We start from the raw sequence: 144,179 nt of genomic DNA on the forward strand, positions 1-144,179 counted from the left end.
TACAGGCAGCATATGGCTCGTTGGAGAAACGATGGTTTCGATGATCAGCCTGCAATACAGAAGAAAAAGGGCAACCATACAACAACATATGAGCAGTACATTGAGAGAAGGGGTTTTGGCAAAACCAAAAGGACTGGAACCAGGAGGCCTCTAAAATCTTCCCGTTTTATTGGTTTTACTCTTTGTTTGCAGAAGTGTTCATAGGGTGTAATAATAAAAAACCACTAGATGGCAGCAGAGCTGCACATGGCAAAAGCAGATTGTGTTTCTTCGGCCGAAGTATGACACCACGGTGTTTGCATTGTTCCCGTTTGTCATCACTAGCACCACTGGGCAATCTACAAGTGGAGCACCGGCGGAGCTGTGCGGCACATCTCTGTGCACATCCACAGCAATACGGCTGTGGTGGACGGACGTGCCACGCGAGCGCTCCACTGGGGTCTAACACCTGGCTCCTGATTTCCCGTGAGCAGCACGGCGCCTCTCAGTTTTCCTTCTCTCCACCCGCCTCACTTACCTCCACTCACTCCTGGTTCCAGCCCCGTCGGCGATCCTCTGAACGGCTGCCTCCCGCGGTGCCTCCAAATCGAGCCCCCGACTCCGGCCCGCTGCTCCTACCTGGCTCACCGTCCGGCTCCGGCCCTGGCCCAGCTGCTTCTACCACTCCCTCCTGGATCTCATCGCGAATCTTCTCCTCGGTAGTGTCTTCTGCTTTGGGTCCCCGACTCCAGCCCAGTGGCCTCCTCTGCTCCTACCGACCTGGTTCTCCTGGATCCTCGGCCCAGCTGCCTCCACAAGTTCTCCTGCATCCACCGGTTACTCGACCCTGCTGCCTCCACTGCACTACCTCTTTGCTCCAGCCTCAGTCCCGCTGCCTGGCCTGCACGTCCGCGAGGCCTACTTCCGGTCAGTATCCCCGCTCTCGAGTGCCGTTCATCCCATCACCCACGCCCGGGTCACCGCTGTGCTCCTGACCTACGTCGATCCTGCCTGCTCTCCTCTGCTGACATCCACCAATCTCCTGCCGTGGCTCCTCTCGTGTCTCCCACTGATGCCTCCTCCATGCTCCTGCTCCCCATCATCTCATCTGATGCCCTGCTCCTCTCTTGAAGCCCTCTAACTCTCCACAACCTTCTCCCTGGATCTGAAACTCCCTGGACTCTGCCTCACCCCCCTGGAACTGTGACTCTGCCTCACCCCCTCAGCTCCCTGGAACTGTGAATCTGCCTCACCCCCTCAGCTCCCTGGAACGGTGTCTCTTCCTCTCCCCCTCAGCTTGGATCTCATCTTCGCCCTGCTCCCAAGCAACTCTAGGTTCTTCTTACTACTTTGCTCCATGGAACCGTCCTTCTCACCGTGACCCTGCTTCATTCCCTTGGATCTACACCTTTGCCTGCACCGTAGAGTCGACTGGTACCTGGTCAATTTTACCTGTAACTATCCTTATCTGTGATTATTTTTTACCTGCTATTATTTTATCTGCCATTATTTTGTTTTCCTGATTTTATATTTACCTGTAACTACTTTTTACCTATTACTATCCTGATTTTAAATGCCATAATTTTGTTTTCCTGACTCCATATTTACCAGTAATTACTTTTTACCTGTCTTCATTGTCCTTATTATCTCATTGCACTATTGCTCCATGCCTTCCACACCCTAATCTCGTTATTGTCTTCCACCTTGTCTTTGTCTTTCTGCCAGCTCTTACCTGTTTTCACTGTCCCCATTATCTCACTGTTCTGTTACTCTCTCTTCCTACTATGCCTCCCCGCTCTCACTCCATACCCATACTTTCCCCCTGCCCTACCTCTCCGTTCCTCCCCGCCCTCCCCCGCACGCTGCTCATCTTGCTAACCTTATCCCCATCTCCTCTCTCCCTTTCTCCTGTGCCCTCTGGAATGCCAGATCCGTCCGCAACAAGCTGACTGCTGTCGACGACCTCTTTCTATCCAACTCCTTTAACCTTCTTGCCATTACTGAAACCTGGCTCTCCGACTCTGACACTGCCTCCCCCGCTGCCCTCTCCTATGGCAGACTCTCCTTCACCCACTCCGCCAGGCCTGGTGCCCGTCCAGGCGGTGGAGTGGGCCTCCTCCTTTCCTCCACCTGTACTTTTCGTGCCATTCCCCCTGAACCCTCCCTCTCCTTCTCCTCCTTTGAAGCCCACTCCATCCGCCTCTTCTACCCCATCCACCTCCGCGTCAGTCATCTACCGCCCCGCTGGCCCCACCTCCCTCTTCCTTGACAACTTTGCTGCCTGGCTTCCTCACCACCTCTCCTCCGACCTCCCCTCAATCATTCTCGGTGACTTTAACTTCCCCATCGACAACCCCACCGACCCTGCTTCCAGCAAACTGCTCACCCTCTCTTCCTCCCTTGGTCTTACCCAATGGACCGCCTCCTCTACCCACTGCCTTGGTCACTCTCTTGATCTTGTCTTCTCCTACCTTTGTAATCTCTCTGACTTCTACATCTCTCCCTTTACTCTATCCGACCACCATCTCCTCTCCTTCTCTCTCTCCTCTTCTCCTGCTCCCCTCCCCCTGCCCAAATCTACTCTGTGTCACAGACTAGGGTATTTGTTTACTGGTTTTTGCACTACTCATCAAAGAGGCGCGGAGTCTAACGTGTTCCTGGTCTTCACCAGGGACCCCCGCAAGGGAGTGTGGTCTTAGCTGCGGGAGACACGCAGGTCGCGGTCCTTTAGAGAGAGTAACCAGTGAAGCAGTAGATGAAAGCAGTGTCGTGCAGGCCGGGTCCAAACCGAGAAATCAGGAGATGCCACAGGGGAAATCCAAAGCCGTAGTCAGGGTAGCCGGGTCGGGGTCAGAAGCACAGGAGGAAGTAGTCAATCAAGCCGAGGTCAAGTTCACAGGGAGCACAGAACAGGAGTAGTCAGTAACAAGCCAGGTAACACACAGGAAGTGCTGGAGAACGGTACACAGGAACGCTGGAGCTAGGATGGGACCTAATACTCTGGCACTCACCATGTGCCAGAGTAAGGCTTTTATACACCTGTAGTCCAATCATTGGCGGTGGTGATGCTAAACACCACCACCAGAATTACTGGGAAGCGTTCCATTGCCTAGCAACGGAACGCGTGACCGCCGACCCGGAAGTACGCCCGGTTGCCTGGCAACCGGGCGCTCGGCAACAGAAGCAGACGTCCGTCTCTGTGCGGCAGACATAGCACAGGGGCGGCGTCTGACAGTACCTCCTCCCCTACTTTGTTGGATAGATCTTTGTTCGTGGAACTGTTTTAATAGCCGTGGGGCGTGGAGATCTTTTTGCACCCAGGATCTCTCTTCTGGCCCAACCCCCTTCCAATGTACTAAGAATTGGTGTCGTCCATGGAGGATACGGGAATCCAGGATGCGACTCACTTCAAATTCTTCACCCTCCGTGGTACGTACAGGAGCTGGACGATGAGGCGACTGATGAAACTTATTGAGTACAAGTGGTTTGAGAAGAGAGACATGAAAGACATTGTGGATCTTCAGGGAAGGAGGTAACCGGAGTCTGTAGGTTACTGCATTGATCACATGTGTTATGGAAAAAGGGCCAATATAACGAGGAGCCAGGTACTCTTAACTTGAGGTTACGTGTGGATAACCATACTTTGTCGTGAACCTGTAAGAGAGGGACCAGTCTCCGATGGCGGTCTGCTGCTTGCTTATAGCGTTGAGAAGTCTCTTGGAGTTTAGTTTTAGTATTAGACCAAATCTGGGAAAGGTTCCGCATGAAATCCTCCACCGCGGGAACTGGCGAGGAACCTTGACCGGAGAAATCTGGGAGGGTGGGTTGGGATCCATAAACAATAAAAAAATGGAGAGGCACCAGTAGACTCGTGATGATGGACATTGTGAGAAAACTCTGCCCAAGGTAAGAGATTAGCCCATTCTGCTTGGTTGTCTGAAGAAAAACATCGTAAGACTTCGAGATCTTGGTTAACCCGCTCCGTTTGGCCATTGGTTTGCGGATGATAACCGGATGAGTACTTGAGGTCAGAACCAAGTATTTTACAAAAGGCCCTCCAGAATTTGGAAACGAATTGCACTCCACGGTCTGAGATGATTTCACGAGGGCATCCATGGAGTCTAAATATTTCTTTAATGAAGATAGGAGCCAACTGAGAAGCAGATGGTAGAGCGGACAACGGTACAAAGTGGGCCATTTTAGAAAATCTGTCCACAACAACCCAAATAGTGGTGCATCCATTGCTGGAGGAAAGGTCAGTGATGAAATCCATGGATATGCTTTGCCAAGGAAAATCTGGAATGGGAAGTGGTTGAAGGAGCCCAGAAGGGGCCAACCTGGGGTTCTTACAACGGGCACATGTATCACAGGAAGCCACAAAACTTCGTACATCTGAATGTAGAGCCGGCCACCAATATCTTCGACGAAGGAATTCGTAAGTTTTCTTAACACCGGCGTGTCCTGCCAATTTGGAGGAATGTGCCCACCGGAGAGCTTTGATTTCTAAATTAGGCTCCAAGAAGGAACAACCCCTAGGGGGTGTTTTGGCCGTGGTTTTGGTAAGGGCGATAACCCTGGTCGGAGTAAGAATGGGTAGAGGCTCCAGGGGAGTACAGAGATCCGTGTTGTCAAAAGATCGAGATAGAGCATCTGCTCGGATGTTCTTGGATCCTGAATGGTAAGTCAGGATGATGTTAAAGCGTGCGAAGAACGATGCCCATCGAGCTTGACGTGGATTGAGGCATCGAGCCTCGCTGATATAGAGCAGGTTCTTATGATCGGTAAGAACTGTTACTGGGTGACGTGAGCCTTCAAGTAGGTGTCGCCACTACTCTAGGGCAGCTTTGATTGCTAGTAACTCTATGTCACCAATTCCATAATTCTTCTCGTGAGATAAAATTTTTTTGGAAAAGAACCAGCAAGGCAGATGAGAACCATGTTTGGATTTTTGGAAGAGTACTGCCCCAACACCTATAGCAGAAGCGTCAAACTCCAGAAAAAAGGGTTCAGATTGATCCGGTTGAGAAAGGGCTGGAGCAGATGAAAAGGCCTGTTTCAGGAGATTAAATGCCTTCAGGGCATCCGAAGGCCAATTTCTGGGATTGGCTGATTTTCGTGTCAGCGCGGTTATTGGCGCAATAATGGAAGAGAACCCTTTAACAAACTGTCTGTAATAGTTGGCGAACCCAATAAATCTTTGGATGGCCTTGGTGCCTTGGGGAAGAGGCCAGCTGGTAATGGCAGATACCTTTTGTGGATCCATGCTTAATCCTGCTCTGGAAACAATGTACCCAAGGAAAGAGATTTATTCAACTTCAAAAATACACTTCTCTAATTTGCAGAAGAGTTGGTTAGCTCGTACACGAAGTAAGACTTCCTTAACATGGTGTCGATGGGAGATAACATCTTGGGAAAAAATTAGGATGTCGTCCAAGTAGACAACGACGAAGTGATATAAACAGTCTTGGAAGATCTCATTAACGAAGGATTGGAAGACTGCGGGGGCGTTACTAAGCCCGAACGGCATAACTAGATATTCAAAATGTCCGTCCCGCGTGTTAAACGCTATCTTACACTCGTCTCCTTGACGGATCCGTACTAAATTATATGCCCCTCTGAGATCTAGTTTGGTAAAGATGCGAGCACCACTGATTTTGTCGAAAAGGTCCATAATAAGGGGCAATGGATAACGGTTCTTTATAGTAATCTTGTTTAGTTGCCGATAGTCAATGCAAGGACGTAAGGATCCGTCTTTCTTTTTAACAAAAAAGAATCCTGCTCCAGCCGGAGAAGATGATTTTCTAATGAACCCTTGGGCTAGGTTCTCGGATATGTATTGTGACATTGCCTGGGTCTCTGGTAAAGACAGGAGATAAGTCCTACCATGAGGAATCTGTTTTCCCGGAATTAAATTAATCGGACAGTCCCACGGGCGATGGGGTGGAAGAATCTCTGATCCTTGCTTGGAGAAGACGTCCTTAAAGGCTTGATAGACCGAGGGTAATGTGCAGGTTTTAGAATTCGTCTAAGTATGACAAACTTGAAAACGTGGTGAGGAGATACACCGATTATGACACTGCAGGCCCCAGGAAATAACCTCAGCACGAACCCAGTCAAATTGAGGAGAGTGGGTCCGGAGCCAAGGAAGACCCAGTATTAGTGGATTAATTGACTGTGGTAACACTAGGAATTGGATCCACTCTTGATGTAAAGCTCCTACCAACAGTTGAACCGCACTTGTGATGCTGGAGATGACACCGTTGCTGACACGGTTACCATCTACGGCAGTGAGGGTAAGCGGTTGGGGAAGATCTTGGATGGTCAATTGGAGCTGTGAAGCAAGAGAGGCCGAGATAAAATTTCCTGCGGCACCAGAATCCACGAAGGCAGATGTTCGCTGAGGTCCTTTAATGGTCAGAAGCTGGACAGGCATGAGAAACTCGAGATTGGAGGTGGAGTAGGGAGTGGAAACGGTTACTCCTAAGGCGGCCTCCCTCTTACTGTCTAGGAGGAGGCGTTTCCCGGTCTCTTAGGACAGAGACTTAAAACATGACCAGACTCCCCACAATATAAACATAATCTGTTTGAACCGTCTCGCGTTCTTCAGACGTTAGCCTGGAGCGGCCAAGCTGCATAGGTTCTTCTGTGGAAGATATGGGATTTTGAAATTGGGGAGCCAGACGGGGAGTCCGTCTTGTAGAGGATCTTTCTGAAATTCTCTCTCTGAAACAAAGATCGATCCCGATACATAATGAAATTAGGGAGTCTAAATCCGAGGGGAGTTCTCTGGTAACCAGCTCGTCCTTGATTCAGTCAGTAAGACCCTGCCAGAAGGAAGCAATGAGGGCCTCATTATTCCATCGAAGCTCAGAGGAGGGTCCGAAATTGTATGGCATACTGACCGACAGACATAGAACCTTGTCGAAGGGTTAAGAGGCTAGAAGCAGCAGATGAGACTCGACCCGTTTCATCGAAAACCTTCCGGAACATGTCAATAAAAGCCGCGGAATCCTCCAGCAAAGGGTCATTGTGCTCCCATAACGGGGAGGCCCAGGCCAAGGCTTGCCCACTAAGTAGCGAAATTATTAAGGCTACCTTGGTACGTTCAGAGGAGAATGCTGAAGAGTTACACTCAAAGTGAATGGCACACTGGTTAAGGAACCCTCTGCATCTTTTTGGATCTCCGTCAAACTTATCTGGAGAAGATATTCTAAGTCCAGTAGTAGCGGCTAGAGGGGGAGAAGGAGCCACGGGAGCCAACGCAGAGCGAGAAGGAGCCTCGGATGGTTTCATAGGAGGAGTTTGTTCCGCCCGTAGAGAGTCCAGGCGAGATAGAATTCCCTGAACACACTGGAGTAAACGAGCCTGGTCTGCCTCCTGCTGTTCCACTCGGCGACCCAGGTGGATAATGAGATACCGAGTCGAAGGTTCACCTTTTTCATCTGACGTCATGGCCAGAGTATACTGTCACAGACTAGGGTATTTGCTTACTGGTTTTTGCACTACTCACCAAAGAGGCGCGGAGTCTAACGTGTTCCTGGTCTTCACCAGGGACCCCTGCAAGGGAGTGTGGTCTTAGCTGCGGGAGACACGCAGGTCGCGGTCCTCAGAGGGAGTAACCAGTGAAGCAGTAGATGAAAGCGGTGTCGTTCAGGCCAGGTCCAAACCGAGAAATCAGGAGATGCCACAGGGGAAATCCAAAGCCGTAGTCAGGGTGGCCGGGTCGGGGTCAGAAGCACAGGAGGAAGTAGTCAATCAAGCCGAGGTCAAGTTCACAGGGAGCACAGAACAGGAGTAGTCAGTAACAAGCCGGGTAATACACAGGAACGCTGGAGCTAGGATGGGACCTAATACTCTGGCACTCACCATGTGCCAGAGAAGGCTTTTATACACCTGTAGTCCAATCATTGGCGGTGGTGACGCTAAACACCACCGCCGGAATTACTGGGAAGCGGCGTGACCGCCGACCCGGAAGTATGACCGGGCGCTCGGCAACAGAAGCAGACGTCCGTCTCTGTGCGGCAGACATTGCACAGGGACGGCATCTGACACTCTGTCCATCCGCAACCTCGACACTCTCGACCCTGTCTCTCTGTCCTCCTCTCTCGATACCCTGCTTTCTCCCCTTACCTCCCAGGCCTGCCCCAACCAGGCGGTCTCCCTCTACAATCAAACCCTCACCTCCGCTCTGGATGCTGTCGCCCCTGCCCACTCCGTCCACCCCCGCTGCTCTAAACCCCAACCCTGGCACTCCAAATTTACCCGCTTCCTCCAAAAATGCTCCCGTACCACCGAACGTCACTGAAGAAAATCTCGCTCCCTGGCTGACTTCCTCCACTTTAAATTCATCCTACAGCTCTGCCCTCTCTCTCACCAAACAATCTTTCTTTAAATCCCTCATCTCTTCCCAGTCCTCTAACCCCCGGCGCCTCTTCGCCACCTTCAGCACTCTCCTGGCCCCCTCCTCCCTGACTTCGCCTCCTTCTTCTTCTCTAAAATCGAGGCCATCCGACTTGAAATCTCCTCCTCCACTCTCTCTTCTACCCCTCCCACTCTTCCATCCTCCCCCCCTAAACACCTTCCCCTCCACTCCTTCCGCCCCACCACGGTCGAGGAAGTCCACTCTCTCATTTCTTCCTCCACCCCTACTACCTGTTCCCTGGATCCCATCCCCTCCTACCTACTTCGCTCCCTTTCCCCCACCACCTGCTCCCTCCTCGCTCCTCTTTAATCTCTCCCTCTCCTCCGGCATCTTCCCCTCCTCCTTCAAACATGCTCTCGTATCCCCCATTCTTAAGAAGCCTAATCTCGACTCCACTTCTCTCTCGAACTATCGCCCCATATCTCTTCTCCCCTTTGCCTCCAAAATTCTCGAGGCTCGTCTGCAGCCGTCTCACCTCCTACCTTTCTGAACACTCCCTCCTTGATCCTCTCCAGTCTGGTTTCCGCCCCCCTCACTCCACTGAAACTGCCCTGGCTAAAGTCACCAATGACCTCCTCTCTGCTAAAGCCAGGGGCCACTTCTCCCTTCTCATCCTCCTTGATCTCTCTGCAGCCTTCGACACCGTTAACCACCCCCTCCAGTCTTTCAGCCTCTCTGGCCCTGTCCTGGTTCACCTCTTACCTCACTGACCGATCCCTTCTCTGTCACCACCACTGACTCTCTCTCCCCCCCCTTCCAGTCGGGGTCCCCCAGGGCTCTGTTCTGGGCCCCTTACTCTTCTCTCTATACACCTCCTCCCTGGGTGAACTCATCAGCTCCTTCGGCTTTAACTACCACCTTTACGCTGACGGCACTCAACGATACCTCTCCTGATCTCTCTCCCTCCTCTCTAGGGTGTCCGCCTGCCTCTCCTCCTGTATGTCCTCTCGATTTCTCAAACTCAACCTCGCCAAAACCGAGCTGATAGTTTTCCCTCCCCCTCATACCTCATCCCCTGCTGACCTCTCCATCATTGTCGACAACTCCTCTATCTCCTCTGTCCCCCAACTTCGCTGCCTTGGTGTCATCCTCGACTCCTCTCTCTCCTTTGGCCCCCACATCCTCTCTCTTGCTAAATCCTGCCGCTTCCAGCTGCATAACATCGCTCGCATCCGGCCCTTCCTCTCCCAAGATGCCACCAAATGCCTTATTCACTCTCTGATCATCTCCCGCTTGGACTACTGCAACCTCCTCCTTACTGGCCTCCCCCTCTCTCATCTCGCTCCCCTTCGATCTGTACTTAACGCAGTCGCTAGGCTTATCTTCCTTTCTCGCCGCTCCTCTTCTGTCTCCCCTTCCCCTACAGAATTCTGTTCAAGCTCCTCACTCTTACATACAAGGCCCTCGCCAACGCCACTGCACCCTACATCTCCACAATCCTATCTATTCACGCTCCCTCCCGCCCTCTCCGATCTTCCCCCCGATCACCTCCTCCCACACGCGTATCCAATACTTCGCCCGCGCTGCCCCCCTCCACTGAAACAAGCTCCCTCCCTCCCTCCATCAGGACTTCCCCTAACCTGCCCAGTTTCAAACGGGCTTTAAAAACCCACTTTTTCTTAAAGCCTTCCAGTCTCCCACTACCTACCTTATCCTCTGCCTCTCCCTTCTTTCCCTTTCCCTGGCTCCGTCCCTCTACTCTCCCCCTCTCCCCTGCGTTTCTCCGTCTGTCCACCCCTCCCCTTAGATTGTACGCTCCTCTGATAAGGGCCATCTCTCCTCCTGTTTCCACCACTTCTAACTCTGCTCTCCAGCTACTTTGCCCTCAAGGGCCCTCCTCCCCTCTCTAGGGGTCTCCTTGTCTTCCGCGCCCTCCTTTTGGGCCCCGTCATTTGCAGATACTCCCCCCGCCCTCACTAGCTGTGCATTGAGCTTACGGAGTTACTGTGCTTCATGTTTACTTTACTGTGCTGTCTAACCTTGTATTCCTTGTTCCTTATTTTCTTTTGTTTCAGGGATCTTACACGATGTGTAGTTAATCCGGAGGCATATAGCTGCCACAAACTCTCAGCCACAGCATGCAAAAATATTGTATGCGGATAGTGTGTGAGCAACTTTTTAGTCTCTGCTTATGGAGACACCAGCAGTCCTCGTGGGGGGTCTAAAATTGCAAACCTCTGTTTAAAAGGTGAGACAAACGCAAAGCACAAGTCTGAAGCCTGGTGACGATTATATAGGCAGCTGATGCCGGGGGAAGAGCTGCTTCACAGAGCCTAGTCTGCATGCAGGGAGAGGGCTGAGGTGCATGTGGTTGCTCGGATATGATGCCTGCACGTCACTGACCTGACATGTTCTGTTCTCCCTTGTGTATCAGTGTGTGCAGGGGTGCTGTGGCCACTGTGCAGTTCCTTCTCGATGATGTATGTACAGAAGCAGGCTGGGTTCCACGCAAGTTAGCAGCTATGGTCTGCAAGCACAATAGTAGGGCGTGTGGTACGCTGTCCCCACCAAAACCAGCTCAGCAGTGAGATGTGACCACTAGCGCCGGTTTGATGCCCAAAGCAGGTTTTAATTGGTAGCCGGGAATATCAGCAGTAAAAACAGTGGGCTTGGGTCTCTAGTTACTTGCCTCTTCCTTGCTTCCACTTCTGTGCAGTGGGACTACATTCACTCCTTTCCAGTCTTCTGGAATTACTCCTGTAACTAGTGACTGGTTGAACAACTCTGTTAATGGTGTTACTAGCACCACTTTAAGCTATTTTAATATCCTTGGATCTATCTCATCTGACCCCATTGAGGGGATAACTTTTTTTTTTTTTTTTAAGAGAAGTGTTAGGACCTTTTTCTCTGTAAATGTATATGTGTCTACCTCATTTTTATATATACTTGCTACTTAACTATGGCCTGTTCCCTGTGCTTTCTGTAGGAAACACAAAGCAAAAAAATTAAGATAATCTGCTATTTCCTTGTCTCCCTCAACAACTCTCACTCTGTCTTTAGCCTAATTTTGCTCCATTTGTTTTTCTCCTTTCACTTATATTCCTAAAAACAGTTTTGCCCCCTCTACCTACTGACCGGGCCATTTTCTCTTCAGCATGTGCATTTGCACATCTAATTACCTTCCTAGTCTCCTTCTAACAAGATAAACCTCGTTGTCTTCATTATTCTGAGTCTACTTATATTTCCTAAAGGCCATTTTTTGCTTTTCTATACTTGCTACTTCTTTTCCAAACTGGCTTCCTTTCCTTTTTACTAACCCTATTAATACAAAGGTCTGTTGCCTTAAGTATTACTTTTTTTAATTTTTCCCACCTCTCCTGCACTCCTTTCAACTTCTTCCACTCTGTCAGTCACTTACCCATTTCCCCATCCCTACAAAGTCAGCCTTCCCAAAGTATAACACCTTTGCTTTTGTGTGGTACGAGTCGGTCCCTATCTTTATACTAAACCATACTGCTTGATGATTACTTGATCCTAGGTTCTCACCCACATTTACATCAGATATTTGTAAGAATCAAGTCGAACATTGCATCTTTGCGAGTGGGTTCCCTCACCATTAACTTGAAGGATGCTCCCTGCAAGTTTAGAATGTCTCTATTTCTAGTGGAACTTGCAAAGTACACATCAAGTAGATTAAAGTGTCCCATGATTATTACTTCTCCTGTTAATGCCATTTTAAGTTAGTGGTTTCCACCTGTATTAGCGCAGTCCCTAACTTTCTAAGTTCATCTTTCACTGCCATGACTTCATCCAGGTAGTTTGTCCCTAGGTGGACAATGACATCCGATCCCCATCTTTTCTTGCATCTTTCACAATTCTTAACATGCACTCTTTATCGCTTGGCGCTGTGGCTCCAGATAAGCACCCGACTTGTTTCTATACTTCAGTAGCTTTTCCCAGATGCATGCCTCCTATAATGGAATCGCTCAAGAGAAGTGTCGTTCTTTTTGGAGATTCAATTGTCCTGTTCTATAGTTAGAAGTACCCATATCCTTATGTTCTGTGCAGCATGAGTTTTGTAATGGCAGTTTTTAGACTGTTTGTGTCTCTCTGGATAATTGACCTTTGCAGAGCTCACAGTGGTCCAAACAGAATGTCTTCTGGGGACTCTCTTGAGGAAGCGTTCACTTCAAGGATACCGACATCCTACATACGTCAGCCTGCAGTGTATCCATTTCCTCCCGCAACAAAGAACAGTGTTTGCAGATTGGATAGTAGAGTAGCTGAGTCTCCAGAATAGCTCCTGCAAAAACAATAGCATTATATCCACTGCACTAGTCCAAAAATTGTGTCAGATATTAATGGTTGTGCATGTTTCTGTATTCTAACTCATTATGTTGTTTAAAACACAACCTGTCAATTTATATAGAATCTCAGACAGCCGATTATAATAAACCCAGCTCTACTCCTAGTTTCTATTTACACTTAGCTTTTTATACCTAGTAAGAATGCACAGCAGACACAAACAAAAACAGATTCACTCAGAGACACTGTAGACAGAGAAAAGTCACTTATTGCTTCTTTGCCACATTCAGCATGATCTCCCCCCCTCCCTCTCTGCTACCGTCTTTGCCTCATTGTTCTCCAAAAATGAGGCCATCAGACTCGCCATCTCCTCCTTGCTTCATTCTCCTACCACACTCATCGCTGCACCATCCTTCACCAACCAACTCAGTTGCTCCTTCTGCTATACTATGGGTGGCATCCACTCCATCTACCTGTCAAATGGATCCCATCCCCGCTCACCCCCACTGCCTGTTCCTTCATCGCACACCTATTCAACCTGTCTCTCCCCACTGGCATTGTACCCTCTTCCTTTAAACATGCCTTTATCTCCCCCATTCTCAAAAAACCTTGACCCCACCTCACTTGCAGACTACTGTCCCATTTCACTTCTCCCCTATGCCTCTAAACTACTCAAAAAGGTTGTCTACAACCGTCTAACCAGGCACCTCTCAGACAACTCCCTCCACTTCTAATTTATCCACCCCCTCCCTGTAGGAGTCCCTCAGGGCTCGGTTCTTTGTCCTCTACTTTTTATTCTCTGTACACTACTCCGAGTGATCTAATCACTTCCTTTAGTCTCCAGTATCACCTTTACGCAAATGACATCCAAATTTATCTCTTCTGATCTTTACCCTCTCCTCTCGTGTATCAGACTGCCTTTTTGCCATCTCCTCTTGGATGTCCTTAGGTTTTCTCAAAATTAACATTGCCAAAATTGAACTCATTGTCTTACCTCCGAAATCTTCATCCCACCTTGATCTCTTTATCACTATTAACACCACCCCATCTCATCTGCTCCCCAACTCTGCTGCCTGAGCATTCCCCTCGACTCCTCCCTCTTTTATCCCCACATGCAATCTCTTGCTTAGTCTCATCACTTCCAACTACACATCGGCAGCATTGGGCCCTTCCTATCTCAGGATGCCCCCAAAACTATTATCCATGCACTCATTTTGCGTCATTTACTATAACTATCTCACCAGTCTACCCCCTATCCCACCTTGTGAATTGAACGAAGAATGACAACACTGCTGCAACTTATCTTCCTTTCACGCCGTTCTTCCCTTATACTGGCTCCCCTTAGCAGAATTTTCTTTTATACCCCTCACCTACAAGCCCCTCTCCACTTCACTGCCCCATATAATTCCAAACTCTCCATTCACACTCCCTCCCATTGGCCAATGACCGTCACCACTCCTCCTCTCTGATCACCTCATCCCACTCCAGAATCCAAGATTTCTCCCGCTCGCCCCCCTGCATTGGAACAACCTCCCACGTTCTATCCGACTGTACCCTAATCTGTGCACCCTCAATTGTGCATTTAGAACTCATCTGTTCTTCAAAGACTACCAGCCATCCACCAATTTTTCTCTCGTTTGATCGCCACTATTCCCGACAATTTTTTCTCACTTCTATTGTGCTAGAGCCCTTACACTGACTTCCCATTGTCTGCTGTTTTCCCTCCCTTTAGGATATAAGCTCTTACAAGCAGGGCCCTTTTCCTCCTGTCTCTATACCTATTCTTCTGCTCCAACTACACTGTACTAGCTATGATTGGAGCACTTGGAGTTTTGGTATTGTTTATTGTTCTATACTGCTTTGCCCTATATGGTCTAGTATGTATTCTGTACAGCGTTGCAGAAATGTTGTGGTGCCTTATAAAGAATAATAATGCCGCAAGGAGTCAGAGTTCTATTGGCAACACGACCTACACAATAGTAGGCAAGTGGTTTTAATGTTGTGGCTGATCAGTGCATATTGTGGGGAGTCTGAATGTGAACCATCATATGCCAGGCTGAGTATTAATGGTTCTAAGTGTATCCATTAAACATTCACATTAACAAAATAAAAAAAATAGCCCATTCCTCTATTGAAATAAATGCAGGAAACTTTAACATTTTTACAATTTACTTACAACAATGACCTAGGCATTTTGTTGTGAATAAATGAAAAATTGCAAGCAGATATCTTCTTAAATAAAAAATAGTAAATGACAACTAACAACATTAAGGTTTATTAGGATAAAAATTATGTTTTTAATCTATTAAAGCAATAGCTATGCAAACAAAATAGTTTGCGAGTAAAAGGCAAAACTTAGGTTAGAGAGCGGTGTGGTGGTCATGAAGTGCTGTAAAAACAAGTTATTTTGTTAGCAGTGAGTAAATAATAAAAGTAGGACGTCCATTTAACTGCTTTATTGGACAAGGGACTGTCATTACCAAGCCCACCTCGGATTCCATAACATGTAGTTGTGAAAGGGCCAATTACAACACCTAGGGCCTGAGTCATTAAGTAAGGCAGAAAAAAGCAGTAAATGTTCTTCCGGGACAAACCATGTTACAATACAAGAGGTGCAAATTAGTTTATTATTTTGCAGATAAGTTAAATACTGGCTGCTTTTTCATCTAGCACACACATACTTGATAGCTTTATATTTACAATGAATTTTAAAGTTGGTCTAGGACATGCCCTATCCCAACTATAAATCTGTCCCCACATTTTAAATTTAGCTCCGCCTCCAATGCAACATGGTTTTGCCCAGGAGCAAAGTTACTCCTTTTTTATGTTTTAATCTCTTTAATGACTGAGGCCCCTAGTGTCTAAAAATAACTAAAATCTCTCCAAATTTGAAGTCACTACTAACAACCCAGTTCTGCCACCATTAAGATTTAGTTGAAGATCTGACACTCTTAAGATGTCTTCGGTTGCTTCCTGACTTAACTCAAACTGCAATTAGTCTAATTTAATCAATTACTGTAAACCAATGATCTGACTTAAAAGTAACATTAAATAATAAACAGAGCAGAAGATGTGTATCAGGGACACTCAATGGCTCATACTTGCCATTTAATTAATACAAACATAAAATATGCATAAAGCTTTATTGGTATGCTCTAAAAACTGAGAATTTTTAAACAATACCGTTTTTCTAAGATTGTGCTAGCGAAATATTAAAAATAATAAATTAATTTAGAAAATAGGATATGACTTTTAAGATGGCAGTAATAACGGCCAAGCCACTTTGCTACTCATATAATTATATACTTCTATTAAATATATGAATACTGAGTGAAGGAATATATAATTGCAACAGTTGGAAATGTAAATAGATGTCAATATTCCTATTTTACTGATGCAATAAATTGTTTTTCCAACAGTGTGTGTGTGTGTGTGTGTATTCATTAGTCACTTTAAAAATGCATAATTTATTAGTCTCATTTCTCAGGGATATCCTTATTAAATTCCCATATTATTCACCCTTTTAGGGGTTGTTTATATGGGACAAAGGGATAATTGATTAGCTTAGACTTCTAATAGTAGAGATATCAATAATGCTTATCTTATTTTGGTTGTATCTCTCCAACCCCTTAAATGGGTATTGTGATTTAATATTCTACTTGATCAGTCTGATTAAGAGGCTAGTATATTGACTCCTACACCAATACTGAGGTCTTATTTCATTACATGGTAGCTGCATCTATTCAGTTTAATTTTAAGTGAATTGCAGCAGACTGCCTTGCATGCATACATCGTTCATGCCCATTCAGGGGATTTCCAACTGTTGCAATTATATATTCCTTCACTCAGTATTCATATAATTAATAAAAGTATATAATTCTATGAGTAGCGAAGTGGCTTGGCAGTTATTACTGCCATCTTAAAAGTCATATCTTCTTTTTTCTAAATTAATTTATTATTTTTTAATATTTTCGCTAGCACAATCTTAGGAGAACGGTATTGCTTAAGTATTCTCTGTTTTTAGAGCATACCAATAAAGCTTTATGCATATTCTTTGTTTGCATTAATTAAATAGCAAGTATGAGCCATTGAGTGCCGCTCATACACATTTTTTGCTCTTCTCTTTATTCTTTATGGATTATTTACTTGTGTGGGCGCACCATCCTCATATGATTATATCTATATAATAGTTAATATTGATTAAAGGAATTTGAAGAGGTTTAATGGCTCCCCAATGCGGTGTGATATTTTAAATGTAACATTATAAAAAACACCAAGCCTACCTGTCAATTCTTTAAGAACAGGCAGTTCTTATATGTAGTTTAATGACAAAAGGTCAAAATGCTTATGTTGGAAAAAAAACAAAAACAAAAAGGAACACAAAATGAAATACCGAAAATATAAATGCAAATTTTCATAAAATATAAAACAAGAAAACAATTAAAATAATTTTCAGGTAATCTGATCCCATAAGGAAGGTTAGAAGATGGAACGCCTCAGTAGCAGACTGACCTCCCAAAACTGACAATTTCTAAAATCATTTTCTGACTTTTAAAACAGTCTTCCTTGCACACACACCCTCCCTTTTCTCTATGAGATCACTGGAGGTGTGTTAGAATGCTAGTCTGCTTTTATGGCCCTTTCTGTTCAAATATCCATTAAAGAAATTATGATTTTCTGCAAATAAACATAGGAAACATGATTACACAGATTCCATGGGAAGATACCTTATCTCTGTCACTTTCTTATGGGCTAGTATTTATCATTGACATCATATGGCCCCTTGCAAGTTTGTAGGGGTCTTCTCAAATATGGATTGTGAAAATAATAGTTTTGAGGTATTTTCTTCAACAGGAAAAATACCTGCATTCATAGGATAATTTCAAGCCAAAGGAATTTCCCAATCTTTTAAGCATCTGTGGTTGGGCCATAAACCATAGTTGACATTCTGATCTTACCTTTGTGGCTATAACACCAGGCATCTCTGAATACATAATCCAAGTTATCTGAAAACACAGACCTCTGAAATACATATTCGCCCACATTAACCCCTGGCTTACTTACATACTGTGTGATTTCACATGTTAATAAAATAATAATTCATATATTGGAAGAATCAGGACATTAATATATTATTTTCATAATTCTTCGAAAGGCCACAATCATGACAGGGACTTTCAATATTAATTAAATAAAATATGACATATGAGGTACCCTTATATTTAGACAAAATATATATCTGAACAAAATATTACTATCATCACTTTAGGCAACTTATCACTGCATTTTAGTTGCTTGCCAAGTTTACAATTGGGAGACAAAGAAAACCAGTGACTGTAGCGCTATTGGTAACCGGGAACAGTTTGTCAGAAAGGTCATGTAATCGACACTAAATATGGCCTATATTAGACTTCGTACCAGATATGACTTTGTATATATCACACTTGGCATCAGTGTAACATATTGTCCAATTTTGGTTTCTACCTGCTTCAAATCTCCTGCATCACCGCTGATTGTAACCTTTGAGTTTTGCATTTTTCAGTCACATGGAGCAGATTTTGGTTCTGACATCAGGACATTTCCCATTTAATTATTTTCTACACAATTTCAGATCCACGAGAGGTCGCTTTGAATTCAAAGCTGAATCATTAGTAATGTAAAGTATTGTTTCTGACGTTATTTGTTCACATTCACTCCAATCATGACAACTTTTTCTTTTCAAACACTTAAAAGACTTCTAAAGCTCTATTGATGGTATATGGTGTTTTCTGGGAGCATGGAGAGAAAAAAAGTGCATCATTTTTCTTTCATCTCACTGGTTTTGAACTAATTTTGAGTGTCAGAAATCAATTAGTTTATTTTTGGTTATTTTCAAGATGGATTTACTAACTAGACCTTATATAGATTCACATTTCCTATACTTCTCACTTCCTAATCATGTTTTAGGTGACTCTGCTGTCCCCAACACACTTTTAAAAAATTTCCCCAATATCATAAAATAAGGGAAGTTAGAAAGTGTAAAACCAAAATACCAATTAACAGTAGAAGCTTATATTTGCTTAAATATTTCATATTTTATAAAGATTTAAAAAGCTGGATCAACCTTCTATGAATAAAAGCTCTTTAGAAACTCATACCATTCACGGTTTGAAAAATAATGTTGAATGTGTGAAGCAAGGCGTCTGGCTTTTATCACTGCTATTATTTTCACATTAGTGTTCGGTCCAGCAAGTGGCGCTTACTCATCATGCACTGAAAGCATGCTCTTGGTCTAATGCCTAGCGAGTCATATGTATTTTTAGCTGTTGCTGAGACGCCAGTGCGAGTCCATTTTTAACTACATATATCTATACACACACATTTTTTCTGAAGAAGTGAAAAATACCTGAAGTATCCTTAATGATAATAGTGAACTTATCTGCATCCCATGCCACAAATTAAAGTGTGCTTTTAATCCATCAAGAGAACAACATAATAAAACAAAAACCTGACCACCTGGAGTTAAGCATTATCTTGCAGTTCTGCATTGTATTGATTAATTTAATTAATCTGAAATAAAGGCAAATGTTAGCAGATTGTTAAAGAAAATAACCATGGTTTGCCACAAAATAGTTTATTAGAAATGAACATTACACACGGATATGTAATTAAAAACATTAACCTTCAACAATTTGGAAATAATATTTGCAAGTACCACAATTGTGTGTGATTCATATTAATGTATCCGGTTGTTTTTTGACACATCCACTGTACTCTGGATAGTTAGGTAGATGTGACTACCTTAACGCTTCAGTTGCATGTGCTGCACAAACATTAACAGGATGGAAATGCATGACATGAGGGAAAACCATAGGCCACACTGCATTTAGGTGCACAGCAGGAAAGCAAATACTTGTACATTAACAGAGCACATCAACTTCTTCATTTATTTCCACACGCTCTTTAATATAGCAATCAGTTTGAAATAGTTAACTTTCATACAATACAATATTTTAAGGTTGGCCAATGGAAAGCAAGGAGGCAGTGTTAGGTTTTCACAGAAGCACAAAAAGAACGAAACCAACAAAAACAAATCAAAACAGTTTTTATGAGAACCAGAGTATTGTTTTGAACCACCACTTTCATGTTCTATTCAACTACAAACATATTTTATTTGCATAATAATAAAAGTGAATCCAACCATATATATATCAAGGGATACTAAGGGAGAATACAACTATCCGCTAAGTGTCTCTGGAATAACACTTTGCGGCGAAGATTTGACAAATCTCTGCTCAATTCTCCTCACACCCCAAATGAGTAGAGATTTCTACCATAATTGCTAACAATGTGCGCATCGCAATATCCACGTGCCACATCGCCGGGAATTGAATTTCCCAGAGTACATATTCTGACCTTTTCGATTTATACAGCATAGGAGTAATAAAAAGTAATATTTGGATGAGCAACTCTAATACCATTAGATACTGTTTTGCAGTATCACACACCTAATTGTTGCAACTGCATTTTTTTTCTTTTCTTTAAACGGAGTCAAAAATGTCTTAGAGAGACTTAATGATGTCACTGGATGATTGAGCAACTAGTTGACAGGCAGACTACACCAGACATGGACTGGTTGGGTTATGCCATATGCAATGAAGGTCATCCACAATAATGTGCCTTGTTATATGCAAAAAACAAGTTTGTTTAGCAGTAAAGAATATTAACAAGCTTCAATAATTGTAGATTGAACATTAAAAGTAGTTTGCACGTACAAGGTGCACTTTATATATGAAAATAATTAATTGTCACAGTTAAAGCCACCTAAAACCATGCACCAGTAATTACAAACTGCATGCGGTCAGAAACTGCCCAGATCCAGGACCTAGCCCTGTGCCTATGATCTGTGTGTAAACTAGCACAGTCCCTATAAAAAATAGTTCAGTGTCTGTGTCCATGAACAAGTGTACTCCACACCACTTAGATTGTAAGCTCATTTGGCCATGGTTATCTTTACATTACCCTTCATGTAATTTGTTAGTATCATGATCCCTTCAATGAACAATGCTGTATTACAATGTAATACAGTAATACTTTGTAAAAAAAATATAATAATTGTATCTGTGAATACTGCCTTGGTGATAATTTGTAACATACTGTCTTTCTATTGCTGCAACAAAACTCCTACTCTTTGGGGCATATTCAATTGTCGAATTTGCCCGCAGCGTTAAAAGTATTACCGTTATTACAGTAATACTAAGCCGGATTTCAGCTCGCAGCTCCCTGAGCCGCGAGCTGAAATCCAGAGTGAAATGTACCGTAATAATGGTATTTACGCGCGCCGCGTTACTTTCGCCAGTAATGCCAACAATTGAATATGCCCCTTTATCTGTGTGATTATTGGTGAAACTTTATTACATAGTATGTTATCACTGCTGCAGCAAAGTTCCAAGTTGAGTTCTGTTAAGCAATAATTCATATAGAAACACAATATAATCAATTTTTTTAACAAATGCTTTTTAGCTTACTGATATTTTTTAATACAACACTGTTTTAAGATGAGTACTATATTGCCAACATTAATTGTTCCTGTTACAGGCACTGTATTGCTTACATTAGTCTTCATAATAATTTCTTTTCGAACCTAAGAAAGCAGCAACTAAGAAAAATCTGCCTTGTGGACCTATTATCTAAAGTATGATCATATATTGGAATTAAATATGACAATTCCATATGTCATGTTCTCTAGTGTATAAATGTAAGCTGTAACTATCTGGACACTTACCTGTAAAATGCTGTATTTCCCTAGGGTTAGACAGTAATTTCTAAATGTATAATATAGAATAATCAATTATATGTGATATATCAGACTTGGTGGTGCAAGGTATGGGCAGGGGGCTGGATTAATCCCCAACAACATGTATCAGAAACTATACAAGAGCTATACTGTGCATGCAGAGTATGTAATCTTGAACTTCTGAGATGATTATCCCTACCACAGAAGAATATATATCTTTTGAGCAAATAAACACCATTTTGCTTTTAAGATCCTGGATATCGCCTACTGCCCGCTGCATCCTGAGACATATAGACAAAAGCTAAACCGTGCCCTGATCCACAGTAAGGGGCCAGAACAAACCAGCCATAGATTTGATTCAAAGTAAGCGGCCAGGAGGAACCAAGCCAGTCACCAACAAAGAGGTACTACATCCAACACCCATAAGTGGTTCCAGGTGCAGGTGAAGGAGCCTGCTGGTGGCAGCAACTAGTGTGCAATTAGCATCCGCAATTGGCCAGTGACTGGCATCTGAGGGCACCAGTAGGAGTGGGAACTAACATATTACTGACGGTAAAATGGAACTCCAAGACAAGTGGTAAACCCCCCAAAAAACTGTAGAGAAAGCCCATCGTGTTACAGCAGTATTTGTGAATGGTCAAGGGCAGGTGTAAATAGCAGATAATAACTTGTCAGCACTAGCAAACCGTTTGTGACTGGCGCATTCTTCATTGTTCAAGCATATATTATGCTTGTGTGTACATGTTTAAGAATTTTTTTTTTCTTCTGTACAAGAAATACCTGATAGAGAATGTGTGCTATGGTTTAAAACAAATGGTTACAAACATGGACATAAGTGTAAGTGATGTCTGCCTGGCGTAAACTGGTCACATATGCTACACAAATCTTGAGATGCCTCCAACTCGGCATACGGGCGTAAACATGCAACTTTTACTTGCAGCTTTATATTAGTGTAAATTACACCCAATTTACTACCAATACTGCATCAAGTCCAAAGTGTACATGTTTCACAGTTGGAAATGCCAAGTCTGTTTTTAATTATCTCTCTAAGATATTCGTGTAAAGAACCACTATACTGCATTAACAATTATTTATTTTTCCCACTTCCCCTGTTTTAAAGTATGCTATGCTGACCAGCAAATTATCGTCTCCCTGTTCTATGGGTTGTGTTTTGCTCTAGCAGGACTTTATACTGCATCATGGGGAGAGTAGGTAAGCATTTTAGGATAGGGGATTCGGAAAATGTTACATTTAGTGGCCCTTTAAACGCGGTCATGTCATTATGCTTGTAAGATAAAAAAAAAAAAAAAATTCTACAAAAAACAAATAGCAAGACATCTGAAACACGATGTTGTCGTCAAAATCAGTTTTGAAGACATTAAAAGTAGTGATATTAAAAAGAAACTTCAAAAATGTGAGGAAGCTCTGTAAATTCAAAACATCTAGAAATCAGCGCAACCCTTACTTCCATGTCTGACATTGTTCATTAACATTGGATCACCTGAATTTTGCCAATTTTATATAAAGTATAGTAAATATTTTTATAGTATGTGCATTTTATATACTATTTGTCATTTCAGCTTTATTGTTGACCTTTTGCCTGATAAAAGCCCATGTCCCATAAATTCAGGTTCTAACCTTGGAACTGGTAAAAACTACAATTTTAGGATTTGAGAAATGTACAGTGCATTGGACTAAAGTTCAAAATAAAATTTTAAACACTGCTGTGGGGGATTAGGAGTACTGCTTCAATTTTATCTTTTTCAATGTGGCGCATGACAACGCAAGTTAGCGTCAAAAATAGAATTTTACCCCTGCCATATTGATTTTCAATAATTACATTTTAAATGCGAAGTACCTCACAGTGGTCCTTCCAATTCACCAATATACACTGTATGAGGTATCAAATCATACAGCCAAAGTAAAAAATAAAGTGTCTTTTACACAGTTGAAAAAATGCAGGGCAAATGTGTGTCTGTGTTTGTACAATTTCACCCATTTCTATGAGAAAGCACATAAAATAGCCTCTCAAGATGATGGTAACTGAAGATGTAACATTTAGCTCCTTCTGGTCTGCAGAGCTAAGCAGATCAGGTGCTTCTTGCAGAATGAAGAATGCTACAGGTTGGGTTTTTTTTTCTGCAAATGATCAGGGAAAGAAGTTCAACGGAGACACCTTTCAAAAGTATAAGTAGAAAATAGCTTGCACATATTTATGAAGGTCAAATTTGAAAATGTGCACTGTGTGGCCTCCATTTGCAAATTAGTAACTTTAATGAATCACTATGGTGGAATGGAGGTGATGGAAGTAGCGGATATAAAACAATTCAGTACACACACACACTATATGGACAAAAGTATTCGACTCCAGCAGGGACAGTAATGACGTAATGGAGTTGGAACCCATTTAGCAGCAATAACAGTTTCCACTCTTCTTGGCTGGCTTTCCACAAGATGTTGGAGTGTTTCTGTGGGAATTTGTGCCCATTCATTCTGTAGAGCATTTATGAGGTCAGGCACAGAGGTTGTACGAGAAGGCCTGGCTCGCAGTCTCCATTCCAGTTCATCACAAGTTGTTCGATGGGGTTGAGGTCAGGGCTCTGTGCAGGTCAGTCAAGTTCTTCCACACCAAACTCATCAAACCATGTCTTTGTAATCCTTGCTTTGCACACTGGGGCAGTCATGTTGGAATAGAAAAGGGCCTTCTCCAAACTGTTGCCACAAAATTGCAAACATAGCATTGTTCAAAATGACTTGGTATGCTGAAGTCTTAAGATTGGCCTTCACTGGTGATAAGGTGCTTAGCCCAAACCCTGAAAAACAGCCCTGTGCCATTATCCCTCCTCCACCAAACTTTACAGTTGGCATAATGTAGTCAGGCATGTAACGTTCTCCCGGCATCCACCAAACCCAGACTCGAACATCTGACTGCCAAACAGAAGTGTGATTCGCGACTCCATAGAACATATTTCCACTGCTCCACAGTTCAGTGTACTTTACATCACTCCATCCACCGCTTGACATTGGTCTTGGTGATGTGAGGTTTGCATGCAGCTGCTCGGCCATGGAAACCCACTCCATTAAGCTCCCGTCGCACAGGTTTTGTGCTTACATTAATGTCAGTGGAAGTTCAGAACTTTTCAGCTATGTAATCAGCAGAGCATTGGCGACTTTTAAGCACCATGTGCCTTAGCAGTCGGTGACCCGGCTCTGTGATTTTACCTGGTCTTTCACTTCGTGGCTGAGTTGCTGCTCCTAAACTCTTCCACTTTCAAATAAAATCACTTACAGTTGACTGCGGAATATCCAGCATGGATGAGATTTCACAAACCAGCTTATTGCAAAGGTGGTATCCTATCACAGTACTACGCTTTAAGTCACTTCAGAGCGACCCATTTGGTATCACAAACGTTTTGCAAATGGAGACTGCATGACTAGATGGTTCATTTTATACACCTCAGGCAACGGGTCTGATTGAAACACCTCAATTCAATAACAGGTGTGGCCAAATACTTTTGTCCATATAGTGTATATACCCACACACAAACACGGAAAGCCTCATCGAAAAAAATCCTCTTTGGTAGCATACACTATGACACTATGATATGCACAGGTAATTCAACTCATATGGTTTGGAGGTGCAAGATGGTACAGTTTGCAGAAAAACAGAGATTTGCAATGGACAGAGCATGGGTTTTTGTTGCTAAATATGGAGCAAGCACACTGGTGTAGGGTGTGGAAAACAGCAGCAGTCAATTTTGTCATATATTTAGTTGCGTTATTTATGTTTATATTTTGTTATTAATTTTCTATTAAATTCATATGATTTTTATTAGAAACCAATCCTCTTTATTTTGACACTTGATATTGAATTGTTGTAAGCTAGCTAATATAGTACTCTTCACAGTGCTATTCTTTTGTGTATTTGCATAAAAATGGGTAAGCTCTTCAAAAATTTCAGTCATCAGGACTTCCATTAGCAATGCCAAAGAGCACACAAGCTTTTGTGTTGAGCCAACAGCATTCAAATTTGAATGGCGTTTATAGAAGCTACCAGTTCCTGACACCACTGTTGGTAGTCCATGGAACAGAGATGTTGAGCTGATTCATAAGCCCTTCAATCTCTATCATGAAGTTTATAAATGTCAATCTACATTATGGTGCCATATGTTGGAATAAATGTGGGTGTTTTTTTCCGGGTATATGCATGGATTTGAAGGGTAAAATGGCAGTGTCTCTGAAGGTGTAAAAGTTTATAATTTCAGAAGGGTAAGATTTCAGCGGATTAGGGCATAGTATACTAAATGTGGATTAGATGCACAAGTGCACTTCGTTCAACACATGCTAAAAAAATTCTTATTTTGAAGAATGGATTTATTTACATTTCTTGGTGTCTATTTGAATAATTTTTTTTTTTGTTTTTTTTTATGAAGACATTCAAAACACACATAAAAAGGTGACACAAGTAGTTTAAATAGCCTTGATGTCCACTCACTACAACGATTAAGACATCAGAATAAACCAAGACATATATTAGATGATAAAAACACTCAAGTTTAAATTAATGAAGAGGGTGGTCCTGAAGTTTTAATAGATTGGCCTTTTGTATTGACATTTACACGCTTTCCATCATGCACATTATCAGGTGTATCCACAAATGTAGAAGCATCTTGAGGATTTTTATAAAGACTGAGAAATGATGGAGCACCTTGAAATGCACTTGGTGGACAATTGTGCAAAAAGAGGCGTTTACTAATTTTTGGCAGATCATATGACCCTTATTGTGTACACAGGTGATTTTATCTAGAGATCAGTGATCCTTACTAATACAATTCTAGCTGATAAGGTGTATCATGGGAAAATCAACCATGTTAATTTACCCTAAAAAATGCAAATTATTTTGCTGTCAAAGAAAACTATCCAGATCTTAATGGCCATTCAAGCTGCGGTGAGTGCAGCTTAAGCAAAAGATTTCACAGGTACGATTCAAATGCCTATGTCATTTCACGTTAAAAGCGGCAATAACGCTTTTGATGACAGTACTATTTAGACATTTTATAATCTCACTGGATTGGGACTACTAATCATCATCGATTACTAATGTTCCAATACAATGTTGTATTGTTTATATTGTCCTTCTAGGCGCAACAAATCATTAAATATGCAGTTGATGCTCGTAAGTACATTATTTCAGTGTTCTGATCGTACAACCCATGTATTGGGTTACACATATACAACAGGAAGAACGCATACGGATTTGTAAGCATCAGCACCATATAAAATTAAGCAGGACATAACATTAAAAAATAATGTGACTCCGATACAGCTAAATATATTACCTGCACACGGAAGTACATACATACTTCACCTACACATGAAAACTAATATCTAAAAATACGTACCTATGTCTCTTAGGATTACCTATTCCATATCAGCGTCGTCTGCAAAATAATTTTTATTTGTTTTAAAATTTTGACATTTTAGAGAACTGCATACAATAATGCTGAAAATAGTTAATTAGTAAAATAAAAATGTTTAGTTATAATAATGCAATCTGATTAACACGTGTAAATCATTTCCATATTTTGACAAATTTGTGTACCTGACACCATGAGAGAGATTGTATACATTATATATCACACACACACATATGGGTCTGCCTTTCTCTGTGGTCTTGGCTCCAATGCTGAACTTCCAGACCATCAATGGCAGTGAGGGTCAAACATTGGCAACAAACACACAGACTCATGAAGGTTCCATCTTTACCTCGATACTCCTGTAAAGTAGCACTGCAAAGCATGATAATTACATAATGAATGTAAATTTAGAGAACATGCAGACAACAAATCCAAACCTGAGATTTCAGGCATGTACAACAAAGGGGCAATAGTGCCACCGGACACTGCGGTCACTCAATAGACTAAATTTAGACACTCCAAGACATGTCTAAATTTAATAAAACATAACAGTGATTACAGTGCTTTTGCAAGGATAGAGCAGATCATCAGGCAGAAACGTGGGACGCCCTATGTAGCACAGTAGGGTGCCCCAGGATATCCCCTTACATAAACCCATAGCCAGATCGCTTGTTACTCACAAATGCTAGAGCAAGCCATCTACAACTCTTACAACAGAGTTCAACTGAAGAAATACAGACCAATTCAGTCCTCCAGCATTAGTCAATTGTACTATATTAAAGAAGATATTCTACACGAAATTGCCAATCATTATTCTGTCAGAGGTACTGCAGGTCAGACATCCATCTGAGGGTTTATTTGTAGCCAGTACCTCTATAGATTGTGCTGTATGACCCTTTTTATTCAGGCTGCAAAAATACAACATCAACACTTGGATAGCACTTATATCATAATAAAATTACAAGTGAGCAAAGCTGGAATTACTTACTTTTTGTTCATGATTCCAAAATACTACCATCTTAAAGCAAGAGGGTTTTACCTGTGTTGCTTGGAGTTTCACAACTAGAAGATAAAATATATTGTGTAAGAGATATGAATAGCTTTATCCTTTAGCATTGTTGTTTAGTGGAAATTGTTAGGTATTTGAAAAAAGTGCAAGGGTACCAATATTTTTGGCCACCTCTGTAGCTGCCATCCAGTCAGGAGTTGGCTCGCATTTCTACCCATAAAATGGGTCTTTCGACTCCTCTACAGCATTACAGCAGAGGTCTCAGTCACAGGAAATACAATATACTGGTTCACTGGAAGAAAGAAAAAAAAAAATTTAATAGTGGCGGTCCAGTGGGAACAACCCAAAATAATGTACTAGTGTGGAATGATGGTCAGTAGAGGATTTTCATCATGATGGGTTTGTGGAGTCAAGATGAAATGTATCTTCCATTTTAGGTCTAACATTTTAATCAATGTACAAGTGAAACCAGACAGTGCATTTTATATACATTTGTTTCAGTTTTGATTTTTCTTTTAATACCTACTCCCCCACCCCCTCCAGAACTCCTATCCTCCTCTCGCTGTTTTACCCTGCATCTTGCTGTTGAGAATCTGTGCAGTTTGAAATACACATTTTCATCTTGGCCTTCAATACATGGCTTGCACTATTTTCTAAGCTGTAGAGAGGTATGCCACATAAAATTATAGATCTAAAGTGCAACCGTAGTTCTAACAGACACCAGTGCTGAATGGATGATGGGGGCAGTATCTAACTTTTTGTGGCTTTAAATAACCCCAATTGTAGGTCAGGCTAAAAATACTCCCAATGTGTTCAGCAACATAAAGAAATAACTTGCTTTTTTCTTTCCAGTGTAGGTTTTATTTCCCCCCATTTTGTTTGATGTTTGTGGACTGTCATAATATGGTCAGCATCTCAAAAACACTTCTAGCGTTTATAGAATTTTTAACTTGACAAAGGATTTGTAATAAACCAGATATAAACACAGTAATGAGGGACAACCGTAAAACTGATGCCCAGGGAAAATGTGCTGTATTCCCAGCAGTTCAAATTGGTCACCTATCTAGTGCAGTCTAGAAAGTTATCCGACTGCTATGATTTGAAGCCTTTTTTCCAGTGCACCATTTTGCATAAATGTCCCCAAATGTGTTTTTCCTTTCAAAGAAAAATAAACTAACAAAATATCTTGCATATGGAATGATAGAAGGAAAAATGTTAGGTAATATGTACACATAAACACAAATATCTTACCAAGTAATTCACTGCTAATCTTCTGATACTGTAGTTTAGTAAATCCCCAAACATGTCAGTGTAGAGCAGATTCTCCTGATAGTCAGGTAAAAGAAGCAATTAATACATATGTATGTCTTTAAGGCACAAGTTTCCAAATCCAATATAAAAATAAATGTTATTTTAATACTTAAAGTATAAAAGTAAAAGTTTCTAGGATGCAGTCACAATGGCCAACATATAGATAAATTACTTTATTATTAAAATAAATCTACCAAAATAAATATTGCCTATATATTTATCCCCCCCCCCCCCCCCATTAGTAAAATTTTGGCATTCAATTGGTTCCATTTGTGCGGTACTTACTGTTGCCAACACCATGCTGCTGCATATGGAGTATTTTGATTCTAAGCATGTATAAAACACAGTATCACATTAAATCGGTATGTTGCACATTTAGCTATTGTGGAGATTCTAGTATCTTTGACAAAGCTGCATTTTGAATAGCTGCAGTGCGAACAGCACGAGCTTAGGCTTTGCGTGCAGTGAATCAAAAATTCTTAATATATTGTTTGTTTTCTATCCAGTGCATAAAGTGTGCCAGAGCTATTAAACGACTAAAGTTCCATTTGTCTAAATGAGCCCTAAATATCGTTCTTGGACCATTTGATAGATAATTGCAAGTGTACATTTTCCTCCATTGGGTTTGTTCCAGGCGTGCTCCATGCGCTCACAAGGGCTGTTAGATGTGTGAACATACCATCCTTGGGCTTACATTCAAATGCTCTGTCAAATTTTTTGCCTTGCCCAGCTCATCATTTAGCGAAGTCATATTAGGCACCCCTTAAACCTGTCTCTCATGCATTTTACGATATACTGAAGGCAAAAAAAAAAGGGGAGGATAATGCTCAAAGCTTTTGTCATTTGCTAAAAATGTACTTGTTAAGTATTAGAGGAGATAAGATAAGAGAGCAGCAATCTTTTTTTACAGATTCAAATCAGTGACAATGTATCGGGTGGACTTTTACAAAAATATGCCATAGAGCAACTATTCATACTTTTCTGAGTGAATGTTAATCTTCTGATATGCAAAGAAAGACAAATCAAATATAGTTCCTACTCATAACATGAAAAAGTTTGTGTAAACTGTAGCAGTCTCTCTATAGTGATCAATGAACTTTATAAGAGTATCTGCAACAATACTAATATTACTATAATATATATTATATATATATATATATATATATATCTCTATATATCTATAGATCCTCTCTATGGCACGTTATTTTGTGTCCCTTTATTTTAATAATTTGCCCCACGGATGCCCTCAACCCAATAAATTATCACTATTCTGCATCTGATCAGTACAACCTCCAGCACGAAAAGCTACTCAAATTGAAGAGTGGAATCCCAATGTCAAGAAGTATGCAGTGTGTATATGAAGAAAATAATTTTGAATGTCAGATGCCTAGATATTCTAAATAAAGGAGTATATCTAAATAATTTAAAACAAATAGGCAGGCTTTGAGAGTGGAAAATGACCATAATGACCCTATTAAGTGATATACATTAATCAGCCACAACATTAAAATCACCTGCCTAATACTGTGCAAGTCACCCTTGTACCATACAAACAGCTCTGATCCGTCAAGGCATGCACTCCACAACACTTCTGAAGGCGAAGTCCTGAAAGTTACAAGGTGGGGCTTCCATGGCTCTGACATGTTTTTCCAATATATCCCACAGATACTCCATCTGATTGAAATCTGGGGAATTTGGAGGCCAGGTCAACACCTTGAACTCTGTCATGTTTCTCAAACCATATCTAAACAATTTTTGCAGTATGGCAAGTGCATTATCGTGCTGAAAGAGGCGACTGCCATCAAGGAATACCGTTAACATGAAGAGGGTGTACTTGTTCTGCAACAATGTTTAGGTAGGTGGTACATGTCAAAGCAATATCCAAATGAATGCAAGGACCCAAGGTTTCCCAGCTGAACATTGCCCAGAGTATGACTCCCTCCTCCGGCTTGCCTTCTTCCTATAGTGCATCCTGGTGGTAACTATTCCCCAGGTAAACACACACATACCCGGCTATCCACACGATGTAAACGAAAACGTGATTCATCAGACCAGACCACCCTTTTAATGCTACTTGATCCAGTTCTGGTGGTCACATATTCACTGTAGCCGCTTTCTTCAGTGGACAGGGGGTCAGCATGAGCACCCTGACCGGACAGCAACTACACAGCAAGCTGCGATGCACTGTGTGTTCCGACACCTTTCGATCAGTCAGCATTAATTTTTTCAGCAATTTGTGCTACATTAGCTCTTCTGTGGGACTGGACCAGAAAAGCTAGCCTTCACTCCCCACACATATCAATTAGCCTTGGGTACCCATGACACCAGTTCTTCCTTGGACCACTTTTGGTATGTAAACTGAAACACTCCACAAGACCTGCCGTTTTGGAGATGCTCTGACCCAGTTGTCTGGCCATCATAATTTGGTTCTTGTTAAAGTCACTTAGATCCTTACGCTTGCCCAATTTTTCCACCTTCCAAAACATCAACTTCAAAAACGTTTACATGCTGCCTAATATATCCCACCCCTCGACAGGTGCCATTGTAACAAGATAATCAATGTTATTCACTCCACTTGACAGTGGTTTTAATGTTGTGTCATCGGTTGTAGTCAAAGGTTTGTTTTTTTTTTTTCTTTTATTGAATCTGCCCCTACCCACTGTATTACAGACTGATCATTGTGGTGAAGGTGTGATAAATCAGTTGCCTTCTTATACCTCTTACAGAGGTCAACGCTTCTCCACTACATTCCACATCATTGTACACACTGCCCCTTTTTGGGTTTGCTACCAAGTCCATTACAATTTTTTCATGGTGTATTAGGAAAGATATTTTTTTTTCTTCCTCAATCTCCTTTATTGCATTACCTATGAATTTGAATGATCTACAGTGCATTAGGATCTGAAAGACAATTAACAGATTAAAGTTGTAAATGCAGCAACATACATGGGAGTTTTACACTTTATCATGTCAACATAAAAGTGTTAATGCCAGGCCAGACACTAGGTTAACCTAGCAGTCTAATCAAGATGGTGAGAAGGCACCTTGTATACAGACTGCACAAATGCAAAATGCTCAAGACTCCGACATCACGGTTAATAGAAGACCAAACTTGGTAACTTGCTCTTTATCGATCACTTGTCTTCCATGTATCTATTAAAAGATATCTGGCAGAGGAGACCAGCTCAACTCTGCAGCTCCCTGGGCTGTCCTATATATGGTTCTCACATGCTAAAGAATAAGAATTTCCACTAATGTGTGCTTATACATTAGCTGTACACAGTGCTCAGTGTGATCCCATTATATGGCAATTAAAGAGTCAGGACTGAAAAGGATTAAACCCACATATGGCCATGGCTAGAGAAGGTCTATTTACCAATCAAGTAGTCTAAGTAGTAATCAAGCAACAGTCTACTGCTGTAGACAGAAGGTCTCTGTGGAGTACATAATAATGTGGGTCTATATAAACATACATATTTGTTGTGGTGTGAGGGGAAAAAGGTGGTTAAGTAGAAAAAAACCCATCCTGAGCAGGGTCTGCTTCTCTATGATGCATCACTCAGCAGCAGGAAAGCTTTCTGACTGTAGTCCTTTGCATTTTTTGCACGCAGACTTCCAATTCTCCACAACAGGTCACAATGTTTCCCAAGCCACAGTCTGCAAAAGCAATATACCAAGACTAAGCATCCCACAAGGATCTCCCATGCCGTCACCCTCCACTGGAATGACCTCCCTTGCTCCAACTGTCTATCCCCTAATCTGAGCTCCTTCAAACAGGCACTCAAAACCCATTATTTCCTCATAGCCTACCAGCCATCCAACTAACCCCCTCCATCCTTTTCTCCTCCTTCTCCCTCTTTTCTGTTAGTGGAAGGGATCAAGCAGCAGGCGAGCACTGACTGCTCTCGTACCTGCTGTGTTTCCCCTCCCTTTAGAACGTAAGCTCCTACGAGCAGGGCCCTCCTCCTTTCTGTCTCAATTCCATTTGTTCTTCTCTGACATCACTGTACTTGCTATGGTTGGAGCTTTTGAAGTCCTGGCTTTAACTCATCTTCTTCTGTACTGTTGTAATCTGTATGGTGCACTGTTTGCACTCTACTTTGTACGGAGCTGCGGAAATCTTGTGACACCATATAAATAAAGATTAATAAGGGGTGGGTATGGATCTGTAGTACTGTCTGTCATGTCAGCCTCTTGTCATTACGGTTATATTGAACTCCCAGAATCAAGCTCAAGAGAACCAAATCATCATCAATTTATATAGCTCCAGCAAATTCAGTAGCGCTTTATAATTGGGAAGAAACATTAATAAAACAATATACATACATACAGAGAGGGAAAAGAACCCTGCTCGCAAGCTTACAATCTATGGCATAATGGGAGGGAGGGAATACCACAAAGTGGGTGCAGCCCGGAAAAAGTCCTGTAACCGAGAATGGGAGGATGTGATGAGAGTGGAAGAGAGACTCAGATATTGTGCAGAAGAGAGGTGTCGAGTTGTGAGATATTTCGAGACCAGTGAGGAGATGTATGTCGGTGCAATTTTGTTGATGGCCTTGTATGTTAGTAGAAGAATTTTATATTTGATTCGTTGAAATACAGGCAATCAATGTAGAGACTGAGAGTGGCTCAGCAGAGGAAGAATGGTTTGCAATGAAAATCAATCTAGCGTCTGCGTGCAAAATAGAGTGTAGGGGTTCAAGTCTGACTTTGGGAAGACCAGTAAGGAAGGCATTGCAATAGTTAATGCAGGAGATTGATTGCGATGTCTTGTGTGAGATATGTGCATATTCTGGAAATGTTCTTTAGATGGATGTAACATGATTGAGATATAAAGTTGATGTGGGGAACACAAAGGATAGGTGCGAGTCAAGGATTACACCTAGGCAGCGAGCTTGCGAGGTGGGATTTATGGTCATGTTATCAACAGAAAATAGAAATATCAGGCAGGAATCTTCTGTTTTTGTGTGGGAATATTATTAGTTCATTTTTTGAAAGATTGAGTTTGAGTTGGCGAGAAGACATCCAAGATGAAATGGCAGAAAGACAGACAGTAACGCGAGACAACACAGATGGTGAAAGATCAAGAGGATAGATTTGTGATTCCTCCGCATAGAGAGGATACTGAAATCCAAAGGAGCTTATTAGTTTTCCAAGAGAAGTGGTGTAGATAGAGAATAGCAGAGGACCTAGGACTGAGCCTTGCGGTAGTCCAACTGATAAAGGAAGCGGAGCAGAGGTGGATCCAGAGAAATTAACATTGAAGGAGTGATTAGATAGGTAGGATGGGAACCAGGATAGGACAGTGTAGTATTTGTATGAGGAGAGAGTGGTCAACAGTGTCAAATGCAGCAAAGAGATCCATGAGAATTAGAAGAAAGCAATGGCTTTAACTTATTACAGTGATCAAATCATTGACAACCTTGGTCAGCGCAGTCTCTGTGGAGAATTGAGAGCGAAAGCCTGACTGAAGAGGTTCCAATAGGTTGTTTGCTGTAAGAGTGTGTGAGTCGAGTGTAGGCAATTCTCTCAAAAAGCTTGGAGGGGCATGGGAGCTGAGAGATGAGGCGGTAATTTGCGAGACAGCTTGGGTCAGAATTTTGTTGTTTTTTTAAAACAAATGGGAATAATCACTGCATGCTTGAATAGTGATGGAAAAATACCAGTAGAGATAGATTACAGATTTTAGTTAGAGGGGGAATGAGCACAGGAGACAGGGACCTACTAATTTGTGAGGATATGGGATCAAGAGGACAGGCGGTAGAGTAGGAAGATGAGAAGAGAGTAGAAACTTTCTTTCTTTTGATTTGTGGGATCAAATGAAGAGTGGCAGAGGGTGCTACAAAGGAATTGAGCGGATTGCTTGTCGAGGGAGATGATACCATTTCAAGTCTGGTCTTATCTTGCCCTTGAAATAGGAAGCAAGATCCTGGGCACTGATGGTAATTTGAGGACTTGGGGCAGGAGGATTCAGAAGAGATTTAAATGTGTTAAAAAGGTGCTTGGGGTTAGAAGCCTGAGCATGATTGAGAGATTGGAGGTATGTTTGTTTTGCAGTGTCCAGAGCATTTCTATAGGAGTGGTAGATACCAGTATGTGTGATGAAATCATTAGAGGTACAAGATTTACACCAGTGACTTTCTGCTTTACGCGAACGTTTTTGTAGTTTGTGTAACTTTAGTGTGCCACGGTTGGCAAAGAAGTCTACGCGGAGTATGTAGTGTCGCTGGAGCCACTTGATCAAGGGCAGCTGCTAGGGTTTGGTGAAAATGGGGTACTGTCTGATCAGAGGAGGAAAATGTAGAAATTGGGGAAAAAAGGTGTTGGAGAGAGGTGGAAAACTGTTGAAGATCAATAGAGTTGATATTCCTGCGGTTACAAGGAGGCTTGGCATAAAGTTTGACACTAGGGAGAGTAAAACACTGGGGGTGAGCGAGTAGCCAATAAGGTGATGATCCGAGATGGGGAAAGGAGTGTAAAGGAAATCAGAAACAGAGCATAGTCTAGAGAAAACAAGTTCAAGATAGTGGCCATCCTGATAAGTAGCAGATTCAAACCACTGGGAGAGGTCAAGTGTGGAGGTTAGAGAGAGTAGTTTTGAAGCAGCATTGGAACGTGATTTAGAAATAGGGTTGTTGAAATCACCCATGATGATGGTGGGGATCTCAGAGGATAAGAAGTGAGGAAGCCATGCAGAGAAGTGTTCAAGAAATTGTTGGTGTGGTCCAGGGGGCGAAAGCTGACAGCAACACGCATAGAGAATGGGTTAAAAATCCTAACAGCATGTACTTCAAAAGATGTGAATGTGAGTGAAGGGATACTTGGTAGAACTGTGAATGTGCACTGTGGGGAGAGAAGTAGTCCAACCCCCCCTCCTTGTCTGCCTCCTGGTCTGGGGGTGTGGGTGAAATGGAGATCACCATGTGAAAGGGCTGCAGGTGAGGCAGTGTCTGATTGCGTGAGCCATGTTTCTGTTATTGCTATAAGGTTTAGGTTGTTACCTTTCTGTCTGTCTGTATTACTCAGTATTGTCTTAAGGTTTGTTCCCAATTGTAAAGCGCTACGGAATTTGCTGGCGCTATATAAATGTTGATGATGATGATGATGAGAGGAAGAGATTGTGTACGGAGGTAAGTTTGTAACATACAGAGTGAGCATTCCAAAAGGCACATTTAAAGGACTTTGGAAGAGAAGGGAGATAGGTGATGGGTTTGAGGTTTGCTAGATTTCTTTAGTGTTCAGATATATGCATGTGTGGGAGAATTGAGGGGGACCTGGATTAGGTGATATATCACCAGCTAATAGAAGCAGGGAGGAAGAAAGGTAGGAAAGACTATTGCAAGATGTGTCTTTAGTTTCTGGCGACAGGGTGAGACTGTTAAAGTTATTGAATTTAAATAGTAAGAGTTCTTGAGTGTTCACTAGATATGAGTGAAGTAATGAAGGGGCAATGTGGACAGAGGTTTGTGTTGCAGAATGGGTGAGGGATGATATAGTCCTAAAGATAATGCCATGAAAAGAGAGAAAAAAAAATATTATTGGCAAGCATTGGGATTTATGAGTAAAATAGCAAAAAATTAGGTAATCACCCCTGAAATGACAAGTGGGAGGAGTTAAATGAAACCCATATAATTAAAAAGTACTGTTTTGGGGAGAGATGTAAAGTTGTTCAATGCCAGATCCCCAAACCTCCACACACATATCTCTCTATCTTAACATGCTTCCTTATGCAGCAAATAGTGGGGAGGGGTCCCTTGCTTGATGTAATGAGCCAATATATGTTAAATTAGCAATATCCTTAAGCAAAACCTATACTCCTATTTCACTATTTTGGGGGGGAGAGTAGTAAATATATCCTATTTCTAAATATTTTCCATTAAAGGTCTCATATTCTAGATATATTTTCAAATACAATGGTGAATGTTAACAAATGCTACTGCGTATTGTGTTAACATGTAATTTAGGGGCACAGGCCATCATTAGTTTCAAGTTAAAACGGACTACAAGGAAGTTGGATAGCTTTCTTATACTAAATGAAGAGATTAAATACCACATGTAACAAAACAAAAAAGCAAAACAAACCACAAGCTTAACAACCTGGCACAGAATCCATGATTGTAAAAGGTAAGTGAACCTCTCAATGCAGCATAAAATAGTAGGTATGATGATGTGCTAATTACACACCAAACACAATAAAATAGCATACAGATCAGTGTCACCATATGTAAATAAGTTGCAATGAGAGCAATTTCTTTTCTATGGTACTAGACAAATGGAACTGCACAGTAAATGATCCGAGCTACAACAAAAAGTAGATCTTATTCTGAGCGGCAGATTCAATTCAGCCACGTTAGTCTAGGATTAACACAGCATTAGTACTATTACCTTTAATACTGTAATTTTAATCCCGATTTTTACTCACAGCCCCGGGAGGTGCAAGCAAAAAGCAGTATTAAAATTACCGTACTAACAGCAATACTGCGCACTTTTACCGTACTAATGGTAATAGTGAATTGGCCCCTTAATGTGAAAAAAAAAATTGTTTTTCCAAATAAGAGACTCAACCTTTTTATTTTCCCTTTTCTTTTTTTCGCAACATTCTGAAGGGAATAATTAGAGCTTGTTTGTGTAATTGACTTTTGCCCAACTCGTTTAATAATCTTTCATAAAAAACCCAAATGGGAACAAATACATTTAACAAAGTAAAAATATTGGACATTTTTCTAGTTATTATTAAGTCCACTTCAAATTTAAGACACAGAAGTAGATTGCATTCACATGCTAAACAAATGCTTTTTGAACAATTTTTGAATTTCAACAAGTTAAATTTAATTCAGTTTCAAGAACAAATCACTTTATTTGCAAAAGAAAATTGCTTGGTGCAAAAATTTGGATGTAAAATTCTTGATGTAGATCTTGAAATAAGAATCCACGCTCAGTATAGTTTTGAGATCTGTGAGCTGACTTTGTATCCTCTGCTCAGACCTGTTTGGAATATGAATTTGGTTTTCATACATAATAAGAAGTCATTAGGTTGTTTTGTTGTGACTGCTTTAAATGAGTGATCAAATAAAATTTGAAATCTGAATTGTCACACCGTACAGTACAGCTAGTTGTGGTGCAGTTAAATTGACCCGTTTTAAATTGACCAAAGAATCAAAGATTTTCAAAGCTTTACCCTATGTACATTTGAAAACATCACAACTTTAATAAGATCCCAATTAACAAATTTACATTATACTGAAGTGTCCTTCAGACAACTTATGATTTTCAGATTCAGACAGACAATCACAATCAATTATGTATGTATACATTATTTTAACACATATGCAGCGCATCATTTAGGCACAGAATATTATTATTTTGCCATTTGAACTGTCCATTTAGGTATTTCCTTTATATTTATTGTGGACATTCATCAGAAAACAATTTAGGTTCAAGTACTTGCCAAAGATCCTGCAGCTTTTTGTACAAATAGCAATTTGGTTTCCTGACCATCGCAATCAGAATAGGGACTAAGCACTGAATGCAATGTAACCCTCTGAAAGCACCAGGTTGACAGAATCATTGTTTAATAGAAAATATGATTGCAATACAGTCTAATCATGTAGGTCTGAAAACATTTCAGAAGTGCTTTAAGTGTTTATAATCACACTAAAAACCTAACACAAAAGGCTATTAAGTGACATGGCAATATTGTAAATGCCATCATATTGAGAATGGTCAGAAATAAAATCTATTAATAGAACATACCTTGTAAAGAGGTCTGGTGCAGCAATTCTCAAATTACCATCCTTCACAGTACAAATTTTTCAAATGTTTCAGAGAATAATTGTGAAGATTAGCCCAGTGTCTTTGAGAATGCACTATAAAGGCTATTTTTACTCTTCATAAACGGAGCAGTGGGGTATATTGGGCATGCAGCCCTGCTGTATACTGACTTTTCAATTAAACAAGCGGTTGGGAACCTGTAGCCTTCAGGCTGAGAGTTTAAAGCAATTTATTAAGTTACTCGCAAAGTTTAATTTTGTGTTATAAAAGCATGTTCTCTATTCTATTTTTCAATAAAGACATCTAAATATGTATGTATTGTCCATAAATGTATAATGCATACACTTATGCAACATGTTGCCTTATCCTTCGGAATTTGGCCTTCACAGTAAAAAACGTTCCTCGCCTCTGTATTAACACATTACCCAACCCACAAAGAGGAAAAAAAAACAAAAAAAGTGACAACGAGGAACAGTAACATGAATCTATAAAAGGATATAAAAAAAATAGAGTGCCTCAAACAATAAGATATATTGTGCTCAAACAGTAATTTAACATTTTAAAATCAACTGTCCATGCGCAGACTTTATACCAAAAATACAGCTACATGACTTATGGTCACACACTGAAGTCAATTGTGCAATTGGACAAATATATCAAGTATTGTATCACAATGAGTCCGATTATTGGGCATGTGGGAAAATGCAGTTAAAAAGAAGACAATTGTAGGCCTCTGTGTGGTCATTTTCCAACCACACCAAGGTGGAAAAGATCTAGGTGCACATCGAGTGCAGATGGGTGGATCTAGTCAAGCTTGTTATCCTGCCAGTCACCAAGGGTTAAGACCAGACTGTGTACAATGTTTTTGGATAGCAAATTCAATATGGAGATTTGTAAACAGGGCAAATGTCATTTTTTGGAATTAAGCCTGGTAACTTTATTTGGAACAAAATGACTGAGAACTGAAGCAAACAAATGTGGAATATTTAGCACTGTAGAACTTAAATAAAGCTTTATATTTGAATGTTCAATTCATTTCAGTTTTCCCTTCAAATAATGTTCTGATCTCAAAATTCCCACTTAAAAATCGTATTTACCAGTGCTGAATAAAATTTAAATTATTGTTTAACTAAAGAAAGTGTTTCACTTCAATTAATTCAACACAGAAAACTGCAATGGAATATAATGTAAAGTTCAAGAGCAAAACATTTTGCATTAGGTGGAAGGAGTCATGTTGGAGGTTCTGATTTTTATGTCCCTGTATTTTAAACCTCCATCCCTTCTTTTAATGTTTAGCCGCAAAGGAATAATGCCATAATATTATGAAGGGACTTTAATCTAAGATAATATAATAGCACTCTACATTTCTGACATCTGTACAGGTTTAATGAAGTCTTCAAATAAATACATGGTGTAAGCACCATTTTAAAAAGAGACAAGTACTTTGGGAAACTGAAACAAATGCTTAATGATATTTTAAATGAGCAGTTGACCAGGAGCAAATATTTTACCGCTATACGGAAATAGGGATCGGGAAAAGGGGAGTATTGTAAGGGATGGCAATCATATTTCCAGCACTCCCAACAATGAACAGAACGGTTAGAAAATATGCACCCTCTACAGATGACTGCAGTATTTTTCAAAATCAATAGTTTGCATCTAATATTAAATTCCATGACACTTAAATGCTTTGTGAAACTCAGTGATCAGTCTTTAAAGGTTTGATGAAACGTGGGGAATTTAAGGAAACTTTTCAAAGCATGTTTTTGTAGAGGTTGAAAGATTTGGAGCAGTCTCAAAAATGCACTTCTACCTTCTCTAATTTTCCATCCAGCATATTTTGTATTGCTTTGTATACATACATTCTTTCATGTAGTAATATGTGCAGTAAAAGTTCAATTTCACCCAGTCTGTCTTTAGAAAACAAAATGTATTGCTGCTTTTTATCCCCAATAAAGCACATTGTCAGCCACACAGTGTTTATTGGTATTCTAAGAGATTATATTATACAGTTTAATAAGGGCTGAGCGATTTGCTGCTGCCACATGACCTTTAAAATACATCAAGATCACTTTCAGCATTTTCATTGGTTTTTTAATAGACACGCTTTCATTTGAAAAGCAGATTTGATCACTCACATATGCAGTCCAGTCTTGAAATGGTGTTGCAAAAATCACAAGTCAGAATTGTTTGTTTCTTTTTCTGTTTTTAATAGGATACAACCATGTTTGGAAATGGGACAAGGTTGTTTGCAGTGGGTTTTTGTTTGCTTTCTGTTTTTTTTTTGGTTTTTTTTTGCTAACAGTTTTATTGAAATTGTACATTAACAAGAAAACTGGAAATACAATCACAGAACATACTGCAGAGGCTTCTGGAGCCCAAGCCAAACTGATAGGGCTTGTTATTCCCGTCCAAAAAGTGTGAAACAATTGAAAATAATTTTTTTTTTTTCTCTTTACAATAGACCTATATCTAGGAATGCAAAACATACATGACATCTTAAAATGTTTGGTAATAAAGATGACTTTTAAAAACTACTAGACTTCACTAGTGTTTACATTTATATACAACATAATTCTATGGCAGAGACTTCAAAGTGGAGAAGGGTAACTTAACCAGGAAAAAAAAAAAAAAAAAAGCCTAAAAAGTTTCCACACAAAATTACTACATGCTGTCCCCTAAAATTCAAAAACCTGCCTAAAATCAAGAAAAACACTAGTACCCATCAATAAACTGGTAAGGTGGCGAATATCAAAATATCTGGATTTAACCCAAAAACATTAGTATCATTATCTAAAGTCACAGAATTTTGTGAGCTACAGAATAATAATGAAGTTATCTTTCAGCGTTCACATCTTGAGCTTGGTTTCCAGCATGACTTCATTTTAAGAAGCCCCCACAATTAAACTATCCATCACTTTACCAGGGCGTATATTGTGAACACCAAAGATAATAAAAATAAAATAAAGTTATTTACAGAATAGTGATGTGTGCGCACCTATATGTATGTATAAATGTAGTTTTGGAAAATGAAAATTAAAATTTGTAGTAGCCTTTCCTACTTCCATTGCTGCCCATAAGAATCCTGATAAAACTCTTGGTTTTCATTACTGTAACCATAGTTACCAGTATAATCACCGCCTTGTTGCAAGGGCTGCTGGGCTATGGGCTGGGTTCCCCAATTCTGATTGTTGGTCTGGCGCCGCTTGGAGTCTGGCTGGCTGTACCCATCTGCCTTTCTTTTTCCACCAACATTCCCACCTCTACTTCCACGGTTGCCACGCGAGTTGCGGCCTCGTTGTGGTTGCTGGGATGGCCCGCCTCGTCCACCTCTGGATCCTCTAGGAGGGCCCATAGGAGAACCCCTTGGTACATAGTTGGAGCGCCCCCCACGCAAAGGAGGAGCTGATCTGCCTCTAGGTGGTGGGGGTCCACCTCTGCCACCTCTACCTCCTCGCCCTCGCACAGGGTACGCATCATCATACCCATAGTATGGATCGTCATAGCCACCGCGGTAGTCATGGTAATCGTATGTATAATAATCATCATAGTAATCTTCATAGCCATAATAATCTTGGGGATATGAATAGCCGCCTCTGCCTCCACGGCCCCTGCCTCTGCCTGAAGGAGGCATACGAGGAGGAGGATAATAGTAATAATCATCATACCTATGAATATAAACCAAGTATAAGCATGTGCAGGGAATATTCAATGTAAACAAAGCGGGAAAAACAAAAAAACACACAACAAATACCAATGCAGTGGTTTTTAAATGAAAAATAAAATATGGAATAATTTCCTTTGTTGTAGATCTAACTAGGCAAGGTTAAAACAAGATATTGTGCACCCATGAAACACCTTCAGGAGGTAACTTCTAACCCAATTTTGTTAAAACCCTTTTCCCGCAAGTGTCCCTCAAATCACAAAGACTAGCTCCAGGTACACAGCATGTGTGAAATTAGATATATAATGTACTATTTTAATCACAAGCTGTTCTATCAAGAACCTGCCTTCCCTGTTAAAGCCCCATGTGTACACCTGAGTTTTTCACCATTGTGTGATACATGGGGGCCTTTACAAAAATTTTGTAATGGGGCCCATAAGTATCTAGTTATGCCCTTGAAAAGAGGGGTATGACTTCCTAAGCACATGCTTTTTTAAGCGATAAAAGTTACCAAGTTTATTCAGTGAGCATAAAAAGAGAAAAAGTCCCATTAAGACTATTCTACTGGATACAGAGTTCGCTGTGAAGTCCTGTCTGATAGTCATGAAAGCACATTATCTAGCGGACACCAAATAAATCCCTGAATCAAAAATGTTAATGTCGAATCAGCTTTAAATAGACATGTTGCTACACCCACCAATGGAAATGCAAAATATATATTTTGACAGAAACCGAGATACCACATTAAAAATTGCATTTACAAGTGTTATTCAGCAGAGTCCCCCACAATTCCTAAAATCGCAGAAACATTTAAATATTTGTTTGTGAATGTTACTAATCCGTCTTATAAAGGGGCACGGCACAGCTTTGTACCATACCAGTAAAATTAGATCTTTATTCCAAATAATTTGTAACAAAGATATATGTGCAAATTTCAGCAAAATGTGTTTACATAAAAAAAAAATCTGTTAAAACTACAAAAAACGAAAAACATGCTGAGTACTGTACATATTAAAAATAAAACCAATGCAGAAAGGATTACACTTACAAAAGAATCCCTCCCAAGTAGCAGAATACAACTTTCTGGTGTTGCCTCACTCTCCAGCCTGTACCCCTCTACACAGGAAACACAAGCTTGAGAAAAACCATGGTGATCTAAGGTGGAGCTAGATATTACCTCCTGAAAGTTTACCTCATATCTTAGGACTACTTAAACTAGAACTGACCCCAGAAGTACGAAACACAGAGAGCATGAGGCGCCCCAGTAAAGTATAGACACATACTGCTCCTCAGGAGTGAACTTTTGTTAAGGCAATACTTGCTGGCTTTCATTTTTTTTTCCATCATTCATGTGCAATACTCAACTGACAATTTTGTGCAGTTTCAACAAATTTAGATTTCAGGATCGGCTACCTTAATAAAATGTTTCTTTAAAAAGGAAATTCCCCACACAACTTGCTTGGCTTACTGGTATACAACTTGTATTTTAATTTTAGTGGCCCTTTTAACAGAAGTAATTACCTGCATAAGTGTGTATGGGACATTCTTTAACATTTAAATGCAATTTTTCAGTATTTTTGTTTTTAAGTTCACTGAATAAGTGCTTAAAATAATTTCTCTGTATGCCCTTAAGCTTTTTTTCCACCACATGCCACCAACAAGACCACTCAACTTGAGCAAGATGATCCTGTTGACTGGGGATAGCGCTAGAGTTTAAAAAGTGCATGAATATTGTCAGGACAGCTAGGGAGACACATTTAAAGACATCTAAGCTTTAGAGAGGATTTCCATGCTTATTACCTTATTTCTTATAATATAAAGAGAGGTTAGTAGTGAATACTCTTATAATAAGCTCTACTATTCTATGAAGGCTTGAAAGTTAAATAGAGCAAGTGATGGTAGCAAGTTTATCAAATGAATGAGCTAAATAAGGAATGTGGGATTGTTGACCAACAGCTGGAAGAGTAGAACGAAGATAAAAGAATTCTGTCAAACTGCCAACAACTGACGAAACAGGAAACAATAAGGGCCATTTACAAAAAACAAACAAATATTCTTGTGACATCATGCACCTACTTTTTTGCAAATGTACCCATTTTATTCAGTATCTATGGACTTAAGGAGCCAGGATTGCATCCTTGGTGGGGTTTGAAAATTTACACTGGCTGGCTGGAGATACAGTCGGAGAGATGACTATTATTAAAAAGGGCAGATAAGAGTGCTTAGATACTGCAAAACACGCAGACATGACATATGTAATAAAGACAGTTCTGGGGGTAAATGTATCAAGCTGAGAGTTTTCCGGCGGGTTTGAAAAGTGGAGATGTTGCATATAGCAACCAATTAGATTCTAGCTATCATTTTGTAGAATGTACTAAATAAATGATAGCTAGAATCTGATTGGTTTTTTAAACCCGCCAGAAAACTCTCAGCTTGATGCATTTACCCCCTGATCTTCCCTCACTCATGATTTGAGACCTAAATGAGCTAACGCAGGGGTGGGGAACGTTTGGCCGGCGGGCCATATAAGGCCCTCGGAATGAATTGGTGTGGCCCTCTGCCATCCCCCGCTGCTGAAGAGAGAAAAAAAGAAAAATAAACTGAGAACAAAACAAAACCCATCTGACAGACTGGACCACTCCTTCCTTCCCTGCGCACAGTTGCAGTGAGGAGCCGCGGCCCACGAACACCACAGAGAAGGAGGAGAAGATAGTTTGAAGAAAAGAAAATGGAAGAGAATAAAGAAGGCAATCGAAAGGCAAGTGAAGGGGAGGGAAAAAAAAGCATGAAAGAGAGGAGGGAGGGAAGGGAAAAAAAAAAAAAGGCATAAAGGGACACAGTATGAAAGTGGGGTGCTTGACTGTTGAATAGCTTGGCATATTCCAGAGCCCACATTTATTCAGTGTCTTTGTCAAGAGACAATAACTCTAATTCAACCTTCATCCACACATACACAATCAACAATCCTCACTGGCTAGTTATAAAAACTTAAGTAGCAAATAGTCGAACGAAGCAAACATGGAAAAGCAGTTGCGAGTAGCAGCATCATCATCAACGCCAGCTTACATGACATGCCTCACCAAAGAAAAGCAGTTCCAGCCATCACATTAGGGGTGAGTTAATTAAATGTCTGACCAAATACAGCAGGCTAATTTTAAAGTTGATAATTTTGAATGGCCCCTGAATGTTATAAATATCTAAATGACCCTTGGCAGAAAAAAAGGTTGCCCACCACTAAGCTAAAGTGAGCAGTTATTTTAAAGCGGAAGATAGAACAATTTAAATTATTGAACAGGATGGTCCTAAAGTGTAAGGAGGATGGCCTTAATTGTTACTTTTTACCATGTGTGTTTGGAGGTACACCTGCACACCACAATGCATGTTGCAGATTGCTTTAACAAAAGGAAGAGGTTTTCAAAGATCGACATGGGTGTAAACTTTGAAATGCAGATATGTAGGCTAACATAAAAGGTATCATTGTGGGGTCACATGTTTGCAGTTCGTAAATGACCGGTATTGTTACTTTGTTTTTTATTTTTTTATAAAATTTCTATGATAAAATATATTTGGATGACATGTACAATATACTTACAAAGTGCCACGAGAAGCTTGTCGTGCTGCCTGGCGCTCCTTTCTCTTTTTGTCTGGTGGTTTTGCCAGTACTATTTCAATTTCTTCACCCTCCAGGTCTGTTCCATTCATTTCATCCATAGCCTTTTAATTACATTGAAATAATTAACAGGCATGACCGACAACCCAGAAGCAACAAGCTAAACCTGGACTGCATATTGTAACTATCAGGGTTACGATTATAATCTATAAAAAAGTATGTGCATCTGCTAAATAAGTTTTAGTCATTTGTTGCCTATTACATTTCATTAAAATCACTGGCTGAAAATGTGAAGTCTAGGAAAGTGCCCTACTTAAAAGTAAAACACACTACAACAGAGTGGGAGTCATAAGTATGAATAAAAATTATAAGCAATTTATCCTGCATCCACTGGTGACAAACAAGCAACGCTCATGTGAGGAAATGCCAGGAAGAGCCATTAGACATTGATACTTGCAGTGCATTACGTAATAAGTTATAATCTAGTTCCCGGCTAACTGTGACAATCCACTGTATGTTTAAAAAGTGTTAACAGGCGTTCTGCTAGTGTCAATGAAGAATAGATACGTGATCGATCAATTTAAATAGCTGGATTAAATGGGTCTTACAGATTTTGTACAACTGATACTTAAGCATACCCACAACCACATCTTCTAAATGGGTGACACAACCTAGGATCTGAGGCTCTAAAATTGAGGCTTTCCTTCATTTTAAGCGCTGTCCATAGACTCAATTAGAAAGACAAACAGGCTAAAAGGGAAATTAAAATAGGGAAAGCAAGCAAAGCCAAATGTATAAGATTATATCCGACGAGAGATTTTATGTTTTACATTTATGGGTACAACAGTGGAGTATAAAGACCCTAGGAAAAAGTATGGCATTTAGGCACACGTCTAATTTTATATAGGCAAGACTTTGTTCTTTGCTGGTAATATGCTTTTGAGAAACAGAACTAAACCAAAAAAGGAAATGTGTAACAAAAACAAACAAAACAACACACACCACTATTGCAAAGCAATTTTACCAATCACAGCAGTAGCAAATACCCTAAGTGTTTAGATATACAAATTGCAAAGCTTCACACACTTTACAATTTTCGCCAGCAAAGCGATATCTGGCCTCACCCTGACTGCAGAATCTCGCTCTTCAAAGTGTACAAAGGCATAATCCTTCAGTTTCTTCACCCGTTCCAGCTTTCCAAACACTGAAAAAGCCTTTTCTAGAATCTCTTCAGTTACTGTGGAAGACAGATTCCTTACAAAAAGTACTTTGACCTAAAATGACAATTCAAGAATGAAGACCTAAATGATTGAAGGGATAAAAAAAAAAAAAACACAAAAAACACCAAAACAACTTTATGCTGTGCATGAACGTTTCAGAAAAACAAAAAACTTGCTTTGTGCTATTAACCACCGGCATTTAAATCACCACAATTTATTTATATAGCGCCACTGATTCCGCAGCGCTGTACAGAGAACTCACTCACATCAGTCCCTGCTCCATTAGAGCTTACAGTCTAAATTCCCTAACATACACACAGACACACAGACTAGGGTCAATTTGTTAGCAGCCAATTAACCTATCAATATGTTTTTGAAGTGTGGGAGAAAATGCCTCTTTTAACTTAAGTGCAAAAATAGAACCAATTCTATTCTGAGTGCCCATGACCCTTTGCAGTCATATTACACCTGCGTACATTTGTGATATGGCTGTGTTAGAGCTGTTTACTCCATTTCAGTGGTTTCAAATTATGTCGCCAGACTTGAAAGAGAACAGATTACTATTGGCGTGCATTGCTAACCCTTAGTGCAGTGGTTCCCAAACTTTTGCAGTTCGCAGCACCCTTAAGAGTCTCCAAATTTTTTCAAGGCACCCCTCCAAAATAATTACTGAGCAGTCCTGTTTTAGAAGTAGTTGGGTCAAAAAATTGTAATAAGTATTTAGGTCAGGACAGAAATACTTCTTTAGTTGTATGCAAAAATGCCCCCTGTGCATCAAGGCACGCTGCCCCCTCTGCCGTCACGCTGTCCCCCTCCGCTGTCACGATCCTTCTCACTCTGCCCCCTCTGCTGCCCCGCTGTCACGTTCCTTCTCACTCTGCCCCCCTCTGCTGTCCCGCTGTCACGGTCCTTCTCACTCTGCCCTGCGCCAGCCATAGAAAAAAAGAAAGAACACAAAAACTTACCAATCCGCGCGGCGCCGGGACCCAGCACCCACCTCTCTCTAGCAGCTGTCACAGACGTCGATATTCAGTGACAGCTGCGGGAGAGAGGTGGATGCTGGGTCCCGGAGCCGCGCGGATTAGTAAGTTTTTGTGTTCTTTCTTTTTTTCTATGGCTGGCCCGCGGCACCCCAGTGACAGAGCCGCGGCGCACACTTTGGGAACCGCCGCCTTAGTGTGTAACTACACACAAGCTGCTACACCCAAGCCGTGCTGTATTTGGCCTCTTCATTCCACCGACATGCCAAAACCAAATTGAAAATTTCTATTGAAATAAATGGGACACCGATATTGGATATGGAGCTTCACAGCAATGTTATTTTTCCCACATATTAACAGATTAAATAAATTTTTATTCATGTGTTGTCAAAGCGGGAGTTCTTAGTATTCCCTCTCACCAGCCAATCCACAAGGACTTATTTCATTAAAAAAGGATCATGCCTGTTCTATTTACATTTTATTAATGTTCGTATAAAGGTATAGAAGTGTATGGGCGGTATACCAATATTATTCATTACGCTAGTACCCACAGGTCACGGAGGCACTGCATGCCCAATGAATTCGCAAATACACGGGAATGTTGCATATAAACAGTTATGTGTAACGGAATTTGTATTTCACATTTGGAGCAAATACAATGCTAGTGGTTAACAGACAAACGTAATCAATCAGGCACAGATGGTCAGGTCTAAAAAATATAAACACATATCAATATTAAACAGAACGAGAAATATATATATATATATATATATATATATATCTATATCTATATATATATATCTATATATATCTATCTATATCTATATATATATCTCTGTCTTAAACGATAATCAATACATAGCAAGAGGCAGCTGCCATAAAAGGAGTATGCCACAACCCCTTAAATGATAATCATATAGGAGAGGAGGATTGACTCGGGTGGCCACCTGTGTTTGAGAGCATAGCGGAGAGGACGAAACCAGAAACCACAAGTACTGTTTTAAGCATTATCCTAGGATCTGGGAAAATTGAAAGCACTTTATTAATCTGAAAAGTCCCTTCTATTGTATGCATACTCCTTGAACTGCTCCCTATACTTCATATATACATCGAATACTTACCTAATTGATACAGCCTTAATGCGCATTAGGAGATACCTATGTTTCTATAGAAAGACAGCATTGTGCTAATGAGACATCGTACAGATGAATTTTTTTCTTTAAAATTCATACTGAAGAGGAAATATCTGTTGAGATCCTCTCTTTACATTAGTCTTTTATTTACACTGAAAAATATGTAATTACTACTACTCACTGCAGATTTTGAGTTTTGACTTTATATGTAATAAATGATATGATGTAATATTTTGCAGTTTGTTTTCATTAGTTGAAATCTGTCAATTGTGTATATTTCACCAAATTTAAATAGAGTTTGAGTGCCTTTTTTTATTTTTTTTTGCTAGTGGTCAACAGGCCTTACACAACAAATTGAAATTTTTATAAAAGACTACATTGTTCAAAAAAGTGTTTAATACATCTGAGAAACTAATTTGAAAGAAAAAAATCAAAATAGTTAATACACACTAATAAATTAGATATTGTTTTTTGTTAATTAAACAATTGCTCACCTTTGCCATTATCTCAGGGTCTGGCTCCTCCACTGGATCTGCCCATTCTACAGTTACCACATTGCCCCAAACTTTCACCTTGCCACTCATTAATCTGCGCCTGGCCTGTGCTGCAGTCTTGTGGTCCTCATACTCCAGGAAGCAAAAGCCACGGTTCTTCTTCTTGTCATCAGGTTGATGGTAGAGGATCACATCCACCAGGCCCTCTGAAAGTTACAGAATTAACACTCAATGGCCAACATGAAAATAATGCTTTCAATAAAAAAAGGATCACTTTCATCAAGCATTTAAAAAAGTAGTAGATACAGCAACTGGATAAACAGTCAAATAACAGTACCTGTGACTTTACTAAACTCCTCCAGTATATTTTCTTTAGTTTTATTTTTAGGAATGGATCCAACAAAAAGTCTGTTATTTGCCACAGAAATGCATACTCCAATGTGTTTGCCAGGGCGTATTTCATAGTTGTCACACTAAACACAAACAAAAAAAAATGTATGAAAAGCATTGCCACTATGATGAAGATCTACTAAAAAGACAAAATTACGCATTTCTTTATGTAAGAGCTATTAGCAATATCCAAGAACTTATCATAACTGAAGGTATTTGAGATTCTAATTGAGAGCTGGTTCATTAATATTTGTGCTAGCTCTCCCTGCAGCTTTGAGAGCACATTGCAACTATCAAATAATGCTTGAATAGCACACTCTTGAAAAGCTTCCTTGGAGAGTTCTACTATTGAAGCTTTGTGGACGAACCAAATTCTTCAGCGTTGAGAGCAGATTCAGGCAATAGAGGATCAAGTTGCCTTCATTTAAATATGTGCAGGGTAGGATTGATAAAGAAGGGACTGTACAATGTGTATAGTGTTGTTAAAAAGGACCCTGCCATCAGCCTTACCAGAAAAGCACGCACTCAGCATATGTAAATACAGTGCCAAAATACATACCGTATTTATCGGCGTATAACACGCACAGGCGTATAACACGCATCTTCATTTTAAGAGGGAAATTTCAGGAAGATTTATTTTGCCATTCTGGTCTCCTTTAAATCTGTGCACACTGCTGCACAACATCTATGTAATACACTAGCACTTTGTTAAATATATATATATATTATAGAAATAATTTTAGAATATTTTCAGCACATACAGTAATATTTATTACTTGCACATATTGGATCCAGCATGCTGGCACTATTGTATCACCAGTTTTTCACATATGGGAATTAGCATGTTAGCACTTTATATAATTATTTTAAAATGACTATATACCGTATTTTATCTGTTTAATTGTTAGTTCGTTGTTGCGCCGTACACAAAACCCCACTTTACTTCACTACTTTACTTGTACCTGACGGGTACAAGTTCTCCTACCTCAGACAGCGAACTCTCGCAGTGCAGAGCGTTGCCGTGGTTACGCTCCGATGGCCGCGAGAATTAGACGTGAGGAAGGCGCGGCTTGCCGTTGCCTACTGATTGCCTCACACTCCACACGCTATAAAAACATGGCTTCTTAACATTATATCGGCGTATAACACGCATACATCATTTGCCCCCTATTTTCAGGGGGAAAAAAGTGCGTGTTATACGCCGATAAATACGGTATATACATTTTTTCCTCTAGGAAAGGGTCATTTTAGGCATATATGGGAAAGTGATTAGTAAATCTAATACAAGGCATCTCAAGTTTTTGCTGTGATCTCATATTTGATGTATATTAAAAAGCTTCACATTGTGCCATAACTTAAGCAATTCTTATATATAACAAATTTAGAGAGTGATACACCATGGCTTTCATCGATACAAACTGTAAATCATGCCCCTCTCACATTTTTGCCATAAAAAACTATTAAAAAAAAAAACCTTTTACTTTAGTCAAGCAAATGCTACATTTTTTTATGGGACAAAGCTTTTTTTGGTACCATAGTCAAATAAACATCTTCTAAACATCTTGTGTTTCTTCCCTTAACTACTCACAAAATAATTTGAGCCCATAAGATACAACTTTTTTTTTTTTTTTAATTCTGTAACACTGAACATCTATAGTTCTACCAAACATGTGCACTTATTGGAGGTTTTGTGGTAAAATTAACAGTTAAGCCATTTATTTTTAAGGATATGGTAACATACATAGGGTTGAAATGCGAGACAGTCCAGTCTATGTAAGAGCATATACATACATCAGGTCCATATTATAAATGTCTCAACACATGATTAGGGATGGGGAATAATAAATTGCAAGAAAAAGAAAGATCTAGTTTTACAACCACTTTATTAGACCCAGATTACCACTCACTTGCATGACCAAATCACTAGTGCTTCCTGCCCGACACCAAAGCACCACTGATACATAGAGACAATGCATCAGGGACAATTATCTACACAAGATTGCTTTCCTCATGCGTCTAAGTAACTATTGGGTGCCCAAAAGGACACCCAAACACTATTTAATGTTAGTCATGTGACTCTCATTTCACTGAAGTCCTGAGGATAAAGCGCACATAGAAGTTGAGAATCAAGTTGAAACTTATTCTTTAAGTAGTGGCATTAAAAAAAAACTGTTAAAGAAGGATAGATCTCAATCTTACACACAATTTTACACTTATTTATTTATTTATTTTATTTACAGCTATTAAAACATAACCACTTACCAATTTCACAGCCTCTTGAGCTGCCTCTTTATTACAGAAAGTGATAAAGGCATAACCTCTATTTTGCCCAGAAAGAGGATCCATCATAAGACGAAGATCCCAAATGGGGCCTGCTTTTTCAAAAAGAGGCACTAACTCATCCTCATACAAGTCTCTAGGTATCTTGCCAACAAAAACCTGTAAAAAAAAAAAAAAAAAGCATACAAATTTTTAGGTGAGGGGGGGTTGAATAATCAGAAAAATGTCATTATACTGTTCTAAGAACTTATGCTTGGTGCAATTTCACTTTATCTATGTAAACTTAATGTGAGAGGGAAGCAAACGTGCAAATTGTCTTGTTTCTTACACACAGACCTCTGTGCCGATGCCAGGCTGTGCACAAGAGGATATGGAGTCTGGTGGAGGACCCCCATATTTTCTTTGACCTGTTGTTACATCCAAGCTGTATCCAGTTCTTTCTAGTAATACCTGAAGGAGAATAACACAGACATTTCAGTAGACATTACATGTTAAATAACATTTAAAAAGGCAAAGAGATGACTATAGAAACACACAGTAAGTGGTTAATTAACATTAACATTTATAAACTTTATGACCCCTGTCTTGATGGCTGGATAAAGGATCTCTGCAAACCAAAAGAAAAATTATACACTAGCGTGCAATGTTTGGAATCCGTATGAAATTTCTTGGGTTTTGAACGATTTTATACTTTATTTTTTTAATCAACGTGCCATTAATTGATTTCAAAATATGATGAAGACAGACTCCAAAGTCCCATTTTCAGCAACTATTACTCAAATGTCCTAATGGCCAAAACAAAACAGCATTCTCAACAAACATGTCAAGTCTTCCGTTTTGAGAAATGAAGGCTATTCCATGCGTCATTGCCCAGAAACTGAAGCTTTCATACAAGAAGTTGTCTACTAGTGTCTTGAGAAAAAATGGGCAAACTGGATCTGATCAGGATATAAAAAAATAAAAAAGTAAGAGAAGATGTGGAAGGGTCAGATGCACAACGGCACAACCAATCCTACCGATTTCTTGTGGGAGGAGCTTGACCACAAGGTCAGGAAAAATGCCACACAAGTCAACTTTGGGAAGTCGTGGGTACCAATTTCCCCTGAATATCTTCAAAAATTGACAGCTAGCATGCCAAAGCTGTAATTGCTCCAAAATGAAGGATTCTTTGACAGAACAGATATGAAATGGACTAGAATTTCAGTTCAATTTAATGGTACCTTGATATAAAATCAAAAACAAAAAGTATCCATACTTTCAAAAAACAAAACATTTTTTGGCAATTCCAAACTTTTGCCTTGACAAGCAAATTGAAGGGTTTCTATTTCCATCAAATCAAGAATACTGGATTGCTAAACCAAGAAATAACGTACACAAATTGTTTTCAAAAATAAAACCACCACACGCATAACCATCTGGACAATATGATAAGGCCTTATCTATGTGGCCTTTTTATATTGTACCAGTGTTTGCATGGTTTCCTCCACACAAACACTTGGTAGAAGACAGGAACTTACAATAGAAGTAAATACGCCAACAAAATCCAAATCAATGGATAAAAGTAATGTGCAGCGCAAGATCATCATCATCATTTATTTATATAGCGCCACTGATTCCACAGCGCTGTGCAGAGAACTCATTAACATCAGTCCCTGCCCTATTGGAGCTTACAGTCTAAATTCCCTAACATACACACACACACACAGACACAGAGAGACTAGGGTCAATTTTGATAGCAGCCAATTAGCCTACTAATATGTTTTTGGAGTGTGGGAGGAAAACCGGAGTAGCCGGAGGAAACCCACGCTAACACGGGGAGAACATACAAACTCCACACAGATAAGGCCATGGTTGGGAGTTGAACTCATGACCCCAGCGCTGTGAGGCAGAAGTGCTAACCACTTAGCCACTGTGCTGCCCCGTAAGATGAGCACTTTCCCTACTTGGCCTGTGTAATATATCTCTATATATCCATCTATATACAAAATGGAATTTACATTGTTGACTCCAATGGAGCAGGGGCTGATGTGAATGGCTACCTATTGTGTGAAATATGAATGGCGCTATATAAACGATAATACATTACGCCTTCAACTTTGTGAAGATCCTAAATGGAATTCTAAGAAAAATGCATGTGGTGTATTTTTATTTCTAATCTTTATCTGCAGTTAAATTGACTTCTATTCCTGCAAGTACATCACTCACTTTTCATTACTCCTATCCAGCTACCCTATATCCACTTCTGAAATTGCCATTTGATTCAGTTACAAAAACAGGATAGTGTGGAAAGAACCACGCTTCCCTTTCGTGTACTGTGGATGATGCTGCCTCTATGGGAAAACCTTCTATTAGAGGTGGGTACATTACATCTAGGGTATAAATATAGTGAAGGTCTGCTTTCAGTGGCAAAATTTAGATGCATAATTGATTGGTTATGAATTACAAGATTACAGCAAATGCATAAAATAAAACACATTTGGATGGTCAGGACCAAAAGGTAGACAATAATAAGTTTAGAGCAAATTGTACAGTGTAACAAAAAAACACAACCATAAAAAATAAAATAAAAAAACCCTCGAGAAACCCAATAATCCGTGGGATAAATTGTCCAATTAGTCCAAAGTCCAAGATAAATCCCAAAACAAACTTTGATAGAAAAGCTAATGTCCAAACTACAACCAAGGTGTAACAAGCTCCAGCTCCTATATTAATGGTCCATAGCAATAGTTTAAATTCAAGTCAATGGTAAGAGAGATGCAACAAGCAACGTTATAGAGATATACTAATCATAGTGCCATTCATCTTCTGACCAGCTCTGCTATGATTGGCAGAATGTTCATGACACAAAAATACACCCACCCCCCACTCCCCCACAAGCAATTACCTTAATCTTTGCTTCATCTGGAGCCTTGACACTTTCCGGGGTCTTGTTTCCCTGCTTTTCCCTCTGCCTGTAGGTTTTCATGACTCCAGCAGGGAGGGAGCTTTTGTTCTGAAAAATAAACAAATCATTGACTTACTGTTTTCAAAACATCTCACATGGTCACTTATATGTGTTCAGAAAAAACGTTACAAAACATTATAAATATGGGGTACTATCTTGTGCAAAACAAAATGTGATTATGCTCACTATTTATTCAGGCAAGTTAGCCACCTTTACTCACTAGTAAAAGAAAACAGGATTTATACTTACGATAAATCTCTTTCTCTGAGTCCATTTGGGGGACACTGCTTAACCATGGGGATTGAGTAGGGAGGGGAGGAGTCTGGCACCTAAAGAGTTAACTTTTTTCCTGCTGACAGCATATCCCTCCCACCAACTCCCCACATACCTCAGTTTGATTACCAAAGCCTTAGGACGAGAGGCCAATCAACCAAGATACACCACTCAACAGAGGGGGCAGTGTCCCCCAGATGGACTCAGAGAAAGAGATTTATCGTAAGTATAAATCCCGTTTTCTCTTTCATCCATCTGGGGGACACTGCTTAACCATGGGGACTTACTAAAGCAATCCCTCTGAAGGGTGGGACCGCTCTGATCTCCCTGCACGTAGAACACTACGGCCAAATGAGGCGTCCCCAGACGCAAATACATTAATTTGGTAGAATTTCGTAAAGGTATGGACCGAGGACCAGGTGGCTGCCCTGCACAGCTGGTCCACCGTGGCTCCATTCCGTGCCGCTCCTTCGGCACAGGGAGATTAATACAATATAATCCTCCTTAATTGTCAGGGTAAGCCATCTGGCAATAGTTTGCTTAGATGCTGGCCATCCCCTCCTAGAAAAAACAAATAGAGAATCTGTCTTACGTATCTTTGCAGATCTCTTAACCTATATACGTAATGCCCACACTACGTCCAAATTATTTGTTTTTGTTCCAGGAGTCAGAGGTTCCTCTCTGAACACCGGAACAACTATTTCCTGATTGACATGGAAACCTGAGACCACCTTAGGGAGAAAGGACGGAATAGTCCTTAAAACTGCTCTGTCCTCATAAAAGACCAGATAAGGTTCTTTGCAAGATAGAGCTTCCAGCTTGGAGACCCTTCTAGCCGAGGCAATGGCGAGCAGGAAGACTGTCTTCCAGTTCAAGAACCGCCACTCTGCTGAGAGTAGAGGTTCAAAGGGAGGCTCCTGCACTCCTGGTGCCTCCTTGCTTGTTTATGTACGACACTGCCGTGGTATTGTCGGAGTGGATGCGGATCGGCCTTCCCTGAAGAACACACTGAGCTCTCTGTAGCACCTTCCAGATGGCCAAGAGCTCCCGCATATTTATGGAAAGACCCCACTGTCTTTCTGACCACAGGCCCTGTATCCTTAGGTGAAGGACCACTGCCCCCCCAACCCCTCAGACTGGCGTCTGTGGATACCAGGATCCAAGCCCACGGGCCAAAGGATCTGCCTCTTGTTAGGTTGTCCTCCAACAACCATCAGCTGAGGGACCATCTGTGACTTTGTTATATTCAAGAGCCAGCCTTGCTGTTCCAGCACCCTCACCATAAGGCGAAGATGTTGTTCCAACAACTGTGCTGTTGTAGCCTTGACTAACAGATCGTCCAGATAAGACACTAACTGCACCCCCATGGAGTGAAGAAGTGCCGCCATAACTACCATAATCTTTGTAAACACCTGGGCCAATGCTCACAAGCCAATTTAGCATTACATTTGGAACAGACAATATGTTTGGCATGCCCAAACACTTCCACAACATTTATCAGAAAATACAGATTAGGTTATTTAACATATCATAGTATTTCTGATTAAATAAGACAGGTTTGGAGAGCTTTATAGTTTCCCTTAAACAACAGTTCTCTCAACACATCATTGTCTTATAATACACATGCATACACAGAAGAAACAAAGTGATACTTAGCGGGGAAGATATGTGTCAACAGTGCACTTCTCTCCAAATGACTGCTGCATCTGTCCTCCTTTTGAACTTTGGCGCCAAAAGGGATCTTCCACGTACACACTAAGCAGGGGGGGGGAGGGGGGGGGGGAAGCGGTGTTCCTCAAACACATTTCCCTATCACTGGAATCTCCTTCTGTGTTTTTCATTAACAGCAATTTTCCCTTTCTGTATTTAGGGGAAATCCTGTTAGAATGTGTTCCCCGTACAGCGCTATCACTAGCGCGCCATCCTTCAAGTACCCACTACCATCCCATAGGAGGAGGGGACTTCCGGGGAACGGCAGCAGTAATGGGGCTTTCTGCTTAATGGCAGCGCCCGTCCTGCTATCAGCGGGGAGAGTCTCTTCCCGCTGTGAGAAGCGTTTTACCTCCTCTGTCTGCGGGGTCGCCCCCAGCTGACAGGCACTTCTCCCATGAGTCAGCTCAGTTGTACAGAGAGCCTCTCGCTGCTATAAACAAAAAACTTTGAAAAGCAAAGAAAAAACCTATTACCAGTGAACAGTGTTCACTGTCTCTTGGAGCTCTTCTGATGCGCAGCCCAATTCAAACTGAGGTATGTGGGAAATTGGTGGGAGGGATATGCTGTCAGCAGGAAAAAAGTTAACTCTTTAGGTGCCAGACTCCTCCCCTCCCTACTCAACCCCATGGTTAAGCAGTGTCCCCCAGATGGATGAAAGAGAAAGGTGCATTAATATTTTATTATATTCCAAAATGTCACTCAATGTCAGTTCCAGTCTGTAACTAGAGTGAGCACTGCATCATAGGATACATTTCCAAACAATTCACTGTAAAAAGCTAGGGCAAAAAGCTTTAAAGCCACCTTAAAAAGAGATTATTGAACATCTCAACCCCCAATAATAGCTAAATACTTAGCTTTAGGGACTGCACACCACCATTTTAAATAGGTGGGCAGGTAGCAAATATTTATGTATTTCTATATGTCATCGTTTCTAAGCTCCCCTGGTCAATATAGGCCTATGTAGTTCTTCAAGAGGCAGTAAAAAGTCTGTTATTGCAAGAGAACAAGCTCTACTATTTTCCACTATTTAATATCTGGCATGGTTAGATGTCCGGTGGTAAGCTTATAGCTAGGTGGTGGACAGAGGAGCATGTAGGACTTTTTAAACAACAACCAAAGAGCTATTAAGAAGAAAAAAGTAAATACACAAAATCAATTCACATAGTATTTTTATTGATATTTTAGTTTGCAATATATCACATATCCTCTAACTTTAAGAAAATAATGCACAAACTAGAGAAATATGGAAGCTGCATCTTAAAATGGAACCAAGCAGAAATCAATGCAGTTAGAAATGGTGCATGTATTTAATACAAGCATTTCATTTATGCTAAATAGGAAAACAATCTCCGATTCCAAACAGCAAAGCCTGTCATCATGAGATTCCTCAAGAGGATTGTGTCAAAATGATTATTGCAACTGATTATTTTTCCCTCAAAAATATATTTTCACATCAATTAAATATTATTTTAACTCTTTATAATTCACTTTGTCTCAGAATTTAATTTACACTTACCAGCACTATAGCTTACTGGATATTTATTAGCTATACATAATCATCATCATCATCACCATTTATTTATATAGCGCCACTGATTCCGCAGCGCTGTACAGAGAACTCATTCAATTCAGTCCCTGCCCCATTGGAGCTTACAGTCTAAATTCCCTAATATACACACACACACACACACACACACACACACACACATAATGTATTCATATGTAGTTTTTGATATATAGAACAAGAGCTTGATGCTACAAAGTACACCAGCAAGTTACATTTATTACCAGCGCATGCATCTCACTGGTCACGTATACATATAATTATTAATACAGTTATAAATAATCTGCCACAATGGTTCCTGATGCCACAAAGTACATTGTTCTTTTCAGGTTATGTTTCTTACCAGAGACTCAGCTTACTGGCTAATTTAGGTGGACATACATAGTTTTATAAAAATGTAGAACATTTAGGAAAGGGTATTAATAACATTTTTCCATGTTGTGTTAGGTTACACAGTTAAGATATCCCAGCCGCACGCAGCTACAGACCAGAAGCTTTGCCACATCACTCAATTCAGCTGAATACTGTCCACAAACATTCTTGTGCAGGGCATCCCAGAGTCCTGGTGTCATTTTTTAAGCTAATGAATGTGTGTAATATAAACATACCCGTACCAGGCGATGGAATAAATACAGTAAGGTGATCTGGCTCTACTCAAATGAACATTAAAAGACAAAAACTTGTGATAACGAGCATAAAGCAGCACAAATACCATACAATATTATGTCCCCATCAACACAAATACAGACATTGCACAATAACCTTAAAATTTGTAACCACTTAAAGAAAGCCTAGATCACCGCAATCTAACTTTTTGGAAATTAAGACCTAGATAACATTTGACGTACTATCTTGTATACACCAACAACAAAATGTACACAATTTGCACAAATAAGGTATATAATGTTAGTCACACCCAGGATGATCTTTCTATTTCCTATTTGGTTAATGCATTGCTGGTCAAATTTAATGAGATCAAGCTGTTAAGTGCTTGAGCTTAATAGACAGATCATTTACAAAAGGATATGACAGAAAAGTACCACACTCTGGCAGATAATGGTCATCTCCCTTTTACAGGTCCGCAACTTGCCCAAGAAGTAGACAGTTTTGAAGAATCAGGCATTGTGCCGATTTTTGGTCTACATATGCAGCAATATCAGGCCAAATGTCTGAACATTTGCATGTGGCTAACAAATTAAAATATATTTGAAACTTGAAATTATGAGAGCACACTCAGCAGGCTTCTTGACAAACCCATTTAAGGACACTAAATTCAGACATTCAAGTAACAGAGCTGGAGGAAAACAGACATCACTTTCAACTTTTATGCCAAATTCCCTCGCTTTTGTCAGTCTACGTCTCTCCTTAGATACTCGCTACCCAGCCATGACCAAACTGTCACTGCACAGTCCAATTCATATTCTATCATTTGGGACCCACTGGGATTGGTTCCCAAGTTATATTTTAAGGATTCTTTAGTGACTGGTACATGTTTCGTGCCCTTAACTTCCGCTACCTCTCCTTGTTCCAAACATATTGCACCACTAGTGCTTTATTATTGGTGGATAATAATGCTCCTGTCTAACAGAAGGCTACTGGTAATTTCCCTATCAATTGTTATTCCACTACCTTCTGTATTATGTGTTTTCCACAAATGATGTATTGTAAGCTCATTTGAGATGGACTATTTTTGAGGTTTCATGTCAATGTATGAAATTTGTTTTTCATAATCCCTTCAATGTACAACACTGTAATAGGTCAGGACTTTACAAAAAGATAGATAATATGGCATGTGGCTTAGGCTGCACTGACAGCAAAGTAATGGAAATGAGCATCAGGGAATAAGGCATCATTTAAGTATCACTGGTAGTGTCACAACATTATAGACCAGGGGTCCTCAAACTACGGCCCGTGGGCCACATGCGGCCCGCTGAGGACATTTATCTGGCCCGCCGGGCATAGTCGGATTAAGGGGTTTGTTTGTTTTTTATTCTTATTTTTAATGGCGGCGGTGTTGGTGGGGGGGGGGGGTTCGGGGCTTCCTTCGTTGGTGGGGGGAGCCGGGTAGTATGAAAAAAAAAAATACACTACTCACCTCACCGCGGCGCTGGCGTCCCTCCTCCTCCTTCCTCTCTGCACTGTTGATACTGAATGACAGGCGTGACGTCATCAAGTCACGCCTGTCATTCAGTGAGGAGCATCGCGGAGAGGAAGCAAGAAGAGAGAAGACAGAAGAGAGGAGAAGAAAAGAAAAGCTAATAGAAAGGTAAGTAAAAAAAAAAAAGGAATAACGCAAAACGGCACGGCATGGAGGAAAAAGGGGTAAGTGAAAGGCACAGCATGGAGGAAAAAGGGGTAGGAGAGAGGCACAGCATGGAGGAAAAAGGGGTAGGAGAGAGGCACAGCATGGAGGAAAAAGGGGTAGGAGAGAGGCACAGCATGGAGGAAATAGGGGTAGAAGAGATGCACAGTATGGAGGAAAAAGGGGGAGAAGAAAGGCACACTATGGAGGAAAAAGGGGGAGAAGAAAGGCACACTATGGAGGAAAAAGGGGGAGAAGAGAGGCACAGTAAGGAAAAAGGGGGAGAGGCACAGCATGGGAAAAAAGGGGGGAGAAAGGCACAGTATAAGAAAAAAAGGGTGAGAAACAGCATGAGGAAAAAGGGGGGGGGAGAGACACAATAGTGGGGACAATTAATTAATTTAAGATGGGGTGGTTTGGGGAGAATGAGGTCCCTTTATTAAATGTGCCTATGAATTATTTAATGGCAGTGACGGTTGCGGGAAATAGGTATATTTCTGAAATGTAAATACTATTAATTTATTGCTGGGGCTATTTGTAGAGAGGGAAATAGTATTCACATTTAATAAATAAACCTATTTTAAATGTTGGGGCTGGAGGAAGGCCTAATTATTAATCATGGGTGGTACTGATTTAATGCCGGGGGTGGCTGGAAAAAAAAATGGGTACATTTAGAAAATTACAAATAGGGCCCCTAACATTCCAGGATCCAGACAAGCCGCAACTAAAGAAACCTGCAGCACAGGTGGTGAAAGTGAGAACAGGTAGGAGAGAGCAGCAAAGTCTGTGAAATAATGTGATTCTAGTGGGATAATCCCAATTTTTGGTGACCGTTCAATGGTGTACACAACAATGCAGTTTTTTTGTCTGTAGGAGGGTGGCCTGGCCATGCCCAATGATGCATTATCAATGGTATTTTAATTTGCGGTATCATTGCTAGTTTTAATGTGCATTATAAATTTTATTTTTAAAGTGTGGTTTCGTTGCTAGTTTTAGTGCACGTTATCAATGGTATTTTTAATGTGTGATATCATTGCTAGTTTTAATGTGTGGTGTCAATACCCATTTTAATGTAGTGTTTTGATGATTGTTTTAATGTACAGTATTTTAGTTTGTGAAAACAATGATTTTTCTTATGCAGAAAACCTAAGCGAGCCCTCTGGGAGAGCTGTAAGTGTCATACTGTAGGCTGTAGGTGATGTAATGCAGGATGTGTCACTATGCCCTTAATTTTAGATCTTAGGGGCCCCCATCTTCAGTGCCCCGGGCCCCCCGAAGCCTTAATCCAGCTCTGCCGCCCGGGGTTTATGCCGCCGCTGCCTGTCATTTTTTTTACATGACAAGGACGGTCATTGGTGGAAGAGGGAGAAGGGGCGGCGGCCGCCGCCGATTGGCTGGCCGGCTGAAGCGCTGGATCATAGTTTTTGTTTTTACTATAGTCCGGCCCTCCAATGGTCTGAGGGACAGTGAACTGGCCCCATTTAAAAAGTTTGAGGACCCCTGTTATAGACCGTCTATTGTGCATCCATCTCTCTCAGAACTACTTTGGTTTGAGTAACAGTGTTAGTGTTTATAGTAGCGGGCTAGAAAGTTATTTAGGTGTTTGTACTTTGGTTGTTCATATTTAGCTCTGTACATATCAGTAGTTTGTCACCTTCAACAACAAAAAAAAAAAAAAATGGGGGGCCTGTTATTAGCTCATTTCACTTGCATACTTTTTTGCTCTAGGTCAAGTTCTACTTTTGGTTTGACTGGAGCACCAAATGTTTCTCACATGTTGTGCAGCAAGAAAATAAAGTATTGAATTGAAATAAATCAAACAATTTGCAAAATTTTGCTCATAGTAATTTCATTTACTTTTTTACATTTAAATACCCAATTATGACTCTTAGGTGGTATTCAATTGTCGGCGGAAACGGCGAAAACCTCGCGGTCCACGCACTATTAGCGCGGACTGTGAGCCGCGAGCTGAAATACAGCTAACTACTACCGTAATAACGGTAGTGGTTTTTACGCGGCGGGATTTCTTAATAATTGAATACCCTCCTTAGCGTTTATTCAACAGGAGTATACCATGCTCTTCACAAGCGAGATCAATGGCAAAAATTCAGAGTATGAGGCTTCAAAAATACAGAGCAAGAAGTTACAAGGAAATGGTTCACTTAGACCAATACTGCAACACAATAACGCAAACTTTATTATATCTTTTTTTAAAACATTTCAATTGAATCTTTACTTTGATTTCGAAAAAGCAAAATATTTTTCTAAAACCGAGTAGAGAAAATGTGTATAGGGGATTTAAAATTTCTTACAGTAACATTTTAAATATTGTTAATATAACCATAAACAGTGTTCCTATATTATATTGGGGGTTATCCTTTATAGGAATCTCAATTCAGTGTATTATATATAGAAGTTTACCTTTCTATAACTTCACCATCTACTGTCTACTATTGTAATGTGAATATGCTGATCCAATAATTTACTTCTAACTAGGGATCTCTCCAATTTTTTACGCAACCCTTCTTAAGTTAATATTTTATAACATTCTCTTGGGTGTTTTCATTGAATGTAATAGCATATTTGGCGCTCTCAAGATAAGATAATATATTGCCACTTGCATATATTTATATTTAAGAGTTTTTGTTTTAGAGATAATTAAATTAACTTTTACCAATTTGTAACAGTTCCCTCTACTTGCTTCAGTGTTCTCCCCAGCACCACCCAGCTGTTTTCACTTGCCACCCAGTTCTGGAAGCCCAACAAAGCCCTACTATAATAGAATAAACCATTGTTCCTCCTATTAGAATAGGCATTATGTGAGCACTGCAGCCAGCAGTGTGTGTTAGACCACTGACCTTCAGTCTTGGCAGGGGTGGACAATAAAGTCCAACATTTTCAATATTATTACAAAGTATTACAACTGCCCCCACCAGACTACTTAATGCCACCCAGCAGGCAAAATCTTCTATGGAGAACACTGTGCTTTCACATTATACACAGTAGCTCAGCTGTATACCATAATGTAAAATTATATTAGTATTTTATTACTACAAGCTGTATAATAAACATTTATGCGATTTTTGTACCTCCTTTCTTTCCCTTCCTCTAATTGAGTGGTTGCATGTAAAAAACATGAAGGTCCAGTTCTCTTGTTTATATTGTGTCACTTTTCTTTCATCCCTATAATAGTATCAGATCTATTATTCCCTATTAATTCATACTTATATTTCCATATATTAGATGCAGCATAAAGTGAAACAGCTGATGCACATTTAGCTCATGCTATTCCCAGGCAAGAAGCTGATCTTAGATAATGCCAGAAGTTTTAAACTCCGGTCAGCCAATCCTTGTGAGACATGACATATATACTTCAAAGCCAATAGAATTCTTGTTAGATCGTCCCTTATGTTTATATTCTCATTATGAACTTTCTATACCTTTAGCGATGCCATGTACATTGTTTTTACATTCAAGACAACCATTATGGATTATTTTCTAATATGATGGTATTAAATGAATGATGAATGATGAATTTTGAAAATTCATTTGATTTACACTTAAAAATAACTTGCGTATTTCCTGTATTCCTCATTGTTTTGTTTCCTACGTATAGTAGGTTCGTCTGTTCATACACATAGTAACCATGGCAACAGGTATAAGTGTGTATAGAAAGCTTACATAGAAATTTATATTCGTATTAATGTACTAATTTTAATGTTCAAATGATATATTCTTCCTTTGTCTTAAATCTGCATTTTTAATCACTTCTCATTCAAATATATCTTCAACAATTGACATGTTCAATTTATAATCTGTAGTATAAGACCAAAGACAGGTACTCTTGCCCCCACTTCTAGCAACACATATAGTGCAATGTGTACAGGCAGTTGGTAGCAGGGCAGCCAAAGATACCTAGCACAATAAGCAGGGCTGATAATGCTTTAAGATAGCTTGGTTGTGGCTACCTGCAAATATTCAAATCCACTCTATACAATATATGCTCCATATTCAAGTGGACAAAAAAATTGCACCCTGGTTGATTTTAATTCAGCTGTTCAAGAACCTTTATGCCCAAAAATGTATAGATGCAAACCACACTCCTTTCTACTCAAATCTGACTATTGTGCTAGAACTAGCCTACTTTTAATATAGTTATTGAGAAACTTGGAATAAAAAAAACCTATTGGTCCACACACCATACATTGCATACAGAAAAATAGCCAGGTTTTAATGAAGTAACTCTACTTTAATGACAAAACTGGCTGCCGAGATTAGAAGATATGTGCGACCCAAGCATCCTTCTAGGACAGGCTTTCTACATGCAACCACTCAATTTTATATTGCACATGTATCAATTCTATACCTGTTGTACCCATTGATATTTGTTTCACAAAAGCTCCAAATGGCAAAACATTAATGGGGCTGTGTATATAGTACAGCATTTTAAGCTAACCCACTGTCTATTGAAAAAAATAAAAACAAAACAAAAATAGAAAATTATGGCCAAAAATTAAGTTCAAACTTCTGTAAATTGTTTAAATTATCAGATGAGAAAAGAAAACCACTTATCGTATGTACCGTTTGCTATTGCTATGCAAAGGATTCAGAAATATCAGGCATCAGCTAGTAAGAACAAACAATAGAGTCTATTGTGTGATTGTTTTCTCATGTTTTAGATGACCTCTAAAACATTGAAAGAAACATTGAGATTGAAAGAAAAAACCATATTGCAGCAATAATGGGGGAAAATGCAAAGCATTACAGCAAAACTAGTTATGCACAAATCATTAAAAATAATCATTGATTAACTTGGTGATTGGTTGACCAGATGACTGATTTTTAGTACATCCCCAATTGTAAAGCGCTACGGAATATGTTGGCGCTATATAAATAAATGATGATGATGATGATGATATCTGTTCTTCTGTGCCTATAAGCTTATAAAGAAAAAGTTCATTGCATACAGTTGAGAAGACTCAAATAATTTTAGACCTTAACACATGTATGAAATCACATTTTGTGGTGCATTACTCCAGTTGCACGTCAGGTGTGAAAAATGCAAGAGTTGAAGGAAGTACAAGTTTAAATCTAACCATGATATTTATGTATGTTAAAGAATTTGTGACTTTTCCATTCGGTACTGTGCATTTCAGTGAGATTTCACCTGTGCAATGGTTTTTGTATGTTGTCTTCAAAGTACAGTTACATAAAGTGCAGTTATATTTGAAAAATTGAAAGATCAGTTTGGATTCTTTAGTGCAGTGTAGATCAGTCAGTTGTTTGGTGGATCACAGCATTGAAGTTACCATAGCACACCATGCCCCTAGTCCTACACTACAGAGAACACGAGCAAGATGGACAAGCACCCAGGAAACGTGCAGTCTGGGAGCTATGCTGTGTCACAAAATTCTTGAGATCTAACTTGGTGGCCCCCATGATGGATCCAACGACTGGGGCAAGTCGCAGGTGGAGCACCTAGTACAGGCACCGCACAGCATTGCTCAGCTGACCGTTTAATGACCCCACATTATCACTTGACTGAGGAATCAAGGTGTCACTTATGCCAGAGACAGACTGCAGACCCTCCCTGCATGATGTGATGTTGACATCACATACCTTGCCGCCGCTGCACACTGACTCGATGTGGCAGAAGGAGCAGAGCATCAGACTCCAGTAATAGAATATGTTTTTTCATTGAGTGCAAGGTGAATGTGTGTATCCTAAAATGAATCATTTAAAACATTAGTAAAATGTTGGTGCTGCTGTAAATACTTAACATTTTACTACCGAGTAAAAGGGAATGGAGGCGATTAAAAAAAAAAAAAGAAGTAAATAATGGGGCATGTGGCAAGGTGCAGACTGCACCTCTGACCTGAGGTATTGTGAAGGATTCAGTTATTAAAGAAGAACTGACAACAGTGGGCAAGTACACAGGTGCAATCAGCGATATCTCCGGATGTAGTCATAAATCATCATACAGCATTTGTAATGACAACACATGTACATTAAGGGAATTTTGCACAAACACAAAAGAGATGCTAGATCAGCCATATAAAGCTGAATACTTATGCTGCAATGCTGTTAGGCTGACGGTCTGATCACCAACTCACAGAACAAGATGGCGGAGGTCTTCACCTACAGCAGCCCTTAGAGCTTTATACACTCACCGGTACTCAGATGCCCCCAGGACTTAACTCCATGCGTAGTGCGAGTTGGTAAAACAGGCCCATTAAGGCAGGTCAGGAGGCTGAATAGAAGACAGCGGATAGTCAGATTGTAGCCGAGGTCAAGGGTCACAAGCAAGCACAATGGTCAGTAAACACGCCAAGGGTCAGGGTCATAGGCAACACACACAGTGGGGTCCTAGGGACAGGCCAAATGGATCAGGGTCACAGGCAAGTAGGCAGAATCCGAGGTACAGGCAGGGGTCAATCACAGAAGTCAATACAAAGACTATCACCAGACACAGCACAGCAGCAGGTTAGCCAACAGCAAAACTGGACGCTATAACCGACAGGGAGGCTTAAATACAGATATTAGCCAATGGGAACAGGGAATGAAAATCAGCCACAGGGGCTGATGATAGATGGCACCTGTGCTAAATTGTGGATGCGTCCGGCTGCACCTAACGCCGGGGGCGCGGTGCTACCAACTACAGAGTCCCGACCGTTGCCTAGGCAATGGCCGGGACCCGTAAGTGACGTCCCGGTCGTCATAGAGACGGCCGGGACGCAGGTGAGAGTCGCAGCTAGGCCTGTTCATTACTTTTAATTTATCTCCTGTTATGAGCGTTTTGTCGCCATCCAATAACGATTGTCGAATCTCAATTTGCGTTTCCAACGCACAAATATTTATTTTCAAAAAGTAGCAGAATAATTCAAGCAAAATAATAATAAGTACAGCCATTACTTATCGCAGGCACTCTGGATCCAGTGTACAGTCATTCAGGTCTGAAGTCTGTGGTCAAGGTGACTGAACAATACATGCGAGCTACTGCTTATATGAAAACAGAGATACAGTGAAACAATTTAGATGGTATAGCTTGCTTCTATTGGTCCAGGCATCAGGAGGGTCCAGGGGGTTACACATCATAGGCTGATTCAATCTAAGAAATGCAAAGGTGGGGGGTGAGCTCTGTTCTTTCCGCCAAACTGCTCTGTTCTTCCCGCCAAACTCCAATTACAATCAGTCCATTAGCATTTGACAGTTAATATCATATTAAAGGTTTATTCCCCAACATCAATAACTAGAGTATGCAATGTGCAATCTCTTCGCCGAATGCACTGAACAGCTGCTGATGTAAAGCGGATTAATATATTAGACATGACACATTTCTTTTAACCTGAACCATATGTATCACTAATATGCATATAACTTATAATATTACACATAAACACTACTATATTTCGACATAAATAACTGTGTTGCAACTACGATTAATGTGTACTATTTTACAAATGTGCGTTTGTGCGAATGTATGTAAAAGCGTAAATGCGGTTGTTGCCACGTGTTGCGGCTAGGCACGCCCTCCCACGCCGTAGCATGCTCTACGCATCTTTTCAGACAAAGACGATCAAGTTTGCTCGATATCAATTGAAATGACTTTATCCAATTTGCTGACTTCGACACTCCTTATGTATATTATGTACAATGACAAATTATGTTAATACTGAAAAATTTTAACATTTGTGATAATTTTATGTCTTTCACATTTTATAAGAAAGCTTACTGCAGATTACTACCATTTGGTGCTGCTACCTGAAGGTACAGAACTGCCTGAAGGCTTCATTTGTTTTTATTATTTTCATTTCAGAAAGGGTGTAAATTCAACCTGTTGGGGTCAACAGATTCACCTTAGACAGAACATCTACCATAGTAATCCATAAAACATCCGGCTTCCCTGGGTATGATAAAGGTGGTGATGGACCAGCTGGATGGAGGAATGTCACTTTCCCTTCATAAATGGTTTCATCTTTCTCCAGAATAAATGCGAACCAACATTTATTGTCATAGACAACATTTACCTACCCTCTGATGTCAGCAAGTGAGTGCCGATACTACATTACCTTGAGGAACAGTTAACCTATTGCTCTTTTCAAAGTGTCCAAAGTTGTTTTCTGTAGCTGGCACAAACTTTTTCAACTTTTGGCATGTCAAAAAATAACTTATACATCCATTCTGAAACAGTTCTTAACACCTTCTTATTAAAAGTATAATTAGCTTTTTAAATGGGTTGAAGCAATAAGGTACCTGTCACTTTCCTGCATCTTTATTCTTCTTTACTTCTCAAAACACCAACCACTGCTCTAAACCAATTTAAACACCATAGCAGGCTCGGACTGGGCTTCCGGGGAAATAATTCCCTTAAGACTCTTCTGGGGGGGCGCATGTACTGAGCTCTGATTGGAGGAGCCCATCAAATTCTCCTCTGACCCATGGCAATCAGCAGAAGCCCCAGGGGCTGTGCCTTCTTCTCTGCCTGGCCCAGGTGACTGTGCCTTCCTCTTGTGAGTACAGTGTTGCAACCAGTCTGCTGTCTCTCTCAGCAACCCCTTCTCCAAGTTGCTGTTCCTATCTGCTCCCAGCACAAATTCATCCAGTCTGAGAATCCACTGTAATTAAACACTCCTCTTTTCAAATGTCACACAGTCAGGTAAGGTTTGGGTGGGCTTAAATTAATGACCAAGTGGTTTTCTTCACTAATTAAATCCCACCGAAGCCTAGCCAGTCCCTGCAAAAAGCAGGCATATTCAACACAATTGAAGTGTTTTTCCACGTAGAGTATCTTTACACTTAAGTTACAGGCCTGTTCAGAAGTGGGAGCAGCGCTGTCTGTAAAATCTCATCCCAATTCCTCTAATGAAGTGAACTGGAATAAATATGGTTTTGTTGAATTTCTCAGATGTGTAGTGCCTCAAATAAAATTTTCATGAATCACTTAAAGCTGAAAGCTCCTGTAGCAGATGATCCCAAAATAAAACTCTGGGGATTTATTAAATTCAAAAATGTAAAAAAAAAATATGTTTTTTGAAAAAAATAAAAAAAAATTAAAAAATTTGATATTTTTATTGAAACATAATGCTATGTTATATAATGCTGCCTTTGCCAGTTGTGGAAATGGTACTATCTGAGCACACCCGAATTGTTCCAAGTGCATTTTAAAATTAAATTAAAAACGCCAATTAAAAATTATTTTGTTAAAAATCTAGCATGACAACTCCCACCTCTAGAAATATTGTATAACGCCCCTGGTTATGAACCACTGCCAGAGACTGTAGGTTACATGGTATAAATCAATATGGTAGTGCATTGAGAACTAGGGATGAGCGGGCTCGGATTCTCGCAATCCGAACACCCCCGAACAGTGCGGATCCGAGCACTGTTCGGGTATTCCCGCCGATCGCAAAACTGAAAACGAGGTTTAACATCAGGATCCCGCCGTCGGATCTCGCGAGATCCGGATTCTTTATATTCCCCGCTTGCCGCCGCCATCCTCACTCGAGCATTGATCAGGGAAGAGGGAGGGTGTGTTACGTGGTCCTCTGTCCTGCTCTTTCTCGTGCTGTGTTGTACTGTGTCCTGCTCAGTCCAGTGGTGCTGTGTCCTGTGCTCTGTCCTGCTGAGTCCAGTGGTGCAGTGTCCTGTGCTCTGTCCTGCTAAGTCCAGTGGAACTGCAATATAACTACGTTCACTGTTCCTGCAGTATACAAGTCCATTGGTACTGCTATATAACTCCAGTCCAGTGGTACTCTTCTGTGCGCATATAATTTTTAAAGCCTTTAGCGGGTGTGTGTGGTTAGGGGTACGCTCTCTTGTGCTGCATATAATGGAGAACCAAAATTTGGAGGATAAAGTAGGGAAAGATCAAGAACCACTTCCTCCTAATGCTGAAGCTGCTGCCACTAGTCATTACATAGACGATGAAATGCCATCAACGTCGTCTGCCAAGGCCGATGCCCAATTTCATAGTAGAGGGCATGTAAAATCCAAAAAGCCAAAGGTCACTAAAATGATCAAAAAAAAAGAAATTGAAATCATCGGAGGAGAAACGTAAACTTGCCAATATGCCATTTACGACACGGAGTGGCAAGGAACGGCTTAGGCCCTGGACCATGTTCATGACAAGTGGTTCAGCTTCACCCAAGGATCTAAGCCCTCCTCCTCCCCCGCCCCTCTAAAAAATTTGAGAGAGTTAAGCTGTCATCAACAACACAGCAAACTCTGCCTACTAAAGAGATGGCATCACAAATCCCGAAGGCGAGTCCAAGGGTGTTGGTGGTTGCAAAGCCTGACCTTCCCATCACTGTACGGGAAGAGGTGGCTCCTTCCACCATTTGCAGCACGCCCTCTGCATATGCTGGAAGGATCACCCACAGTGCAGTTACAGATTTGGATAATGAAGGTGTCAATGTTGTACACCAGGAGGAGGATATAGATGTAGCTGGCGCTGAGGAGGAACATGACGAGGAGGATGCTGATGTGGTTTGCTCAAATGAGGCACCGGGGGGGGAAACAGTTGTTGTCCATGGGATGAAAAAGCCCATCGTCATGCCTGGGCAGAAGACCAAAAAATCCACCTCTTCGGTCTGGAATTATTTATATCCCAATCCGGACAACAATTGTATTGCCATATGTAGTTTATGTAAAGCTGCAATAAGCAGGGGTAAGGAGCTTGGCCACCTAGGGACATCCTCCCTTCTACGTCACCTGAAGGCCCTTCATAATTCAGTGTTTAGTCCAGGAACTGTGGCTAGGACCGTCAGCAGTCCAGGGACACCTAAATCCCTTGGTCCTGTTGTATCTACACCAGCAACACCCTCCTCGTCAATTTCCTCCACGATCTCGATCAGAGATAGCCCTGCAGGCCATGTCACCGGCATGACTGAGTCCTCTTCAATCCTGGATTTTTCCGGAGGATCCTGCAGCGGTACGCCTACTACTGTCGCTGCTGCTGGGAGTCGGTCATCTTCCCAGAGGGGAAGTCGTAAGACCGCTACGTCTTTCACTAAACAATTGACCGTACAACAGTTGTTTGCCATGAGCACGAAGTACGACAGCAGTCATCCTATAGCAAAGCGGATAACTGCATCCTTGACAGCTATGTTGGTGTTAGACGTGCGTCCGGTGTCCGCCATCAGTGGAGTAGGAGTTAGACGGTTGATGGAGGTTGTGTGTCCCCGGTACCAAATCCCGTCGAGATTCCACTTCACTAGGCAGGCGATACCCGGAATGTACAGAGAAGTACGAACAAGTGTCCTCAGTGCTCTGAAAAATGCGGTTGTACCCACTGTCCACTTAACCACGGACATGTGGACAAGTGGTTCAGGGCAAACTAAGGACTATATGACTGTGACAGCCCACTGGGTAGATGCATCGCCTTCCGCAGCAACAGCTGCATCAGTAGCAGAATCTCCGAAACGCCTGCTCGTTCCAAGGCAGGCAACATTGTGTATCACCGGTTTCAGTAAGAGGCACAACGCTGACAACCTCTTAGAGAAACTGAGGGAAATCATTTCGCAGTGGCTTACCCCACTTACACTCTCCTGGGGATTTGTGGTGTCGGACAACGCCAGTAACATTGTGCGGGCATTACATATGGGCAATTTCCAGCACGTGCCATGTTTTGCCCACACAATAAATTTGGTGGTGCAGCATTACCTGAAAAGTGACAGGGGTGTGCAGGATATGCTTGCGGTGGCCCGCAAAATTGCTGGACACTTTCGGCATTCTGCCACTGCCTACCGCAGACTCGAGCAACATCAGAAAAGCCTGAACCTGCCATCACCTCAAACAAGAGGTTGTGATGCGCTGGAACTCCACCCTCTATATGCTGCAGAGGATGGAGGAGCAGCAAAAGGCCATTCAGGCCTACACAGCCACCTACGACATAGGCAAAGGAGTGGGAATGCGCCTGAGTCAAGCGCAGTGGAGACTGATTTCCGCGTTGTGCAAGGTTCTCCAGCCGTTTGAAATTGCCACACGAGAAGTCAGTTCCGACACTGCCAGCTTGGGTCAGGTGATTCCCCTGATCAGGCTGTTGCAGAAGCAGCTGGAGAAAGTGAGGGAGGAGCTGGTAAACCATTGCGATTCCACAAAGCATGTAACTCTTGTGGATGAAGCCCTTCGTACGCTTTGCCAGGATCCGAGGGTGGTCACTCTTTTAAAGTCAGAGGAATACATTCTGGCCACCGTGCTGGATCCTCGGTTTAAAGCGTATGTTGTGTCTCTGTTTCCGGCGGACACAAGTCTACAGCGGTGCAAAGACCTGCTGGTCAGGAGATTGTCATCTGAAGAGGACCGTGACATGGCAACAGCTCCTCCTTCATTTTCTTCCACACCTGTGGCTGCGAGGAAACAGCTGAGATTTCATAAACGACCCGCTGGCAGGGATGCAGAAAACATCTGGTCCAGACTGAAGGATCTGCCAACGATTGCTGACATGTCTACTGTCGCTGCATTGGATGCTGTCACCATTGAAAAAATGGTGGAGGATTACTTTTCTGACACCATCCAAGTAGACATGTCAGACAGTCCTTACTTTTATTGGCAGGAAAAAAAGGCAGTTTGGAAGCCCCTGTACAAACTGGCTCTATTTTACCTGAGTTGTCCCCCCTCCAGTGTGTACTCCGAAAGAGTTTTTAGTGCAGCGGGGAACCTTGTCAGTGAGCGGCAAAGGAGGTTGCTTCCGCAAAATGTTGAGAAGATGATGTTCATAAAAATGAATTATCAATTCTTCAATCAAGACCAGCAATGGCCTCCAGAGACTACAGAGGGACCTGTGGAGTCCAGCGGGGACGAAATGATAATGTGTGAGGATGAGGAAGTACACACTGAAGGGTGCGAGGAATCAGAGGATGAGGATGACATCTTGCCTCAGTAGAGCCAGTTTACTTTGTACAGGGAGAGATGAATAGCTTTTTTTGTGTGGGGGCCCAAACAAACCAATCATTTCAGCCACAGTAGTTTGGTATGCCCTGTCGCTGAAATGATTGGTTTGTTAAAGCGTGCATGTCCTTTTTCCACAACATAAGGGTGGGTGGAAGGGCCCAAGGACAATTCCATCTTGCAGCTATTTTTTTTCTTTGCCAGCTCGTTTTGTGGGGGGTCCAAACAAACCAATCATTTCAGCCACAGTTTTGTAGGCCCTGTCGCTGAAATGATGGATTTGTTAAAGTGCGCATGTCCTATTTCACCAACATAAGGGTGGGTGGAAGGTCCCAAGGACAATTCCATCTTGCACCTCTTTTTTTGGCATTATGTGCTCTTTGGGGCCTAGTTTTTCAAACTGCCATCCTGTCTGCCACTGCAGTGCCACTCGTAGATGGGCCACGTGTTTGTGCCGCCCACTTGTGTCGCTTAGCTTAGTCATCCAGCTACCTCGGTGCAACCTTTTGGCCTAAAAACAATATTGTGAGGTGTTCAGAATAGACTGGAAATGAGTGAAAATGAATGTTATTGAGGTTATTAATAGCGTAGGAGTGAAAACAAACAAAAAAACAGGATTTTAGTAGTTTTTATGCTTTTTTAAAAGAAAATCAGAACCCAAAACCCTAAACCTTGAGGGGAGTGTTTTGGCAAAACCCATTAGAACCCAAAACCTTAAGGTAATCAGAACCCAAAACACCAAAAGTGGCCGGTGCACATCCCTATTGAGAACCAGCCTTAAACAGGTCAGCCTCCACAAGTATTTTTTGGGGACAAGATGGTACATAAATGAGAAATACAAGTTATGCACACATTTTCACACTCCCAAACAATTAAAACGCACACAAAAAATGTCCATGTTGAAATAACCTTAGAGAAATTAAATCAGCTGAATTACTATTAACTTGCATGAGTATCAAGAAGTCTACATTAAGATGTCAATTCAATATAGAGCATGGGCTTTAGCAAAAGTCTTTGAACGATGCACTTCATAAAAGCAGTATTCACAGATATCAATGATTTTGTGTACACGTTTCCTCCATTCCATTTCTGACAAGGGAGACACTGAAGCGGACAGAAGAAAAAAAAAAGTTACACATTCACTGAATTGTTGGTTAACTAGAATAGTAAGAAAAAATTTCCAATGTAATGAGACACCAAAGCATTCACTCATTAGCAGGAGGTAGGTCAATGTTAGATAGTTCATGAAACCATTAAATAAGCAAAAAGCTCTGTTTCATGATGTAGACATCTATCACTTGCCAAACCAGTGTCTCTAATCAAATACATATAAAAAGATTGTCAGATGTACACAGTTGGTGGAAAGATTGATTTTGGAGTAGCTCAGCTTTATGTTTCTGAAAGTATGAGAAATATGTTTTTATTATGACCGATTAACCAGAATGCTAGGAAATTGGGTGTTTTACAGATTACGTTTTTTTTTTCTTTAATTTGGAGCGAAGTGTCTAAAAATACCTAAAATAAATATGCTCTTTTAAATAGTTTGTTTAGTAGAGCTCCTCTCAGTATCTACAGAAAAGAAACGGATTTTTGTGTATAGTGCCAAAAAGCAGATTTTATCTTTTTCAGAGATTTGTGAATAACGTCTCATGCAATGAGCCAAATTTGTTCCAGACTCTTTCCTGATATCCCCCAGACAGAGACCGATAGGCAATGCAGCCCTTACCAGGTCACTGACCTGTATGTTGGTGCTCAAGTTTCCAGATAAAAAAGCCTGGACTGACTTAAGAAGTCCTCCATACACTGTTCCATAAGATTTTTCTGAAAGTCACATGCAGTAAACATACCTTTGAAGGTATACAAAACACTACCATAGAGATGATCAAACAGGACTTTGCCATAACCATGGCCTTATCTGTGTGCGGAGTTTGTATGCTCTCACCATGTTTGCGTGGGTTTCCTCCCACACTCCAAAAACATACTAGTAGGTTAATTGGCTGCTATCAAAATTGACCATAGTCTCTGTCTCTCTCTGTGTGTGTGTGTGTGTGTGTGTGTGTGTGTGTGTGTGTGTGTGTGTGTGTGTGTGTGTGTGTGTGTGTGTGTTAGGGAATTTTGACTGTAAGCTCCAATGGGGCAGGGACTGATGTGAATGAGTTCTCTGTACAGCGCTGCGGAATCAGTGGCGCTATATAAATAAATCATGATAATAAGCTGTGCCCTTCATCTTATATATTAGCCAATATCATTAAGGCAGCATTGCTATTCTTGCAGTACTACCTTCAAATAAAGAATTATATTCAGTGATCACTTTATAGTTTACTCTTCCATAGAAACAGTATAGCAGTATCACAAATGCAGAAGCAAACACGCAATCAGTTTTACATGAACATTATTGTACAGGTCAAACAGCAGCTAATACAAATGTGTATGTTAATTTATATGTGTACAGATTTCACATATTAGCCAGAAGTATAAAATAATAGATTTTGAGTCCAACAGCTAGGGCTATTTTGCAAGCCACTCGAAAATTATCAGAAACAGACCAACAAAACCACTTGGGCCACAGCTGAACCTCTCCTAGTAGCAGACATGACATTATTAAAGACCAAATGCATTTGGCTTTACAAAAGATGCCTTGAACCAAGACCTAGTTTCTGAACCATCACAGAGGTTGTTTTAAATAGTAGGTGACAAAATTTGGTGATCACTGCATTGGCACATACTGTCCATGTTCAGGACCACCTGTGCACATAGAAAATCCTAAAGAACCCAAAATGAAGTCTATGAACCTCTCAAATTTACCCAACAAAAATTACTATTCTCACCCGCAGAATGTCCAAGGATTTGATTTATTGAGGAAGCATTACTTGACAGCTGTTTTTCAGTAAAAAATATTATGACTCTACATTAAAGTGATCATGGTACCTCTTACCAATTTATAAATGTGCCCAGAAAATTGCACTTGCCTGTGTCATGCTCAGGATATGCAGATGATTTGTCATGGATTTCCTCATGTCAAACAAACCTTATATCCTAGGACTTAAATTGTGTCACAGAAGCTATTAAGCACTGAAAACATGTCATGCAACATTTTCTGAGTTCAACTGAACTAGTGCAACTTCTGTTACTACTGATACAATCTTATGAACATGGTAATTTTATAGTTGGAAAAACTTAGCATTCATGCTCTACCATGTGACTCCTTAAGTGGGGTTTCTCCAATACAGTGGTCACTATTATCTTGAAATACTGCACATAACTGGCATTATCATAGAGGGTGGCATTATAAAATGAGATGAATTATATAATTAACACTTTTAAAGTGCAGAGAATAAACCTGGAGGTAATGAAGGATGGTAATATTGTATAGTCCCCTACCTTGCTGTTCTATCCACTAGTTACAGATGCATATTGGCCCAGCACTGCATGCTACCCATAAGAAACAATTACAGGCAGTGTCGGACTGGCCCAGCGGACTACCGGTTAAACCACCGGTAGGCCCGGCTACCGTACGGCCACAACCCCTTTTACCAGTGGGCGGAGCTTACCTGGAGGCCCCTCACAAGGACCCGGCGTCCTCGCTGCTCAATGCTGCGATCGCAATTGAAAGAGGACTGGCTGTCACTGACAGTCATCTTTCAATTGTGATCGCAGCTGCGATGATGTGACCCGCCCCCTCCCCCTGTCAGCTGATCTTCCCGCCGTATGAAGAAGGGAGAAGGAGCAGAGCCTGCCCTGCAGCAATATCAACATATAGGTAAGTTCAGTATATTTTTTAACCATTTATTTATACTATATTGTGTGCGTGTGTGTATATATTGTGGTCACTTGCGTGGCATAACATTTGGGGCACTACTATGTGGCATATCATTAGGGGCATATGTGGCATAACATTGGGGCACTACTGTGTGGCATAACATTTGGGGCACTACTGTGTGGCATAACATTGTTTTGGGGGCACTATGTGGTATAGGGGGGCTGCCTATCTATACTAGACTATAGGGGGGCTGACTATACTAAACTATAGTGAGGGGGGCTACACAGAGAATACTATAGGGGGGGGGACCTTTAATGCTGAGGTGGTTTGGGTCTATAATTGAATGTGGGTGCTGTTGATTTAATGGCAGGGATGGTTGGCGTTTCTAAATGTATCCTTTATTTTTTCCCAAATAGGGCCCTCAACATTCCTGGATCCAGACAAGCCGCAACTAAAAAAAACAGCACCCACAGGTGGTCAAAGTGACAACAACAGGTAGGACAGTCTGTCAAATGTTCTGAGTCTAGTGCAGGCTTGGCTAACTTGTGGTACTCCAGGTGTTGTGAAACTACAAGTCCCAGCATACCCTTACAGCAATAAGCTGCTATATATTGGCAAAGCATGCTGGGGCTTGTAGTTTCACAACACCTGGAGTATCACAGGTTAGCCAAGCCTGGTCTAGGGGGATAATCCTGCTTTTTGGTGACTGTTCTGCCCAATCTAAGTGGCAGGTCAAGACTGTGTATTCTTTATACACACACTGTATGCTTTATATACTACACTAAGGTGCTAGCTGTCTTTCGTGGACTGACCACTCCCCCTCTAGTGTCAGTTCCCGCCTCTATGATGGCTGACCACACCCCCTCTGGTGGGCCCCCAGTGTTGCAGTCTCCCGGTGGGCCCTTCATGCCCCAGTCCGACACTGATTACAGGTACAACAATCAAGAGTCAGGTGTGCCAAGTAGGGATTATAGAAATGGAAATGCTTTTTAAAGGCATAACCGATACAAAATGGAGATGGAATTAGGAAAGGTGAACAAATCCTATTAAAAGCCATCAAGTACACATCCTGTCCTCAGAAATGGAGTGGGTTATTTGCATGTACTCTTTAAATATCCCTAACCCCATTCCCTTTGTCAACGTTCATATTCATTTAACCAGCAGCTGTAGGCAGCCTTTTAATCTCGACTGTTGCAAGAAAATGCATTCTCCACATGTGGATCCAGGGCTCCCCTCCCACACTTGATCTTTTTATGAAGAAACTATTTTTTTCATGAGAATGGACGGCTTGGAGACCTCCATTCCAAAAACACTCACAGGCAAGTTTATTTGGGGTATGGGTGAAAACCAGAAATGCCAGAATGAGTGAGCTCCCTGCAGTGGCCTCTGCTGCTTTGTGTCTTCAGTGAAGTTGGCAAGATCCACCTACTTCTTTCAAGGAGTGATTGCTCTCAGAACCCCGGTCTCTCCGTGCCTCAAACTTTATGGGCTCTTCTTTACATTATGCCTTGCTGATGCCTTCCAAGGTGGAGTTTTCATCTATCAATTAATGTGTGAGGAATTGACCAATATTGCCTTTTATGTTGTCGATTTCTAATCCTGAATATATGTCTTTATGGGTACAAATGCATCTTGATATCGTCAGCTATTTATATAGTGTCACTAATGCCACAGCACTGTACAGAGAACTCACATCAGTCCTTGCCCCATTGGAATTCAGTCTAAATTCCCTAACATGCATACACACAGACTAGAGTCAATTTTGATAGCAGCAAATTAACCGACTAGTATGTTTTTGGAATGTACACGTCTGAAGTTCGTCAATAAAATTTAACAAAAAAAAAAGTGTGTATACATATTAAACTTATAATTAATTTATAAGGCATCAACCAGCTCCATTCAAAATAAGTTATAAATCAAGTTGCAATATTGGTTTGCTCTTTAAGATTAAGATGGAATAACATCATTTACTATAAAAGCTTACTATGTAAAACAATTATTGAACAGTGTGAAACATTTCAAACCATTGTTTGTTTTGGGGTTTTTATAACCTTCCTAAAAACTTTGCAGAAACTCTGTCTCTGAAAACCAATTGATAAATCAATCCTGCTTGCAAGCACATAGCGGAAAAGCTACCCTATATTGCTTTTATTTTTTACCAATAACCTTTCTAAAAATGTTATATACCATGCTTCCACAAAGTGAACAAAATGGGAGTCTAAATTGTTGTTGCTGGGTTTTTTTTTGGGGGGGGGGGGGGTGAAAGGGGGATTCACCCTCAAGCCGTGACAAGTTAGGGGTAGGTCAGGACCAGAGTTATGGTAATCTTCATAACTATTTTACAAAGCACTACAATGAAGCAAGAGTGAAGAAAAACAGCGATACACTAGCATGAGACATTTATTCATAAGCCAGCGTAGTCCTGTACAATTTATGGGAACGTGCGATAGTTACAATTACAATCCACAAAAATACAGTAGCTGCAGTACAAACACTACGAAATAACCATTTCTAACAGTACTACGGACTCATAAGCCACACCAAAAATAAAAATTATATATGCTCATGACGTGAAAATAAGAAATAAGGTGAGCATACTGTAATTTTATATTTTTCATCATCACGGACAAAAAATGATACATGATTTACACAATGACAAGACTCAACTCGGAATAATTATTGTGTGGCTAAAATTGAAAATTAGAATTTTAACGTGCAAAAAAAAAAATATATGCAACCTACAGATAATTACAGGCGTTTTATTACTGTACAACAGCTTCGTAGAGAATGCCCCTTATCCGCTACCTGCAGGGTAGCAGTGATTGTGAGCCCTTTATCTCACAACACGCCTACTACACCTCGGGCATCGCAGCAACAATGGCGGCGCCTTAACGCAAGACAAGGCAGTAACAGAACCGGCAGCAGCCACTGAGTAAAGACTCTAGGTTTCCGAAAACCACACTTACCCTATATGATGAAAAGCAACAACCCCTCTACTACACTGGTAAAATGGCGCGTCTTCCCCCACTGGACACACCTCCGTCTCCCGTATCTGTCACCCAATCACAGCAGCTGCCTACGGGGATGTCGATATCAAACATCAGGGGCCTTCCAATTAGGCTGGAGAAGGGATGAGCGAGCGGGAAGGGAGATGGACGGTACTAACCAACCACAATACCGGAAAGAAACGTGACCGGGAGATGTATGGTACAAGTCGTGTAAGAGGTTAAAGTATGAGAGCTTGTGTCCAATCACCCTGCGCATTCGGGAAACCGTAAAAACTGAAAAGGCTTATGTGACAAAGACAATGCAACCTCCAGTGATGCTATTTGTAATTCGACGTCTGTGTGTAGCTTCATTTATCATTTTATGCCAGGTTTTAGGAGGAGCTGAAATAAAAATTGTAGAAGTCTTTAGATTAATCCAGTACAAAATATACAGGTGATTAAATGGGAATTTCATTAATGGCTTTCGAAAAACAAGATTAAATTACATAGAGGCTCAATTTATTCTTCAAAACGAAATACTAAAATATTACTTGATGGGATTTTCCACTTTAAAATTTTTTAAGCAGGAAGGATATCAAACCTTACATACTGTTCAGCATATGTAGGTGCCCATTGATTTATTAATATAAAATACAGCTAAATACAGTCTTACACTGCAATATTGTAGCTGATATTGATGAATGAGCCCAATATCTTAGCATGTAGCCCAATATCAGCCATGGCAGAAAATGCAGTTAGAAGATGACAGCTGTAGGTCTGTGTTTGTTTGCCCTAACATTGCATAATAAACCCGAGGAGCATCTGCCCCATGGTCACCTGAGATATGTATATCTGAATCTTGTCAAATTGTGACAAAATTTTGCAATGTACTTATCACTTGACTCTCCAACGGAGCTGCAGGATCAGCTTGTTCGTGGCCAACTTTAGAGATTACAGATCCTCTGAAAGATGAGGTGCATTAGTACAAGGAGCCAACTGTTAACTGTAGGAAGCAATTATGCACAAAAAAAGGTTCTTTTGTGATATCTCAAGGTCTCGCAGGATTTTTACCTCAAGACTTTCAGAAACACAAATGAATGCACCCAACGTACACAGAGCAAATTCCTCCCTGGTATGGTATATCAGAATTCCACCTTACACAATGAAATGATGCAAGGCAGAGGCAGTCTAGGGTATCCAAAAACAACCAAAGTGCAGAAATTTGTGTTGAAAAATTGAAAACTTTAAAATAATAAAGAAACACAATAAAACAAAGTAATCACTTTAAAGAAATTGTATAATAGTTGACGGAATAATAAAGCAAACCATGTTTTGTAGTTCAAAAGGAATAAAAAGTAAAACGAAAACTCAACAATAATGGATAGGAATAAATAATAAACAAAAATATTGTTAAGCTATTTGGTAATGTTTTGACCAGTTTATCGCAGGACGTAACTTATTAAAAGATTTCTTTATTAGAAGGAGGCTTGTTACTTGAGTCCTAGTGGAGATCACACTCAAGTAGTTTTAAACTTATGTTGGGAATTTAAGATAAGTGCTTTTTTGATACCACTACAGAACATGTACCCAAACACCTTTAAAAATATGGATAGCCACCGCCCCCTATCCTGCCTACTTACTGCTGTCTAAATGCTCTCTTCTGTTTCTTCTCCCCTCTGTTTCTATAGTAAAATTAGGTCAACATCTTGATTTTACACCTTTTAATATATGCTGATTTTCATCTCCTGAACATACATAAGTCTACTGTAACACAATGCGTCATTGATTGATGTTCAATGTTGACCTTTGCAAAAATAAAATCTTTAAAAAAATATAGCGTGATTGACTTGTTCATGTGTGGTGATGCAGGCAGTTAACTCTTTAATCCCATGAATAAGGAATGAAACTTGGTTCACAAAAGCTCGAAATCCATGCTGGCCCAAGTATCATGTTGTGAACTTGAATACAGCTCCAGCAGAGCACTGAATTGAGTTGGTTAGTGAGTGGTTCTGGGTTTCAGTAGGTCTATATTGCAGACAAGTCAGAACAAATGTCCCTCCCACAAGTCATCATTACAATATCAGATAGCAAAAGAATAGTCAAGGTCAGGGAAAGTAGCTGGAAAATTAAGCCAGTTTGGAAAGTCAGGTCATAGCATAAAATTCATTTTAGAAATAAGTTGCGTTGCTAATGCTCTAGGCAATGAACCCCCAGGACTTAAACACGCAGTGGTAGAATCTTATCCTTAGTGGAACCCATGGCACAAACAGAATATAGTATCGGAAACCCAGATGTGTGGAATAAAAATGGCAGATTTGCAGATGGAGGCACTGATGCCCAGAAATCTGGAGGCGTAATGCAGGCCAGCAGACAAAATGCCAAGCTAAGGCTCCAGGCTGGTGCACACAGAGTGATCCCTTTCTAGGGTCAGGGCAAACTGCAGACAGAGAGAGTGGGCTATACAGCGACAGACAGAAAAAGGGGTCAGTTTCCATGCACAGGGTCAGAGAAGGCAGCATACAGAGTGGTCAGAATCCAAGCACAGGGTCAGGAAAACAGCAGACTGAGATAGTGGTCAGAATGCAAGCACAGGTCAGCATAATGAAATATATAATTTAAAAATAATTGATATAAATAACTCTTTGAATGTGTGTTATATATAAACTTTACACTCTATTCAGACTTCCTCCTGAGACCCGAGAGGTTAATCCTTTCCTCAGATGTGATGTTTCTGCCACATACCTCCCCCATTAAAGGTTGGTCCACTACTACCTGAGGCAGAAGCCCCAACACTCCAGCCCTGCTTGGGATAAAAATGTGCAAGTATCCTGGGCAGTGACAGACCTCAAAAGAAAACATCTGGTACCACCTTGTGAGTCTCGCATAGAACGTAGCCACCTTAGGGGGCATCAGTGACCACAACAAAGTGTACCCCACCAGGGTAATAACAGAGGGCCCCTATGGCCCACCGTGACTCACTCCTTTACTATCAAATACCAAGTTTCCAGAGGATATAGCTTCCTCATCAGATATAAAACCAGCACCTAGTCCCATATCAGAGACATCTTTTCTATAGTACAAACTGTTTAGTAAAGTCCGGAGACCATAAAACACTACCCCCACAATAGATCTGTTTCATCGTAACAAAAGCATCCTGACACCTAGAAGACCATACTATCCTCTTTGGAGCTGAGTTTTTGAGCTGGTCTGTTGAAGGGACCGCCAACATAGAGAACTGAAATCTAAACCTCCTGTAGTAACCTGCCAGTCCTAAAATGGAGCACAATCGTTTTGTTTTTTTTTGTGCAAGGGACTAGGGCCCTTATTAAGCAGAGAATTTAGGCAACTGATACCCACAGTGTATACCAAATATGTTGTCTATCTTTTTAAATAAGGCTCTTGCTTTTACGTTAATGGTTAGACTTGCCTGTAGCAAAGATTTAAAAACAGCACAAAGGCGATTAAGATGTGCATTCCAGTGTTCACTGTAGATGTTGAGGTCATCAAGATAAGTGGCAGTATAGTTTTTGTGAGGCTGTAGGACTTGGTCCATAAAGTGCTGGAAAGAAGCAGGTGCACCATTTAGTCGATGGGCATAGTCACAAATTGATGCAGACCTAGGGAAGTAGAAAATGCTGTTTTGCGCTTGGACTCCTCAGTCAGCTTGATCTGCCCTTTTCTAAGATCAAGAGTAAAAATATACTTGGCTGAATCCTGCTGATCAAGCGGCTCATCCACCCAAGTCATGGGGTATGCATCAAATTCAAAACCGCATTCACTTTACGGAAATCCACACAAAAACAGCTATTTCCATCAGATTTAGGGAAAAATACAATAGGGCTAATGGATTCGTCTATGACATAAGTGTAGCATATCACATACTTCCTATATCACCTGTTCTCGTTTCACCCTAAGGAGTCTATATGGCCTTTGACATACCGCACGCTTTGGCTGTGGTCTTACCTGAGGACCAAGAGCAATGTCAGCTTAACTAGGGTGTATGAATACACTTTCCCGCTCTTTCCAGGCTTTTAAAAAATGTATAGGGTAAATATGTTTCCCTTTCTGAGTGTCAGGTTGAAATATTTTGTAATTAACATCCCCCACCTTGCGGATCACTTCAAAGGATCGCCATTTAGCCAGCAGTTTACTCCCATGTATGGGTAACAACTGCAAAACCTTATCGCCTGGCTCAAAGATACGAGTTTTGCAATTATACAGGCACTCCTGTGTCTGAAGTTTTATATGTAATACATTATATCTAGCTGGTTGACCAACTAAATCCAGGTGATTACCCATATGCACAACATATTGCAAGACGTTCTCTCCATCTACCTGCTGTTGCTCCCATGGTTCTCAAAGGAATCAAGCATATCACAATATTTTCTCCCATAAAGGAGCTCAAACGTCAAAAAGCTGGTTGAGACCTGAGGCACCTTTCGTACAGCAAACAACAAGTAAGAGAGAAGTTTGCCTCACTGTTTCTCAGCTTCAATAAACCATTTCAAGATGTATTTTAAAGTTCTATTAAACTGTTCAACTAGACCATCCATCTGTGGATGGTATACATCAAAGCTACTTTTAATAGTTTCAGAATCCCTTGTATCAACTTAAACATGAAATTGGTACCTTGTTCAGTAAGGACCACTTTGGCAAGCCCACCCAGATAAATAATTGCCTTTACTTATTGGCAACCTGTTTGGCTGTGAAAACCCACAAAGGCAACACCTCAGGATACCGTATGGCAGAGTCTACAACAGCTATAATAAACTTTCAACCTTAGAGGATAGCTCAATAGGCCGTACTAGATCTACCCCTAGTTTTTTTAAAATGAACACCAACAATGTGGAGGGGAACCAGTGGAGTAGGTGCTGGATATTTTGTAGCTGTTCTTTGATAATCAGGACTTGCTGTGCAAAATCTAGCCACCTCTGTATAGATACCTGGCCAGAAAAACCTTGCCATGATCCTATCCACAGGCAACACCTATTTTCTAAAATGGGTGAGAACAGACAGTTGGATGTTTATACTTGTGCTTTCAATATAATATATTGTTTTGCAAAATGAAACAAGGATACCTTATTTATTTTACATTGTGCATTATGTTCTCATCAACAGACACAAAATTTACAGATGCCCTTTTAAGCGCAGGGATATTAATAAATGATGATGATGATGGTAATTTTAGCTGCATTACTTATATGAATAATAGTCTATATTCTTGTTTAGTAAGTGAAGTAATTGATTTGTTTAAGGGTAGTATAACAGGAATGGTGTACTTGAAAACCCCGTTATTCAGTAGATAAGGTCTCCCAAAATTGGGCATTAAGGGGGCACTCCCATCAAAGGTGAAGAAACGTACCTACACGCCCACAACCAATCTAGCATAGATCAGAGAACTGGGGATACATCTCCCCAGTCATATTAACCCTAGTGCTGGTCGGAGGAAAATAGGGGGGACAAACAGAGTGCGCCCTCCCCTAATTCTCATTCAGCCAGCTATAGGCTTAGCTAGCAGGTGCTGGTGGCACAATAGCAGGGGAACCCGCAGCAGGGAGTACCCTGCCATGATGCCAACCAGTACCAAGCTGGTTAGCATGGGGCTGGATTCCCTAGGGAGTTGGGATCTGCAAAAAAATGCAGGGCCCCTACCCAGCCCCATGCTAACAACACTAGGGCTGTTCCCACACCCAGGAACGGTGGGTTGTGAGGCAATAAATCTGTAAAAAAAAATGAATTAAACACTATTTTACATTGGTGAACTACAGGTCCAAGCAAATCCAGGCTGCAATGAACAGTCTGGGCATGCTGGTGCTACACCAGCATGCCCATGGCTGCAAGGGCATGCTGGCACTTGGAGAACCACAAGTGCCAGCATGCCCTGACATCTAGGGCCTGCTGTATCTTATCTTATATTCTGACTTAATTGAAAATGTAATTCCTAAGGTGGGGGGGGGGAGGGGGGGGGGGTGAAGAGCCATGTAAGAAGGGTTTAAAATCTTCTGCTTTAGACATTAGTGTTAATTTTCTTTGAGGGGACCTATGCCTAGGTAAGAAATGTGGCATTTTTTCATCATGTACTCCTCACACAGCAGCTTCAGCCATCTGGTCCGCCCTGTATAAACTGTGCATAGAGCCAACCTGTGCAGAGTCTTTCTCTTTGTATTGCAACATCAAATAAGTCTTTGACTTTGTGTTTTATGTAAAAGTGTTTACATTATTATTCATATAAAAATACTATACTAGGATAGCCCTCTCAGCCTTTTGTGTCTTTAAAGATGATTTAAAGTGTCGTATACATACTTATTTGAAGCACCCAATGTTGATTTGCCATGCAGTGTACCAGCTAATATTCAGATAGCTGTTTCTATAACTCCTCCAATTTTCTATACGGTTATATCTGATATAGCTGGTATACCACGAGTGTTCTCTTCTGTCCTTGATTTTATTTCCAGATAAATCTGCTGCTGGGTTGTGGATTTCTTGAAAGAGAAGCTGAAAACGGCCCATATTTTTTATTTATTGAGCGGTTTATTAAAATTGTTAATGCGCTAAATTGGGAGGAACAATTCACTTGCTGGGTCCCAGGAGTTCAGTGACGGAAGGAAGGAAGCAACATCAGATTCGGCGTCATGGAGGATAGAAAAAAGATGAAGTGCTGGACTAACAGAGGGAACTGCCCTTTCCAGAGAGACAACTTTCAGGAATCCTGTACATGCTTGTCAGAGGTACCAAGCTAGTCAAGAGCCAGTGAGGGTCCAGATCCAGCCCAGAGGAATAGAGAGAAGAGTCCAGTGACACCACTTTTAAGTCCGGGTTAACCTTTGATCTTAGCAAAGATTGTAACTTTTGACATGGTATTAACACAGTCACATTCTAAATGCCTAGAATTCTTGCCATATAGTGTTTTCTAAAGGTATTGCCATTGTGAACCTACCAATTCACATCTGTTACTATTGTTAATGCATTGGATTGCTATAAGATATTGTCATTATTTATTTTCTTCTCATAATGTGGATATAGAAAATATACACACCCATATTGAAATTGCAGGTGTTTGTAATGTAAAGCCTGAAATCAAGATAAGTAACGTCAGACCTTTTTCCACCTTTGATGTGACCTTGCAATCAACAAAATTCAAGTGAAAAACAAAGACAATTTTTAAGAAAAGGAATTAAAAATTAAAAAACAAGAATACCCTGGTTGCATAAGTGTGCACATACTTTCATAATGCAAATGTAGCTGTGTTTAGAGTTCAAAATCATGTACAAAGTTAATTAGCATATACCCACTGAGGAAGTCAAAGCAGCCTATAAGTGGCCAGACTATTTCTTTTCCTTTTAAGTTGTGCCTGTACAAGATACTCTTAACACTGGTCAATCACCACCTTGGAGAAAATATTTTCCATTGGAGTTACCTTGTTCATTGAGACTAGATAAACAGTATTACTAGATAAACAGAACTTGTTTTTAATTTATGTATGTGTGTTGTTGTTATTATTATGTGATTAAAATTGAACTAGAATACATCACATTTGTACAAGGCCAATTTACAATGGTCCATTTGAGCACATTTGGGATATTGGTTTTCATTTGGAAAATACTGCACTATTATGCATGTTTTGTCTTTATTATTAGATATTACCAGTATTCACAGCAGGGCTCACAGAACTTGAATAACACCTTGTTGGTTTATGAAGGCAGTGCACGGTTTGAAACATTCAGGACTGTTAACACAGCGCCCGTTTCGTTTTTAATTGGTAACTAGCATATACCTGCCAGAGGATTGTGATTAACCCCAAATAAAGATCAGCTGCTCCTTTCGGATCTCCTTGCAATTTTTTGGGTTGGTCCACAAGCAGCTTTCAATACATCTATGTGATCTCATTATTGAAAGGTACCAATAAGGAGAAGAGTATAAAATAATTTGAAAAGGCATTATATTTACCATGGTACCTGTGAAGACTAGGGCAGCACAGTGGCTTAGTGGTTAGCACTTCTGCCTCACAGCACTGGGGTCATGAGTTTGATTCCCGACCATGGCCTTATCTGTGTGGAGTTTGTATGTTCTCCCTGTGTTTGCATGGGTTTCCTCCCACATTCCAAAAACATACTGGTAGGTTAATTGGCTGCTATCAAACATTGGGGTGTGTGTGTGTGTGTGTGTCTATATTAGGGAATTTATACTGTAAGCTCCAATGGGGCAGGGACTGATGTGAATGAGTTCTCTGTACAGCGCTGCGGAATTAGTGGCGCTATATAAATGATGATGATGATGTCTATCATCAATAAGTGGAGATAATGTGGCACAACATAGACATTGCCAAGATCAAGAAATCTAATCAGGGGGAATACCAAGATGCCTACAGTAACATTAAAGGTGCTGCAGAATTTTGTTTTATTTAAAAAAACAAAAAAGTGTTGAATGTGTATTTTAAATGCATTTAAGAGATTTTATTGACCTTTAATCCATTACACAGGACATCAAAGACCCATTTATTCATTACCCAAACCCCATTAGCCCAGAGTGGTAAGGAGAAGCCTTAGCACTTTTCTGTGTAAGACTGGTAACATCTAATAGAGGAACCAGACATCCTTGAGCAGATTATCATTTTAATGGGAGACCTCACACTGCTGGTTTCCTTTTTCTAGTCATAAAAGGCTTTGGCTCCCTGCTCCACTTTCAACATTTCTATTGTTTTTATTATCAGCATTGTTATGCATAAATACAGGTGGTTCTGTATTCAGGCACAACTGGTTTTCCTATGAAGCCAGAACCAGCACTAATTTTAAAAAGTGTAACATGAATCCCCTCAGCTCTAGCCATCCAAGCTAATTTCCATGATAATGGGAAAGTATAAGAGCCCCGATTATAATGATGGCCATGTGCCAGGCTGGTCAATGTATATAATGACATTTTTGTAATGTTAAAACAGCTTTAAAAATATTTATATTTTACTACTGATATTATCTTGTTAGATTTTATATTTCTCTTCATTATAGAGTACAAAATTATAGAAAATCTTACTGACACACAATAACTGATTTGATCATCTAAAACAAACCTTGGTTCTGGAGAAAAATTCCATTTTTGTGCTGCTGTGCTCGTGAAATTGGGCCAGTATTTTTCTTTGGCATTATGCTCACAGCAGGCTGCAGAAAACACCAAAGGAACAAAGAGAATATTTTTCTGCATATATTTAAGTTTGAAGTTTTTAATTGTAATGAAATGGATGAGTATGGCCATTTCATAAACCACCCCTTTTTTGCCTATAACAAGGTCTCAAATTGTTCACTAACAACATTTATAATGACAACCAGCTATCAACTGAGCAGGACAGGACTGTATATTAGGGAATAGGGCGGGGTAAAAGATAGCATGCCCCCTCCTAGAAATTTTGTTTACAAAATAAAATTTTAAACAAAACACTCCCCACCCCTTATTTAAAAAAAAAAAAAAAAAAAGTCTGTAGAAATAAAATCTTTTATCTATCATCATTCACTCAGATCAGTGTAAAATATTCTGATCCATCTTTAATGTGCCCCACCAGTGTTTCTATATAAGTTCATGGTATCAGAACCTCATATCAGTGTTAATTTGTGTCCTTTATTATACGCCCTATAAAACCATAGCATTGTCAGCAGTGTTGTACTTGGTCAGACTGACACCAGTGTCACCTAGATTGCCAATAACGCATTCCGATTAGTACCCACTCATTCACTCAAGCTAGTGTCATGGATTGTTTCCAATAATTAACTCAGGCTACTGCCAGATACTACTTGCCTATCAGATCATATTTTCAGGTGGTATTACTAGCCTTTAAAAGGATATGGGAGAAAAGGGGAATGTCATCTTCAAAACATATGGACCATTTATGAACCATAGGCTCACTGAACCCATGAACAAGCACTATATTGAGCTTGATAAAAGGCCTAGCAGGTGTTCTATAGCCAAAAATCCCAAAAGAAAAACCATAAATTCCCATCTAGACCTTCTTTAAAAACACAGGAAGCAGATCGGTAGCCCCTAGAAGAAATCAAGAGTTGTACAGATATTTTGGCAAGTACAGGAAAGGTCACCTAGATAGCTCTGAACAATGAAAAAGTTGTCCAAAAAAAGAGAAGTCCTAATGAGGACTCTTCTTTTGCCCACAAACCAAAATAAGTATACTACAGTCATGGCCAAAAATCTTTGAGAATGACATAAGCATTAGTTTTCACAAAGTTTGCTGCTTCAGTGTTTTTAAACCTTTTTTTGCCAAATGTTTCTATGGTATACTGAAGTAAAATTACAAGCCTTTCATAAGTGTCAAAGGCTTTTATTGACAATTACATTGTTTATGCAGTCAATATTTGCAGTGTTGACCCTTATTTTTTTTGAAGACCTCTGCAATTGCCCTTGCATGCTGTCAATCAACTTCTGGGCCACATGCTAACTGATGGCCACCCATTCTTGCCTAATCAATGCTTGGGGTTTGTCAGAATTTGTGTGTTTTTGTTTGTCCACCCGCCTCTTCAAGATTGACCACAAGTTCTCAATGGAATGAAGGTCTGGGGAGTTTCCTGGCCATGGACCAAAAATTTTGATGTTTTGATCCCGAGCCACTTAGTTATCACTTTTGCCTTATGCCAAGGTGCTCCATCCTGCTGAAAAAGGCATTGTATGTCCCCAAACTGTTGTTTTGGTACCATTCTTTATTCATGGCTGTGTTCTTAGGTAAAATTGTGAGCAAGCCCACTGCCCTTGGCTGAGAAGCAACTCCACACATGAATGGTCCCAGGATGCTTTACTGTTGGCATGACACAGGACTGATTGTAGTACTCACCTTTCTTTTTCCGGCCAAGCGTTTTTCCAGATGCTCTAAACAATCTGATAGGGGATTCCATCAGAGAAAATGACTTTACTTCAGTCCTCAACAGTCCAATCCCTGTACCTTTTGCAGAATATCAGTCTGTTCCCAATGTTTTTCCTGGAGAGAAGTGGCTTCTTTGCTAGCCTTCTTGACACCAGGCCATCCTCCAAAAGTCTTAGCCTCACTGTGCGTGCAGAAGCACTCACATCTGCCTGCTGCCATTCCTAAGCAAACACTGCACTGGTGGTGCCCCCATCCCTCAGCTAAATCAACTTTAGGAGATGGTCCTGGCACTTGCTGGACGTTCTTGGGCACCCTGAAGTTTTCTTCACAAATATTGAACCTCTTCTTGAAGTTCTCGATGATCTGATAAATGGTTGATTTAGGTGCAAGCTTACAAGCAGCGATATCCTTGCCTTTGAAGCATTGTGTGCAAAGCAATGATGACTGCACGTGTTTCCTTGCCATATAACCATGGATAACACAGAGGAAGATCAATGATTTCAAGCACCAACCTCCTTTTAAAGCTTACAGTCTGTTATTCTAACTCAATCAGCATGACTGCGTAATCTCCAGCTTTGTCCTCGTCAACACTCTCACCGTGTTAAAGAAAGACCTGATGTCAGCTGGTCCTTTGCTGGTAGGGCTGAAATGCAGTAGAAATGTTTTTGGGATAAAGTTCAATGTCATGGCAAAGACATGACAACTGCAATTCATCTGATCACTCTTCATGACATTCTGGAGTATATGCAAAGTGCCATCAGAAAAACAGAGGCAGCAGACTTTGTGAAAAATATTTTTGTGTCATTCTCAAAACTTTTGACTATGACTGTAGTCTTTGATCAATGTGAGCTGTAGATCACGTTGATTCATACATTCAGGATTCTCCTTTAACTTTGCACTATTAAAGCAAGTTTGGATCCAATACTTCTCACCATATGTAGATGGAAGACATTGTTTAGCTTTACTAATATTTCCAACACTATTTAAAGAGTTTGATTAATTTATGGTCTTGCAGATGGAGCCAAACAAAATTATAATCTATGGAACTCAAAGCACAAGTTTAAAGAAAATAAAACCCAAAATCTCAACAAAAACAAAAAACAAACAGCTAATAAAAGATGAGATCAGCATCATGGCAGCTCTCAGCAACATTGGTGAATGTAGCCCAGAATGCAATCAATATAAAAATTAGCCACTTATTTTTTTTAACACAAAAAACTTGATATTTTAAAGAAAAGCGTGAACACTTTTTACACATGGTGACAGGATGGGCCAGTTATGTTGAGTTACAAAATGTATGTTTTTATGGGTGCAGAGTTAAGTGTCTACATTACAGAGATCCCACAATATTAAAATACATACGTGAGACCAGCAGATATAACTCAATGTAAAACTTTTTAATACATCAGTCTTTATTCAGCATATTAAAAGGATATTATAACTCATCCTTACAAGAGAAAAAGCTTTTTAGTGTGCATTACCCACAAACACAGAGCAGGCAAAACAAAATTAGTACAGATCAGTTTAATCATCATGTTTTAGATTCTTGATCTTGTACTTGTGCCGCTCAATTGCCTTTTGCAGACGTTCAATTTCCTCCTTGTGATGATGGATCTCCTCCTCATGGTGCTTTTTTAGAGCAGCAAGTTGCTCCTGTTCTTTTTGCCTGTGGGATATATTAAATAGAGGAAGCCAGTTCTATACCATTTAGACAGAGTCGCTAAACAGGGCAAAGACCTAATTAAGCAGGTTGTAAAATGCAGCATTCACCCATGTGTCACAGTGACAACTCGGCACAGCACAGAAATCATCAATTCTATACAAAATGGATACTCAAAGTACAATGTGTTTTTCAAGCAGACAGATGGATTGACAGCACAGCAGGCACTTCTATGTCAGTTACCAATTAGTCATATATATGCTAGACCTATTTTTTGTAGTATAAGCAAATTTAGGAGTCTGAGATGGTTAAAAAAAAATAAAATTTTTTACAGCCCTGCCGAAGCTATCAAACGTTAATATGACCGACAGTAGGCTTTTGACTGCAGATAAGGGAATTATTGGGTAAAAATACATATCTATATACACATACATTAAAATGCAACCACCATTCATAATTAAATTGTGAGCGGTCTACAAAATATAATAAATGTATATGCTAGTAACATAAAAACCAGGTTTCAACTGTTCTGGCACTTTGTCATTATGTCAAAGGTTGACTACGTTTGTGATTACACAAACTTACCTGAAATATCTCTCTTCCTCAGCAGCCTGACGTTTGCCAAAAGCTCCTCCAGCTTCTCTGATAGAACCTCCACCACCACCACCTTTCCCAGCACCTTTGCCCAATTCTCCTAACTGTAGAATGATTGAAGAGCAAAGAAAGACATTATGACTTACACGCAGAATGGGACATAAAATGGGTTACCCCTCCCATGTAACTTCCCTATACCATGAATTATTGAAGAGTAATTACTTATGCATAAGAACTCCACAACCAGTCTCAGAAATGTAGGATATCAGGTCAAATAACTAAATGCCTTCTACAGACAACCAGGATTTGTTCATGTAATGTTGCAAAAAGTCTTGCAATAAGAAACAAAAGTAAAATATTACTGTTGCAAACTGTTTAGCAAAACAGCCATTATTGTGTGCTAGAAAAAAATATAAAATCCAGATATTCAATTTGATGTGCATATAGGTGCAAAAGTCAGTCAAGCACATTGTTAAATACAAAACAATTTAAGCACATAGACCTGTACACACATTTGCCAACAAGCATTTGCTTTGCAACAGTTTCAGGGTCACCTGCAACATTGGCTTACGTTAACCAATACTGCAGTTCTAATTGAATAAATAGCTCATTGCGCTTCAGGTAATCTTTGAGGACAGATTTAAAACAATCTGTTGGAAGAAAGGACAGAGTACAAGGTTTAATATTTACTTTTAATGCCCATAAAATAAAATAAAAAAAAATGGAATACATTTACTGGACCCTTGCTGTTAATAGCAGCCTGCGTTATAGTGTTCTTTGTACAAAGGCAAGCCCTGGAAGGTGTTTTCTACCAACCACTTCAAGTAGAGGTCTTTGTATTTTACATTGTATGGGCTTTAGGGACAATGTGTAAAAGATAGATCATAAATGATTTACATGCATGGAACACATCCCAACAAAACATATCAGCCTTTAACTGCTTAGGCATTCTGGTGCTTGTAGAACTACAAGTGTCAGCATGCCCATGGCCAATACAATGAAGTTCAAGAATGGATCAAAGTGGCAAGTTACTCTGATTGGCCATTTCACAGAAAGGTTCTGTATGGACTTCAAGCATTGATGCAGGGAGAGGTGGGGAGAATTAAAAGTGTTAATATGTTTATGGATTCAAGTCTGATCACACATGTGTTAAAACAATTTTTACATTTGTGGGGGTTTTTTTTTATACGTATGGCAATAAACCTCACAGGTATAAAAACAAAACAAAAAAAAAAAAAAAAAACATTTTTAAATTAACAATGATGATGATGATGATTATACATGCATGCTGAACACTATTTTATGCATGTATCTATATAGTGCACCTGCCCAGAACGATATACAGGTGACCAGGCCTGTCCACACACCTTGCCCCAGCATGACAAAATAATTTATGGCCCACCAGCTGCTTCTACAGTATATTTTTTATTCACAGGAACATAACCCCGTATCCACAGTTACCTGATCAGACGAACGGCGCATCTGCATAAACAAGACGTTTCTGAACCCTGCCCGAAACAACTGGCCGGCCATCTTCGTGATGCAGCTGACCTTGTCGCTGCGCAGTGTATTCTGGGAAATAATACCACGCAAAGTCACGGATACACTTCCTCTTAAAGCCATAAACCGCATGCGTAGTGCCGTCTGTGATAACATGCGTTCCAAGCCTCTGTCTAACTGCGTTACACCCGTCATTAAAGGTATCACATAAGACAGATTTCCTCTCTCTGACTCTGTCTTTCAGACAGAGGGTTGGCTAAAAAGAAATAAACCGTTTTGGACGCATAGGTTTTAGGTTTAAAAAAAATTTTTTAATTTTTTTAAAACGATGAAATTCAAAAGTCGATCTTTAACCAGAGTGCTATTTTAGTTGTTTCAGATGCTATCTCGCGGAGGATCCTCAAGCTTTTAGAAAAGCAAAAATCCTATAAAGTCATAGGACATGATGACAGGTCCACCTACAGTTGATTTTTCCAAAATGGGAACAGTGCTCTGTGTGTAATCGGATCCTTAAAAAAATTGAAACACTCTTTTGTCACTAAAAGAATGCATAAAAGGTGTCAGACAAGTTAATGAAAAAGTGTATGTATCCCTGGAAGGTAACAATCTTCCCATTTGAATGTTTTGTTAAAAAAAAAAAAGGCAGGTAGCTTCTGTGCACTTTTTTATGCTTTTTACAACATATGTATTGGAAATTATGTGTACCTTAAGTAAATCTCAATTTCCTCACAAATACCTTTTAGCATCTAACATATTTGGCAACATTTCTTAGTGACCCAAACCTTCTAACCTGTTATTACATTTTGTACTTGTGCTGTTTTCCCTAACCTTTCATTGGATTCTGATTTTGCACCAGAGCTGCAGTCCTGACCTCAGCCTATGTATGCTATTCTTCTTTCTTTAAGTAGTCACCTGGCAAGACTGTGGTTTTCCCTCAGTGAAGTGCATCACTCTCTTGCTGGTGTCCCTGGTTTTGCCAGTTCCAATCAATACTGGTATAGTGGATCCACATCTGAACTTGTAGTTACAGGCAGTAATCGATCAAAAAGGAAACAATATAATTTTATGTGAACAATATAAGATTTCAAACAACAGACTTTTTGAGGCACTAGGGGCCTGAATCATTAAGGATCTTAAATTATGAAGTATCTTATTTAAGTCTCTTGGACAAAACCATGTTACAATGCAAGTGGTGCAAATTAGTATTCTGTTTTACACATAAGTTACATACGGACTGTTTTTGCCTGTAGCAGACAAATACTTGTTAGTTTATTTGGACACTGAGATTTAAAGTTGATATTTGGGTGCTACATGTAAAAACAGTCAGTATTTAACTTATGTGCAAAACAGAATACTAATTTGCACCACTTGCATTGTAACATGGTTTTGTCCAGGAGACTGTCGAATCTAAATCAGATTGTTCACCTGTAAGTGTCAGTTTATCAGTTATGAGCTCATCAGCTGGAGAGAATTAAATACACTGCATGGTTTCAGTGTACAATAAACTCTGCTTTATTAGTTACAAGTCCCTATCTATATAGCAAAAATCACGTATTACAGAAAACTACCCCCCAAAAGGATTTAACCACTCATGTTCCCTTCACACAGATGTTAGTATATTCTCTCATTATCAGACAGAAAAACTCCACAGGGGGGCGGGTTGCTTATCTCCTGTCTGGTATGTCCAAGGTTATAAGCATAGCCTTGCAAATAATGAATTACTCCTACAAAACAGGTGCATCTAATTTGTATTTAAGCTATAACAGAATAAAATGGCTATAAGGCAACAAGATAGTGTCAGCTTAGCAAAATCACATTTCTCATTTCCCATCTTTTTATTCATTATTTGCCCTAACACTACCTATCAGTGATCACATTCTTGCTTTCGCTTTTAATGGGTACTTATACGCATTCACCCTTCTAACAGAACATATGAATAGGATTGCCTAAAACTGGATACATAGAGCAACCCATCCCCCATCAATAACAAGTCCATGATCCCTCTTCTAGCTGATAGATGGTCAATGAGTCGACAACCGTCTTGCACCCGCTGCATATCCTGATGTCAGATCTTCACATGTATCAGTGAACATGAGAGACTCTGGGGCCTCTTGTGCTTCCTTTATATCTTTTAACTATGGATTTTTTTAGGGAAGGAAAAAAGGAAAGGGAGGGAGAAAATACACAGTGCGCTCGGCAAGTGCTATATGTCACTTATTTCACTTATTTATTGTCCATTGTGCTGTATATCTTCATAAGGAAAAACTTCAGTAACGAGCATGTGGATTCCAATGAAAAGGCCCTTGGTTTCTGCACTGATCACAACTGGCAGTAGTACTGAGAGTTCCACAAGGTTCACACTCATTAGATGGGGTGTACAGTACAGCGGTTAAGACAGATGTGGTAACTTTAATTTTTCTGGAAGAGAAACACTTAGCTTTATTACACTTGATAAAAAGCCACATCATCAATTTTATTAGTAGATATATTATAATAAGGATTAGTAACAGTCCTTGAAGTACAACATGTATAAAACCTGATAACCATCCTGCTATACCCTTGAACCAATCGTTACAGCCATGAAAACCATCCTTCTAGATAAGCATCTCCAGTGTGCTCATTTAAAAATGTATATTTCATGTCTTAATTTTTTGTAAGTGTTCATCAAACATTTTCTCTGGATCATCTGTGTCACTAGTTAAAAAGGCGCACCCCTGGGCTTCAATCTATATATTTAGGGTCAGGCAGTAATCTCCAGACTAAAATGTCAGGTAGTCCAATATTAACCTATTGTCTTGTGTAAATGTAATAATGTGTTGAGCCACAATACTCACAAATACATTTCTGTATTGGGTGTATACCCCTACAGTCATGGGTTGCTCTTTTCTTATTTGGTTGGTTTAAACTTTCATATTAGAATTTTTCTCATTATGTATAATGATCTCTACATTACTATTGGCATGAGTCTGGTTCTTCCAGACCCAGCTTTCCTTTCTAGACTAGTAAAGATCTACAGCCTACAGCAAAGGAACATAATGTGCAATCAATATTCATCTGCCAAATATCAATGAACACCACTCTCTGGTCTCCCTTGGACCTTTAAAAAAACTTGTAAAATACATTTTACTCAGACTCCTCTTGTCTGAAGATCTTGCAGTGGGATGCATGTATTCAGGTGTCATTTCCCTGTACTTCCACTACCATGGGAGTCGTCATTAATACCTGGAAAGGAATCTCATATCTGGGTTCAAGACTCTTCCTGACGTGCTTTTTCATGACCACCCAGTCCCCTGGTTGCAGTTTATGGATACCTGCATCAAAATTAGGGTCTGGAATGGAAGAAATCACTTGACCATGTATTTCAGTTAGTTGTTTCTATAATAAAGCAAAATAGTTCAACAAATCACCATGTACATGCTGTAGTTGCTATGGAAAGTAACAGCCTGTTCTGTGTGCTGTGCCAAACAGAATCTGATTTGGTGCTAAACCTGTGTCTTACCTAGGAGTGTTTCTTACTGAGATCCATGGCAGAGCTGTTTTAAGCCATTATATTCTGCATTTTCAATTGCAGAGTACCATTAAAGCGTTCCACACATCCCAAACTTTGGGGTCTGTGAGGGGTGTGACGGGCAGATATGATTCCCATGTCTTTGAACAGTTCCTGGAATTCTTGCCCCGTAAAGTGTGTCCCTCTGTCACTTACCATGACCTCTGGTACCCCATATCAGCAGATTACCTCACTCGTAAGTTTCTTGGCTACTGCTTTAGTATTTGCTTTCATATACAGCCACGTCTTCAGCCAGTGACTAAAGAAGTCGACTCAGACTAGCACATTCTTAAAGCCCGAGCATTTGGGAAGTTATATAAAGTCTATCTGTATCCTCTTATAGTGATACTATGTCTGGGGTGTGCTTTTCCATAGGACAGACTTACCCGGGTTATTCTATGCACAGATTAAGCATCCTGCTACTAACACCTGTGCTGCTTGGACAAACCCTGCTACTATCCATAGCCTGCTAGTGAGTACAACCATAGCATCTTTCCCCAGATGCACTTTCTCGTGTGCTATACTGGCCATAATCATGCGCTATTAAAAACGCATAACTTGAATCAATGTAAATGTTTACTCTTTGTCCTTTTGCATATATGCAGGGCTGCCAAGAGGAATTCAGGGCCCCGGTACAACAACTTCATGGGGCCCCCCTTAAAGCTGAGAATGAAAAAATTTTTGCAAACATTTGCGGCACCAACATATTTTGGTGCGGCTAAAAAAAAAAAAAAAAAAAACACCAAAATTTTTTTGGGCGGCACTAAAAATTTGTATGGCCACGACCACAATTGTACGACCACACACACATGTGGGCGTGGTCATACAATTGGGGGCATGGCTATGAATCACTTGGCGTGCCCAGGAAACCCTCTTACAGAAAAAAAACTTGCATTGCTGTGTTACCAAAAATTGGGATTGTCCCACTAGAATCACAATATTTCTCACTCTCCTGCTCTGTCCTACCTGTTCTTCTCACTTTCACCAACTGTGGCTGCAGGTTTCCTTAGCTGCGGCTTGGCAGGAACCTGGAATGTTGGGGGTCCTATTTGGAAAAAAAATGGGTACTTTTAGAAAATTACAGCCAGCACCAGCGTTAAATCAATAGCACCCACGATTAACAATTAGGCCTTCCTCCAACCCCAATATTAAAATAATAGGTTTATTTATTAAATGTAAATACTATTTCCCTCCCTACAAACAGCCCAAGCAATAAATTAATAGTATTTACATTTCAGAAATATACCTATTTCCCGCAACCATCACTGCCATTAAATAATTCATAGGCACATTTAATAGAGACCTCAATGTCCCCCACATTCAGTAGCCCCCAAACCACCCCATCTTAAACTCTTTCATCACTGTGCCATGCTGCCCCTGTTCTCCATCACTGTGCCCTCCTACCCCCCCCACTCCATCACTGTTCCATCCTGCCCCCCCCACTCCATCACTGTGCCATGCTGCCCCTGCTCTCCATCACTGTGCCATCTTGTTCCCCCTCTCCATCACTCTGTGCCTTTCTGCTGCCCCCCCTTTTTCCCTCATACTGTGCCTCTCTCTCCCCCTTTTTCCTCATGCTGTGCCTCTCTGTACCCCTCTTTTTCTTAATACTGCGCCTCTCTCTACCCCCTTTTTCTTAATACTGCGCCTCTCTCTACCCCATTTTTCTTAATACTGCGCCTCTCTCTACCCCCTTTTTCTTAATGCTGCGCCTCTCTCTACCCCCTTTTTCTTAATACTGTGGCTCTCTCTCCCCTTTTTCTTAATACTGCGCCTCTCTCTCCCCTTTTTCTTAATACTGTGCCTCTCTGTAACCCTCTTTTTCTTAATACTGTGCCTCTCTGTACCCCTCTTTTTCTTAATACTGTGCCTCTCTGTACCCCTCTTTTTCTCAATACGTGTGCCTCTCTGTACCCCTCTTTTTCTTAATACTGTGCCTCTCTGTACCCCTCTTTTTCTCAATACGTGTGCCTCTCTGTACCCCTCTTTTTCTTAATACTGTGCCTCTCTGTACCCCTCTTTTTCTCAATACGTGTGCCTCTCTGTACCCCTCTTTTTCTCAATACTGTGCCTCTCTGTACCCCTCTTTTTATCAATATTGTGCCTCTCTGTACCCCTCTTTCTCAATACTGTGCCTCTCTGTACCCCTCTTTTTCTCAATACTGTGCCTCTCTGTACCCCTCTTTTTATCAATACTGTGCCTCTCTGTACCTCTCTTTTTCTTAATACTGTGCCTCTCTGTACCCCTCTTTTTCTTATTACTGTGCCTCTCTCTCCCCTCACCGTTGTTCCTCACACTGTGCCTTTTTTTTTTTTTTTACTTACATTAGTATTAGCTGTTTTCTTCTCTTCTGTCTTCTGTCTTCTGTCTTCGTTCTTCTGTCTTGGTCCTGTCTGCCCTGCTCCTCACTGACTGCCGGGCGTGACTTGATGACGCCACGCCCGGCAGTCAGTGTAAACAAAGCAGAGAGGAAGGAGGAGGGGCCGCCGACGCCGCTATTTTGTAAGTACCATTTTTTTTTTTTACTTTTTTTTTTACAACGCTGCTCCCCCCCCCCACGCAAAAAAACAAAAGGAAAAAAAAGTAAGTTTAAAAAAACAAAAACAAAAAAAAAAACAAAAAAACCCAAAAACCTGAACAGTGAGAGCCCGGGCCGGGCCCCCTGGCATGCCCGGGCCCGGGTAATTAGTACCCGCTCCCCCCCCCCCCTCTCGGCGGCCCTGCATATATGCATGCAAGTGTCAGGGCCTTTAATTCAGCTTCTTGTGCTGACATGTGACTCGGTAGATTCTGTTGAATCACTCTTTCTGTGTGTGTGGTTACAGCACACCCTGTATAAGAGACACCATCTATGTGGTAGCGTGAGATGTCTGCATTTGGTAGCGGTGTATCTTTAATGTCAGATAAAACCAAAGATCCTTGTCTCATTAGTTCTACACAATCATATACAGAAAAAAATTGTGTTTGCATTTTTTTCTTCCTGTTCAAACTGGGATGGAATTCCCCCAAATCCCTAGGGGAACCCCGATATATACAGGTACTTCTCCCATCTTTTGAAACTTGCTGTAATAAGGCAGTAGGATTCAACATTGTGCACCACTTAAGTGTAACGTTACAGGGAGTTAGCAGTGCTACTTAGTCTGACTGCTGAGAAGTGTTTTGTTTGTGCTTGATTTAAAATTTCTGTTACCGCATGTGGCACCATTAGGGTTATTGGGTGCCCTAGCACAATATCTGTACTTTTTCCCAACACTATGGCCGCTGCAGCCATTGCTCATATGACTGGGTCTAATTGTGCAGAGTAGTATGCAAGTGACCTTAGCTTGCGACCATGTATCTGTGTCAGTACTCCTTGTGCATGTGCACTTACTTTATAACAAAATAATGGGAAAGGCTTGTCATGATCTGGCAAAGTCAGTGCTGGCACTGAAGTTACTTCAACTTAAAAGTGGTTAAACATTTGGCTCTGCTCAGAGGAGAGTATAAATGGCTTTCTATCATCCAGAAGTGCTATTGCAGGAGCACAGATAATAGCTCTTAAACTCTTAAGGCTTTTTCATTTTTGTACAAACATTGAATTCCCATCAATGCATTACCATATCCATGATACAAAGAGGTATTTACAGTATATGATGATTATAGCACAGTAAATAAGGGCAGTGAATGTCTTGACAACACTGATTGACTCAAAACTATTATGAGGATAAAAGAATAAAAACCTTTGTTATCTACCATAATTTGACATTACATTGCATTACTTTCTTTTAAACAATCTAAAATAAAATTTGATTAAAAAACAAACAAAAATAAACCTAAACACTATTTCATATTCAACTATGTTAGTCCATTTCTCCTTTTCTCTTTAAAAACATGTTCTCACCTTCAATGACTTACAGAAAAACCACCCAGTTCATGTATTTGCTATGCGAATAGGCCATAAACTCTAATATCTCTTTCCAAAACAAGGTAATCATTACTCAGCAGAATCTATGTTCTTTAAATCCTTCATTAGTTTATACTTATGTTTGTTGTGGCTGTAGACCAAAACATATTGCAAACTTCTATTCATTGGAAGTTGGATCAATGCAATCTGGATTGCCTAAAGGGTCTTTTTTGCTGGAGACCTGTGAAGAAAAAACTGTAACTGTAACATGCGTCTACATCGTTATCAAGTAACAAGTAAACATTTTTGGGCATTGAACAGCTGCTAATAAGACTCTATGCGTTCCATGCCATGATTTCCTCAAAGGGGCAGTCCCTAATCTCACAAACAGGGAATGTCAAAGTGATGAGACCTGGACGAGTGTTCAAAGCCACTCCTTTCTCATCATTTCTTTGGAAACCAAATATTCACACATATTTCCAGATTCTGTGATTTCCATGTTTAAAGTACAAATATATATGCAGAATTCTCGCTCACAGACGACATTTTATTTCATAACATTTCTTTATGGGCATAACAAACCCTCCTGATTTCTGAGAACATTTATCAGCGCCATTTTACACAGATAAAAACAGCTTGTAATATCTCTGCATGCAAAGCTCACTCCCACAATTCTAAACTTCATTAAAGAGAAAGCTATTTTTCTCAACTTCAGAAACAAAATTACTTTGTTCAAATACAGAAACAATTTGTTGGACCCCAGCCAGCTTTGTTATGACACTAGTAATAATAGTGATAATGTACATTATTTACAGTCTTGTGACGGACCAAAGATTTTAAAACTTCTTTTGCATCTCTTCAAAAGCATTACATTTACAACTGTACAGCTTTTTCAACCTTGAAACATGTCTCTTGTAAAACGGTCAAGACAGACAAACACGGATCTCCCTCACACGCAGTAAGACGGAGATAAAACTCACATACAGAGAAAGAAAACTTAACTGATATCTTCCAGCCTACTTCTGTGGAACTACAAGTCCCAGCATTAGACTAAATACACATTAGCTTCAACATGTTACTATCAATCAGCACTCCGGACATATTTTTTCTTTTGAAATATTGAAGCATACTTGAAGAACCTTTTTATCAATGTTACATACATTGCCACATAACAAAATACAGAGTCCTTCTTATCTCAACACACTGAAATCTTTTACACAGAATAAGGGAGGGGAACATTAATTTCACTCTTTAAGCTTCGCAACATCAAACATACATTTTATAATACACAACCTACTTGATTCATTATTTTAGTCATTATATCATTTAGTTTATGATACATTTAGCATATCTACATATTTTGCGACTTTCCAGATCTCTTAACTTTCCTTTGCCACCTCAAACTATCTCTTGGCGTTTGAGCTCAATACCCCTTTGTTCTTGTCACATTACCACTTGCAACACCCTTGTTTCTTCATTAACACATATCAATTTCTTCTTTGGCTAGCCCCGCTTTCTTGATAAATTACTTGCAGACCTTCTACTCCCCACACATCCTAGAAATCTGCGCATCATTTCTGTGAGGGGGGGGGGGGTGCTGTCATCTATCTGCTTACTGTCTATATTCCCCTATAGTGACAGCACTTTTGAGTCCCAACAGAGACTCTGGTCTAGTTTCTGTGGGTTGTCCCAATAGTGGACGTCCCGTTCTGTGGACTCCTAACAGTGAATGTCCGGTTCTGTGGGTTCTGTACACTAGATTCCCCTTTTGGGCTCCATACACTGGATGCCCCTTGTGGACTCTTTACACTGTGTATCTGTGCAGAATAGCCTGACAGTATCTGGGATGAAGGTCTGAAAACTCTTTCTAAACTTCTTGACAAAGTTCTGGGGATGGTGTATCACACATGAACTCAAAATTCACTCATCTTTCAGAAATCTAATTACCAATACAATTACAATAAACAAATTGTTAGTAACTGTATAATTCTGAGACTTACAGATCTGCATGCCTGATACCTTAGACGGACATGAGGAAGCTCTAAACATAGGAGCCTGACGAGTAGAAAACTCTACTCACCCGGGTTATAGTCAGAGTCCTGTGTCCAGGGCGACCACCAGTTCTGTAATTTCTTGGCTCAGGTCAGCAGTCTCGGTGTGGACCTCCAATGCTGTCGAATCTAACTCAGATTGTTCACCTGTAAGTGTCAGTTTATCAGTTATGAGCTCATCAGCTGGAGAGAATTAAATACACTGCATGGTTTCAGTGTACAATAAACTCTGCTTTATTAGTTACAAGTCCCTATCTATATAGCAAAAATCACGTATTACAGAAAACTACGCCCCAAAAGGATTTAACCACTCATGTTCCCTTCACACAGATGTTAGTATATTCTCTCATTATCAAACGGGAAAACTCCACAGGTGGGGGGGGGGGTTGCTTATCTCCTGTCTGGTATGTCCAAGGTTATAAGCATAGCCTTGCAAATAATGAATTACTCCTACAAAACAGGTGCATCTAATTTGTATTTAAGCTATAACAGAACAAAATGGCTATAAGGCAACAAGATGGTGTCAGCTTAGCAAAATCACATTTCTCAAGACCTAAATAAGAAGTTTCTCAAGTTAAGATCCTTAATGAATCAGGCCCCAGATTTGTAAGTGATTAATGTACAGATCACTGCTACTCTTGGGGTAATTGAAATCCTACTGAAAAAGACCAGAGTCCAATCCATTTTCTAGCAGTGTGCTGGCTAAAATCTTGTCAAGCTGAGGTGTGTGTTTTTGTGTTTCCATCCTGTTAATTATTGAATTGAGGTGTTTCAATCAGACCCGTTGTGAGGTGTGGCATTAATGTAAGCAGAAAAACTGTGCAGCAGAGGCTTAATGGAATGAGTTTTCATGGCCGAGCAACTGCATGCAAGCCCTACATCACCAAGACCAATGCCAAGCGTTGGATGGAATGGTGTAAAGCACACTGACACTGGACTGTGGAGTAGTGGAAATGTGTTCTGTTGAGTGACGAATCACGCTCCTCTGGCAGTCAGATGGGTGAGTCGGGGTTTGGTGGATGCCAGGAGAACGTTACCTGCCTGACTGCATTATACCTACTGTGTTTCTAAGCAACCAGACACGACTTCCTGCCAAGAGAGCGTTCGTCCCTTTGTGATTCTCGTAGATTCACGACTCACTGAGCACTGGTCACCTTATAATTTCAGGTATCGGTTCAATCAATTCTAATTCATTATGTAAATTTTTATGTAAAGACCTGTACACACTTGTTTTCGCCATTGACTGGAAATCTCTTGCACACTAACACATCCGAGGAAAATCTATCTGATTTGATCTGCAAGTGTTAAGGGATATAACACACAGTAAATTAGACCTGCTTTGTGCTGTAAATCATTTTGTTTCAGTTTTATAGTACAGAATTACAATTTGCTGCACATATCATGGGGCTGCCTGTGGCTGATATATCTGTGAGTCTGGTAGGTGACAACGACTCGCCCTCTGGCAATTTATTTTAGTTTGGAGGTGCTGGTTCTACGCTACACAAGTATGGCTTTGCTTCACATAATTACAGTGCTGCTCTTGGCTGCTGTGTCCATGGGAAGTCATCTTTCCTAAAGAACCCTGATCTTATATCTAAATCTATTTGCGGCCTGTGAGTGCCAATGTAAGACTGGTATATAAGTTTGCACATTATTAAGCCACAGTTTTAAGTAATAGGAGTCCTATCATTCATATATCTTTTAGGAAACGATCGGCATACTTTATGTGATGCTGGTTAATGGGACATTTCTAATTTGGTTATAACATCTTAATAGACATTATGCAATTATTTTGAGGATTGACCTTAGATAGCTAGAGAAAGCCATATTGTAAATATATGTACGAAATAGGCTGCCTAATAGTATGATAATTTAGTATTTATTAACAATTCACAAAGGCAGTTTCCTATTTACCCATAAATGCCATTCCTTTTTTTATCTGAGTCTACGTCACCAGCTTTTTCCATTAATAGCCCTTGCCACTTAGCTAGAAATTTGCTTTCCACAGTGGGTATCAGGACCAACACTCTATGCACCGGGTTAAAAGTCCTATTTTTAGCAGGCCTCTTGGGCTTTCTGTGCTTGTTGCACATGTTCTTTTATGATTGGCATTATCGCTGCAATTCCATCTTGCATAGCGGTAATATGTTCAATTATACTTCGATAGGTAGTAACTTCCTGCTCCCAAGTCTTCTTAGCAATGTCTAGGAAATCCCCGTGGCCACAAACTATACAACATTTCAAAGGAGGTAAAAGCTGTGTAAGCTTGTGGCACTTCCCGAATTTTTCAAACATTGAGTATGGTAATAGTCAATCCTAATCCTTCCCATCCTTAGTTATAACCAGACCATCAGTTTGGGGATGATAGAAGTAAGTAAGTGTTTGATTTTCAATAATTCACACAATGCCCTCATGATTTTAGACATAAAGGCTGTAGTGGTAGCTTGGTCTGTGATGATCTTTTCCCACATGGGTAAACATATGGAAAAACTCCTTGGCAAAATTTTTAGTAGACATATTTCTTCCAAATAGCGGGTAGCATATACCATTACCATTAAAATGTACTGGCGTCCTCTAGCAGACTTTACTAAGGGACCAACCAGGTTCATGGCAATCCTTTCAAAGGGAAGTTCTATATTAGGGATTGGCATACAAGGACAGTGGTCTGGCTGTGCTATAGTCCATTGGCTCAGTAGTGAGGGCACAGTTAGCTGCAATGTGGCTCAGTTCCTGACAATTCCACACTGTATGGATCTCTGGTCCCTGAAACAAGACTCAAATTTAGGGTTCATTAGTCCTTGAGATTTTCCCTCAATAGTCAGTTTCTTCTCAGAACCAGTCCCAGTTAAAACACTATTTCCCTAGCGAGAATATGGAACAGTCTTAATGGGCAATTTGCTCCTGGAATTCAGTCATTCAGGGGACCTAAGAAAGACCTCTGTAGCCTGAAACGTTTCCACAGAGTGACCTACAGTTCTGCATCCTGTAGATGTATTTGTCCTACCCAGCATTGAATTCTAAGTGGTAGAGAGCGAACATACTTGTGTATGACTACTTTCTCCAAAAGTTTCACAGCCAAGGATTCCTCAGGTTGTAGCCACTAACACATCAGGTGAATCAATTGGTACATTTGTGGCTGGTCAGTAGAAAAGGTCCAGTAGTGCACTCTTTGGGCCCGTACACTGCTGATTACTCCCAAATAGACTAAAATCTCCTTCTTTACTTTGAAGCAATTTAAAGTGTCTGGTTTATCAAGGTTAAAGTAAGCTTTCTGGGGCTCACCCATCAAAAAAGGTGTTAGCACCTCTGCCTCATGAGCCGCTTGCAACTCCCCTCTCTTGGCAATCCCCTCGAATATTACCAAATAGGCTTCTATATTGTCCGTGCCTATCATCTTTTGTAGAGATTTGTGCACCACCTCCCATGTGGTGGTGCCTGACATTTTAGTCCTTTGTATGTTCTCTGCCATTATTTATAATGCCTCCTGAAAACTACAATTATTTTGTGCCTGATTGACACTGCCTTGCACCAACTGCATAATCAGTTCCTCCATGTGATTAATAAGTGAAGAAGTAAGCTGAGGGCTTTTAAAATTGTGTGTTGGCTTTCTGAATAGGCACTTACTCAAGGGGTTAAGTTTTCCTGTGTTTACATTGAGCCAGCCAATAAGATGCCCTTGGAAGTATTTGTTTACTCTGTATAAATTCAGGAAGCAAGCAATGCTGGGTCTTTCTGTTCCTGATCGTTGCTGATACTGCCCACCCACCCTGAATAGTTTTAGTAAGTGGTTTTAACATGTTTATACAGAAGAGGTGCAGTGGGTAGGAGAGCTGTGCAGTCAGTGACTAGTCGAAGGTACTATCCCTATTGGTCGCTCGTCACTGCTGCTTGCACGTTTCATCGCTATCCAATAACGATTGTCGAATCTCGATTTGTGTTTCCAACGCACAAATATTTATTCTCAAAAAGTAGCAGAATAATTCAAGCGAAATAATAATAAGTACAGTCGTTACTTATCGCAGGCGCTCTGGATCCAGTGAACAGTCATTCAGGTCTGTGGTCAAAGATGACTGCTCACTAGATGAAAAGCTCCTGCTTATATGTAGTCAAGAATACAGTGAAACAATGCAGATGACGTGGCTTGCTTTCAGGAGGGTCCAGGTTGTTGCAGATCATAGGCTAGTTCAAACCAAAATATCCAAAGGTGGGGGTCATCTCTCCAGGGGATGTGCTCCGACTTTCCCGCCAAGAATCCAGTCTCAACTAGTCTATTAGCATTTTATAGTCAGTATCACTTTAAAAGGTTTATTCCCTAACATCAATAACTAGAGTATGTAATGTGCGATCTCTTTGGCGAAGGAACCAAACAACTGCTGATGAATAGGGGATTAAAACGATACCAGACATGACACATTTCCTTTAACCTGAACCATATGTTTTACTAACATGCATATAACTTATAATATTAAACATGAATACTACTATATTTCGACATAAATAACTATGTGGTGCAACTACAATTAATGCGTATTATTTTACAAATTTGCGTATTTGTGCGAATGTGTGTAAATGTGTATAAACTGTTATTGCCACGTGTTGCGGCTGTGTACTCCCTTCCACGCCGTAGCGTGCTCTACGCATTTTTTTCAGACAAAGACAACCAAGTTTGCTCGATATTAATTGAAATGACTTTATCCAATTTACTGACTTCGACACTGCGTCTTTAAAGGAACATGGCTCTTGACTCTTTTCTGCGCTGAGGGTCCCTGGCTGTGCTTTTCTTGGCACAGCGATGTCGAGTCTAGAGGGGAGCAGTCATGCTGGCACCAGATTAGTGCTGGCCAATTGGTAAAGATGAGATTCTTGGTTAGTGGTTGAGCGTTTGTCCACCACGGTTAATTGGTTCAAGATTAGTTGTTAGCTGACTGCTATGCTCTCACCACCACCATGAAGGTTAAATTATTTAAATAAATAAACTACTGTTTATTTTCCCAAAAAATTATCTGTGTCTGTGTCTTATTTCAGGTTTATATGATTACACACACTTAGCTAGGTTGGTATAGTGCCAAGTAAGAAAGATCTCACACTATTATTTTACAGATTTTTTAGGCAACATTGTAGTTGATTTTACCCAAGACATGTACCAACGTAAACACTGGCCTGTTCCCAAAATCCTGTCCAGACTTTCACTTTCTGAAACAGCTTACTTGATCAAACAGGTGTGGCACTACAATAACCAACATACACAGTTTTTCACACAAACCAGTCCATGAAATCTTTTCTTGATCTTCACTTTCGCAAATTGTAAAACTTTGCTTCCTTTGCAAAAGAGGGGAATAAAGCAGCCACTGAACAGATACATTGCATCTTTTCTGTCTCTCCACAGAAAAATATGTTTGCTTGAAAAACAACAGTTTCCTTAACTGTAATTGACAGCTCATACACACTTTTAATGATTTTCTGTCTCTTGTTAGACAAAGTATGCACTTGATATTGCAAATTTAACACATTTTCATTAAGGTTAAACTTTTCATCACTTTTAAATCTACACACACATATACAGCAAATATGGAGATTTGTCAATCACCCTTCCCTGAGTTTGTTTGGAAATTGCAGATGTATTCCTGATTACTTCACTGCTGCTGTACACAAAAGTTTCCAAGTGCTGAAATTATTATTATTAATATTAGTAAGCTTTATGACTGACTGTACATATATGTGCATATAGCTAACTGACTGACGTGCGTGAGACTGACTGACGTGTGTAACTGACGTGTATGTAACTGACTGATTGACGTGTGTGCATGGCCGGATTTACCGCTAGGCAACCTAGGCACTTGCCTAGGGCCCAGTGATCCTAGGAGGGCCCTCCCACGACATCCATCCCTGTAATTAATTAGAGGAGCCCAATTAGTAACACTTATATGTATATAGACATGACTAACTCTCTGGAGAGAACACAAGGATAGAACGTCACTGCAGATAATATCAGTAAGAGATGAATGATACATGACAGACACCCTAAGACCACATGCGGCAGATAACTTGCCTACCCCGGCCGCAGCCTCTGTAACGTGAGGTTCCAGCCTCTGGTCATATGCAAAACAGAAAACAGTTACTTAAATCAAGGCAAAAGAACTTCATAGCCCAAAATGCTCTACAAGGCAGCAAAGTGCTAAGCATCATTGGAGATGTAGCTTTGCCCTAACTCAGGGGTCGGCAGTCTCTGGCACGCCAAAGCCGCTTTCACTTTCACTCTCAAGAGAAGATCGCAGAGCAGCAGTTCGTCCTAGGTCCCGTTGCGGAGCTGACAAATTGTGTGAGAGGTGAGTCACACACACAGCTGGTTAATGTGGTGTAATATTAGAGGCACTTATGTTGGGCATATTGTGTATTGGGGCACTTATGTGTTGCACAATGTGATTTGGGGGTACTTAGATGTGGCATAATGTGATATGGGGGCACTTATGTGTGGCATAATGTGATTTTGCGGCACTTAGATGTGACATAATATGTTTTGGGGGCACTTAGATGTGGCATAATTTAAATTGAGGGCAATACTATGTGGCATAAAAGGAATTAGGGGCAATACTATGAGACATAAAATGAATCAGGAGCATTAGCGTAGAGCACGCTACGGCGTGGAAGGGCGTATCCAGCCGCAACACGTGGCGATAACAGTTTTTACACTTTTGTATACATTCGCACAAACACACACATTTGTAAATAGTACACATTAATCGTAGTCGCAACACACAGTTATTTATGTCAAAATATAGTAGTGTTTATATGTAATATTATAAGTTATATGCATATTAGTAATACATATGATACAGGTTAAAGGAAAGGTGTCATGTCTGGTACCATATTAATCCCCTTTACATCAGCAGCTGTCCGGTGCATTCGTCGAAGAGATCGCACATTGCATACTCTAGTTATTGATATTAGGGAATAAAGCTTTAATATGATGCTGACTGTAAAATGCTAATGGACTGGTTGTTATTGGAGTTTTGGCGGGAAGAACAGAGCTCATCCCCTGGAGAGATGACCCCCACCTTTGTATTTCTTAGATTGAACCAGCCTATGATCTACAACCCCCTGGTCCTTCCTTAAACCTGGACCAATAGGAGCAAGCCACACCATCTGCATTGTTTCACTGTATTTCTGTTTGCATATAAGCAGGAGCTTTTCATACAGTGAACAGACATCTTGTCCACAGACCTCAGGACTGAATGACTGTTCACTGGATCCAGAGCGCCTACGATAAGTAACGGTTGTACTTACTATTATTTCGCTTGAATTATTCTGCTACTTTTTGAGAATAAATATTTGTGCGTTGGAAACACAAATCGAGATTCGACAATCGTTATTGGATAGCGACAAAACATGCATAACAATTTGGGGGCTCGCAGCGGAGGATTTGTTGCCGGACTATACGGATTTCGGTTCCCCAACAAAGGGTGGAGACGCGTCATATACGGGTAAGAACGCAATGTGTTCAAAACCTGAATTTTACTCTGTGTTGTGAAACCGAATGTCCGTTTTGCATAATCTGAAGGTGCGCTAACTGGAATCTAGGGACAAAAGAGAAAACTGTTCCTTTCGATTGTCATATTGCGTTTTAATATATTGTATTGCTTAGCGTATGTGTACTTCCTGCTTTGCGTATGTGAACTTCCGGTAGATTTGCCACGTGGTTAATCAGTTTGATAGTTTGTTATAATTACATAGTATAATTACTTGGTAAAAAAAAACCTCTGAAAATATATTACTGTTGATTGGGAAAGTTATTTTCTACGCAGAAAACTAGGGTGTATGTTGATTTTGAAGTGAAAGTTGTTTTACTGTTGAAAAGACAGGGATATCGGTTGCCGTCTGACGTGGCGGGCTGGACAACCGAGGTTAAGTATACACGGCAGGTATACTGGCAGCAAAAGGTCTGTTAAAAGAGGTTTTTGAAACTTTCTTCCCAATAATAGTCGCAAAGTTTAGCGCTAATTAGTATCGCTAAGCGGTGCGATCAGACCGCATGGTTTATTGTGCAACCGTGCTTGTGACTTCGGTTGAACGGATGGAGGAATTACTCTGGTAAGGCGGGTAAACTCCGATGCTACCAGTTCAGTAATATACTCAACAGATTTTGTGGTTGGAGCCAGGGTATCAAGAAGCTAATAGCCCTGTGGCCCACAGTGATATTTCTGGGTTAGGAGGTGTGTGTGGGCGTAGCCTGTGAAACCGTGCACAAATAAAATAAAAAAAATCTCTAGTTGGTTCTGTTTGAAAGGAGAACAGATAAAAAGGCCCTGTTTGTGTAGCATTGAGAAATAGGTTGTGTTCACAATGGGTGCGAAGCAAATGCTAGAGATGGTTGATGTTGTGCTGCCTAAGGAAGGTCTGCTGGGTTCAGCGAGATTTCTCATGTGTAAGAAGTATGGTGCATACGCAACTGCGTATTGCGACACGTGGGTCAAGATGACCAAAGATTGTGTTAGGCCTTTCCCAACAATAGGAAGTTTTAATTCGGAGGTATTGAATAATGTAAAAGATAAAGTGTGATTGATTAAGTCAACAAAAGTGAGAAATAAACATAATGATTGTTTAAAATTGTGGCTAATGGAAGGCAACACATGGCAGAGCAGCGAGTGCACAGCGGAAGTAGGCGTGGTGAAAAGCGCGCGCACAGCGGAAATGGCCGTTGAAAAGTATGGAGAATTCAGCGCATACGCGCCCCCGCCACCCTACGTGGCAGGAGGAGTAAGTACAGCCGTTATTAAAAATTAAAAAAAGGAAATTGCTAAGTTATATCCTGTTTTAAGTCAGTTTAAAGCAAGTGTTTCTGAAGAAGAGGATGAACCCAGTGTAATTTCAGCCATTGCCCATGCTGTTAATATGCTAGAGGTTCAGCGTAAGTATGGAAAGGGGGCAATGTCTGAGATAGGTGAGAGTAGTGTGACCACTAGGAGAGATAACATCCAAAGTACTGAAGTAGTTAATCCTGAAGATAGTGAACCAGTGGGTACGTATCCTGTTTGCACAATATCAGTTCCCAATGGGAAAGCGGATATGGATGGTGTAGTTCCTTTAAGAAATGTTACAATGCATTGTCCTTGGACTAGATCAGAATTACGTTCCATTATGACTGAATTCACAGATCCTAGAAAAGAGTTGGCTAAGTGTTAGAAGTTTGTTAAAGACTTAGGAAATGCACACGAACCAACCAATAAGGATTGGCATGTGGTGTTGAGGGCATGTCTTCCCCCCAATACGAACATATAAAAATTTATTAAAGATTGTTTGTTGGAGGAAGACAACACCTTGACAGATGAGATTAATCAAGAGAATTTAGAACAAATTGTCAAACATTTAGCCATCTATTTTCCTGTTGTAGTAAATTGGAGTAAAATTTTCACCATTAAGCAGAAAGATAGGGAAACAGCAGCGGACTATTTCACTAGAGCTCTTGCCTCAATGGCTCAGTTTACTGGGATATCAGATATAAGGGAGAATCCACATCATAGGGAAGTAGCTGTAATGGTATTGATGGATGGTTTAAAGGAAAATCTAAAGACAAGGGTACAAACCTCAACTCCTGGTTGGAGGGGCAGCACGGTCGATTCTCTCAGAGAGATTGCCGTGGAACACGACAAAAATATCTTTAGAAAGAGGGAAGAGAAGAGTAACAGGTTGATGACGGTAAGTATTCAGGCTTTAGAGGGAATGCGCACACAACCACAAACATACCACACATTCAACCCAAGTAATAAGGTAATGGTATGTTTTCGCTGTCATAAAGAAGGACACATAAGGAGATTCTGTCCAGAAGCAAGAAAAGAAACACCAAGGGAGGGGGGAATCACATAGATACCAACCAAGGAGAAACATACATAGGCAAGAGAACACACAGCTACCCACACATGTTATAGCAACAAATATTGCTCGGGAAAATGATAGCCAGTGCTAGGGTTCAGGTCATACCTGTAGTCTACAGGCAGTGAGGTTAACTGAGAGTCTGAGAGAAGAACCAACAATGAAAGTTGACATAGCTGGTAGGAAACACACTTTTCTTGTAGATACAGGGGGCGGCCAGATCTGTGATAACCTCTCCTTTCAATCTACAGGTGACCAATGAAACTATTCCAGCTATGGGGGTAACGGGAAAAGTGTTACATTATTCTTTAACTAAACCCACAGAAGTTACTATCGGGCCCCTGCATACTAAGCATTCGTTTCTCTTAGCTGCAGCAGCTTCTACTAACTTGCTAGTGAGAGACTTGTTATGTAAAATGGGATGTGTCATATACTGTACCCCAGATGTTGTGTTCCTAGATATACCAGAAAAGGTCGTGCATGAGGTACAGGATATTTTAGACACCCCTCAAAGGTTGATGTTGCACTCTACTGTTATAGAACAAAGTCCATCTCAAGTAAAGGGGATGTTGCTGGAAATACCGGGTTCACTATGGACCAGAGATGGACAGGACACTGGATTAATGGCAAACGTAGCTCCTGTGATGGTAAATCTAAAAAGTGGTTGGATAGCCCCAAAAATCCCACAGTATCCATTAAAACCAGAGGTGGAACTAGGGGTATATCCTGTTATTGAGAGGCTGTTGCAACAAGGGATTTTAATTCGTACATCCAGCATAACAAATAGTCCCATTTTCCCTGTGAAGAAGAATGGGGGGAGGGGGCTATAGATTAGTCCAGGACTTACGGGGAATTAATAAAGTTATTGAGAGCCAATTCCTCGTAGTGCCCAATCCAGCTGTCATCCTCATGCAGATTCCACCATCTGCTAGTCATTTCACTGTCATTGATTTATGTTCTTTCTTCTTAGTCCCTCTTCACCCTGACTGCCAATATCTTTTTGCATTCTCCTACCGGGGGGTGCAATATACATGGACCAGACTTCCCCAGGGGTTCATTGACAGCCCCAGTATTTTCTCTCAAGCCTTACATGACTGTTTACAAACTTTCCAGCCTAGCAATGGGTCTGTTCTAATTCAATATGTGGACGATTTGTTGCTGTGGTCTGATTCTTTTATGTCATGTTTACATGATACTAAATTGTTGTTGCTCCATCTCTCGCAAACAGGGCACAAAGTGGCAAAGGACAAGTTACAGCCATGTCAGACTAAGGTCAAATACTTAGGACATTGTGTCACCCAGGGGCTAAGACATTGGACGACCGACAGAATTGAGGCCATACAACACATGACTCTGCCGCAGAGCCAGAAGCAAATTCGTACCTTCCTGAGGATGTGGGGATATTGTAGATCCTGGATCCCAGTTTTTTCTATTCTGGCATTACCATTGCAGGAGCTAGTCTCTTCCTCGAACCAGAATGTGTCGTACACACAGAAGAGTCAGAGCAAGCGTTCTTTAATCTTAAAGATAGTCTGACTAGAGCACCTGCATTGGGAATACCTGATTATGAAAAGCCTTTTAAGCTATACTGTATGGAAGCTGATGGTTGTGCAGCAGGTGTCCTCACACAGAAACATAGTGACGCTAGCAGACCGGTAGCATACTACAGTGCACAATTGGACAGTGTGGCAAGATCACTCCCAACATGTCTCAGAAGTGTAGCAGCAGCAGCTCTTCTGGTAAGTAGGACCGAGGACGTAGTGTTAGGACACGATTCAACTGTCTATACACTCCATGCTGTATCAGCTCTGTTAAACTCAGCTCAAACCAGACATGTTTCTTCAGCTAGATTCACAAAGTGGGAACTAGCTCTGATGGCACCCTCAAACATCACCATCAAACGATGTAGCACCTTAAATCCAGCTACATACCTTCCATATGTGTCTCTAGAGACACAAAGGGTGGAAGGTGAGGAGACACTGGGTGATGATGAGTTTGGCAAGAGTACTGATACGCATGATTGTATGGAATACCTGAACCACAGAGCGATGATCCTACACACCTTACTCGGCTCATACATGAGGTGCGCCGCCAGACCGGTCAAGGCATCTAAAGCGAGCCTTCAACACACCAAAAGCTTTTTCAATGACCGATCTGGTGGCCCTATGAGTCGAGTTATAGGCCTCCTCCTGCTCTGTGTGTGGGTTCAATATAGGAGTGAGGAGCCAAGGGCAGGAGGGATACGCATTGTCTCCTATGTAGGATGAGAGGAAAGACAAAAGAAACTAAGATTAATATGATTTCAGAGTAAAACTACCTGCATTAAAAAATTAAAACACACTACAATATGAGTCCTAACTTCATTCTATGCTAAATAGTAAGGTTACAAAGTCATAATACTGTATAATTACCATCCTATGAAAACTAACAATGTCTATTAACGGGCGCAAACCAAAGGTCATTCCAGATTTTAGAATTACACTGTACACCAAACTAATACTTACACACCTGCCGGTATACACTTTTCACAGGACACATACCCTTTACTATTAGGTCTGTTCCAGTAATAGGCCTACATTACCATTAAATATCTAAATATTATAAACATAGATAAAATTACTCTATAGTAGCGCCAACTATAAATACAAGGCACATGCACTATATAACACATTGTGTAACAGTAACATCTCAAGTACAATATTATATTTAGGAAATCTATCTTTGTCATACATTTTTACTAACAATTTCTAGTTGACAGATCCATTATTTTCAAATAATTACCAAGAAGCCACGCATCACTGTGTAGTCTGACACCCCCTTGCCTCTGTTGCAATCTAGGCCACAACCATGAGTTACGAAATGCATAGGAGTCATGGGTATTCCCCCCCATTTCGCAACCAGGTTCTGCATCTGGAGAGACGGGTCACATATGGCCTGGACATTTATTGAGTGGAAATGCTTCCGGTTCATCAAAACCGAAGCATTTCCACTCAACAGCACCAGTGCCACATGCGTCCCATCTACAGCCCCTTTGACGTGCAGAAAGCCAGCTATGATGGCAAACTACTGCTTGATCCGCACAAGAGACTCCTCATCGAGTGGCAGATGGATAAACTGCCGGAGCCACAACAGAAGTGCCCTTAGGACAACCTCCAGCACACGGCTGAAGGTCGCCTGGGACATACCTGCCGCAACCCCACCTGTGCATTGGAATGACCCAGTAGAATTGCAGTACCGCCACAAGTTTAATCAAAGGCGTTACTGCTGTCGGGATGTTACGCATTGGCTCAAGGTCATACTGCACAATGCGCAGGGTGTCCAAGATCACATATGGAGGAAGCCGATAGCGACAGACAACCTCCGCATCTGACATCCCAAAGAGGCTGACATTTGGCCTGTAGATGCGCTCCCTTGGACGGTGACATTGGCGTAGTTGCTGGTTAGGACGGGGCCGAGGAGCAGGCCCCTCGTGAAACAGAATGTGGTCCAACTCCAGGAGTGCCTGTATGTTTTGCAAAAGCCAGAGTTCGCAAACCAACACTTAGGTGACACTTTTAAACTTTGCTTTTTCTTACTTTGCCACAAATGAGACAACCAATACTTACAATGTAGTCGTTATTCATCCTAAAGCTTTTTGGTTGAAAAGGACAGTCCATAAGTAGAGTTTTTTCCAAAATGGGGAAGGGGTAAAAAAAAATAAAAAATCACGAAAACAAAACCTATTGATTGACCAAACAGCACCTAACCATATGAAACCACCACCAAAGTGCATTCAAACGTGATACTTACCATAGCCATATAACCTTTTCCAAATCACATTAGTTACATTACAATTGTTCTGGTGTAATCAGTTGAAGGTAGTGCAACACAAAATACAGAGTGTTAATGTGTTTTTTTACTTGCCCAAAAAAACAAATGTTAAAAAAAAGTGATTAAACAAATAATAAAACTCCACCTATACCACAGCATGGCCATTCTTACTGCAAAGTGATTTAAAAAGGGGTGTATAATAAAAAATTTCTGGTTTCTACTTACCACACACAAAGACAATATTGTCTTGAAATGGCATTGATACAAATCAAAAATTACAGGACCAAATTAGCCAGACAGATCCGATATCTGTGGGGGAGGGTCAACGTAACAAAATGAAAAGGGATAATATTTATTAATTTCACTACATTCTAGAGGTCTCTATGCAGTCCCACCTCTAAGTATACACAGTGGGCTAAAGATTCAAACTCCGCAGCTAACCAAACACTTTTCCACTAACCTTAAACATAAAAACCACTAGCACACTACATTAAGCTCTTTCAGCAACAATTGAGATTTCTAGCTCACCAACACATAGCTAAATATTTAAACATACTGAGGGCTGAGCAAGGTACAGCAGTAAACAGCAGAATAAGAAAAATTTTACCATCTACGGTCTACTTACCCAGAACTTTGAAACTCCCAACAATCACAGAAGTTCTAGCAAGGTATTTTTAACTACCACTCTAATTAGTGAATTAAATGCCAGTGAGTACGCCAGAGAGTACGCCAGACAGACATCATTACGAGCACACAGGTACGTTCTAATTAACTGAGTGTGTTTTTTTCTAAAAGTGATCTACCATGTTAGCAAAGTGGATTCAATGTACGGTAAGTCTATTTTCTAACGATTATTACATATGTAATAAATGAGCTTAGCTGTTAGTGTTGTTGCAATATTATGGTTTAATTAGTGTACATTTGAAAGATATGCTAGAGAAAATATTTTCTATGTGTGGTAGAAGATAGTGTAGTGGTTAGGTATTCCACCCACCAATACTAAGGTCAGAAGTACAAGGCCACAGGTCAACCCTGAGCACAAAGTGGTTTAAGAACCTACATTAAGTGTACACACTAAAGTATAAAAGGCAAGTTAAGTACACAAATGCTCATAACTTGGCCTAAGATTCATGATCATTCATTGTTTTTTTTGAGTGTTTGCAGCTCCTGCTGGTTTAGAAAAACAGGTGTGTGTGTGTGTGTGTGTGTGTGTGTGTGTGTGTGTGTGTGTGTGATCAATTTAATAGCACGTTATCCGTCATGCTGTTAATAATAAATGCAACATGACAGAGTATTCAGGAACAAGACAGCGATTCAGCTGACCCAAATAAGTTGAGTGCAAACACTTTTAGGATTCAACCACTAATGACAGTGGTGTATTTTCAAACATGAGGCGCAAACCCCTTTGTCTCAAAAGTGTCCCAAATGGATAAAGAAATGTTTGACCCACATGTCAAATCCCATTTTTCATTTAATGTTTATTACGTTACACAGTGCATATCCCAATAAGTGCCATCTGTAATACTTTGTAGTTAATTAATTGCCATTATCTGTATATACATCACAAAACATAGGTAAAGTAGATAAGGTTGCTAGTGTGTAGTTAAATTTATGCAAGTGTCATCATTTGTAGAATCACTTACTAATTGTTGTAGCAGTTAGAGAATGCACCTTTGCACACTCTAAACCTGAGTTCAAGTCCTCCCCAATCCACTTGTGCACATGTAATCAGTAATTTTGTACTTAGTTTCTATGAATTAAGATGTACCAAAGTGTCTATATAGTGAAAGTCAGCTAGCTCTATTTTCTGCCACTTCTGGCGATCAAAGTGACAATGTAGCAGTATAATCTCTTTACTGAGGACCCACTCAGCAGCAGAGGGCGCTATATTGAGCTAACTAATCTCACCCTTCCGGCATTCCATCAGTTCGTGATTGAGGGCAATGGGCCAAAATAACATCAAACATCTTGCACTTGCCAGTGGCATTTATTAGAAAGGTGACTGTAAGGAAAAAAGGGATTATTTTAAACAAAAATACTAATGGAACCTTTCTAATATACATAAATACTAATAAATGTTTTTTGTTGTAAACAATAAAAAGCTTGTCACAAATGTCTGTATTGATATATATGTATGTTGTGCCTATTTCGTTTTGCTTTTTAAACGGCCAAAAATGCTTTTAAGCACATTCACTTGACCTATAACTCTCAAAAAATAAAAGGCCACTAATGAAATCTCCAGCAGTAAAACACAGAAACTTTAGCAATGTAATCAACTTCAAAAGTCTGGATGAGAATGTATTTTATAGTGGTTTGTAATGTGGTTTGTATGTGTTTAATATTTCTAAGTATTGCCCTTTTTAACAAAGTTGAAAGAAAAACAACTTATGATAGAAGTAGGTGGTCAGCTTTTCGTTTTATTACATTTCCTTGACATGTTGTTTTCATCACTTGTACATTGGCGTAGCAGTTAGCTATTCTGCCTTGCGACCCTGCAAGCCTGAGTTCAAGTCCTCACTTGTCTCTGAGGGATCATTAATATCCTTGCCATATTTGTGTTGATGTTAAAAGTGTTCCTGGGGTCATATTACACTCTGGTTAAAGTTCTGGATACCTGATTGCCTGCAAAATGTCCCTCAAAATAAAAATGGCCCAGGTTGGCACAATAAATCAATAGGGCTCCTGAATACTATAAGTAAAATTATAATGCAATATCTGCTAGCTCCTGGGAGAAGTATGCCCCTAACACCTTTGTACCTAATAAGTCTGCATGCACTGTATCACCAGCAAGAATAGAGGGAACTTGCTAAGGACACAAGCCACAATAAACCTGTAAGCTATGTTGCAGCTCCTCGATTAACATCAAGTGTACTCACTGCCTTTCACTATAGCAGATCCCATCCGTATGAACTGCATCTGCTACCAGGACAAAATGAAGTGTGAGAAAAACGTGCCTATGCATACATTTTATGGAGATGTGCCAGTACAAAAAATATACATCACAATTATGTTATGGACAGTCAAACCTTTAACCATCCCAGAAAATTACCTATAAGTTCAGCAGGGATTCTGCTACACAACTCGCAAATCCTGTCACAAAGGCATTAATGAGCAGTCTATTGATACAATCCCTGATGGGCCCGTCCATACATGTAATATAAGCCATTGGCTCATGTAAATGAAAATGTGGTAATGAGAATAGCAGAGGTTACACATAAGGGGCCCTGGTTTTTTTTTTTTTCGTTTTTTTTATCTTTTTCTCCTGTCACCATGCTCTGACCTGCTATGCGGCGGAACCTGCGCAGAGCGGCCATACTGCGCTTCCTGCCCTCGGAACCACAATGAGAACCCTCACCATGTTAGATGGTCGTATCATGGGCTTCTTCTACCAGCTGCACCTGCCCTTCCTGATGAAACTAGTCCGCAGTGAGACCTGCCCATCCTGGCCTACCAGCGGAAGCACTCCTCTGCCTCCCAGAAACAATGCCCCCCTGGGAACCAGTAGATATATACTGGGAGGCATTGCTCCTACCCCTAGCTGCCACCCTGTGCCTCTGTCTGAGGTGCTCCGTCCTAGCAGGGGCAGTGGCAGATCTAGACTTTTCTGTTAGGGGGGGGGGGGCGCTTTACCGATTAGTCCAGACTCCTCCCCCTCTCCAGTCCTGACCCCTCCCCCTCTCCAGTCCTGACTCCTCCTCCTCTACTACAATGTGTCACACAAATAAATGTATTTTAAGACCAAGTTTGTTCTTTATTTTAAGCTCTCATCCTGACACACACACACATACATACTATATATATATATATATATATATATATATATATATATATTACGCAAACTCGTGGTAGTGGGACCTATATATCAGTCAGCCATTTTAGATCACACGGAGTTATCATTGTCACACAAATTAAAATGTTCATTCTAATATAAAGACAACAAAGCAGTTGCATTTTATAAACACTGTAAGCACAATCACTACTTTAGGTCACTATTTTATATGTTGCTATAATTTACAAATCAAGATTTATATTTTGACAAATAAATAATAAAGATTTAATTTTTCATTTTTAAATGGTACACTTAAATAAACACACTGGGGCTGCAGCTGCCATGGAGGACAGATACACAGAAAATCACCTAAAGCTCAAACTTCACAATCCACTCTCCTGCTCGTCCCCCTTTCTAAAGAAATCAGTAACACACCATAATTTACAGTTCTCTTTCTCTGTGATAAGCTGCCCCCGACCCCCAGAGATACCACACTAAATGGACAAAGCTATGAGGGTCTACAGACTCCACTTACTAGGGCAGGCTAGTCTCTCTGGCTGGTAAGCAGGCTGGAAGGAAGGCTGGCTGCTCTCTGGATGCAAAAGTGCAATGTGCTCTGCATGCAGGGAGGACGAGTATAAAACATGTGGGGCTGGAACGCACAGTTCCTTTTTACTTCCTGTGTACATACATAGCACCCATTTCCCCACCCAGACAGTGCTGCACTATATAAACATTGGTCGACTAACCTGTCATCCAATGTTAGTCCCGCCCCCCACCAGACAGACTAAACTGTCATTGGCTCACTAAAATGAATGACCCTGTTTGTTTCCCTTCCTCCCTTCTCATTGGTGAAGCCTTAGCCTCTTACTTCCTCGAGTGCCTCCAATCAGAGTTGTAATAGTGTAGTAAGGAATGCCATGCCTGCCTGCTGCTGCCGCCACCCAGCCCAGCGGGAATGAATGAAAATGCTGGTGATTCCCTCCTCCCAGTCTGCTACGTCAGCCATCCCAGCCAGCACCCAGGTGAGTGAAAGGAGGGGGCGGGGCGGGGGCGGGGCTGCCCAGACAATGCATCCTGTTGGCAGTGAGATTACACTACAAATTAAATGCAGCTGCAGTGTCTTAGAGTGTCTTAGGGGGGGCGATCGCCCCCCCCTGGATCCGCCCCTGAGCAGGGGTAGCCACCCCCACTTCATCATGATCAATCTGGGAGAGAGCTCTACTATCCCCAGTGCCCGTGTAATTAGTTATACAAATACCATGTTCTGCATCTTATAATTATTATATACTTTGGTATAACTTATTGTACATTCTACATGTTAGACGTGTTAAATACCCTAATGCCCACAGGGTGTGGGGGGTGCTGTTCAAACTAAGCTGGGGGCAGTCCTACTCCTGCCAGAAGCAATATTGGCCATGGGACCTAGCGTCTCAATGTGCGGTGGGGGGAGTCACCCCCCAGCTGCCCTGCTGCCCCTATGTGTCAAGCGACCATGCCATAATCCAGCCTGCGCGCCCTGAGACCCTGCACCGCTCGGGGACACACACCCATTAGGCGATCGAGATCAAAAGTGACGGCCATCACTTCCGGTTTGGCGGCGCGGGACATGGGCAGCAGCGTTCCCTTCACACGCTCGCTCGCCCTCCTGGTGGGGGAGCAGGATACCCGAGCAGCGGTCCCCGCCACGGAGGAGGTCTTGATGGAGCACTCCATGCCAGGAAATATTGGGGGGGGGGTGAAACGGGAAGGTGGTCCGGGACTGGGAAAGGTGAATCACTAAGGGAGGGGAGGCAGAATTGAAAAAGGAAATTTACAGTTTAAGTATGGTTGTGTGAACTAAAGAGGGTGGGAAAACAGTAAAAGACAGGAGGGGTATAGAGTATAGAATAAGGAAAGTGAAAGAACTTGACAAAGGGAGAAAACCACAGGAGAGGGTAAATACAATGAAAAATTCAGCAGAGTACAGGTAGTAGAAACAGGATGCTCATCCATCAATGTCCAGACTGTAAAGACTGCTTAATTCTCCGCCCATCCAACTTATAGACACTGTCTACCCCTCCCCTATGATAACAGATGGAGATAACTATTAACCCCAGAGACTAATCCAGATACAGCTTCAGCTTTTAAATTGCCTCAGGCTTATTTCAGCATTCAGTTCTTAGTTCACCAGTATTCAGTTGCCCTCCCCAGATCTTTGTGCAATAGTTTAAGTATATGAGGGGGCATGATGGCAATATTAAATATATGAGGGGGCATGATGGCAATATTAAGTATATGAGGGGGCATGATGGCAATATTAAGTATATGAGGGGGCATGATGGCAATATTAAGTATATGAGGGGGCATGATGGCAATATTAAATATATGAGGGGGCATGATGGCAATAATAAGTATATGAGGGGGCATGATGGCAATAATAAGTATATGAGGGGGCATGATGGCAATAATAAGTAGCAGAGGGGCATGATGACAGAAATGTGGAACAGGCCGTGTGAGGGTAAATAAACAAGGGGAGCAAAAATATGGAGGGCACAGTGTGATGGTGAAAGGTGCACAGTGTGATGATTAAAGGGCAAAAGCATGATGGAGGACACAGTGTGATGATGAAGGGAGTACAGTGTACTAAAGGGGATACAGTGTGAAGGAGGAGCAAAAGTGATGAAGTAGGGGACATTTTTGTCTCTTCTGTACTTCAACTTATACATTTTTTGTAGGAGGGAGCTGTGAGAGCTTACACAGGCCCAGTGTGCTTGGTCTGGGCGTGCAGGGACTGAAGTGACATCATACAGAGGATCAAGGTACAGTGCGCAGAGTTGGACCAATAATATCAACCTGCAGGAACTGAAATAACCTTTCTTTTCATCAGCAAATGTGAGTAATGAAAAGTTATCATTCTAAACGATTATTGTAAAAATTCTATTATTAAAATGTAATTATCTCTATTGTAAAAATGTGCACTCTTCAGTCTGTGACAGAAGCTCTGGGCAAGTGGTAAATAGCAGGTACATAAGTCCCAGGTTCCTGTCGGTTGTACTTTAAAATAGACTGATCAAGAGATGGGAGGTGTCTGTGAAAAGGCAGTTGGGATATGCATCCAATGTCTTAGACCTGGGGAGGAGATGAGCTGCCTCCTCAGACACTCTGCTGCAGTGAGCAATAATAAGTTGTAGTTCTGAAAAAGGGTCTTGCTAAATGTATTGTCTAGTAGCCAGGCGGCTAGGATTTTGATTATATTCTGTTTTGTTTACAAGCTGGTGAATAAACTGTCTGTGGTTGCTATGGTGAAATGTCTGGACTTGTGTGGTTTACTGCTGCTGCTCACCCAGGAGATAGTACCTATTCCACTGATTACACTACAAGTCTTTATATAGTGCGAAATCATGGGGGGAGCATGTCTTCTCTGGGAGTGTGTGTTACACACAGTAGTAAATTATATTTACATGCACATGAAAATTAATTGGTTAAGTGTGTATAAGGCTGCTGACCTCTGAATGTTATATGATCACAGACTTTACACCTACTGGGTTAAATCTTGTATAAATATCACATGCAAATAAAGTGATCAAATTCTACCATACATTAAAGTATTGACATGTGACATGATGGATACTACAAGAATATGCAAACACAAATGGGAGGTTCAAACATGTCCATATGCTTATTGCTTTTTCTGCATGGGAAAGGCAGTAGGTTATAAATAGACCTATGTGGCGGAGCTTCCTTCAATCTGGATATGGTTCATAGTCCTTTTTTACGATTATATGTATTTCTGTATCGGTAGAGAAATCTGTATGCGAAAGAACAAATAATGTCTTTATGTTTAAAGGGGGTGATTGGTCTTTTTTAGGGGCTTGTAGTTAGACAACAGCTGCAGTCAGATGGTAGAGAAAGTGCAGAACTGATTTTGGAAATTAAAATATGTTTAACATATTGAAGGTTTTGGGACAAAACGAATAATGAACAGAGGTTCATGTTAGAAGGACAAATTAGCACTCCTTATGTTATTTAAAATATAACTTTTAATGGTTATTGTTTAATAATGACATCCTCCCGGAAAACAAGGTGAAATATATTAAAATAACTTACAAATACACACATACACACGTGTGATAAAAACAAAAACACCAACTGATAGGGATCTATTATATAAGGAAATAGTCTGGTGGATACAAAGAGTATCTTGTATAAAACCTTTTTTAGCAAACCATTTACTGGTAAGTGGTGGTTGGTAAGAAGACAAAAATGATTTAAAGAGTAATTGAGAACCGTGTCTCTTATTGTGTTGGTGTTACAAGCCTTCTAGTCACCACTATAACAAATGTAGCAGGCAGATAACGGAGTAAGGTACTGGATCTTGGTGAATTTAATAAGGGGAACCCCCTAGCTCAAAAAGGTCTTAGCTTGTGTGATGCTATTGGTAAGTTTGAAATACAAGGCTTAATCTGGATTATTGGCAGTATGAAGCACTACACCATAGCACATCTATACTGAGGCTGGTGTGCTTCCTGCACTGTGTAATATTGTCAGCAATAATAAAGGCAGATAACTTATTGCCAGTAATGGCTCTATGTTACCAGAAAAAGTCCCTGATGTAAAACAAATGACAGTCTCTATAGTAGATACTGTTCACAGCAATTATACATTCAGGTGCATCTATGATAAGGCTGGTGCAATTCCTGCAATGTATGACCTTGTCAGCTATACCACATGTAATTAGCTCATTACCAGTAGCAGCTCTGTGGTACTGAAAGAGTTCCCTGATATGAGTGAGCTTATGTGTAGTCTCTGTGAAAGACACTAGTCTCAGCAGCTGAGCTATTTTTATCTGGCTAATACAAGATCCCCTATTGTAGCTAAAAAACGTTTTTTTCTGCCTGCCACTAAATGGAAGCTATCACTGCATCCCTATCTGTAGTTGGTGTTGGCGCCAAATAACGCTGGCCCCAAGGTTTTGGGACAACAAAGAAAGTCCGGAGCAGGGCGAAACGCGTTGGGCCTCCACCCATTATCATTCTATTGGCCTAAAGCACTATCCGGAAGTGACGTCAATACCGGAAGTGCGTTTGCGCTTCACAGTGGAACGCACTGTTAGCCGCTAACAGCAGCGGCGTGATCACCCGCTGCTGAACTATCTCCCCTTTTTTTACTTTTTATTTTTTCATTTTTGGACCAGCTGATAATTTGTATGTCTGTCTATAATTGGGACACTATACTGGATTTAATGCAAAGGTTGAACCCCACACCCGTTAAACTTCAAATCGCAAGTATCATGTCTGCATGGATCTATACAACTAAATTTTTTGATACATTCATCATTGTTGATACATGTATGTAAGCGCGACGGATCTCTCTGAATTGAAAGTTTACAACCCTCATGAGGACTGTTTTTATTTTTATTTTTATTTATATTGACAATTTTATTATGGGGTATATCCTCAGCAGCACGCATCACCAATCCGGATAAATAGAACTGTGTTATATGGACTATTTTTTAGATTTCCATTAATGTTATTCATTTATTGTCCATGTATTTATCTGTCAGTATGCAGTCAGGTTGATATCATGTACATTATTGTGTAGATCACGTTATCAATTCAAGTGATATTAATTCCATTAATGTACATATCATTATCTCACTATTCATTAGCCATATATTCATGATAACACGTGACTATACCTTTATTGTATTTTTATTGTATTTTAATAAATGTTAGCAACTATCTATTGATTGGTTTTAAAACATCATTGGATCACTAGGTCTGCATTTTTAGGTATATCATTTGATGAGCGCCCAGCATTATAAATTTCTAGATCTATTCCAAAGGGAGGGATACCCTTAGCAGGTGCAGCTCTCACAAACCTTGGGAGGAGAGCGCGGTTCCATATTATAAAATAAGTCCTATGAAAACATCAATAGGCGATTTGCAATTCTAAAATCATCTGGAATACCAATAAATGAGCTGCGAAGTTTGGCAGATAATCTGCAGAACAATTATCCAGACGACATTGAAGATTCTTTTACTGAAGAATTTATCCAATTTTCTTCAATGTTGCCTGAGGAGAGTAACCCATTGGCAATGAGGCAGTATATAATTGACCATGATCTTATGGATACATTCCCCAATACAGAAACCATGCTACGTATTTTTTTTATGTATGCCTATTGCTAATGCCAGTGGCGAGAGGTCATTTTTATGTCTAAAAAGAATTAAAAATGAAAGAAGAACCACCATGGGCCAAGATCGTCTATCAGCACTATCTTTGCTATCTGTGGTATCAGGTCTTGTTAAACAACTGGACTTCAATGACCTAGTGGATGATTTTGCCCAAAAAAAACCACGCAGAATAGCACTGTAGAATTGTAAAGGGATGTTATATTTGTTAAAAGTAATTGAATAAAACTGTGTCTAGTGATTAGGGATTTTTTCTTAGGACATAGTTGACATTTTCTCTGATATCAGACATTTAAAGTTAATATATTCTATTTAACAGCAAAAATTGGAATAGAAGATTGTTTGCAGTATGTTTAATGTCAAGTGTATAGTTACAAAAAAAAAGTTTGGGGTAAGAATTCTTAGCATTTAAAGCTATATACAACATTATTTGCACTCTGTTTTATATAAGGATTTAATTAAAAGTTAATATTTATTGGTATAACATTGTCTGCACTATCTTTTCTAGAACCTATTAAAAGTTAATATTGTTTCACGGAGGGGGGCACCAAACCAGTATCCTGCCTAGGGCCCTATGAGGTCTAAATCCAGCTCTGAATAGTATAGGTTTATATTTATAAACTGGTCAATACAAAGGATATCCTGAAAATTAGTACACTGATCCAACACAGAGCAAATGCCAGATGATAAGTGGTAATTGAATACAAAAGCCAGGATAGTCATGTGCAAATCAAAATAGTACCATGCAGCAAACAAAAGAGCAGGGGTCACAAACTGAGTTCAGGACTGGCAGCAGTAAGGGATAATCAATAAATCAGCTAAGGTCAATGCATGTAACAGACAAGAATAGTCAATAAATAAGAAGGGTTATAAATCCACTAGACAACGAAACAGATACAGAGCATAGCGCCTAAGCAAGCTAACACTATAACAAAGAATGAGACCATGCTGCTGATAGCCTTAAAAAGCCTCTTGGAACCAATCTCAATAAATTAATCAGACCAGCGCTCACACTGCTGATTGGTGATGCTAAGCTCTTAAGTGTTAGGAAAGTTAAGTGATGTCAAGGTAACCAGTGTAAACAGTGGAAATAAGCAGATGTATTGGAATGCCTCAATCTGCCTGTACAGTGTACATCATGGTTGTCCAACCCGCGGCCCGCGGGCCACATGCGGCCCACGACGCCTGTGAATGTGGCCCAGAGGGAGTTTTGGTTGTGGCAAGGGGGCAGCACTGTTAATGGAAAAAAAAATCCTGCAAAAACAAAGAAAAGAGAATACTTACCTTGCGGTCACGTCAGCTGGTACTCCGGCTCCCTCCCTTGTCTCCTCCTCCGTGCGGTGCTCGCAGTGAATGTCGGGCGTGATATCATCACGCCCAACATCCATTGCGGAGCGCAGCACAGAGGAGTCACCCGCTCGAGAAGAACAATCAGCAGCACAGAATTGGAGAAAAGAAGAGAAGAGGACAGGAGAACAAGCCGATTAAAGGGTAAATTAAGGGGGATTTTTTTTATTATTTCAAGGGATGCTGACCAGTGAATAAAAGTCACCTGGTCCTGGAGCATCATGGACCTTATCTCCCTGCTACATACTTCTACTTGTAATACTAATGGGGCATTATATATTATTCTCTTTGGCCCATTATGAGTTGTTATCCCTTAACTAACATAGTGGTGTAATTAGCAAAACAGGTCACAATTTGGTTTCACAGTGGTGTATGTGTCAGGTACCGCAGGCCTGGTCAGGGCACCCTGATATACAATGCCTGGCTTAAATGCACTTTATTGATATTGTATCGAAACAATAAAAAAAGTGATTATAGTATGATAACTAGAGAGGATTTTTTGAACAGGGTGATTGAAAGGTAAGTATAGGGGGATTTGAAAAAAAAGTGATTATATATATATATATATATATATATATATATATTATATCACTTTTTTTTCTCATATATATATGTTAACTATGTTTTCTATGGTTTTTTGGATGATCAGCTATCGTTATTGTTAGTGTATCTTATGTGCGGCCCAAACCAACTCGTCGTCTTCCAATGTGGCCCAGGGAAGCTAAAAGGTTGGACACCCCTGGTGTACATGGCTTGGTAAAGAACTTTGTACAGGCGGCGCCTCCTTAAATTAGTACCTTAAGAGCTTGAATGACAGTCTGTCTCTTCAATCTGACATCTTCGGACGCTGCCGGGTTCTTCGGCTTCTGCAATTGAGTAAAGTCTGCTTTTTCAGCTGCCTGTCTTTCCAGTGAGTCGGCGATACGATCTTCACTGCAATCCTGCTGGGGTAAGTAGTGTCGTGATTTACAGCATCCTAAAAGTGAGTACCACCGAACACAATATAACCCTTCCTTATAAGGCAACTACCAGGCACCCCAGGTTTACGTGGGTGACAGGAGTGAAAGGCAAATTAGAGCAATTAGATGTGGGGCAGAAATATCTGCTGCAGGTTTATAGGACCTTTCAAACTATAAACTTTTCAATTGACAAGATATTGGAGCTTACCTTTGACCTCCACAATATACTCTTGGGACTGGATTTACTAAACTGCGGGTTTGAAAAAGTGGAGATGTTGCCTATAGCAACCAATCAGATTCTGGCTGTCATTTATTTAGTACATTCTACAAAATGACAGCTAGAATCTGATTGATTGCTATAGGCAACATCTCCACTCTCTCAAACCCGCAGTTTAGTAAATATGCTCCTTGATGTCTCTAGACTCCAACTGATGGTAGAGGTTTAGTAGGCTTTAGATATGGATGTGCAAAAACCCATGAAACACTACTAGAATCTTTTGCGTGGAGTTTGGCAGAAGGGTAAGCCCTTGAATGGAAAACATAGTTGGCAAAGAATGGTGTCTGGTTAGTGGATTGTTGAATACAAACTCCACTAGATAGTTAATATATACTCTAAGGTCTGATTTGAACTGTGGATTATAGGTGATGGATAAATATGTTTTTCTTTGGAGCTAAGATAGTTTGTGTACTATGTGCACTGTGTGTTGGATACCTGACCACCAGTAATGTTGCCTGAACTAATTCAAGAGTTGTACAGATCCTTAGGTGACTGGCAGTTAAAACATTGGGATATCATCGTACCTCTCTTTTTAATTTCTTAGTGGAAACAAACAATCTGAATTTATATGTGAGACATCGATCAGCTTGTATTATGTCCCGGGGGTTTCTTTTTTGAAACTCAGGGAATAGGTGGCCTTTCCTGGTAGCTGCCACATATTATGCAGAAAGGGCCAAAACCAATAGTGGCAAAAATAGATTATTTAGTAAGAATATGTTCTGGCGGTTGAGGTGTCGCTTGTGCAGTTTCCAACTGGGCAAAGAACAGGATGAAGCGTCATTTTAGATTAAGATCAAGAGTTATAGGAGTATGTAGTTCGTAGTGTGGTATACCGTAGTATATTTGCTATTTTTTGTGTGTTTGATATATTAAAAAATCTGTCTTTCACCCATTATTTGCCTAATGATTTATGTATAGAATAGAATTAATCTACGGACAGATCAGTTGGCAAGCATTGCAAACATGGCTAAATATTACCTCGGTATCCTCACAGTTGCTAGAATGCATCAGGATCAAGATTTCAAGACTGTCATGATGTTATCCAGACCCCCTAAGTCCCATCTTTCTACAATTTTCAAAACAACTAACAAATTTAAACAATTGTCATCCTTCTGAGGCAATCACCCCCCTCTTTGCAGGTGCGGGTTGCCTGCAGCCACATACTATATACATGTGTCCGTTGACTGAGAGGCAGACAGAGAATCTGTCTTGTATGGACAGTAGCTTCCCAAAGAGTGTATTCAACTTCAGAAAAAGCTGGTAAGGGTCCCTGGGGTTATGTATGGAGAGAGAGAAGGGTGGGCTACATACATAAGGCCCAGTATGGGTCTTCTGACCTCCTAGTCTCACAGCAGAATAATCAAGAGATGCGAGTTGCTGACAAAAAGTTGCTAGGCAGTTTCCAATGTCTTTCACAGGCTGGAGAGGAGGTTGGATGCTTCTGAGAGACACTGCAAACGTTGACCAGGAAGTCTTGTATTTTGTATCTGTGTGGAACACAAGGTCCCCCACTTGAGATAGTGGGTCCCTGACAGGCAAGGATTTTGTTTCTGTTTGTTTATTCTTATTTTCCACCCATAAAAAATAAACATACAGAAACAAAATCCTTGCCTGCCTGGCACTAACTAAACCCCTGTGTTTTGGTTTTGGCAAAACCACCCTTGCATGTTTTGGTTTTGGTTTTGGATCCCCATTTTTTTCTAAAATCCTTATTTCTTTTTTTTACTAAAATCACATAATTTGGATCTTTTTTATCCCTACATTATCATTAACCTGAACTGTTTGGCTTGACCCTCTGGAACTCTTATCCCTCTGGATCGCTTGACCATTCGGACAATTCCAGCTCCTGTGCCTCCGGATTCCCTGACCCCTTGGTCCACTCTGGCTTCTGTGACTTCCTTATTCCTCCTGGACTCTCCCGTTCCTGAGTTCTCGTTCCGGCCCTCCTGGTAAGGGCTCTCTGTAGCCCCATCACTGCTTCTTGTGTCTCATCTCAACTTCCACCAATTTTTGTATTTATTTGCTTACTTATTTATTGTTATAGAATCACACTTATCCGTCCCACCTTTATTTAATTGTTCCCCACCACTCATTGTTTTATTGCTCATTGTTTTATTGCTTAGATTGTTATTTTATTCTCCTCAACTTTCATTGTCTACAGTGCTTTGCCCCTGCTCTTCCCCACTTGGCATCGTTCATATTGTTTTGCCTCTGCCCTTCTGTTTTCACTCCGTTCCTCTATCCCATACTGGCCCTCTTACTGTCTTTCTCTGCTCCGTCATCCATAACCAAACTTAACTCCATTTCTCTCCTCCTGCCTCTGCTGCCGTGTCTCTCCCACTCTTGTCTCTCACTATGCCGTCCCGCTCCTTTCCCATACCCATCCTCTCCCCGGGCCACCTCCACCAGTCCTTCTCTCATGGTCCCACCTCTCCCCCTCCTCCCTTCACTGGTCCAACCCTCACTCCCCCCCTCGCTCCATTAACCCCGACAATCTTATCCACATCTCTCCTCATCCTTCTCTCCCATTCTCCTGCGCCCTCTGGAACTCCAGGTCTGTCCGTAACAAACTGACCTCTATCCACGACCTCTTCATCTCCAACTCTCTTAACCTTCTTGCCATCACTGAAACCTGGCTCACTCCTTCTGATACCGCCTCACCTGCCGCTCTCTCCTATGGTGGCCTCTCCTTCACTCACTCCACCAGACCGGATGAACGTCCAGGAGGTGGAGTGGGCCTTCTCCTGTCCCCCTGCTGCACTTTTCGGGTCATTCCCACCCTACCTTCCCTCTATTTCTCCTCCTTTGAAGTTCACTCAATCCGTCTCTTCTCTCCCATCCACCTCCGTGTCTCTGTCATCTATCGTCGCCCTGGCCCCACCTCCCTCTTCCTAGATAACTTCGCTGCCTGGCTCCCCCACTACCTTTCGTTCGACCTTCCCTCCATCATACTTGGCGACTTCAACATCCCCATTGACAACTGCTCCGACCCTACCACCATCAAGCTTCTCTCCCTCACCTCCTCCTTAGGCCTCTCCCAGTGGACCTCCTCCCCCACCCACTGTCTTGGTCACTCTCTCGACCTTGTCTTCTCTCATCTCTGCGATCTCTCTGATTTCTCCAACTCTCCCTTCCCACTCTCTGACCATCATCTGCTCTCTTTCACTCTGTCCTCCTCCCCTGCTCCTCCCCCGCCGAAAGCCACCCTCACCAGACGCAACCTTGAAGCGATCGACCCCATCTCTTTCTCCTCTTCTCTTGACTCTCTCCTCTCTCCCATTCCCTCCCTGACCTGCCCTGACCAGGCATCCTTTCTCTACAACCACTCCCTCACTACTGCCCTGGATGCGGTCGCCCCTGCCTCTCCTATCTGCCGACGCCGCCTCATTCCCCAACCTTGGCACTCCAAACTCACCCGCTTCCTCCAAAAATGCTCTCGCACTGCGGAACGCCTCTGGAGGAAATCTCGCTCCCTGGCTGACTTCCTCCACTTTAAATTTATCCTCTCCTCATTTTGCTCTGCCCTCTCCCTTGCCAAACAAACCTTCTTCAAGTCCCTCATTTCCTCTCAGTCCTCTAATCCCCGCCGCCTGTTTGCCACCTTCAACTCCCTCCTTTCTCCCCCTCCCCCTCCGGTACCACTTTCCCTCTCTGCTGCTGACTTTGCCACTTTCTTCTCCTCCAAAATTGAAGCCATCAGACTCAACATCTCCGCCTCAATCCCCTCACCCGCTGTCCACATCGCTCCACCCCCCTCCAACAATCAACTCTGGTGCTCCTTCTCCCCCACATCAGGCGAAGAAGTTCGCTCCCTTATTCTTTCCTCTCCACCTCCACCTGTCCTCTCGATCCCATCCCCTCTAACCTCCTTCGCTCTCTCTCTCCCACTGCCTGCTCCTACCTGGCACACATTTTTAACCTATTACTCTCCTCTGATGTAGTACCCTCCTCATTTAAACATGCTCTTATCTCTCCTATCCTCAAAAAACCTAATCTTGACCCCACCTCTGTCGCCAGCTATCGCCCCATCTCTCTTCTCCCCTACGCCTCCAAACTTCTTGAGCGAATTGTCTGCTGTCGCCTCACCAGATATCTCTCGGAAAATTCCCTCCTTGACCCTCTCAATCTGGATACCGCCCCCTCCACTCTACTGAAACTGCCCTGGCCAAAGTGACCAATGACCTCCTATCGGCCAAATCTAAGGGTTACTTCTCTATACTCATCCTTCTTGACCTCTCCGCTGCCTTTGACACAGTGGACCACCCCCTCCTTCTGCAAACTCTTCTCTCTCTCGGCCTCTCTGGTTCCGTCCATGCCTGGTTCTGCTCCTACCTTGCTAACCGCTCCATCTCTGTCTCCATGTCTGGCTCTTCCTCCACCCCCTCCCCTCTCTCGGTAGGAGTCCCCCAGGGCTCTGTCCTCGGCCCCCTACTCTTTTCGCTCTACACATCCTCCCTCGGTGCCCTTATCTCCTCCTTTGGTCTTCAGTATCACCTTTATGCTGACGACATTCAACTTTACATTTCTTCTCCTGATCTCTCTCCCTCCCTCCTCTCTCGGGTATCTGACTGCCTCTCTGCCATCTCCGCCTGGATGTCCTCACGCTTTCTCAAAATTAACATCTCTAAAACCGAACTCATTGTCTTTCCTCCCCCTAGACTCCCCTCCCACCACAACCTCTCTATCGTTGTTAATAACACCACCATCTCCTCTGTCATCCAACTCCGCTGCCTGGGTGTCACCCTCGACTAATCTCTCTCTTTTGCCCCCCATGTCCAATCCCTTGCTTAAGCCTGTCGATTCCAGCTGCGCAACATCGCCCGCATCCGACCCCCACTCTCACAAGACGCCACCAAAATCATCATCCACGCACTCATCATCTCCCGCCTCGACTACTGCAACCTTCTCCTCAGTGGCCTCCCCCTCTCACATCTCGCCCCCCTCCGCTCTGTACTCAATGCGGCTGCTAGACTCATCTTTCTCTCACGCCGCTCCTCCTCTGCCTCCCCTCTCTGCCATGCCTTACACTGGCTCCCCATCCCCTACAGAATCCTCTTCAAACTCCTTATCACCACTTACAAGGCTCTCTCCCTGTCTACTGCTCCCTACATCGCCAACCTCCTCACCATTCACACTCCTGCCCGGTCCCTGCTCTCTGCTAATGACCGTCGCCTCTCCTCCACTCTAATTACCACTTCCCACTCCAGAATCCAAGACTTCGCCCGAGCTGCCCCACTGCACTGGAACGACCTCCCTCGTTCCATCCGTCTCGCTCCCAATTTGTGCTCCTTCAAACGAGCACTTAAAACTCACCTGTTCCTCAAAGCTTATCAACCGTCCACCTTACCCCTCATCTACTCTGCTCGCTATTCCCTCACTCCCCTGGCATCACCAGCTCCCTCTCGTGTCTGATTTGTCCACCCTCCCTTAGGATGTAAGCTCTTATGAGCAGGGCCCTTCTTCCCCCGTGTCTCCATACCTGTTCTTCTGCTCTGTCCTTACTCCTTATGGCTGTCCCGGAGTTACTGAAGCATTGGTACTTTGTGTTTATCGTTCTGTACTGTTTAACCCTGTACGGTCTACTGTTTGTACTATGTACGGCGCTGCGGAAACCTTGTGGCGCCCAACAAATAAATGATAATAATAATAATAATAATAACCTAAATAACATTAATTTCCAATCATTTCCAGTCAATTTTTGTCAAGTGACAAGAACACTGCTACCCCTGTTTCTGTGTGAGCAATGGTGCTGGATCTCCTGTGGAGAGAGGTACTATGGAATCCAAAACCCTCAAGATCCGACAACGCAACAATGACGTTTTGCCTCAATTCCGAACCGAGGACGCACAAAAGTAATGAGCCGGCTCGTGAGTCTACTCAGATCCCCTAAGTTCGGGTGGGCTCAGTTTTCAGAAAACCGAGCCTAAGCATCTCTAGTCTGCACCACTTTCAGTGGAGCAATAGCCGAGGACAGGAACTCAACCTTCTGATGCGGCTAACTTTTCGTCCCTTTCAACTGCTGCAGAGGCAGGTTGGTAATATGCAAGGTCTGTGCCACCTTTTGGAGCTAGAATCTGATTGGTTGCTATAGGCAACATCCCCACTTTTTCAAACCCGCACCTTAGTAAATCTAGCCCTTAGTCTTGTATTGAAGGTCCTTTTGAATTTTGGACAACGCTGAATGAATTTGTGAGGTTTGTTCCTGTTGAGATGTAACTCCATTTTCTTTTTGATCTACAGACTTTTGTTGGCTTTCCATTGCAGATATCTTTGTTTCAGCCTTGGCACGAGAATCTCTTAACTCCTATACTTCTTTTTGAGAAGCTCGCTCTTCTGATTGTGCTTTCTGAGGAGCTCTCAGCACCCAGTTTATCATGCCGAATCTTTAATTCTTCATAGTGAGTCTTTCAATTGCCTTCCAATATTTTGCTATGGTCTTAATATTCTCTTGAATATCTTCAACTTTGGCATCAAGTTCTTTCTGCAGCTTTTCCTTTTCATTCCTCAGTTTGGCTCCTTCTTATTTTACCCTCTGACACAGACTTTGACTTGTATTCTGAGCTACATTTGACCTTGCAATATCAGTTTTCAAGCGTTCAGTCTCTTCAGTGAGCTGCTGTGTTCGGGCCCTCCAACGTCTTACATTTTCATCAAGCAATTTATTTTCTGCCTGCCGCATCCCAATTTTCTCTCTGAGTTCAGAGTTAGATATTTGCAATGGCAATAAATTTGCTTCAAGCGTCTGTATCTTAGCTTGAAGTTGCTGTAGGTTATGATCCAGTTTCTAGTTATGTTGCGCCATTGTCTTTGTGGTCACCTGAACTTTTTCATGCTCTATATTCAAACTATCTATATGTCTCTCCCCATGTGCTCTATAATCATATCTTGTTTCCGCAACTTCTTTTTCTCGTCTCACAAATCTGGAAATTTCTATAACTTGCTCCTGAGACTTTCCTTACTCATGGAAAAATACATTAAGAGCTCTCTCTTGAACAGAGCTCACATTTACGGAGGACATCCTGGTCTTGGTGCTGTTGCCCCCTGGGACTCCTCAATATCCACCTGTTGTTGCCTTTGGCATTCTTCAAGGACTAACAGCTGCACCCTGGTGGCTTCTTGCTGAGCTTTAATAGCTGCCTGTTGAGTCAAGGTACCCTGTAGCAAGGTTTAATTAAATTAAATCCTCCATGTTTGGGCACAGTCTTTTTCCAAATCTAAATACCGTATATACTCGAGTATAAGCCGAGTTTTTCAGCACTTTTTTTGTGCTGAAAAAGCCCTCCTCGGCTTATACTCGGGTGATGGAGATGCAGACCTCAATAAATAGTACTGAAGGGAATGGTGGTATATCCGGAGGCTCCAAACTGTATAGGACATAACAATAAGGAACAATGCAGAGCAGTGTTGGTGTGTATAACTCACGATTTCTTGATAGCAGTTCTCAGTCCGTCCGCGGTATTCCTTAAAGACTGCAAGCAAACAGATGGGGTGCGCTGACTATAATAGCCGTCCAGACACAAAGTCTTTTGAAGGAAAGTTCCTAGCTCCGTTTGGTCCTACCACTCCAATAGCGCTGGTTGAAGTAGTGATGTTTCCATTCTTCAGACGCGCCTGTGCAGGAGGTTCCTGACGTCCCGGCTGTTACTGATTTCCTCATGTCTCACTAAACAGGCTGTCAGTGCAGTCCAGCGCTGCAGCGGCAGAGGATGAATGGGATGTGAAGCGATGAAGCGATGAATGGTAAATGAATCATCAATCAGCATTCTGATTGGGACTTTTTTTAAAGTCATTGGTAAAATCGTTAACTATATCGCATCAGAAGATATTTTCTGTAGTGTGTATCTAGCCTTACTGGTCAACATTTGCAGTGTCTCTCAGGAGGCATCAAATCTCCTCCACAGAATGAGACAGAGGAAATTGAATAGCAACTTTTTGTCAGCACCTTCAGGGGCAACTTCTAATTAGTCTGCTGTGGTTTTAGAGCATACAAGACAGAAAGCTTGGGAGCCTGGGACATATACTTCTGCCATCCACCACTTGCCTAGTGCTCAAGCTCAAGTCACAATATATATATATATATATATATATATATATATATATATATATATATATATATCCCCAATTGTCCAAATGTGCTGCATAAATGTCCTTTCACTGAAGAATTTTCCACTTTGGATAATACCAAATTCAGTTTGTTCTTGTTTTTTTTCCAATCCATCATAAACTAACTAATAGATATAAAATAGTGTAGTACTTAGTAAGTAAAATCCACCTTCACCTACCACTTGTGTTTAGATGCATGTAGCATCCCACTCTGAATGATAAATAAGTTCACACACTTTTGACTTTACTATTTTCAATATGAGACCAAACAGCACCCTCTTGTGGTTGCACTTATATCAACCATCTTAATCATTACTGTTACGACACCAATTAAATTCTTAGGGGCATATTCAATTGTCGCGGGTTTCCGAGGCGTTAAAACTACTACCGTTATTATGGTAGTTAGCTGGATTTCAGCTTGTGGCTCAGGGAGCTGCAAGCTGTAATCCAGCGAGAAAACTACCGTAATAAAGTTTTTTCCGTGCACTATTCCGTAATCATGGTAATAGTGTGCGGAGCGCGAGATTTTCGGCGTTTCCGCCGACAATTGAATATACCCCTTAGACCCAGAACTAATTGAGGTCTTCACCAATATAAAGCAAGAGTGTGTTTTACTCACAGGTACTTGGATGCCCCCAGGACTTGAACTCTCAGTTGTAGGGACTTATTTGAATACTGATTAGCAAAGATATAGTTTGGTAATATCTGCCTAGGTGCAAGCAGGGTAATCCAAAGTGGCAAGCCAAGGTTCGAGACAAGCAGCATATAGGAAGTACAAATAACGTTGCCAAGGATCGAGACAGGCAGCAGACAGGGAGAATCGGTACATTTTTTTCCGAAATTCAGGATCTTTCCTTAGGCACATAGCCCTTACAATGGAGTAGATAGTGAATTTGACCATGGACCCACGTAAAATATATTATTAATTTCATTATGTATTCTTGGTGATCATCGATGACTACTGGAGGAGGTCTAATAGGATCTCTAGACCCAAATCTTTTAGACTTAAAAACAGGTGTAAACAGAGAACAATGAGACATCTTGGGAATTATTAATGATCTATAAAGATTCAAGCGGAATGCTTGAATCTTTTTAGAATCTTTATAATACACTTTCTTGACCCAACCACACTAACCCTCTAAATAATAATGTACCGCACATAGAGGTTGCAAAAAATCAACTGGGTGGTTATTTGGGGGAAAAGGAATGGGAGAGGTGGATTTAAATATGGGGAAACTAAGACCAGGATAAATGGGACAGCGGGTAAGATATTAATCAAAGGCAACAGTAAAGTAATAAGTAAACAACAAGATGTCCACCACACATACATTCACTGGTGCCCCAAACTCTCCCACAACGCACATAGTGTGAAAATATAAATCAACAATAATTACAATCCTGCCAATATTAAATAGTTTGTGAGGTTAACTAATTAATGTTGATGCACTTGTTGAAACGTTGGTAATTTTCATTATATCTCTGACAGGTAACATAGTCTCTGATATTTGTGCAGTATTAGTAGTGTCACAGTGTTTGGTGTGTTTTTGTTACTTATCTCTCTCCTTTGAAGATGAGGGTCTTAGCCATTGTTTGGTTGTAGACTAACTGCAAGCATGATCTTGCTAGCTGTCTCGCTCTGCTCACACGGAATTCGCTAATAGCGGGAGTCTTCCTCTCCGCACATAGGCTCCCTCAGGCTGCTTAGACAACTTGATAGTGGATTTTCTACAGCTACAGTGATCCAGCTAATCTACATCCAGCTTCTCTTTGCATCGCTTGGGTATATACACTCGGTCGTTTTGGCAGACTCTGCTTTCTACACACACCTCACTCCTGCTCTTGTTGCTGTGATGCACTTCACACTGCCAGCACCTCTTCCTGTCAGCTTTCTCCTTCCTGCCTCTCTCTCTTCTCCTCACAGACTCTCTCTTGTATGGCTGGCCACTGCTTCACCCTGCGTTTCCATAGCAGCCTCAGCTCTTGGCCAGCCTGGACACACACACACACATATATATATATATATATATATATATATATATATATATATATATATCAGGTGTTAAAAAAAGCTGTTTTATGTTTGGCCAAGGCAGTGAGTCGTATCTGCCAATACCCTTTTGTTAGATCTGACTATTGGCCAGATTCTCCACTAGCTCATCTACACGCGGCATTGGATATGTGTCAAATCTGAACACCTTATTCAACTTCCTAAAATCATTACAGAAGCGGATGGCCCCCGAAGGCTTTGGTACAAGGACTATGGAGTTATTCCACTTGCTGGTGGACTCCTCTACCTCCCCGAGTTACAACATGTCCTCCACCTCTCGCTTTACTGGAGCACTTCTATATGGCCACATGTTAACTATAACCCCTAGTGGGGTGACAATGTCAGGTTCATTTATCTTGGTGCACCCTGGAATAGCGGGAAAAATGTCCGTATTCAGAACTACCATTTCTAATGCTTGTCATTTCTGAAAAGGTGTCTATGCAGTTCTCAGTTTTTACTGCTCCCAAAGTAAATGCAGTAGACATGCTCTTTCCACCGTCTTCCAAGTTGCCGTACCCAGTAATTTACTTACCCTATGGGCTCTATTACTTCATAAGAGCTTTGCCAATGTGCATACAACTTGCTTTCTTCAGTTGGTACCAGGACCAGTACCCTATCACCTGTTTTAAAGTTGCGTAAGGTGGTTCGGGTATCATAACCCTTCTTTTCCTGTCCCTGTGCTTCCGTTAGATATTGTTTTACCAACGGATTGATCTGTTATAGTTGATCGTATAACATGGTCACAAACTGTACTCGTGATTTGCTGCTCCATCTGGCTAATAAGGTCGAACAACACAATGCCAAGCAGGCCCGTCTACTGCAATATATTCAAGGAATAGCCTCCCGATTGGATTCTCTTCAGGCCTCTTTGCCTGTTGCTCAACCTGTTGTTGTCACCTCTTCCAGAACAAGCCCTCCTCTTTCTGCTCCTGCGACAGTCTCTTCCTCCTCTCTGGGGCTGCCCACACCAGAGAAATTTGATGGGGACCCTAAGATATGTCGGTGATTTTTGAACCAATGCTCAATTGATTTAGAATGTAATTCTGGATCCTTTTCTTCCGAATGTTCAAAGGAGGCTTTCATAATCTCCCTACACTCCAGACAGGTCCTAACATGGGCCTCACCGTTAATGGAACGTGATGATCTCCTTTTACAGAACGTCTCTTCTTTCATAACAGCCTTCCAGAAAATATTTGATGAACCGGGCCGGGTTTCATCCGCAGCCTCCAGCCTCCTTTCCCTACACCACGGTTCCCAAATGTTCGGTCAATATGCAGTTCAGTTCCGTACCATGGCTTCCAAGCTCAAGTGGAACGATGAGGCACACGTGGCAACATTCTGGCAGGGACTTTCTGATTGCATTAAGGACAAGCTGGTACCTCGCAAACTCCCTGCGGATCTTGATTCCCTTATTTCCCTATGTAATATGGTAGGTCTTCGCTTCCAGGAACATATTCAAGAGAGATCTTCTGCCAGACGTTTTGTTCCTCGCCTCGCTCCTCATTTCCAGATCCCGAACCCAGTTCCTGTGGATGAACTTATGCAGATAGGACGGTCTCGGTTGTCTCCTGAGGAAAGGGAAAGAAGACTAAATCAGAATCTTTGTCTATACAGTGGTGAGGCTGGTCATCTGCTTATCTCCTGTTCTAAATAGCCGGGAAACGCTCCCTCCTAGTCGGTGACAGGGAGGTTGTTCTAGGAGTCATATAAACGCTATTACTGTTAAAAACAGGTATCCTCTCCTCATTATTTCTGAACTGTTTGATCAGATCAGTGGCTTGAAGATCTTCTTGAAATTAGATGTACGAGGCACTTACAATATAATCTGGATTCGTGAGGTGGACGAATGGAAGACTGCCTTCAGTACTCGAGATGGGCACTATGAGTACCTCGTCATGCCCTTTGGGCTTTGCAATACTCCTGCTGTGTTCCAATCGTTTGTTAACAAGATTTTCTGAGACCTTCTCTACAAATTAGTGGTGGTATATCTAGATGATATATTAATCTTTTCGCTTGATCTTGTTACCCACCATTCTCATATAAAAGAGGTTCTGTTCCGTTTACGTCTAAACAAACTCTTTTGCAAACTCGAGAAATGTATTTTTGAGGAACCTCAAATTCCTTTTCTGGGATACATAGTCTCTGGTTCAGGATTGCAGATGGATCCGGAAAAGGTTTCTGCAATCACCTCAAATGCTGAGTCTGAAAGCTGTTCAACGCATTATTGGTTTTACCAATTATTATAGGCAATTCTCCACACTTATTGCTCCCATTACAGCCCTCACCCGGAGATCAGCGAACCCTAAGGTCTGGTCCCCCGAGGCCATGTAGGCATTTTCTTCCTTGAAAGAAACCTTTTTATCTGCACCCGTTATGACTTAACCGGATCAAGCGAAACCCTTTTTCCTAGAGGTAGGCACCTCTTCGGTTGGAGTGGGAGCTGTCCTTTCACAAGAATCATCCTCTAGTATCCTTCGTCCTTGTGGATTCTTTTCTAAAAAAAAAATTCCACCTCAGAACACAACTATGGGATCGGTGATTAGGAACTACTTGCCATCAAGTCAGCTTTAGAAGAATGGCGCCACCTCCTTGAAGGAGCTC

At 41.0% G+C, this 144,179-nt stretch overlaps 2 protein-coding genes and 1 long non-coding RNA gene across 4 annotated transcripts; all 3 read right to left on the minus strand.

The window, feature by feature from the left end:
• Positions 1-19,243: 19,243 nt before the first annotated feature.
• Positions 19,244-29,282, minus strand: LOC142138661 (uncharacterized). Of its 2 annotated transcripts, none has more exons than XR_012688082.1 (4): positions 29,100-29,282; positions 28,004-28,140; positions 22,988-27,901; positions 19,244-21,968 (listed from the first exon to the last, which is right to left on the minus strand). It is a non-coding gene; the product is annotated as an uncharacterized LOC142138661 (long non-coding RNA). The 2 variants fall into 2 exon arrangements; XR_012688083.1 differs by lacking the exon at positions 19,244-21,968 and having other exon boundaries at positions 22,449-23,561; positions 26,825-27,901.
• Positions 29,283-41,002: 11,720 nt separating this feature from the next.
• HNRNPR (heterogeneous nuclear ribonucleoprotein R) lies at positions 41,003-81,218 on the minus strand. Its single transcript, XM_075195501.1, has 9 exons — positions 81,112-81,218; positions 55,586-55,693; positions 53,038-53,151; positions 52,684-52,860; positions 50,369-50,504; positions 50,032-50,237; positions 47,329-47,478; positions 46,187-46,308; positions 41,003-42,598 (listed from the first exon to the last, which is right to left on the minus strand). The coding sequence occupies exons 2-9, from the start codon at positions 55,664-55,666 to the stop codon at positions 41,989-41,991; spliced, it is 1,596 nt and encodes a 531-aa protein (XP_075051602.1). The 5' UTR covers positions 55,667-55,693; positions 81,112-81,218; the 3' UTR covers positions 41,003-41,988.
• A 12,160-nt stretch (positions 81,219-93,378) lies between these two features.
• On the minus strand, positions 93,379-95,824 carry ATP5IF1 (ATP synthase inhibitory factor subunit 1). The gene is made up of 3 exons (XM_075195502.1): positions 95,703-95,824; positions 94,233-94,345; positions 93,379-93,653 (listed from the first exon to the last, which is right to left on the minus strand). The coding sequence occupies exons 1-3, from the start codon at positions 95,772-95,774 to the stop codon at positions 93,512-93,514; spliced, it is 327 nt and encodes a 108-aa protein (XP_075051603.1). The 5' UTR covers positions 95,775-95,824; the 3' UTR covers positions 93,379-93,511.
• Positions 95,825-144,179: the final 48,355 nt, after the last annotated feature.

Source organism: Mixophyes fleayi, chromosome 2 (genome assembly GCF_038048845.1).
Source record: "Mixophyes fleayi isolate aMixFle1 chromosome 2, aMixFle1.hap1, whole genome shotgun sequence".
NCBI lineage: Eukaryota > Metazoa > Chordata > Amphibia > Anura > Limnodynastidae > Mixophyes > Mixophyes fleayi.

Excerpts from the sequence above, each read along its gene's own strand:
- HNRNPR (XM_075195501.1), bottom strand. The coding sequence starts at position 55,666 with ATGAAAACCTACAGGCAGAGGGAAAAGCAGGGAAACAAGACCCCGGAA. Across the intron at positions 47,479-50,031 it reads ACCCTGAGATAATGGCAAAG|GTCAAAGTACTTTTTGTAAG; the intron begins GTGAGCAATTGT and ends TTGTCATTTTAG. Across the intron at positions 46,309-47,328 it reads AGCGAGATTCTGCAGTCAGG|GCTATGGATGAAATGAATGG; the intron begins GTGAGGCCAGAT and ends TGTAATTAAAAG.
- ATP5IF1 (XM_075195502.1), bottom strand. The coding sequence starts at position 95,774 with ATGGCCGGCCAGTTGTTTCGGGCAGGGTTCAGAAACGTCTTGTTTATG. Across the intron at positions 94,346-95,702 it reads TGCGCCGTTCGTCTGATCAG|TTAGGAGAATTGGGCAAAGG; the intron begins GTAACTGTGGAT and ends ATCATTCTACAG. Across the intron at positions 93,654-94,232 it reads GAGGAAGAGAGATATTTCAG|GCAAAAAGAACAGGAGCAAC; the intron begins GTAAGTTTGTGT and ends TATATCCCACAG.